The 144,179-nt window shown below is 38.0% G+C and overlaps 6 protein-coding genes, 1 long non-coding RNA gene, 1 other non-coding gene and 3 pseudogenes across 15 annotated transcripts; 2 read left to right on the plus strand and 9 right to left on the minus strand.

Annotated features, from left to right (window-relative positions):
- Nucleotides 1-9,640: 9,640 nt before the first annotated feature.
- LOC122046193 (transcription repressor OFP13-like) lies at nt 9,641-10,524 on the minus strand. The gene has a single exon (XM_042606766.1). The coding sequence runs from the start codon at nt 10,504-10,506 to the stop codon at nt 9,880-9,882; it is 627 nt and encodes a 208-aa protein (XP_042462700.1). The 5' UTR covers nt 10,507-10,524; the 3' UTR covers nt 9,641-9,879.
- A 177-nt stretch (nt 10,525-10,701) lies between these two features.
- On the minus strand, nt 10,702-16,155 carry LOC122046192 (uncharacterized protein At2g39795, mitochondrial-like). 6 transcript variants are annotated; one of them, XR_006130189.1, is made up of 4 exons: nt 15,580-16,155; nt 15,341-15,499; nt 14,449-14,630; nt 11,191-11,303 (listed from the first exon to the last, which is right to left on the minus strand). XR_006130189.1 is itself a non-coding variant. In XM_042606761.1 (3 exons), exons 1-3 carry the CDS (start codon nt 16,095-16,097, stop codon nt 10,709-10,711), a joined length of 837 nt encoding a protein of 278 aa, XP_042462695.1. In that variant the 5' UTR covers nt 16,098-16,155; the 3' UTR covers nt 10,702-10,708. The 6 variants fall into 6 exon arrangements, 4 of the variants coding, with proteins under 4 accessions (XP_042462695.1, XP_042462697.1, XP_042462699.1 ...); XR_006130188.1 differs by lacking the exon at nt 11,191-11,303 and adding an exon at nt 13,230-13,911; XM_042606761.1 differs by lacking the exons at nt 11,191-11,303; nt 14,449-14,630 and adding an exon at nt 10,702-10,868.
- A 270-nt stretch (nt 16,156-16,425) lies between these two features.
- On the plus strand, nt 16,426-28,282 carry LOC122046194 (pescadillo homolog). The gene is made up of 14 exons (XM_042606767.1): nt 16,426-16,568; nt 16,657-16,742; nt 16,822-16,950; nt 17,349-17,468; nt 17,546-17,671; nt 18,850-18,934; nt 19,023-19,133; nt 19,536-19,629; nt 19,816-20,105; nt 20,332-20,439; nt 24,422-24,543; nt 26,387-26,606; nt 26,700-26,900; nt 27,973-28,282. Exons 1-14 carry the CDS (start codon nt 16,545-16,547, stop codon nt 28,051-28,053), a joined length of 1,797 nt encoding a protein of 598 aa, XP_042462701.1. The 5' UTR covers nt 16,426-16,544; the 3' UTR covers nt 28,054-28,282.
- Nucleotides 28,283-28,649: 367 nt separating this feature from the next.
- LOC122049259 (transcription factor MYB83-like) lies at nt 28,650-29,798 on the minus strand. Its single transcript, XM_042610669.1, has 2 exons — nt 29,458-29,798; nt 28,650-29,379 (listed from the first exon to the last, which is right to left on the minus strand). Exons 1-2 carry the CDS (start codon nt 29,775-29,777, stop codon nt 28,758-28,760), a joined length of 942 nt encoding a protein of 313 aa, XP_042466603.1. The 5' UTR covers nt 29,778-29,798; the 3' UTR covers nt 28,650-28,757.
- A 20,513-nt stretch (nt 29,799-50,311) lies between these two features.
- On the minus strand, nt 50,312-60,019 carry LOC122046195 (polyadenylate-binding protein RBP47B'-like). The gene is made up of 8 exons (XM_042606768.1): nt 59,735-60,019; nt 57,479-57,962; nt 55,056-55,132; nt 54,849-54,979; nt 51,752-51,848; nt 51,079-51,237; nt 50,774-50,874; nt 50,312-50,695 (listed from the first exon to the last, which is right to left on the minus strand). The coding sequence occupies exons 1-8, from the start codon at nt 59,927-59,929 to the stop codon at nt 50,617-50,619; spliced, it is 1,323 nt and encodes a 440-aa protein (XP_042462702.1). The 5' UTR covers nt 59,930-60,019; the 3' UTR covers nt 50,312-50,616.
- Nucleotides 60,020-60,269: 250 nt separating this feature from the next.
- On the plus strand, nt 60,270-68,679 carry LOC122046196 (putative MO25-like protein At5g47540). 3 transcript variants are annotated; one of them, XM_042606769.1, is made up of 11 exons: nt 60,270-60,747; nt 61,867-62,028; nt 62,423-62,541; nt 63,395-63,469; nt 64,702-64,795; nt 66,726-66,785; nt 67,372-67,440; nt 67,664-67,762; nt 68,026-68,070; nt 68,144-68,246; nt 68,418-68,679. In XM_042606769.1, the coding sequence occupies exons 1-11, from the start codon at nt 60,628-60,630 to the stop codon at nt 68,477-68,479; spliced, it is 1,008 nt and encodes a 335-aa protein (XP_042462703.1). In that variant the 5' UTR covers nt 60,270-60,627; the 3' UTR covers nt 68,480-68,679. The 3 variants fall into 3 exon arrangements, with proteins under 3 accessions (XP_042462703.1, XP_042462705.1, XP_042462704.1); XM_042606771.1 differs by lacking the exon at nt 61,867-62,028; XM_042606770.1 differs by lacking the exons at nt 60,270-60,747; nt 61,867-62,028 and adding an exon at nt 62,069-62,233.
- An 816-nt stretch (nt 68,680-69,495) lies between these two features.
- On the minus strand, nt 69,496-96,126 carry LOC122048423 (annotated as a pseudogene).
- Nucleotides 96,127-97,658: 1,532 nt separating this feature from the next.
- On the minus strand, nt 97,659-99,225 carry LOC122049261. Its single transcript, XR_006130900.1, has 2 exons — nt 98,745-99,225; nt 97,659-98,273 (listed from the first exon to the last, which is right to left on the minus strand). It is a non-coding gene; the product is annotated as an uncharacterized LOC122049261 (long non-coding RNA).
- Nucleotides 98,296-98,381, minus strand: LOC122049999. The gene has a single exon (XR_006131224.1). It is a non-coding gene; the product is annotated as a small nucleolar RNA R16 (small nucleolar RNA).
- Nucleotides 99,226-101,984: 2,759 nt separating the features above from the next.
- On the minus strand, nt 101,985-104,339 carry LOC122046198 (annotated as a pseudogene).
- A 245-nt stretch (nt 104,340-104,584) lies between these two features.
- On the minus strand, nt 104,585-114,487 carry LOC122046199 (annotated as a pseudogene).
- Between the last annotated feature and the right edge of the window lie 29,692 nt (nt 114,488-144,179).

The raw sequence follows: 144,179 nt of genomic DNA on the forward strand, positions 1-144,179 counted from the left end.
AAGGAAAAAGACCTCCACCCTATATGGTCTTGGGGCTTAGGCGAGAGTTGTATATGATCAGGCGTTGGCTCCTAAGGTCAGGGGTCATCCCAGCGCATCATCGAGTGCATCCGAATCATCTGCTAGAGTAGACACATTAGAGCAAGAAAATGCAGATTTGAAGACCCGACTCTCAAGCTTGGAGGCAGAATTTCGAGTAGAGCGGCAATCCCGATTGGATCTTGAGAAAATTGGGTGGGATATGCAGGCTTTCTTGGATCAAATGAGTGCAACGCCGCATCGTTTTGCCTCTCAGGAGACTCAAGATCCTAATAATCCCCCTGATCTGTAGATTGCCATAGGTATCTTGATGTTTAACTTTTTAATTTTTTTTTCACTAATTATTTTTTTGTTTCATGAAACTATGTCTAATAATGTATTATATCTTTTCAGGAACATTGATATCTATACAACACCATCATCATATATTCAAACTAGCATTCAGGTATGTAAAATAAATTCATAATATTAAATTTCATATGTTACTCATAATTGTGTATTAGTTTGTTTTATGTTTTATGAATAATCTATCGTATTAAAATTTTTGCAGGATTGATTACTACTCGCTAGCTTAGGATTGGATTTTCTTTGCTACAAGGTGTTGTATTGTGTTTTTAAATTTCAGATGTTGTAGTACTATACAATCAGGTGTTTATGGTTAGAGATGTTTGGATATTTATCTTTGTTTTTTGATTGGATATTTAGTTTTAGTTTTGCGCTCGGATTATTGTTATTAGAGATGTTGTAGTAATGTATTTCTATATTGTGCTTTGATTGGATATTTGGTTCGATATTTACATTCATATATTGTTTTGTATTGTCATTGTCTAATTGTGTATGTATTGTGTTGTTTGAAAACCATCATATGTGATGGTTTAGATTGATATGAAATGTAAACAAGGACGACTGCAGAAACAAAATGTTGCTGCTGGAATTTCCAAGTATTAGAGATTAGAGACGGAATTTTTATATTCCGTCTCTAATTTCTCCCCAAAAATTATTGTTATTACGATAACTAGCGACGAAACTTTAATTTTCCATCGCTGACTGTCCTGAAATTGTTTGAAATGTCGGTACTTTGTGACGGACTATTAAAATTAAGTTCCGTATCTAATTAGAGACAGAATTTTAATGTTCCCTTCATTTGAGTGGTCCTAGTGAGGGTGTTCCCAGGGTTCTTGCATGCTTCAGTAATGTGTGTGATATGCTTTGCTATGCCGAATGAAAAAAATTGATGTACTATTTTGCATGTATTATGGAACCTAGCTAGCTTTTGCTTGTGCAGAATCTGTTGCGCCGTGAGCCTTTGAAACTTGTTGACGGCGGTCAATCTCAACGAACACATTTGTGCACATCAAGGATGCAATTGAAGCAGATCTGCTGATGATAGTATGCAGTCTTTCCGTTTCTTCTTTATCCTTGTTATATTTTCACAAAGAGCCAAGCAAAACCATTCTGGTCTCTCACAGGAAAATCCTGCTCGAGCTAATGGCCACATCTTTAACGTGGGAAATCCTAACAATGAAACCATTGTAAAACAACTTGCTGAGATCATGACTAGGTTTGTTATCACATGATTCACTGCTTTAATTTTTGCTAAAACTCAAAAGGTTTTCAAATTATGTTGGCATTGTTTGATCCCCAGATTTACGCAAAAGTATCAGGGGAGCCTCCTTTGGATGTACCTACAGCTGATGTTAGCTCGAGAGAGTTCTATGGCGAAGGATACGATGACAGTGATAAAAGAATTCCAGACATGACAATTATTAATAAACAGCTTGGTATACACTTATTACCACCCATTTGATTTTCAAAATTTTGAAGCGGAAACTTTACTATATGATTGATTCACTTGTAGGTTGGAACCCGAAAACATCTCTATAGGACTTGCTGGACTCCACATTGACATACCAGCACAAGACATATGCTGAAGGCATCAGGAGGTCACTTGCAAAGCCTGCTGCATCCAACTAGATGCTTGCTTTTCGTATCTGCATATATATATATGCAGATCATATAGATTTTGCTAGTGAGTTGCTACGTGTCATTCTTTCTATTGTGACTTTTATAACTAGCTTATGATCCATTTATTTATCGTGGAAAGTATCAGTTACCTAAGACAGGAATGTGGGTCTTTTTACAGCCTATAACAATTGATTACATTTGAACTTTTGAGGTGATGGCTCAACTTTTATATTATTCATTGATAGGTGGAAGGATTGAGTCAATTGCCTTTCAAGTCATTTGTTTGCTTGGATATATTAAAAGAGTGGGTTTAATCATATTCACATTTTTTTTTCACAGTTAGTCTTTTTTTTATTGGCTGAATATTTAAATCGAAGTCTACTTCTCTATTCATGTTTCAATTATTAAAAAACTACTTTGGAAATAAAAAAAATGTAGAATACACTGGAAGGATAGACTATGTATGATTCATAAGGACAAATTAATTGTGAACTCAGGTGAATATGAAAAATATTGAAAATAAGAAAGATAAAACAGATGGAAATCCATCATTATGTAAATCATTATTTGACCAGCCACCTAGCCATTGTTTGGTTGTCAAATCAGCTTCTTTTGGCAAGTTTATCAGCTATTAATTGATGTCACATTAGCCATTAATTGCTTGCCATTATTTTGGCTATAATACAATTAATATTTGGTTGGATGACAACGGCTAAATAATCATTTCATCCCTTATAAAATGGGAGTTGCATCTCTCATTGTATGAATTAAGAAATTCTATTTTTCTATTTTCTACAAAAAGGCTAAGGGTGCGTTTGGTACGCGCGTTTTCCATTTTCATTTTCTGAAAAACGCGCGTTTTATGAAAAATGGTGTTTGGTTTGCGTTTTTCGTGCTTGTTTTCTAAAAAAATAGCTAGCGTTTTCTAGAAAAATAGAAAATGACAAAAAGTTATTTTCTGTTTTCTAGAAAACGCGTGTTTTCCAGAAAATGAAAATGGAAAACGCGCGTACCAAACGCACCCTAAGCATCTCCTTCTCCACGTTTCTTATCTTCAAACAAGAGGGGCAATCTTCCCTTCTTGTGAGAGAAGTTTTTTATTCCTCTTTGTAATACTCTCCTTGTAACATATCTTATGAATACAAGAGTGAGTTTTTTTTAAGAGTGGTGCTTCATCTCATGCAATCTGAATCACTGTCAATTTTCAACATGGTATCAGAGCAAGTTGATTGATTCCGATAGGGCGTTGAAAGCTTATTCTGGGCACTAGTTCGATCAACCTTGACAAACCTTTATACATTGTACAAATATGGGAGATTTGCAAGCAAGTTCAGCACAACCTTATATTTTTTTCATCTATGATTCTCAAATCATCTAATTACTTTTCTTGGGTCACTCATATTAAGAGATCTTTAAACTCAAGGAAGCTTTTGAAGTATATTACAAATGATCCTCCTGCAGAGTCGGACCTTTCTTTCGAAGCTTGGAAAGAGAAGGATAATGAAGTATTTATTCTCCTATCAAATTCTATGGATAAAACTCATAGAACAATGGTCACTTGCGCCCCAACGTCGAAGGTCCTCTAGGAACAAATGAGTAATTTGTATGGACAAGAATCAAATCTGGGAAGGATCTTCGAAATTAAAAGAAAAATTACAGATATCAAAAAGGAAGAAAAGATTCTTTCCCAACTATGGTGACTACGAAGATCTATGGAATGAATATAATACTTTGAGGCCGATTACAACCGACTTCAAAGTTTTACAACAACAAAGAGAGGAAGATATGATATTTGGCCTTCTTATGTCGCTAGAAGAAACTTATGATCCTCTACGTTAAGAGATTTTGAGGATGAAAAGTGTTCCTCCCTATCAAGAGGTCAGGGCTATGATTCAAAGAGCTGCAGCAATCATGAGACTTGAAGCCTCACAATCAAAGGGTCATGACTTCAATATAGACCTAGAAGAACAAAAGGTGAATAAAGTCCAAGAATCTAAAGTTGTGTGTGGATACTGCAAGAAGCTGAATCACACAAAGGAAAAATGTTGGCGACTTCATCCACACCTAAGGCCTGATCACTTAAAGAAAAAGGATCAATCATCTCACAACTTGGCCAAGATTGCAACTCTGGAAATCGCCATCAATGACATCTTAAAACTACTCGAGCAAGTAAAAACATTTATAAATGATCAAGGTAATTACTCAAACTCTTCTAAATTTTTTAGTTCTCAAAGTTGGCTAATTGATTCAAGTTGTGATTATCATATGGTAAGGGATAAGAATAAACTTAGTAATCTCAAACCACTAGTCAACCATATGACGGTAAAAGTAGCTAACGGACATAATTTAAAAATTAAAGAACTAGGAGAGATAGAACTTTTTGGAAAAAATACAAATGCGTTATATGTTCCTCAATTTACTTATGATCTACTATCCATTAGCAAAATCACTAAAGATCATAATTGCAAGGTTGTTTTTGATTTTAACTTTGTTACTTTTCAGGATCTCAAAACGAATAAGGTGGTTGGTAATGGATCTAGAAGAAATAATCTTTATTTTTTGGACCAACATAGTCATGCGCTCGCAACATGTCAAACAGATAATTACTCTTTATGACATGCTAGATTAGGTCACCCACATAAACAAGCCTTACAAAAATTGTTCCCATCTAAAATGTATGAAGAAAGATCATGTGAAGCTTGTATTTTTGGAAAGGAGACTCGAACGTACTATCCTATTTCTGAAACAAGATATAAAAATGCCTTTGATCTTATTCACTCTGATATATGGACCTCTTCGATTGTGTCTAGAAGAGGTTTTAAATATTTTATATCTTTTATTGATCATGTAACTAGGTGCACTTGGACATACATGCTTACATTTAAAGGATAAGCATTCGAAGCATTTAAGCATTTCTTTTGATACACTTCTAAGCAATATAATGTTAATATAAAAAATACTTAGAACTGATAATGGAGGAGAATATATGAGTCATGAATTTAAAAATTATCTAGGAGAAAGGGGGATTATTCACCAAACATCTTGTCCGTATATCCCACAACAAAATGGCATAGCAGAAAGAAAGAATCGTCACCTATTAGAAATAGCTAGAACTATTCTATTTCATGCAAACATCTCAAAAAGTTATTGGAGTGATGCAGTTAGTACATCTGCTCATCTTATCAATTATTTACCCTCCATAGTACTCAAAGGTAAATCTCCTTTGGAACTACTCACTAACATTAAACCAAACATCTCACACTTGAAAGTATTTAGTTGTGTTTGTTATGTTCATGTACTTGAACAACTTAGGGACAAACTCGATAAAAAGGATAGACGTTGTATTTTTATTGGATATGGTTCATTTCAGAAAGGATATATATGTCATGATCCTGTTACTAATAAAGTATACACATCGAAAGATGTGATATTTGTAGAAAATGAGTTTTACTTTGCAGGTCAAGAAAAGGAGCAAGAATAAGAAAAAGAGGACTTTCAAATGTTCCTATATACTCCAGAAGAGCCAACTATTCTTCCACCACAATCAAGCGAGGAGAAAAATATTACAAACTCTGAGGAAGGAAGACACAACACTCTTGAACAAAGAGAAAATGATGAACCAAACTCCTTAAAGATTGAAACAAGAAATGAGCAAGAGAGAGATCAATCTCAAAGTTTCTCAACACCATCAGAAAATGAAACTTCTGGTTCAACTCTACCTTCTCTCAAAAGATCCACGAGTCAAAGGTTCCCTTCATCTAAATGGGTAGATTATTACAATCTTAAAGCTATATCTCATCCAATTGCTAATTATTATACTACTAATAATACTTCCCTAAGTTATCAAATATTCTTGAGTGACATTGATCAAGTACAGGAACCCAAGAATTATAACGAAGCCAATGAAAATCCAGAATGGAAAAAGGCAATGCAAGAAGAGCTAGATGCCCTTATAAAAAATAGAACATAGGAAATTACAACCTTACCCGAGGGCAAAAAGACAGTAGGGTGTAAATGGATCTACAAAGTCAAACAGAAAAGTGACAGTTCAATAGATCGCTTTAAAGCCAGACTAGTGGCCAAAGGATACACTCAAACTTACGGTGTCGATTATATAGAAACATTTGCTCCCGTGGCTAAAATGAATACAATAAGGGTTCTTTTTTATCATTGGCCACCAACAATAGATGGTCAATATATCAAATGAGCGTAAAAAATGCCTTTCTCCAGGGGGAGTTAGAAGAAGAAGTATATATGCAATTATCTCAAGGGATTCATTCAAGAGAGGAAGAAAAGGTTTGTCGACTAAGAAAGACTATTTATGGGTTGAAACAATCTCCTCGAGCTTGGTATGCAAAATTAAGTTCTGCACTTATTTGTCTCAATTTCAGAAAATGTTATAATGATTCTTCTCTTTTTATTAAAAATAATGATAGGGAGACTATTGGATCTCTGTTGTTACATAACTAAGATAATTTTTTAACAATATGATCAAGGGCATTGAACAAATCAAATTCAAGTAAACATTACTTGGTAAAAGACACTTTGTCTTCTTTGCTATGAGAAACATCACATTAATAGGATGCAATCTCAGAAATACATTGATGCATAATGACCTAGGCGTACTGATATTTAATGGAAAATCTCTTTAGAAATATGCAAGGGATCCGTAGCATGACTCAAGTAGTCGATGCAGCTGGAATTATTACAATCACATAGCAGTCCAGCCAGTCGAACTCTCGCCTCTTTAGACTAAACTTAAAAAATGAGACTTATGATCCGGAGGGTAATTAGTGGGTGCCACATAGATAAGAGAAGATTGATGACTTTGCTAAGATGATTAGCAAAGGGGAAACCAAGTTGACCCCCACTCCTTAGCACTCCAGCTTCTTGGGCGCACCTCAACTTCTTGAGCACACCTCGACTTCTCAGGTACTCTCGACTCCTCAACGCCTTGACTCCTTGGCCACCCAACTCCTTGACATCTTATCTCTTTGGCGACTCAACTCGCAATTCAGAATATTTCAGGAAAAGGATAAACATTGCGCAAATCTCAGATTAATTCAAGAAAAAAATAATAATCTCATAAATGTTGGATTATTTCGGGAAAAGATAATGATATGAATAAATCTTAGATTATTTAAGAATTTTAATAATAGAAATTGGAATGGAATGAAAAAATCTATCATCTCCATATAAAAGGCGGCCTTTCCGACATCTAAGGTACAGGCACAGATAGACATCAAAATTCTAATATTATTCTTTTTCTTCATTTATTTCATTCTCTAACTTGAGTGGCTGCGTTGAGAAACCTATCGTCATTCTAACACTCTTCTTATTTGCTTTCATCCAGACTCATAGAATTATATCATCATCCTTATTGTCATCTAGCGATTGCGATCAAGTTGGCATCAGAGCTAACTCATCGATGATTTACCCGTCGATTCGCAGATAGGATCAATTGTCATTCCACATAATTATTTTTAATTAGTCATTAGTCTGTTTTTATTTGAAAATTTTCTTATTTTTAATTATTTTTTACCGATAATTTAGGTTGCCATTCCGCATAATTAACGGTAGTTAAAAAGATTTTATTAGAGTTCATTAGATTCTTGATGTTATAACAATAATTTTAAATACTCTGTTAAGTCAAGATTCGGTTCTTTTTTTTTTTTTCAAAATTAGAGTAATTTTAAATATTTTTAAATAATATTTAAATATTTTTTATTATAATTATTTAATAATTTTGAACACGTTGAAATAAATTTAGCAAAACTATCATAACAACATTTATAAGAATGCGTATGGAATGCTTTTTTGATGTTAATTAAAATAAGGGAAGTCATTTAATTTTTACTAAAATTAATAAATTATACTCAAACATCACAAAATTCCGTGATAGACTATTACCATAAGGTATTAATACATAAGTTAATATCTATAATATAGATATATATATTTTAATTAGTTATTCAACTCAACTAATTCCTAGTGATCAATCCGGTATCTCACATTAGTTTTTCACCGCCCAAAGATAAATTCAGAAAGGGTAGATGAGTTTTAATGGACGATCCAACATTATGAATGATTCAAATACTATAGATTTATAAAGTATTCTCTTTGAGTTTTGAATCCTAATTGCATGAAAATCTATACTAATTTTTACCATTGCACCATACTCTAAGGATGATCATATCTACCATAATGATCTAAAAGTATTGTGGCCGCCGTATATCTAACTTTAAAAAATTAATATCAAAATCAACAATGTCGGCCTTGGAACTATATCAATTGATTGTATTAGAACTAATTTTATTATTTTAAAAATATTAATTAGTATTATTTTTAAATTTAAGCTAGAGAAAGAGTATCCAGACCAGTTTTCTCATCCAAAATGTATAATTTAGAGTAAAAAATTTATTTTATTAAATTTAGATGTCTATTTTTCACTATACCATATATCAATTTCCATATTTTTTCTCTCCTAGAGAATTAAATTCATTTAATAAATTTAAAGAAATATTATTTATAAACCTAAAATTTAGAGAATGAATACATATTTAATATCATATCTAAATATAAAATCTTTAAATAATATAATTGATACGAATGATATAAAAAAAAATTGGTTGGACTTTGCTTAGTAAATAGTTCATGCATTACATTCATGTGTGTGCCTAAATTCTAAATAATGTTGTAAAAAATAGATGTTTGATTTATTATTAAATTATTATTTAGAACATTAAGTTATAAAAATCAAAAGAGCATTGGATAATATATTTATTATCATGGAAAAATATCCTATTTTAAAAAATATCAGAAGAATATCCTACTTTTGATTTTTTATTACTTACTATAATTTACTCGTTATAATAACTATGTTGTACCAATTATATTTATTATAATCATATTAGTTTTTTAATAAGTTAGAATAATTTTAATCAAATTTAAATAATTTTGATGACAGTAATATATTTTGATATGTTATATTTATATTTTGATCGATTTAAAATTATATATATATATATATATATATAGAGAGAATTGCTATGCTGCGGACAAAACCCGTGCGGACCGCTGCGGACATGCTTCCTGATCGGTCACCAGACCGATCAAGGACCTCCTGATCGGTCTGGTGACCGATCAGGAGGATCCCTGATCGGTCTACAGACCGATCAGGAGGTCCCTGATCGATCTGGTGACCGATCAAGAAGCATATCCGCAGCGATCCGCAAGGACTTTATCCGCAGCATAACAATTCCGTATATATATAATCAGCTCATGAGAAAGATACGAGGCCAGTGGCTTGATGTGATTCGTCGACTTGCAGCAAGGCATGGGATATGAAACCATTTAACTGACTGCTAGACAGTGATCGTGTCGTGGGCGTATATTTTTGGAAAAAAAAATTCCTATTTACGTCCCATAATTTAGAGACTAAATCATCTGTTACTCGAATGCGATTTAACTCCTTCCACCTCTTACTCATTTAGCAGACACAAACAATAAAATGATTGTCATAAAGAATTTGTCTATCATTTTGATGAGATAGTAAACAGTGGGATGAACTTTCTAAGTAATAGGTAATGGAGATTCAAACATATTATTCGAATTATTTGTAATACTTTGTATCTGCTATTCCTAATTTATCCGGTGGTATAGAAAATTACTAAACAAAATGAAGCGATGTCATGCTGTACAGTGTACTCCAAAACAGGGCTGTCCCTGAGCCACTTCATGCACAGCACAGCTACACTTCTGCTATCCGGATACTCACACAATCCTCTTGTCCATTGATATTTAGAAGGGAAAATAATTACAGAAATGGAGAAAAATAACATTAAGCCGTAATAAACTCTACGTCGTGGAGAGTAATTAACTGGATGCAGCTGTTTCTCCCTCTTTGTCCTCCGTCTCAAGTGAATTATTGGAGGACGACGACGGGGAGGCGAGTCCGGCAAGGATATCAGCAAAGGCGCCGATGATAAGGCCATGGGTCTCCTCGTGGTTGACCCTCAGATACCAAATTAGCAGCTCCCAGAGCCTCTCCCGGTCCCTGACCCCGTGCACTGCCATCATCTCCTCCATCGACTGCCGGAAGTCACGGTACGGGTTCTCTGTTTCCACTGCCACAGCCACCGCCCCGTCAAAGGGCGGCACCTCAGCAGCCTTCGCGGCCTCCTCCAGCAGTGACCTGGAGCCGGAGTGGCAGCTGGGTTCGAAGAGGAGCCGGCCCATGGACTGCCGCAGCCCCCGCACAACTGTCTCAGGCGAGGCTCCGGTTGAGAACTCCGACACTGTCGAGAAGCTCTCCGGCTCCTCCGACGAGCGGGTGAAGTACGACTCCGACGAGCTGACAGCGGGCACGTGGCTGAAGGACTCAGTCCGGGTGGTGGAGCAAGAGAGCCACGACCACGAGGAAGACGAGCGGGGGTGAGTGACAGCATATGCCTTCGAGCTCGGCTTGAACAGGAAGGAGGTCAAGCTCAGCTTCTTCCCCATATGAATCTTCTCATCAATTCAACAATCCGATCGAGGAGGAAGAGATTGAAGGTGAGCAAGTGCGGCACCACCGCACCAGCCATATTAATGGCGGAGGAGGAGGAAAATGCAGCGTGATAGGGAGAGCGGGGCGACCATGTGTGAGCATTAATTATGGAGTTGGCCACTTCGTTGGAATGGAATACAACATCAAATACTATTATTATTGTGGGAACGAACAAGAGGCTAACAAAACATCTCCCTCTTGAATTTGTTCGATTCGATCCATTGCAAGTTCTAATGTTCGGTGAGAAGACGACATTTGGGTAGGTATGAACCTTTGTTGCTCTTCCAAATTCAGCATAATTAATGCTCCATAAGATCTACAATCCGATGAACTTTGGTCATTCTAAGAAAAGTCATAAAAAAATAATGTCATTTTCACTTTCCTATCGATGATGTTGGTGTGCCAAAATATTGTATTAGATGATGATTAGAGACACTAATCAAATAAATCAATTGCATAAAAAATCGATTTAACATAAAATTATAAGCAACAAAGAGGTATGATATCAGATGCATTAACTTCAAGTACATCAAATTCAAGGCCCATTAAACTAAAGTAAATTCTCAGTAAGTTGATTACGCATGGCAAGAATAAAACAATCAAGTTGAGGTAATGGCAATTACTAACCAAAATTTTGCACAAGAAACTTTGCCACTCCAAGAGCATTTATAGATCAAGACATGAAGGTTTGAATCGACAATAGAAAGTGATTTTCAGTTTACATCCTCGCGGGGAATAACTTCATATATGCCTGTGGAAAATTTTTTCATGTAAAAAGAAATTGCAGTCTTACAAACTTAAACAAAGAGATCAATTTCCAAATGCTTCAAAAGTAATAGCAACAACTATGATTTGCTTCTATCATTTAGATAGACTGGCTTATGTTTCATGCTTGTGATAATATTATATTCCATATCGTCAACAATAGCAGGAGCAATATCTACATACTTTAAGGTAAAAAACTATATATGACAAAATTGATTGTTGCCTAAGCCAAACCATGAGATGCTTATGACTAATTAAGATTTTGCTTGGATTGAATATACTTATTTGAAGCAAAAGAAACTTAAATCACATGACATAATGGTGAATTAAAAAAAAAAAAAAAAAAAAAAAAAAAAGACAGTCTGGTGCACGAAGCTCCCGTCATGCGGGATCCCGGGGAAGGATCCATTGTATGCAACCTTACCCTGTTTTTTGCAAAACACTGTTTCCAGGATTCGAACCCGTGACCTTTTGGTCATATGACAAGAACTTTACCGTTGCGCCAAGGCTCCCCTTCTGAATTAGGAAAAGTAAATACTGAAAATAGACTTCCACCAAAACGCAAGCAAAGACACTAGAATAAGAAAGTCATTGTTTCTATGACTCATCATAGAGTAAGTGGGCACCCCGTGGGAACTCTATGACTCATCATATAAAAAATGATAACCCAGTTAGCCTCATTGATTATCCCTGGGTGATCAGCTCGGTCCCACGGAAGTTTTCCACTGACCACTAGGGTAAATCGGAAAGTGCACGCAACGGCAAGCCCAGTATCCTTTGGTTGCGCCCCCCATTTAGAGGAAAAATTCCTACAAATACGTCATAGCTGGGGATCGAACCGCGGGTGCTTGGATGACACTCAGGATGTCCTACCACGACACCATAACCCCGGGACTCATCATATAGCATCTTGTGTTGGTGGAGGAATAAATAAGATTTAAACCTTGAATATTTGGATATGAATTTGTTGTGGTGAGTACCTCAATAGCATTTAGAATAGATCAATAAGATTGTTGATTAAAAGAAATACTAAGAGCATCCACAGTGGTTAAACCTCATTGTGAGCTCCTTCGTTGCCACATTTGCGCCACATCAAAAGTTAAAAATCCCATACCTCTTTCCACTATCAAAAAACCTCTCAACAACTTTTTCATGGGTCCCACACTTTTCATTATATATATTTCATTATCTCTTTTTCATATTTACATTTTATATAATTAAAATTTAATAAAATTTAAATTCATAAATTACTAACATAAAATAACTTTCATAATTAAAAAAATTACATAAATATCACAATACATATATCGCAATTAATAAATTATTTTTTCACTGATTACAATTATAGCGTGCCCAGATATACTCAACTAAGTCGGCTCGAAGTTGATGATGTAACTGATTATCACGTAGCTCGTAATTTCTACGGATATATGCTTGGAATTCTTGAGTGGAGCCTTGAAATATTTGTGATTGAGAATCTCCTTCATCGTCCGACCAATTGACTACTGCATCTCCCTCATTCTCAATAATCATGTTGTGCAAAATAATACATGTATACATGATGTCCTTCAAATTATCCTTGTACCAAAATCGTCCCGGACCTTTTATCATTGCCCATCGTGATTGGAGCACCCCAAATGCCCTCTCGACATCCTTTCTCGCAGCCTCCTGTCGTTCCTTAAATATTTTTCTTTTAGGATCCGGGACATGGAAAGCTCTTGACGAAAGTAGCCCATTCTGGATAGATCCCATCGGTCGGATAGTATCCTTTTGTATATTGTGTATTATTAATCGTGAAATTAACCTCCGTGCATTCCCTTGTAAGACGTCGTTGAATAATGGTGATTCATTAAGCACATTGATATCATTGCGTGACCCTGCAATCCCAAAAAGGCATGCCATATCCACAAGTCCGAAGATGCAACGGCTTCGAGCACAATTGTTGGGACGCCATGATCTCCTCGAGTAAACTGACCTTTCCAAGCGACGGGGCAATTTTTCCATTGCCAATGCATACAATCAAGACTGCCCAACATGCCAGGGAAACCATGTCTCTGCTCATGCATTTCAAGCAAGTGTTGGATATCAGCAGCATTAGGTTTTCTTAAATATTGGGCACCAAACACTTCAATTACACATCGGCAAAAGTTGAATAAACATTGGATGGCAGTTGTTTCAGCAATCCGTAGATACTCATCATAATGATCAGCAGGGGCTCCATACGCCAATTGACGAATAGCCGCTGTGCATTTCTGAAGTGGTGACAAACCTTTTTTCCCTGCTGCATCGACCTTCCATTGAAAATATTCGGAATGATTTTTCACGGCATCAACTATACGAAGGAATAACTCTTTTTTCATTCGAAATCGACGTCGAAATATTTCATCAGGATATACCGGATCATCAGAAAAGTAATCATTGAAAAGACGAGCATGCCCAACTTCACGATCCCGATTCAAATACCTTCTCCTCTGTGTTCTACTGGAAGAACTTTGAGCTCTTTGATGTACCGTTTGTCGCTGCTCATATAGTTGGAGCATTCTTCGTTCATCTATATCCTCCGCATCTTCCGCCAATTCATTTCTCCAGAATTCCTGAAGCATAGATCGATCTGGATTGTGAGTCATTGGAAATAAATCAAGATATTTTTGTGGTTGAAAAATATAGAGAATTGAGGAAAGAAATCGAAAGCAAAGATAACAAGGAGATGAATGAAAAATATAAAATCGATCATGTATTTATAAAAAAAATAAATTAAAAAAAAAATAATTATGACCGTTGAACAACGGCTAAAAATTAGCCGTTGCCCAACGGTTGTTCTCACTTAAATGAGAAGCAGATTTAATTATCAAGTTTTTTGTTTTTGTTTTTAATTATTAAATAAAAAAAAATGAAAAAGATGAAGAAGCGGCTCCACAGCGGCGGAGCCGCTTCTTCATTTTAATCAAAAAAACCTCCCTCCACTATGGGAGGGAGGTTTTTCATCCCATCCACGTCACAGTGGGAGCTCGGAAAGAGCTCCCACTGTGGTTGCTCTAATAAGAAGAAACAAAGTCTATAGCAATCAAAACAAACTGCTCGGTAATATTTGAACAATAAACACTTTTCTATCAAAAAGGTAGATCTGTTACCTTAACGGCCCCCCTATTGCCGGCCCCACGGATATGGAGGGAGGTTCATGCAGGTACACAGGCCATAGGCGCATGGCGGGGTAAACCCCAGATCGTCAGTTCCTGAGAATCGACCCCTGGCCATTACGCCAGAAATACCATGCGCCCACCGCCTGCACTACGCCCACCGCCTGCGCTACGCCCTGGGGGGCAATAAATACTTTTCTATCAAGATGTTAGTAATTATGGAGGAGACAGAGAAAATACTTGGTAATTATTGTTGATTATAGGAAAGTAAACATCTTGGTTGGTCACAAAATAAGCAAACAATTTGCATTTTTTCAGTTAGAAAATAGTCGTATCAATCATGAACTCATGAAGCAGGTACTCAAAACAACACCACTGCAGGTTTACAAAATGTGCACGCATAATGCTAAGACACCATAAGTACGGATTGGATAACTTTCCTTTCGGAATTGTGACCATCAAGACGACCTAAATAGCATGAAGTAAACTCTTTTATGATTTTGCTTGTAAGGACTATTAGTTTAAACATGAATGATCATTTATGGTCTCACTTGTAAAGAAATATTTTTTCAAACAAACACGATGAATAAGAAGTCCAGGATACATAAGTGTTCGGCAAGCAATGCGAAGAAAAAATGGAAAAGGAGAATGAAGGATATGCCCCAAATATCATGAAAACAAAAATCAATGCTAGTATCATCACATAAAGCACTTCTGGGTTCTGAGCCTCAGATAAAATAGTAACAATCAATTTGACAATTATATTCACAAGTACACAGGATAACAATAACTCAAATTTATGAGAAGATGGTTCATGAATCATGAGGTGTATTACGTGCCAACAAAAGAGGGAAAAACCTAAACATAAAGAAACAGTAAGGCTCACTGTTTTTTGACAAAATTCTCAATGTTACTCAGCCACCGGAGCAGCTCAGTCCTGTCCTTGTTGGCCATATAACCATGCAAAAACACTGCAAGTTCCTCGTTAACCCCTCTCTTCTCCAGGTACTCTCGAACCGCATCTTGCACCTCTTCATCCAACTCCCTACAAACACCATTAAATAATCTCCTTCAGTAACAAAATATAAGTTTGGGCAAAGAAACAAACAAGTTTTTTTTCGTTACCTGAAATTAAGACCCATATACTGCTTAAGTGCAACATTGCCATGGCGGACGGGAAAGAAGTTATCCACCTCAAGATCGTCAGGCCACGCGGAGCAAGAGAACTGGAGGACGAACTCGGATGCATCGCCCTTGGATACCTCGACCATGAGGCTGATGTGGAGGCGGGCGTCGCTGGGGTCAGCCTCCCCTGCTGCCGCAGCCGAGCGAGTGGATGGAGCAGCGCCATCGAACATGGTAGCGTCGATTTTGATATCCTCCCGGCCGTAGCTCCGTCGAAGCTGGATCCACTTCTCGCCGGGACGATGGTCTACATTAAAAGGCCCAAAATCTACCGCTGGATTAAGGGCCGGTCGCGACTCACCCTCGTAGGCAATCTCGGTGCGGAGGATACGGAGGAGTTTCTCCCTGAAGGCGGAGTGGCGCATCTCAGAGATGTAGGATCGAGAGGAGACAGATGAAGAGGAAGCAAGAGACTTGAGGTGGCGGTGGGCACCAGAAGCGAGGAGACGGTGCGCCATAGCCGCCGGAATTAGCTGTGTTGCGTTCTAGTGTTGGCCTTGATCAATTTTTGTTAAACCCTAAAATATAAGCATAAAGAATTTATGCGGGTTCCTGTTTCTAAAATCCAATATAGGACTCGCGGTCGACCGGATTGGACCGCCCTCTACGAGCCAGGTTTCAGTGCCGCCTCGAGTCCGGAACGGGAACCGGGAAACAATCGAGCGCAGGCGCAGCTCTCGATGGCGAACGGCTTACTGGCCACCGACACCAGCCGGTCGAATTGGCCCACCTTGTTGATGGGCCTATAATAAGGCCCAATTGGTAGCGTAGTCCTAAACCATAAAACCCTCGCTCAACTTCTCGTCTTTCCCTCTTAGTTCGTGCCCTTCTTGTGCAAGCCGACCACAACCCGGCGGCGGCGGCGGAGGAGAAACACTCTTCCTTTCCGTATCATCTCTGCCGAGATGCCGAAGCACCACAGGCCTGCGGTAACCCATCGGCGATCTCTCTATCTCTCTTTCCTTCTGCGTCAAATCTGTATTCATTTGCTTGCCGTTCTATTTTCTCTGGATTTAGGGCAAGAAAAAAGAAGGAAATGCAGCGAAGTACATCACAAGAACGAGGGCGGTTAACTATCTACAAGTTTCTTTAGCCATTTTCAGGTAAGGCGGATTTTGACGGCTCATTTATGTTTGGGATATGGTTAGTATATCCTAATCCTTACTTTTGCTCCTCCTTCAGGAGGTTATGCATTCTAAAAGGCATATTTCCGCGGGAACCAAAAAAGAAGGTGGAGGGGAACCACAAGACGTACTATCACATGAAGGATATCATGTTCCTCTTCCACGATCCTCTACTTCAGAAATTCAGGTAAAATTATTTACATCTCTAAGAAGAACTATATAGAAAGCTCAGGTAGCAACACTTTGGAAAAGAAGGTAGAAGGTGAAGCAACTATTAGCTTGATTGATGATGTTTCCATCAGGAAAGTTTAGCATCAATGCGATCCATGATTCCTAATCCACCTTAGTTGGTTCTACATCAAGTTACATGCAACGTTGTCTCTCTTCCTGTGATAGTACAGGCGCTTTTCTTTTTGTTACATTATGTAGCTATTGTACTCTGTCTGCGTGGTTATTTTACTTTTTAACTATATTGGAAGATTTGATTTTTGGTTGGTGAGGTGTTGAATTTGTTGATACTAACTTTTGCTTGAAGTGTTATACGTTGATATATTTTATCGATATTGTATTTTAATTATGGTCCAGGGACATAAAGGCTCATGCTAAGAAGGTTAAAAAAGCTAAGGCACAGAAAAACAAGGACCTCGAAGATAGATTGCTGGACCGTGCACCAACATATAAGCTGGATAGGCTTATCTCAGAAAGGTTTTGAACTCCCAATTTATAACATATTTCCAGCGAACAAATAATAAGTACTTATTTACAGTCCCTGGTTATATTAGGTACCCTACTTTCATTGATGCACTCAGAGACCTCGATGATTGTCTTACCATGGTTCATCTTTTTGCTGCTTTGCCTGCTGCTGAGGGTGAGCGGATTCAGGTGCAGCGTATTCATAATTGTCGAAGGTCTGCCCTTTTAAGTCATTTAATGCATTATAAATATACTTGGCTACTGGGACCATAACTGTTTTTGAGCTTCTTAATTTACTAACATGATCCACCTTCCTATTGCCCTTGACAGGTTTGTATCATTTTTTATATTATAATGTATAAATAGCTGATTGGGATTTTTGATGTTCTAGTGAAAACATTGGTTTGAATTTCTTCTCGGTAATTAGTCTTCTTGTTTTTTCCTAGTTCATCTTTTGCCTATATTTACTATTTAGAATCTTGCACTCCACACTTTATGAATTTAAACTTTTAAGGTAAGTCAGTAGCCTTTATTTTGATTTGTATGTTCTTTTCAGTTCAAAGTTTTAGTTGACCTTCCAAGTTAATTGTCTGCAAAGTCAGCTATGGAACTAAATTTCCTAATATGTAGCATTTAGGTAGATGTTTATCTGAAACTGGATCATCCAATCAGTTCATGAATTGCAGAGGTATTCTGTTTGTTCGATCATAACTATCTAGTTGTCTAGAATCTCAGAGATTGTCGTGGGTTGATTTTCAACTCCTTGTGACAAAAAGGGGAAGGAGGAATCAAGGAGAATTATGATAAATTGTTGATTTTAGTATTTGTGATGCAGAATTATCTTGTGGAATTAGTAAGGAAAAAATTTGTAGCAAAAAAAAGGGCACCCCGGTGTACGAAGTTCCCGCCATGTGAGATCTCGGGGAAGAATCCATTGTACACAACTTTACTTTGTTTTTTGCAAGAGGTTGTTTTTAGTATTCGAACCCGTGACCTTTAGGTCACAAAACAACAATTTTACTGTTGCGCCAAGCTCCCCTTCAAATGCCAATGTCATCTAGCTTGACTATTATCTATGTGCAACAGAAAAATAGACTAGAATGCCCATTGCCATCTAGCTTGACTATTATCTCTGAAGAAGGCCCATCTGTATATTACAAATTCAGAATGATTAATAAAAATTGTCAAAAATGATCTAAATATGTTTTTTAAAAGTAAATGATCCATACATATATTCTTAGTTGGAATAGTAGTACATCAAAATAAAATGGCATTGATACACTTTGGTTTATTCAAAGTTTTGCCCTTTCATCACTTATGTATATACATTTTTAACAAGTCTGCAATTTTATAACATGAATCATAAAGAAATTTCTTTTCATATGCTAATTAGGTTAAGTCACGAATGGCAAGCATACATATCGCGAACTCATAGTCTTAGAAAGACATTTATATCAGTGAAGGGCATTTATTACCAGGTGAGCCATCATGTAGATTTATCGTGCAATTCAGAGGAACTTTTTGAGTTTATACATATTTCCAACACATAGATTCTGGATGTCACAGGCCGAGGTCGAAGGTCAAAAGATCACATGGCTAACTCCGCATGCTTTACAACAAGTTTTGACTGATGATGTCGATTTCAATGTCATGATCACTTTTCTGGAATTCTATGAGGTTATACATATTTACCTTTTTATTTCCTATACTTTGTGTAGTGTTATGTCATCAGGGCTATGCTGAAAAGTAGATATTGTGTGGATATAAATCTACAGAATTAATAAGGAAATTAATAGCATGTGGTCTTAAACATGCACCTCACAAATAGCTGTTAGTTTTCTTAAGACGGCCACAGTAATTTACTTTTATTTTCTTTCCATCTTTTCTTTCTCTTCCTATTTATAATTAGCCTGGAAGTTAGCTTGATGATATGTCAATTCTTTTATTTTCATTGACTTGTAAGATCTGGTGGCCAATATGAGTAAATACGCATTAGCTACAATAGATACATTTTGTTTTTTTTCACATTATTTCTTGTTTGTTATTCTCGATTTCCCTTTAATTTCTCTTTTTATGCAGACACTTTTAGGTTTTGTAAATTTCAAGCTCTATCATTCCATAAATGTGAAATATCCTCCTATCTTGGACCCTCTTCTTGAAGCTATAGCAGCTGGTAAATCCTTTAATGATGAGCCTTCAGTTTATTTTTTTCTTTAATCTCTTCAATGTCTGTCGAACTGGAGTAAATCATATAATCATGTTCCAATGTTCTATTTTCTCTCTCACACTTTGATTGAGTTTCTATTCTTTTGTTTGATCATTCATCACTAAGCATTAACTGCATTGTTTTTATGTGAAGAATTGTATGCTATGTGCCGCTATATTGCTGCTCAACCCAGAACGTCATCTGTGGATTCTCTACCAATTACTTCTGGTGAAGATGGGCAACCTGGGCTGGAAAAGTTAGATATACAAACTGAAGAATCAGAGCTTAGACTCGCACAACTGCAACATCAGCTTCCAACCAATGAACCTGGTGCATTAATGCATCTGGTGGAAGATTCTAAAGCAGAAGATGAAGACACTGATGTGGAAACAAAAGAATGCAAAAACCTTTTTAAAAACTTCAAATTCTTCTTAAGTCGGGAGGTGAGTTTGTCACTTAGTTTATCCATTTATGGGGACTTGGGACAGTATTTCTTGGAATGATATTGTAAAATTCCATCTTCTTTGAAATATGGATCTTAGGTGGTTATGTTTGTTTGACTGTGTGGATGCCACATTTGGCTCATTTCCTCTTGTACAGACTGAATATTGATATAATTTATTTTTTCACCAACTATCTCTGTATCTTACCTTAATCGTTGTTCCATAGGTTCCAAGAGAGGCACTACTTTTTGTAATTCCCGCTTTTGGAGGAGCGGTTTCATGGGAGGGTGATGGCTCTCCTTTTAGGGAATCAGATGATGGAATTACCCATCAGGTAAAAACATTTGTTTGTCACTAATTCAATGCTCTAGACCAGGGGAGATTCATACTGATTAGTTGTAGTCAACATGCTGTACTATGATCTTGAAAACATGCCATTGATTATTCTGTATGTAAAATAGATGTGGATCCTATCTGGAATATAACCATCACTTGATTAATATTTATTATGTTGTTTCAATTTTTAGGCAGCATATCAGCTGGCACTGGCCTTCTGAAGGCATATAATTTTGATGATATAACTAATACCTTAGACAAGGTTTGGATGAATATAGCTTCTGTGGATCCATTCTTCGTTTCCAGAAATTAGGTATCTGTAGAGTATCCTCTTAGGCAGTCAGAATATCCATAGAATGGTTAGGAGAATTACAGATCTTAGATATTGCTTGATTTAGTAATTTCATCTCATTAATGTTTATTGACAGTACAATATTTGAAAAGTGTAAGGGGGAATAAATCTAACATAGAAGAGGAGAAAGAGGAGGTTGCACACTATTCAGAATTGAACTAAATTCTCGCTCGGTTGGCTTTAATGAATGGCACACATGGATTTTCTTTGCAAGGGAGGAGTGTTTGTTTGTGTTCCGTCGATGGGGCATAGAGCGAATTTTGATAGTTAGGTGTGAGATGGAAGATTTTTGATTGTGAGCCACAAGATTGTTGATTTTTTTTAATTATTTAAATATTAATAACAGTATTGATCATGATTTTAGCTAATAATATTTATTTAATCTAATTACTAATGTTAATGATATTTTGATTCTTGTTTCTTTATTGTCTATTAATATGATCATATTAATAATAAAGAATAATAATTTATAAATGTTAAATTATCTAAATATAAATGTATATCAGTAGTCTTGATCATGGTTTAAAGTACCGTGCCGACGGTCGAAACAGGCGAAACATCTCGTTCCACTCGGCGACCGACACCGGCACGGCCCATCACCAGACCCACGACAGCTACGACGTGTTGCTCGACCCCGTGATCGCATCAGAGGGGTCGGCACGACCCCGACACCAGTCCGACTGTTGGAAACAAAATTCTTTTCCTCAGGATCCTGCCTGTAGAAATAGAGAACGAAGTAACTAGACTAGACGGATTTCATATAATCCCTCTCCTCTAGAGGGATCATATGTGTTGCGCGACCCCGTGGCTGCAGTGAAGGGGTCGATCGACCTCACAATAGTAGCAGAGGGGTTGCATGACCATCGTGGTCGCCCCAGAGGAGTCACGCGATCCTCCCGGCCATGGCTGAGGGGTCGCGCAACTCCGCGGCATTGTCAAAGTAGCACGAGCTCGCCAGTGGTGTTGGATTTCGGATTTTTTTTAATTAAACTTGGGTTAATTATTTTAATCAACTCATAGTTATGATGAAGATAATTTAAATAGGCTTTATTAAACCCTCATAATTTTTTTTATTTATTATCTATTTTCATATCTTTTCCTTTTTTTAAAGATTATTTTTTATATTGTCTATATTGTTTTTTTAATATTTATGTTAAATATTTTATTTTTTAATTAATATATTTTATATTTAAAAAATACCGAAACTATATTGACACGTCACGATACGGTACCGAAACTGTATCGTTCCGGTCTAAGACCGAAACTGTATCGTTCCGGTCCAGGACCGAAACCTCGACACATGTCGAAATTTTAAGCCTTGGTATTGATTATTAATCATTAATAATATGATATCATTTAGTTTGAATATTAATAATAAATTATTTTTCTGATTGCAGATTTGGGATCTTAAAAAATCACTAAACGAGAATAAAGAAAATGAAAACACATTGAAACTGTAGAAATTTATGGAGAATAAGAGTGACCTTTTTATGTTTGAATAAATTCTTTTATTACAAGTAAAGATGCAAACTTTAAAATTCTTAATTTTCTGCATTAACATTCTTAATTGTCATACATAAACAAGTCTATTATTTTTTTTTTTTTTTGTTATCCATTCAGAGTTTAAACTGACCGATCCTATCAAATTGATCTTCACTTGGAGATTTTGATTGTTGAAAATTAACACTAATTTTTATGACTATGGATATAACCAAAAAAAGGAATGATTCATATGGAACTATGGCATCTTATCCTAGTCACTATACTGGATCTTTCACATTGATTATTCATTAGAATTGTTTGGTGATGCAAAACCCAATCACAACATAATCAAGTTAAAACCATGGATCTTACCTTGTTATGTTTTGACCAACTTGGTGTATGAACTTTAATTATTGTAATTTTTTACGTGAACATTCATAAGGAATTTTGGCACAGATGTTTATTAACTCATACATAAAGAAGCTTATTAATTTCTTCTTTTTTATTTTTTTCTAGTAATTCAAACTGATTGGTCATATAACTTTAATATGCCCTTTAAATTTGGACTTTGACTGCTCATACCAATTTTGACAACCATGGATATAACCAACAAAGAAGGAATGTCTCTTTTTTCTAAAGAGTGATATCATACTTCTGTCATCTTGAATGTGTCACCGTATTGGATCTTTCATATTGATTTTCCATTGGAGTTGTTTGATGACCCAAAACCTGATCATTTACCTGGTTATATGTTGACCATTCTGAAGCAATCTTCCTCATTGGATCAAAAACCCATGATCAGTGGCTGAACAAGCATTTTTTTCCCAGTTAAGGCACTAATTGTACAAATCATCTTTTCTCTATCCATTCACTTATGTTTCAGCTATAACCTGTTTGCTTTATATGACCGTCTAGCAGTTAGTTGTTTATGGCATCTTGTCCTATTCACTATAATGGATATGACCGTCCTCATGGGGTGTTCAGTTGGCTAGAGGGTGATAAATATGCTACAATGGGGCAAGAGATGAATTCCCAACGGACGCATGTCCTCGGGAAAAAAACTCCGCCCACCCCCTAGCCACTTGACGGTCGGCTATAAGTTGATCTCGTGGTTTATCTCGGTTCACATAACTTGGGACGGGCTGTGAAGGCGCTTGGAGTGAGCATAATCACCCCCCTATAATGAATATTTCATTTTATTAATCATTAGTGAGTTGTTTGTTGACCTAAAAGCTGACCTTTATATAGTTATGTTTTGATGAATTTGGTCTTGACTTCGAGTCACCAAATCATGACCATTTTCTGAACTGACTTTTTTTTTTTCTGAACCAAGCACTAAATTGTACAAATCATTATCTTTTTTTGTGCTCATTCAGCCAAAAAACCATCCAGCCATCAAACCTATTTGGTCATTCAGTATCATTTGATTCATCTCGTCTACTTGGTTTGTTCAGTTCATTTGACCTTTTTGATCATCTTGCTTGCTTGGTTGTTTACAAATTGTGTAGCATGCTCAATTTGTACATATTTTTCAGTCCTCACACAGTTCATTTGGCTCCTTTGACACACTAGGTTAACTTGGCACTCTAATCTCCATGACCCTTTGTCCATTGCCACAACACTTTCCATCCAATTTGAGTGGCCTGTTCATTTGTTGGGGTACTTACCATCCACTTGTTCTGCCAATTTGACCAGTCTATTTAATCTGCTGACCCAGTCTATCTAACCTCACCCAGATCCATCTGATTCATATGGCCAGTCCTGCTTAGTGACTTTAACTTGTCGCATTATCTTGCACAGGGTTTGATAGACTTACCTGACCTCTCCAATTCATTTGATCTGTTATGCTTGCCCAGTTCATCCATTATAGAATTACTAGCAGACCTGCCCCTACTATATTAAAAGAAAACTTCAAATTAGAGTTTCATATATATCCTTAAATTTTCGAAGAAAAAAGAGTTGGAACCTATATCTCTGGAGTCTCAGAGTGTGGCTTTTCATAGGCTATGATCAATGAGTGCTTCTACTGAAGCACTACTTATTGCAGTTGTGCTGCAAGTTCAATCACCAAATTGTTTTTTATCATTCGATGGCTTTTTGGTCGTGCACCACCTCTTGTCTAAATTTCTGCTTTGCATTTGTCCAGATTGTTGATAGACCAACACAAGGGCACATATTTCTTTCTCGAGAATATGTGCAACCACAATGGATCTTTGATTGTATCAATGCTCGGATTATATTACCTACAGAAGAATATTTAGTTGGGAGGTAAAACTTCAGTTTTACTCTAGTTGCATTTCATTTTTTAGATTTTTAATGTATTCTTCTTTTCCTTAATTTTCTCTTGAGCTTATTAAATTATGCGTTTTTTCAGTGCAATATTAAGTTGTATAATGTTGAAGTTCTATTCTTTCTATACGTAATTAGGTATAGCTTATTGATTTTCAAGGGTTAAGATCTTGATTCAATGCCCAGATTTTCTGGTTTGCTGGAAAGAGATATCTTAATGACTACTAATGTATCATGTGTAAGTACAAGTGGCTACAATTAGAAGGGGAAGGAAGATATATAAGAAAAAATGGGAAAAATCATGAAGAAGACGTGGTCCCATCACCAGTGACAGTGAGCCATAGGTGGGGACTGTTCACAGGTCAAACCCTCTTCACTATGTGCTTTTAACAAATGCTCTCTGACATGGTAGTAATCATTAGTCGACTATGCTTCTGTTGAGGTCTACATGTTTGACTGGTGGTGCCATGGATGGAACAGTTGCTTGAGTTATTTTAATTACTGAGTTATTTTGGATACTGACACCATTAGGCACCGATGATTGTAGGGAAAAAAAGGTTTCCAGATTCCCTCTCTGATTGGTCTGAAATTGTGGATAGGACCCAAAATCTGTTTGGTTTTGACTTTTAATTTCCCATGAAACAAAAATTGAAGAAATCTCACCTTGCCGTACTGCAGCTCAATATTTATTTTAGTAGTTTTATCTTTTTCTTTCTATTCACGTTATCACTTGCAATTCAAAAGCAGCACTAATATATTATACTTATATTATCATCCTATATAGCCAACCCAAGGAATATTATCACTATAAATTATCACATTTATCAAATTATTCAATACAATGTGCAATATTTTATAAAAATAATTGATGGTTTAAGAGACAAAACAAATACATAGAAGTAAAAAAAAAATTTATAAACCTAAAATAATTGATGGCAGGAATATTGCATGACTATGGATCAAGATATATAAAACAAATATATAGGAGTGAATAAAATTATAAACCTAAAATCCCCATTGTTAGGACTTATCACTATATTCAGTCTGTTACATAGACATCATGGAGCATGGTACCAATGATTTCTTTGATCTTAAATCAACATATTGATAAGGAGAGAGGATATAGTGAGAATGGAGGCATAACCCATCTGATGGATGATGATGAATCAAGTGCAGTAAAGGAATCAATATTGAGGATCAATGATGTCATGTGAAGGAAATCGATGAAGTTTCTGGAGTCTACATTGAAGAGAATTGGCAGAGCTTTTCCAGAGGGATTGGAGATGACAGCTTCTCGTGACAGGGGTTGGAGTGATAATTACATTCTTTGCACTTTGTTGAGTGTAGAAGCACAAGATGCATGAGGAAGGTTGTCAATTATGAAAATGGTCTTGCAGTAGAAGGAATGTTCTAGAAGCTCTAAACTCAGGAAAGAGGGGGCTTCGATGCAATATCCTCTACTTTTTGGGAGATGCCCAATCAAATTGTTTAGTGAAACGATTGCAGTAATAAATAAATCCGGGGAAAATTTTTTGGTTTTCCAAAATTAAATAATTGGCTATAGAATAAAAATAGATAGATATTTTTTCCTTCCCTTTTTTTGTTTTTACAAAGACAATACCCATCTAATTTGGATTGTTAATCAATTTTGATTTAAATAATTCACAAAAGCATATTTTTTAAAATAAATGGCCACTGAATTTTAGACAAATAAAAAGGGAATTTCATTCTATTAAGTTGGAAATGTCAACAAAAATTACAAAGTCAACTTCATAGACCTGTCTATGTTTCTGAAATGACTATTAATTGCCATCCTAATCAGGATTCCACCTCCACATTTATCACCTTTTGTTGACAATGAGGCTGAAGGATATGTCCCTGAGTATGCTGAAACAATCAAGCGCCTGCAAGCTGCAGCTAAAAAAAAAGTGTTACCAATGCCAGGTCTGGAAAATCAAGATCTAAATGATCCTCAAACTCTTTTGGTTAAAGGAATAGTTGATAGGACGGAAGCTAATGAAACTGCTGAAAAGAAACGGAAGGTATTTGCATTATAGTCTTTTGTTTATGAAACACCACAGTTTTTCTATCCAAGGAATGATATAAGCTGGAGTTTTTTATACTGTTTATTACAGCTGATGATGCTTGAGAAGCAGTACCATGATGAATTGAATATGGAGCTTCAGGGAATAGCATACTCTTCTCTGAAGAATAAGAACCTGGATAACACAGTTGACAATGCCAAAGAAGATACTATTACTCCAACAGAGGAACCAGAAGACCTTTCACAGCTTACAATGTCACGTAAAAAGAGAAAACTCTATGAAGCAATGAAGGTACTGATTTGTGTTATTGCATATATGCTTCTACCCTTTATAAATACATTTTATCTGCTTTCACAAAATATTTGTTTTGCTCTCTGGTTCTGTAGGTATGCCTCTTTAATTGGTTCATATTACAAAATTCTTTATCTACATTGTTTTACTCTTATGTAACTCAAAATTTTAAGCTGTGAAGAAAGTAGATGATTGTGCTTCAACAGTTGATGCCCTTGCATAAGTTTCGTAGTTAGTTTCCTTTGTTTTGGCTTTGACTGTGCAGACAAAGTAAATCTTTTAGATTAACCAAATGTGGTAATTGTCATGTTTCAAATTTGATTTACATCTAATTAGATGGATTCAATTGACTGTTGTATGTTTGTTCACCTTTTAAATTTTTTCTGATATCCCATGTCATACGCCATTATTCAAATTCGACCTTAGCCATCATTCACTTAATATCATCAATTCCTTCTCTTAATTAATCTTTTTAATTGGGGGGCATTCAGCTTTAGTTAATGAATAGGAGAACTTGACTTCCAATTTGAACATGTTTTCTAACCATGATTCAATTCTTTCTAATACAAGGCTAGTTGTTCCCACCCTGTGTCACATCAAGGATCATCTTCAAAGAAAACGCATGTGACAAATATGCAGATACATGCACAATCACTTATAGAAACTTTAATTTAATTAATTGTATCCAAATAGATATTATTTAAATGATGTTAGCAATTCATAAGAGACTATTTTGCACTGTAAATTTATAGCGTTCATAGAGAACTCAATCTGGGTCCACTGTATTAACATTTGGGGCTTGAATGTGTGGGCATTCATAAGCTGCCAAAATTTGAGTTCCCAAATGCTAAGCGTGCTTCAATACCAGCCGCTTTGCTGCCTGTTATCTGTATACCACTTTTTTCTCTGTAAGTTGGTTGCTTTACTGCACTTTATTTTCTTTCGGTATTGTCATACATGTTCTCATCGCTTAGTTACTTCATAATTTTATTTGTATTTGTGTTTCCTGGGCTAGAAAAATTACTTGAATTTTGTGGAAATTATGACTTTTAACTTTTCCACTTCCTGACAGATCGGTCAAGAACGCAAAAAGGATAAGGTTAAGCTTTTGCACGAGCGGAAGAAAAATGCAGAAGCCAGCAAAAAGGTTTAATTTATGCTGTCCCAACACTGCTCGTGGTTCCATGATGAACCCTCACTTATCACCCTCGGCAAATCATTTAACAGTACTACAAGTTATAGTTTTTCGTGGACATGACTGCTGATGACTGCTACTGTAATTAATGCAATTTTGCACCAACAAAATTCTACTATTCAATTGTCTTTAAAACAACAGAAATTAGATTATATGTCATCCTTCACATGGTGAATTTAGTTGGTCATGGTATTGTGGCATTCGTTTTACCAATAATTTTAGATCAATTTTCTAATCAATCTTCCCATCAGCAAGCTTCCTCTCTGAACCAACTTGTCATAATTGCTTCATTAATCATGCATGCCATGCAAAGGCCATCCTCGACGTCCCCACGCTTTATTACTAACAACCACAACGATGCGAATTATCATGTCTCAATTTAATGCAGTGGTCCAACTTGAAGGGACAGAAGCATCTCAATCAATCTACCTTTCCTTCATGTGGAAATCTGTAATTATAGCTCCTATGAGAGAAGAGAATTGCAAAAAAAAAAAAAAAAATACAAAATATTCACTCATCTCTTTGCATAACTTCATTTGTATAGTAGGTATAGTGTTACACAATTAAAAATGAGCTTCAATGAATTCAAATCGACTACACTTTGAAGTGTATTTGGGTATCTCTCATCTGTATGTCTGCGGAAGTGATTAATGGAGTCCATATCATTCAGCTTGGAAATCAAGGAAAGGAAAAGAGACATCTCTCATCAATTCTCCCAACTCCCATTCCCCCACTCTAATGCTGCTTTCTCCACCCTCCCAATTCACCACCAGTCCACCTCCATCACCAGCACTGCTCTCACTGCTTTGCTGCACCATGTAATTCCCTTCAATGTTGCCACTGCTCACCATGCAATTCCTTCCAGTACTCCCATCAAGAGGAGGCACAAAGAGATCTTCATATCCTTCCATGATCCCTCCGCCTCCTCTTCCTTCCTCCATCACCATCATCCCTGTGCCGTAGGCCATGGCAACTTGATGAGCCACATTGGTGGGGGCTTCATGGAAGTAGGAGCCGTGGTCCAGTACTTGGGGAGCATTGCACCAGCTGAACTCAGGGAGAGGGAGTAGATCACAGTGGTCGGCTCTCGAGGAAGAGGACGAGGACAAGGAGTCGATGCACATGCTCTGACTCGGCTGGTCATGACCAAGGTTTCCGGCCGTCGCTAATTTGATCTCCTGTTCTGATCCAGAATTCTTTAGCCTCTTCTTGATGGTGGAGTTCCAAAAGTTCTTGATCTCGTTGTCGGTGCGGCCAGGCAATCGGGCTGCAATTTGTGACCACCTACACGATCGAGAAGCATGGTTAGGAATTAATCGAGATGGGTGAATTGAGGTAGAGAAGTTAGCGATGAATTAGGACCTGTTGCCGAGGATGGAGTGGAGGTGAACAATGAGGTCCTCTTCTTGGACGGAGAAGGTGCCACGTTTGAGATCCGGGCGCAAGTAGTTGATCCACCGGAGGCGGCAGCTCTTCCCGCACCGCTGCAAACCGGCATTCCTCGCGACGTCACTCCAACACCCTTGCCCATTCCTCATCATGTAGTTAGTCAGCTTCTCGTCCTCCTCCGGCGACCACAGCCCTTTCCTCAGCTTGCAACTATTGTTCCTGTTACCACTATTACCGCCGCCGCTGATCATAAGGTCATTGCCCGCCGGCAGGGCGTCGGCCGGCCTCCTCATTCTTCGATCTTAACAATTGATATGCATGGAGGAGGAGGCGATCGATCGCATATATATATACGCACAGTTAAGTGGAAAGTTGATGGCGATGTGGCAGGCCATTGCACTGTGAGCTTTGCTTACAACGCGGAGAAGAATTGAAGAGAAGAGAAGAGAAGAGAAGAGATGATCAGCCTCCGTTAGGTGTCGTGTCGATCGACGAAGGAAACAACTCGGAGATCAATGAATAATGATCAATGAATCAACTCTCCAAATAATTGTTCTCTGTTCGTGCGAGAGAGAGAGAGAGAGAGAAACAGGTTAGTGTGAATTAAAGGGGGTACGGGTCTACTTGTCTTTGACTCCAGTTCTTGTCTTGTTTTTTTTGCCTTCTTTCAGCTATCTTCACTCACAAGGTAATCATTGAGGATTGGAAAAGAAGAAGAAGAAAAGAGAAAAACAGAATACGATATCGAGAAAGAGAAAGGGATTGTTTTGTTCTGAAGCTAAGCTATTTGCTTCGACTTCACATAACCCCTCTCTCTCTCTCTCTCTTTCTTTCTTTCTTTCGCATCATCACGAAGAAGAGATGTATAGATTTGGAAGTACAAATATGGTTATTTAATGCGGAGTGCATGCGACAGCCTTTGCATGTAGTCTACGCATGGGTAGTTTCATTAATACCCATGCATGCATTCCCAACTCAGTCATTAACGATATATATAAATCTTGAGATTAGATCATCTATCCCGAGACTTTTTATATTCTCACATTTCCTCGTCGATCAGACGGATTAAATCATATCTCAAAGATATAATATACATCACGAGATTATCATGATCGTCTGATCGACAAAGGGACATGAGAATTTCAAGTCAGAGGATTTGATTTCATAAATCTTACTACTTACATCTCACCTCCCATGCACACTTATAATTTTTTATACGTAATGTTATAACTCAACCCTTATTAAGAAAATCCTAAACGGCATACCTGCTGCATGTTATATATTGTATACGAAAATAATGTAGAGTGGATGGTCAAGTTGAAGTGACAAATAAAGTTAAGGTATAATGGCAGTAAGCATGTATCAAAGAGATAGTCAGAGTGGGCATTCCTAGGGTAGACCATTCACTTTTGAGACTTAGCTTAACGCCTTTCAAACATAAGACTCTCAACATAAAGTTGGTCGGCTAAAGGTGTCGATCAGACCTTCTAGAATTTAGCTCCTCGTTCTTCAAGGATAAGTCTTACAGTATACGATCGGTTGGATAAAGATTTGATTGGGCATCCAGAGTTCAGTGCCTCACTCCTTAGGGGTATGACCTCCCGCATATAGTCGGTCGACCCAAGGGCCAGACGAGGTTATGGGGCTCAGCTCCCCATCTCTCAATGCCAGGATACTCATCATATAGACGGTCGAACTTAGAGTCGGTCTGACTTACATGGTTCAACTCTCCATTGCTCAACGTCAAGGTACTCAACATTTAATAGGTCTAACTCAATGCCGATTAAACATCCAGAACTTAGCTCCTCATTCCTCAAGGGCAAGGCAACTCCTAGCATATAGTCGGTCGGCTACAAGGTCGGTCGGATTGACTCCAAGAGATAACATTGTCAAGGAATTACAACAATCTGACAGAGAATAACAGTCAATCATCAAAGAATATTCCGCTACCATAACATATACATGCGATGGAACCTTCCTCTAAGGATGACCATACAACTTCCATTACCTGACGTTACTTGACATATTCCGATATTAAATATTCTCAGCCACCTCATTAATACAGAGGTTACGAAAGACGGTTCATATACATGTAGCGGAATTTCCTCAAAGGGTGGGCATACATCTTCTATTACTCAATATATTCTGACACTAGACATTTTCTGACACCTCATTATTACGGAGGTTACAAGGGTCAATATAAAAGGGGGGGGGGGGCTTCACCCATTACTACGCGCCCGCACACGCATCTATTATTCATCTTCTTCTTCTCGACGTGGTTACTGTTCTGACTTGAGAGTAGGAGTATCTATGTCAAGGACCACTACTCTAGTTCTTGCTCTAACATTTCGGTTGCTCTCAGTATAAAAGGGGGGTCTTCTCCATTGGCCAAGTATGTTTTACCCATTACTACGCGCCCGCACACACATCTATTATTCATCTTCTTCTTCTCGACTCAGTTACTGCTCTGACTTGAGAGTAGGAGTATCTATGTCAAGGACCACTGCTCTAGTTCTTGCTCTAACATTTCGGTTGCTCTCTCTAGTGTGCTCAGAAAGGAGCGCCCGAGGTCATATTCTTCCACCTCAGAGTCTTTTCACGATCAACAGCAGCGTCACTTGCCCAGCGCGTCATCTCCCTTGATTTCATATATATATATAGCTATTATAGTGTAAACTTTAGGTGAGCATGTCGAATCTGCATAATAGCAATTACAGCTTCATAACTGCTAGCTTGTTACAATGTGAATGGTAAGTGAATAAATTTGAATCTACATTACAGTAGCTATGAAACTATAGCTGGTACAACATGGTAAAAAAAATATTAGAATTATCAAAGGGATTTTTAAATTTATTATCAAAAGTATCCATTTTAGTATATTTTTATTTTTGAAATTATCTTAATTTTTGATGTTGTTATAGTAACTACGGATTCATAATTACTATAACATGGACGCTTACTTCAATTCAATTCTGATTGCACAAATAAATTGTATTATAGCAGCTAAAATTCATATATGTTGCAATATAAACATTTCAACTTTGATCAATACTAATAAATTGTATTATAACAACTAATTATAACTAGTACAATATGAACACTTCTTCTACGGTCAACGCTTAAATCAATATTATGTTATAGCAACACTATGATATTGTCCCCACGGGATACCTAGTTGGTTAGAGGGTGATAGACATACTTGCTACAATGGGGCAAGGGATCAGTTACTGATGGGTGCATGCCCTGGGGAAAAAGACCCCTCACACCCCAGCCAACTTGGCAGTCGATTATAAACTAACCTCATGATTTATCTCCCTTCACATAACCTGAGGACGGACTGTGAAAGTGCCTAGGATGAATGCAATCATCTTTTTGTTAAAACATTTCGATATTGATCAACGCTAATATATAACACTGTAGTATAATGACTATAGTGTATAGCTTTTTATTTTGCCTCCATGACATAGCCGAGTTGGTCACCACATGGTATATTTGTAGATTTGAGCAAGAGTCGATTCTCGACAAAGCCAGTGTAAAATACCCTCCCATGTTGGTCACCATATGATAAATTTTTTCGATATAAAATAAAGATATTATCTACTCACAGAAGTATTTCTGAAATTTTTTGTTCGTTAAATGATTTTTAAAAAAATAGGTTTTAATGATTAAAAATGTTTAGAAAATTGAGTTTTAAAAAATATTATTTTTATGTTATTATGAGTTATGCTTTCTATTAGCAAAAAATTTTAAGATTTTTTTGAAAATTATCTATTTTTTATGAAGTTTTTATAAAAAAAATGTAATTTAAATTTTAAAATTCTTTCAGAGATAAAATTTGAAAATTTTAATTTTTGAGAGATTATTTATATATTTTAAGTGTTGAGAAAAATTAGCCAAATTTTTAGATATGGAAAACTATTTTTAAAAATTTAATTTTGAAAATAATTCTATTTATACAAAATGATTTTTACAGTCAAAATTAATATTTTTTTTTTGCTAAAAATTTTACTCTTAATCAAATTGTTTATTGTTGAATTTGAAAAAAAATATATAGAATTTTTTTGACACATAAAAATAATTTTTAATTTATTTTTGTCAAAATAGCAAAATAATTGATTAGCATATTACTTTTTTGAAAGTTATTTCTAATAATAAAAAAATTAATTTACTGAAACTTTGTTAAAACACCCCCTAGAAAAACTTTTTCAGATTGTGTTTAACTATTTTTATTTGATTATTTCCCTTACATTATTGTTTTGATGTTATCAAAAGGGGAGTAATATAGAGATTAAATTTAGGGGAGTTGTTTTTTGTAATTTTTTATTGCAAAATGTATTCTTTAATTATTATTTTATTTCACCAAATAAAATATCATGTCGTTGTTTATCCTAACTTTAACTAAGGTTGATGCACATTTAAAAATGGAGATTGTAAGTACCCTGGGATAGTTTTGATATGGTCAATCGAGTTAAGTTAGATCCTATTGTGTCTGACCCTTGTGTCTAAATGTACAGGAACTTAGGAACACAAGAAGTCGAGCGAAAGAAACAGCTAGCGGGAAGGATAACATGGGAGGCGAGTCAATGGACCTGATGCATCTGAGGGGCGAGGTGTTATGGAAGAGTACACCGCGCGGACAAGAATGATGGTGTGATGCTTCCGAGGGATGAGAAATCAGAGCGGAAGGCTACTTGAGGGGAATGCCAGAGTTGAGTTCGGGTGAGCTCAACACTAGATGGTCAGAGAATCACCCAAGCGACGGAGCAGCACCCGGACAAGTAAACATGAAGTTGAGTTCTCCAAGCGCCTTGACGAAGTCCAAGCGTTCGAAAGTCTAGGCACTCGGACTAGTCTGAGCGCTCGGACCAGCCTGGGTCAGAACAGGTGCCCCTGTCGACCGTTGCGGCGAGGATAACTTTCGGAGTCTACATCACCAATCCAAGCACCCGGACTGGTCTAGGCATCCGAGCAAGAATAAATACCTTATCACAAAGTCATTGCGAAGAGGATTGAGGCGACTAGTGGAGGCGCTAGAATCTGGTCCAGGAGCTCGGAGACGGTTACATCATCAAATGACTATTTTGACCAGTGGGATATAAATAAAGCCTTGATCCTCTTAGTTAAAGACAACACTCGTTCGTAATCTCTAGATCTACCGTTTCTTTATTGTTTGTGCTTAATCACTGTTAGATGTTTCTTCGCCTTCATCAAAGGAGTTTGTGAGTGTTTTTCAATGCCTTGGATTAACAATCTCCTCGGTTATAACCAAGTAAATCGTTCGTGTCTCTTATTCCTCCTTTTTATGTTGTTTATTTTGAATTATCTAATGTGTTTGTCTTACTATGTCTTTTTTATTACCCTAATCCCTCTACCTAGTTTTTCTTGTTTATCTTCTTTTTGTAAGATTTAGAGTCGTGGAGGAATGAGATTCCCATATAGAGAAGTATCAACAACACATTAACATCTCAAACAGTTAAAACATATTACTTGGTAACTTCTCTAGTTTCAAAACTTCCTCCATATTACATTTCTAGTTTTCATTGGGACAATGAAAAGTTTAAGTCTTAGGGATGTATTGGGTTTAGATTAGTTTTTATTATATTTCTTTTTACATAATAAAATTTTAGTTACATCATACATTGTGTCATGATTGTTTGTTCTTTAATACGAAAATCTAGCATTCTTGTTTTAGATTTCATGTGATTTATTGGTTACTTATCGTGCTAGTATTGTTGATACCTTGACGTCCGCTAGAGAGGGTGAATAGCGTCTCATCCAAATCATCACTTCCTACACTTGTTAGTACACAGTGGAAAATAAAATACAAACTAACAAGAAGAAAGCGAAACCCTATAAACAATAAGGAAAGACAACAAACTAAAACAAACACTAACACAAGGCATTTACATGGTTCAGAGATTAGGGCTCCTACTCCACGACTGTCCGTAAGGTGGACGATCCCGATCCATCGGTGGATGACTCTCCGGAAAACCTCCGGCTAGATCAATCTCCTTATGGGTGGAGAAACATCGTCACAATCTTGATTACGTACACACAGATCATACACAGGAGCTTGGAAGACTACTACTAGGGGTTAACCACCTCTATTTCGTCAACCTTACCCAAGCACCCCGCGCTCTATTAAATAGAGTTCGGGAGGAAAATACGTACTATTTTCTGCCACCAGTCAACTGATAAAACCACCAATCGACTGGTCCTAAGTGGAATTCGACCGTTACAAGCTAACGATCGGCTACCAGTCGACTGATGAAAACACTAGTCAACTTCTACAATAATACTACAATAACGCTACACTAATGCTAGAATAATGCTACAGCAAACTCTGAAAGTTTACCCTAAGTACAATCTTTCATACACTCGTCCTTGCTCGCACAACCTCGATCTTATCTTTTAGCCTCCTCAATTAGCCTCACATCTCTCAGATGTCTCCCCATCCTTCATGCATTGCCTTCAGGAGCTTCCTTCGTCCTTGTCCTTGTTGTCGGGTGTTCCATTGCCAAGAGACTTCTTAGCTCCGGGACTTCAATCTTGTCAAGTCACACTTGGACTTACGTTGTCAAGACTACATACTTAGATTTACACCGCCAAAACTCACCCTTAGACTTCTCCTTTTGCTAAGATCACATTTGGACTGTCCTTGTCATACCTACATCCTGCACACTCACCATGCATATCAAATACAACAATAAACTTAACTTAATTCTTTACCCAAACATCAAAATCTAGGGTATCTAGATTGCTCCAACAAGTATGTTTAGTGATCTATCTTTTTCTATCTATGTTAGCATGAAGTGAGTAATGTTTTTACTGTAAGAGTTTGAGTATTAATCTTGTTTTAGGATCTATTTTCACTTTGCCTAGTTTTAATGGTAAATAACACTGAAAATAATCATGATTCATAGAACTAGACTAGTGCTTATATTTCTAAGGTGACATCTCAATTATATTTTTGTTATTGGATGATCTCGGATCATGACAACTTGGAAACATTAAAATCCTTGCATCTATATTTATATATTTGTATTTGTGTTACTACACTTTTAAAGCATAAAAAAATCATTTGAATAAGGGATATAAAACAGTTGTTTAGAGTAAAAATTAATAATTTATCCCTTTAAGACTGAGTTGAGTTACTAGAGAAATAAATGCTATGTTTCTCTTGATTCTGAATAATCTTTTAAGACCTTGTATAGTTTGAGAGATGTGAATCGAGCGTGTGGAAGGTAAGTGTCTATCGCTGGGAGCATAAGAAACACAGTTATATGACAACTTGACAAGGCTTAGGGATTTAAACGTGAAAAACTTAATACGGAGAACTATTTTTTAGGTCATACTCGAACAACTTTTATATCTTACTAACTAATAAAATCATTTGATAGGATTAAACTGACTCACTAGGGAATATGATGCACTATTTAGCCACAGGAGTCTAGATTGTAGATTTTTACTTGAGGATAAGTAAAGGTTTAAGTCTGGGGTGTGATGTACGTAGGTTATATGAGTTTCTAGGCATTCTTTGACGCACATCTAATAATATTTCATGAGTATAATCTATATTTATTACACTCTATTTTATTATTATGTCTTACTTCCATTCCTTTTGTTCGGAGATCTGCTCTTTGCATGTTTTCATTAACAAGACGCAATTTGAAGCAAATAATGAGCAGAAATGGACATTGGAGCAACTTCGGAGGAGGCACCAACATGGTCGTGTCCCACCAACAACCTCCTTCATATTTTAGCATGGGCAGGTCGTGCCTCACTCCGGCCAAGGCACACGGTCCGATCGTTCCCGGAGGCATGGCCGTTCCTCTTCTTCTAGCAAGTTCCACAACCCGGTTGTGCCCTAAGGCATGGTCATTCCTGATCTTGGCAGTGCCACCCACGACCTGACCGTACCTCAAGGCATGGTCGTGTCTCTCCTAGGCCATGGCACACACGCCATGGTCGTGGCCCCTAACATGGCCGTGTGGCGGAGAAAATGAAGGGGTCGTGCCTCTGCTATAAAAGGGAATTTTCTCTCCTTTTCACTTATCCTTGGTTTGAGGTTTCATCATCTTCCTTTGGGAAGGGTTTTCCCCTATAAAGGAAATCCTAGAGACTTCATCTTCATCTTCTTGACTATCTGTCTACCTCTGGAGCAAGGATTGCAAATAAGAAGACCGGTGACGCATATATAAGCATTCTCCTCTCTTTATCTTGTGTATTAAGTTGTAGATTATTATTTTTCTTGTCTCTTGTTTGTAATTCCTTCATAATTGAGCAAATTCTCCAATTTTAGGAGTAGGGAGTAGTTATGATGTAATGTTGATGTGTGAATTATGCATTTGGCCATTTATTTATTCAATGATATGTTTTATAGCTTTGTTCTTATGTGTTGTGTCTTGTATGTGTTTGATGAAATATGTGTAAGGTCGATACATTTAGATGTAGATCTTTCGTCATCATGTAAAGGAGGTGCTTTGGATTGTATAAACATGGGACCCGTGACAAAATGTATATCTTACTTTCTACAATATTTTTTTAAAATGGGAATCAATTTTCTAATAGGAAAGCTAATTAGAGTTTGAGGAGTTTTTTCCAAATTAATGTTAGAAATTGATTATTGGGACCTTAACGCCGCTAGAGGGGGGGGGGGGGGGGGGTAAATAGCTCGTCACCCCAATCATCGCTTTCTACGCTTGTTAGTGCATAACGAAAATACAAAACAAAGCTAACAAATACAAAGTTAAACTTAGAGGAAATAACCAAGACAATCAAACCTCTAACACGTTTATGCAATGCGGTTCGGAGATCACTTACTCCTACTCAATGGTTGTCCATAAGGTGGTCGATCATAATCCGTCAGTGGATGATTTCTCGAAGAACTTTCAACTAGCTCGCCTAACTCTTGTGGGTTAACCACCACTAATTTTGTCAACTATGGTGAAGCACCCCGAGCTCTATTAAATAGAACTCGGGAGGAAACACCTAGCTATGTTTCGCACCACCAGTCAAGTGGTAAAGACATCAATTGATTGGTCCTAAGTAGAATTTGACCGTTACAAGCCAACGGTTCGATATCAGTCGACTAGTATATTGTAGCAGTCGACTGCTACAATAACAGTCGACTGCTACACTAACTGCTATAGTAATGATTGACTACTAGAGTAACGGTTGACTGCTAGAATAACGGTTGATTGTTATAGTACCAAACGACTTTTTCACAACCGACGGACACAGAAAGATTTTGTGCCATGCTCCAGTCAACTGGTCAAACCCTAACCCTAGGATTTGACCCCCGAGTATATTCACTCAGCACTCATCCTCTCCCGACCAACTTAGACCTACCCTTCTAGCATCCTCCATGATATCTCCCCATCCTTCATGTCTTGCCTTCTAGAGCTTCATTCGGTTTTGTCCTTGTTATCGGATCTCCCTTTGTCAAGAGGCTCCTCACCTCCGGGACTTTAACCATTGTCAAGTCACACTTGGACTTACGTTGCCAAGACTACATGCTTGGACTTACACTGCCAAGATTCTACTTGGACTTTCACCTTTGCCAAGATCACACTTGAACTTTTTCTTATTGTACTTGTATCCTGCATACTCACAATGCATATCAAATATAAGAATAAACCTAACTTAAACCTTTGGCCAAACATCAAAACCTAGGGTCACATAAATTGCTCAAACAATCTCCCCTTTTTTAATGTTTGGTAACCCGTTTAAGTTAAGGAAACATAGATGTAATAACAATGCAAATAAATATACAAATAAACTCATGCATAAATAATGGAACCTAAATCCCTAGGCTCCCCCTTACCTAAACTCCCCCTTGACATAGTATTTTCCACAAAGGTAAACTTCTCCCCCTTTGCCAATAAATAAGCAATCGCTCCCCCTTCACTTAAGCTCCCCCTTTAATTAGGTTTTCTTGCAAGGGTGTGTAGGTCTCCCACTTAAACCCAACATTTCTCCCCCTTTTTCATACATCAAAAAGAGCTCCAACAATATTCCAATTAGTGGATTCTTTAATCTCTAATAACCATAAACATCATGTATTAATCCTCATAAGATTACATACATGTTCACTATTCTTTTGATCATTTTCTATTGCTAAAATATATTTTCAGACTGTATCAGTCGATTGTCATTAATTTCAGTCGACTACCTTCTTTAAAATGAGCTCATATAGATATTCTGTGCTCATAAATAGTATTAGTATTCGACTGGTAACTGTATTTGTCGACTGATATACTATTTCAATCAAAAATAACATTTCTGACCCAACTTCAGAAATGCACCAAAATTTTCACAAACATCTAAAAATTTTCAGATTTTATCTAGTGGTCTATTTTACCAATGTCTACTTAGGAAAAATATATAAAAAAAATATATTTATCATATATCCCAAGATTAATATAAAATCTAAAATTAGCTAAATTATTCAATTGAACCTTGACCTAAAGTCCTAGTGTTGGCTTCCTCTTGATGTATCTACTCATATTAAATTATAATGCATCCATAGCATTAGTTTATATGACATCTATAAATCAAAAATCAATGTTCATGCAATATGACCCTAATGTCATATTTTTATGCATGAATTTCAACCCAATTGTGCCAATTTTTTAGATTTGAGACTTAAATTCGTCTCTAAATCACTTTAGCACATTTGATGACCTATCTTGAGTCCCAAGCATGGTCCGCTTGAGATCCATTTACCACATGTCCCAAAGACTCTTTGAGCCTTCTAGAGCTCTTAGCTTTAGTCATCTCCCTACGTGACTAATCCACTATGGCTAGGCTACTTCTGTGCATCTCAGGTGACACTTGGCCTACAAACTTGACTTTCTTAACCTTAGACAACTTATCTTTGGTTAATTTTTTCTTGTTCTTAACCTTGGATACCTCATCCTTACTATAATTATATGTCACCCTAGCATATTCCTTCTTATTGGCCTTAGATGACTCTCCCTTGCCATTGTCATTTGCCACCCTAGCATATGATTTCTTCTTGGCCTGGGAGGAATCTAGTTTGACATTTTTTATTTTTTTGACCACCCAAACACATGTCAAGTCTTTTAGGTCCAATAATGAACCTATCCAGGATTTTCTCTAACCTATCAAGTTTTTCCCTTAAAGCTTGATTTATCAATTCTAGGTTTTTAACCCTAGAATCAACATGTCCATCATGGGCATTCCTAAACCTACCCTTTCTAGGCATGTGCCTCCTCTTATTGGGATTAATGCCTTGATCATTTACTACTTGCCTCCCCTTAGGCATGGTAGTTTGGGTTTTGTTAGGTCTAACTTTAGATAATTTCCTAGAGTTATCTACCGTGTTAACCATATTCCTATCATTGTACCTAAATCCATAATTATGCATGGATACATAATTTTCAATATTCCTAACAAGCATGAAGGATTTTGAAGTTGAATTAAACTTTAAAATAGGGATTACCTTGCATCTTACCTTTGAAGCTCCTACTTGACTTGACCTCATTTTCTTTTCTCATTTCTTCAAGTGCACCAATTTCTTGAGCTCTCCTCTCCTTGGGCACTTCATGTGATAGTGTCCTCACTCACCACATGTGAAACACCTAATGCACTTCTTCTCCTTGACTCCATCCCTACAACCCATGTTAGTTCTTAAAGCAACTTTACCATATTTAGAGATTACCTCCTTTACCTTTTTGATAAAAGGACATCTACTCTTGTAGTGCCTCATCTTACTACACTCAAATCATTTGATGTAGTCCTTTGTGCTTTTCTTGGTAGTTGAGGTGGAGGGTTGAGCTTCTAAGATCTCTTCTTCCTTGGATTACTCTTCTTCCTCTTCACTTGAAGATGTGGACGGTTCCACTTCTTCCTCCCTTGAAGATGTGGCTGATACCTCCTCATCTTCCTTCTGCTCCTCGGATATTGAGCACGTGTCAACATCTGATTGGTCCTTTCCTTGGACCAATGAACCCTTCTGCTTGGGTTCCTCCACTCTTTGGAATTGTGTAGTATCTTCATGGAGTGCAATCACCTTGCTCCAAAGCTTATGAGCACTCTTGTACTCACCTACATTTAATACCATATTAGGAGGTAATAAATTAATTAAAATTCTAGTTACCTCCTTATTTGCCTCCGATTACTCCATTTGCTCTTCGGTACAATACCGAAGCCGGAGGCATTTTCCCTTCTTATTGGTTGGAGTCTTGAATGACTCCTCCAATGATTATAATCCATTTGGAACCACATCTCCAAGCGTGACTTCCAATAGCTTAAGTCTTCGCGCTCATATGGAGGTGGGATCTGAATGCCCTATCTGAGAGGTCCTCTAACTCCATCTTTTTCTCTAGTGGTTGCTCCTTTGGCGATTAGTCCAACAAAGAGCAATCTGACTCTGATACCACTTGTTGGGACCTTGACATCGCTAGAGGGGGGGGTGAGTAGTTCATTACCCAAATCGTCACTTCCTACTCTTGTTAGTGCACAGTGGAAATACAAAACAAAACTAATAAATAAAAAGTTAAACCTAAAGGCAATAACCAAGACAATCAAACCTCTAACACGTTTATGTAACGTGGTTTGGAGATCACTTACTCCTACTCCATGATTATCCGTAAGGTGGACGATCTCAATCCGTTGGTCGATGATTCCCTGGAGAACTACCGGCTAGCTCGCATAACTCCTTGTGGGTGGAGAAATCTCACTATAACTCACATAAGACCATACTAGCCACCACCAAGAAAGAGAGGGAGGGAAATAGAATAGAGTTGTTAGCCATGAAGGCATCTCTATCCCCTCTTTTATAATCCTTGGCCTTGGCAAATAAGGAAATTTAAATAAAAACTTCCTTAATTCCTTTGCCATGAAAAGGAAAATTTTAATTAATTAAAACCAAATTCCTTTTCTAAAATTATATGGCCGGCCACCTAAAGAGCTTCCAAAATAGGCAAGTTTTAAACAAAATTAAAATTTCCTTATTTGTTTTCAAAAATTTTAAAAAATAAAATTTCTCTAATAATTTATCCCTTCATGGTTGGTTATAAAAGGAAATTTCTTTAAATTAAAATCTCTCTTTTAAAACTTGTGGATGATTTCCAAAAAGGAAAGTTATCAATAAAATTAAAATCTCCTTTCAATCTATAAATAAGGAAAGATATCAAATCTTTTCTTAATCTTTTGTAGAAACTTATAAAAGGAAATATTTAATTTTAAAACTCTCTTTTTAAATCATGAATGTGGTTACAAAAAAGGAAAGTTTTATCAAAATTAAAATCTTCCTATCAATCTACAAATAAGGAAAGATATCAAATCTTTTCTTAATCTTTTGTAGAAAGCTATAAAAGAAAAGATTTAAATTTTAAACTTTCTTTTAAAAACATGGAATCCACATAAGAAAATTTTTAAAATAAAAATCCTTTTATTTTGCTTAGGGCCGACCACACCATGCTTGGGCTCCAAGCATTGGTCGGCCCCTCTATTTGGCTCAATCTTTGGGTCTTGGCCGGCCCTAGCTTGGGCTCTAAGCTAGCTTGGCCGACCACCAAAGAGTGGGTAAGAAGGTGAGTATAGGTGGGTATAATTCTGTATATACAAGATGCTACGATAGAGACCGAGAGGAGGAATTGGTTTTGGTCTCCCGATGAAATTTAGCTTCCCGTGTTCGCCCCGAACACTCAACTTAAGAATTATTATTGAACTACCGCACCAATCCCAAATTACATTTTGGGCTCCTTCTTATTATGAGTGCGTTAGTCTCCTTATGTTTAAGATGTCGGATACCCACTAATTAATTGAGTTACTGACAACTCATTTTAATTAATATCTCAGTCCAAGAGTAGTACCACTCAACCTTATTGTCATGTTGGACTAAATCCACCTGCAGGGTTTAACATGACAATACTTATGAGCTTCTCTTGGGGACATTATCAACCTAGATTACTAGGACACAGTTTCCTTTTATAATCAACAACACACACTATAAGTATTATCATTTCCTAACTTATCGGGTCTATTGATTTATCGAACTAAATCTCACCCATTGATAAATTAAAGAAATAAATATTAAATATATGCATTTGTCATTATATTAGGATCAAGAGCACACACTTCCATAATAACCGATGTCTTGTTCTTTTATTTAGTCAGTATAAAAAGAAACTGTCTCAATGATCATACTCAATACACTCTAAGTGTACTAGTGTAATTATATAGTCAAGATAAACTAATACCTAATTACACTACGACTGTTCTGATGGTTTGTTCTTTTCCATCTCGGTCGTGAGCTACTGTTTATAATTTATAAGGAACTGATAACATAGTCTTCTATGTGTGACACCACACACCATGTTATCTACAATCTAAATTAATTGAACAACTATACTTAGCATATAAATGTAGACATTTGACCGATGTGATTCTTTATTTCTAAATAAATGTTTATACAAAAAGCTAGACTTTTAGTATACATTCCAACAGACCAGGGCCCCATGATAGAGAGTATCATTTTAACTGAATTTTCTAGGTTATCTCTTATACTTAATTGCATTAATCTATCATTAGGAAATACATTAGACAACTCTAGCTATTGTATAATCGGGGAGCTCTCAGGTATCATAACCGGACTTTTTAGGGTTGCTTTCTACTTAATGACATTAGAACTTGGGTAAACTCTCCAGTTCAATCTTCGCGTGGTTGTGCTGAACTTTAGTTAGAAGTCTTACAAGAGTATAGTCATGGAGGTAAGAAAACGAACAATGCATAGGAATATTAACTAACATCATAGCAAAATTAAAACCCTAGAATCTTCTCCAAAATCAATTTTTCTGTATAGCCCCTCTCTCTTTACTCACACTCTCTCTCCTCTCTCAATCTCTTGTTCACAAGTATTCAAACCTACAATTGTCTAGATAATTCATTATGTAAAATCAATTAATGTTTAATCAATAGTCCGTGTGGTTCAATATCTTTTTATTACTGATAACATGATCATGCACTTGTGGCTTCATAACACTGTCGTTAGATAGCGACAGTATAAATATATATGTTAAGGTAAGAATATTATGTTGGAAGTGTAGATTAAAATAGATTAAAAATGATTTTAATTATGGAAAGGTGAAATAGTCTTGTATTGGAAAATATCATGATCGAAAATATAAGATAATGATAATGATAATTATGAATCATTAATCCACTAATTATGGTATTAGTGGTTATTAATTATCTTCAGTTGGCCCTTCACAAAGTTGCCTATATGTGTTGACATTCAAAAGTTTGTACTACCCGATGAAAATATTTAGCTACATAACAAAATCTCTAGCTGAAAGCTCCGAATCTACTTACCAATTAATAGACCAAGAAGGCAAGAACCGGCCCTGGCGATACTAAAATGTTTTAGCCAGCTATAGAATAGATCAAAATTAGGATTCCATTCTGGTGTTTAGAGTAAACTAAAAGCAACATGTGCTTCATATGGTTAATCGCACTATCGAAACGTCAATCGAGTAACAGGAATTGAAGCTCAAAAGTTAATTGAGTTCACATGCGTGTCGATCAGTGAATTATTTGGATCAGATGCATCCAATCAATTTCTTGTCAGACAATTTTGCGAGAGACCGAGGGAGAAATATTGTGATGGAATTTATAAAATTAAATTTATAGTTACAACAGATGAATATACTTAATTTTTAATATTTTCATTAATTTATCTCAGGTTTAATATGAAAGAAGTAATTCATTGACGATTACTAATTTTTGGAATAATAATTAATATATAAGAGAGACATTTATTTTGACTTTACCGAGATTTAAACCCCAGACTTCGTGATGACAATACCTTATGTGCTAGCCACTAGACCACCTCGATGGGACTATAAAATTAAATTCAGTCTTATATAATGGTGGAGCCAGCCAACAGGTCTAACGTACCCGAACTAATCTACCCGGACTAATAGACAATAAAAGTTTTTGGAAAACCTACCGGCTAATCTACATGATTAATCGATTTTCTTATCCTTATTTCAATTTTCATTGCAACCCCTTTACAAAGCTCAGGGCCCCCGGGCTACAGCCCGAGTAGTTGTCCATGTGGCTCCGCCATTGGTTTTATGAGTGACCTAAATAGAAATTTTAGACTGCCAAATAGGGAAGGATGAACTGTTTGAAATGACTGAACTAGTTGGACACTGGGTTACCTTGTATGACTAACTATCGAGTGTTGAGTACTGTCGAGTGTTGAGTGTCGAGTCAGCTAACTACTGAGTGTCGAGTTGGCCGAGTGCCAAGTTATCGAGTCGTTAAGTGAAAGATTCCGAGGACTGCGATGAACATGGTTTTATTAAAATAGATTTATCATCCCACCTTTGATTGTGTTTTGAGATTGTTATGGGTCATTTATTTTTTAAGATACCATGGTAAACTATGAACCTCCACCAAAGGTAGTCACAAGCTCGTAACGAACTAAGATAATACTCGAACGCTATCACAAATGAATTTGCTAAGTGAATGCAAGGTAGAGAAGAAAAACTGAGGGAACAAAGCTCAATATCATGAGTCCTTTTATAGGAGCGTCAACCTTACGCAATAATCACTATTTAATGTCTTTGCTCATCCGGATCAAAAAGCTGAGAGGTTTCAGATACGTCATTAACCTCGATTAATGCATTCGTTATGCACTTGAGTAGTTAATTCGTAATTTGTTCGGCATTCAATGCGAGTAAGTCCTGTTTCTGTATGAGTCAACTTAATTCAATATAATCTGGACTCTAAATTTATACCCTTAGTATAATCCGAACTCTAATTTATACCCTTACATATCACATGTGAGAAAAAATTTCTTCCCATACACATTTGTTCTTCCTTTCAACCTCTGTTTTTTCCATTCGCATTTCTAATTAACATTTCTATTCTGTCAAATTCAGGTAAGTGAAACGTAACACAGCAGCACAGAGACATAGTACGATGGCTCTCATATGCATGCATGTAGCTCTTAATTAATCATGCATATGTTGGAAAAAAAAAATTTAAGCATTTTTTTTCCCAAAAGAAATCATACATGTCGTTGTTCTTAATCACGCACACACTGAAAACATGTTCATCTGACCAATGATTGAAGAGTGCACTAGTTTTGCACCTCCCTCAAATCTCTAATCCTATTAACTATGTAAAAGTTTTGTAAATCAAGTTATTTGTTGTTGTTCAGTAGTTAAATTCTTCAGAAGTTTGCAAGTAGAACAAAGTTAACTTTCATCAGTTTGATCATCAAGGTTTTGCTTATCTATATGCTTCGAAGATCCATCTTCAAGAGTTTCTCTTAAACAGAAAATAGGTTGCTTCGAGAAATTATGATTTTACTTAATGGTATTTTAATTAATAATTAAAGTTGTCAATTGATGTCACGACTTCTGAAAGATAAGTCACAGTGTTTAGGTAAGTGTGGAATTTTGAGTAAACGTAGTAGATACATAAAAATTTCTGAATTATCCACAAATTATTTGTCATCAAGGTTCATTAGAATTTATTGCCATGGTGAACTATAAAGAAATGCAATTTAATTTTTGAGTATTTTATGGCTAATAATAAGATATGGGCAATTTCCTAAAGGGCGGACCTAAGGTTTCAAAATTCATCGAAGTTTCATTTTTTTTCTTCTTCCAAAAGATGTATTTAATTTTCATTTTACAATGGGCTTTTTCTCTTTCTGCTCTTCCCTTTTCTCTCTTTGGGATGCAACATTTTCCTCTTTTTTTTTTTCTCTCTTTATCCTCAGGGCTTGACAGATGATAAGTACATAATAATTTATCTATTATGTATACGGTTCAAGTTCGAAGAAATACAGTGTTCATCTCAGCATTCAATTCGTCTCAAGATCAACACAGAGGAGATAAATCACGGATGACTACTAGTCTTTGGAATAGTGACTAGTACATAAGGAAAGTATTTACTTCAACTTTATCGAAATTCGAACCCCATATCTTATAAATCTCTTTCCATCAATATGAGATCATCATGTGAGAAACGGTTAATACAATGGTTCTATATTTTTTTTTCCTTTCTTTTCTTTCTTTCTCTCTAAATTAAATTAAATTAAATTTTAATTTAACACAACTTTAATAAATAATCCTCTAAATTTATTTATTTTAAATTTTAAAATTTTAATAAAATAATAAAAATATAAAACAAGGTTAAAAAAAAATTCATTTTAAATATATAGTTATAAAAGAATAAAAAATAATAATAATGAGAACAAATTTTATTAATAAAATGATAAACGATTTTTAAAAGCCCGCATCAAAACTTAAATATCAGTACCATAACTTAATACACTAGCATCATTATGTAGTTCAGATCTTCTGTCCCGAGATTCCCGTGTCCTCATGTTTCCTCGTCGATCGGGCGGTCATTACAACCTCATGATGTGCATTGCATCCTTGAGGTATGATCTAATCCGTCCGATCAGGGAGGGGACATGGGGACACAAGAATCTCGGGACAGAGGATCTGAACTCATCATTATGACGCTTGTTTTTAAAAATCAACACCGCTGTAATCTACTATTTAAAAATCAGCACTATAATTTAAACATCAATATTATTGTGGTGTTAATTTTTTTGAAACAGTAAAGAATGATATATTTGGACTTCGGAGCATAGTAAAAATCGATAAGAGTGAGAATGGATCAAATCAGAGTTTTTGGATTTCATCAATAGATTTTGATCAAAATACATTGATCTAAAATATTTGGATTTATGAAAAGTTGACATGTAATGAAAAAAGGTAGTATAGTGAAAATATTTATGATATTCATGCATAATTCTGATATCCCTACGATAAATTATGTGTATGTGTCAATTGCTTTAAAATCATAAATTTGAAAATCTTCTAATCATTGTGTTAATAACTTTAAGTTGATATCTTGAGGCACATAGAAATTCCGGGGGACTTCAGAAACCTATAGTACTTGGAATGAGTTGGATTATAACTTTCTAGCTCTATCAATAGATTTTAATCGAAACTCATTGATGAACATACCTAAGAGATTTAGATTTTTGGAAAGTTGACATATAATGAAAGGGGTAGTATAGTGAAAGCATTTATAGTGTACATGTATAATTCTGACATTACTACGGTAAGGTACGTAAGTGCTACATATATTAATGGACTTAGAGAGCTCTGATCGAACTCATTCCAACTACTACATATTTTTAAAGTGTCCTAAAGTCTATAAGTGACCAGAGATATCAGCTTGAAGTTATTAAGATTTTCAAAATTTATGACTTTAAAGCAATTGACACATACATATAATTTATCGTAGGAATGTTACATGGATACCATAAATACTTTCATCACACTATTCTCTTCCATTATATGTCAACTTTTTAAAAATCCAAATTACTTACGCCCATCAATAGATTTTGATCGAAACTTATTGATAGTCCTAACAAGCTCTAATTGAATTCATTTCAATTTTTGAGAATTTCTGTAGTGCTTCATAGTTCAAATATATTATTTACTATTTTTAAAAAATCAACACCATAATAATGCTAGTGTTTAAATTGTGATACTGATTAAATTCAGTTTGCCTCATTAACTTGACTAGCCCTGAGGTGACACAAGAAATGTCAGTGTCAAACCAGGGAAGGGGTCATTGGCGTTGACCCTCCGACTCTCAAGTCAGTCACCGGAAAGAGAAAAAAGATGGAGCAACAGTAGACACAAGTGTAAATAATGAATAACGCGTATTTCCACTAGTATATAAACCCCCTTTATATAGTGCCCTGATGGGCGACGTGCATGCTTCTCGAGACGTAGGTATGTTCTCCAATTGGTCATGAGCATGTTCTCCTATTTGTCCTATAAAAGGACCTGTTAGGAAAGTGCTTCTGACACTATACATTAACAAGACATTCATATCCCTAACAAGACAGTAGAAGCTTCTATGGTACGATCCGTCTGTTGACTATGTCTCGTGTCAGCGGCACTATCTCCCAAAAAGATATTCAGTGATCTATCTGTTCCGCCAAGCGGAATAGCCGCTCGGCTAAGTATTTCTCCGATCGGCTGGACTCGACTACTCTTTCACGTGGTGACAAAGCTTGATAGTTTGTTTCTGCCCGACCGAACTAACGCTCCAGTCATACGCACGCTCCTCTACTTCGTGACGACTGTCTGATGATCTTGGTTGTACGGACGCTTCACTTGGACCAGCCCTTTGCCGATCGGGCAATACATGTCCGATCGACCACTGCAAGATAGATCCACTTGGCCCCTCTTCTGTGAGCCCGTTGACTCTTCTGGCATGACTTCCTTGACTTTGACTTCCACGTCAGCTACTATCTTCGTCGCTTAACCCGCACTTAGTGGGCTCCTCTTTATTATCACCGCATCAACTAGGATAAATCGGGAAATGATTCCGTGCCCCATTTGGAAGAAGAATTCTTACAAATTTATAATAATTGGGAATCGAACCAAGATACCTGAATGATAACCTATTCCGAGAGCACTCATTTTTTAAAATAAGCACCATAAAAATTGAGACCAAAGTAATTTTTGATTTGGTTATTAATTTTAAAATTTAAATTTTAAATTTTAAATTTGCTAATAATTAGATATTAAAAATTTTAAAAGACAATTTATATTTTTACCTTTTATTAAAATTTTTAAAATAAAAATAAATAAATTTAGTAAAATATCTTTTAAAGTTATCGTTAAATCAGGCAAACAATAGAGGAAAGAAGAAGAAAATCAACTGGATTTTTTTTTAAAGAAGAATGAAACCTTGCGCCTTTTAAGAATTCCGAAATGCCCTTTGCAAAATTGCCAATAAGATATAAACGGGCAGAAAATATGAACCCAGTTATTACTAACCAAAGATTTAAATATGCAGAACATAGCACGACTTCTAGGATTTGAGATACATGGTTTTCCAGAGCTTGGGGCATTCGACTTATCCAGACATTACGGTAAGGCCCTAAGCAGCAAACAGGTACATGGCTCTCGAAATTAGCTCTCAGGCATCGCGCACAAATGCGATTCAATGCTAGTTTGATATTCTTGAAACAGCTCCAAGGAAAATTCTTGCTATTAGGAGAAGTGAGCGTTCGATGGATTCAGACGTATGCAGTTATCTGGTTGCTCAAGGCAATGTGGTCTTCAGCCACAGATGCCTCCCCAACATGGCATTGCCATGGACCGCGAGATATTGAGCGTTCAGCCTACAAATATCAAAATGCAATCAGGTACGAGCAAAGGGTGTAGATTTGCCTGGAGGAACAGAAATGGTGAATTCTAACTTTTCAGCAGAGGGTATTGCCAAAGGATCGTAAGTCTCCTCCCTGTGCTCCATGCTTGGAACTGCACCAACCATCTGCGTCACTTCGGGGGCACACTCAACCTGGAAGGATGTTTAACCAAAAAGACATTCAACCACAGATCGGAAACAGAAGCTCTTAAGCAAATAGACAAGTACTCTTTGGGAACTAAACCAAGAGGAAATCCATTGATCAGATAAATAGCGGTAGAAAGGTAAACTATATAAAAATAAAATAAAATAAAATAACTTTTAAGGAAAAAAAAAACGGCAGGAGCTAAATCTTGCCTGCTGAGGATATTGACCATAGCCAGGATAAGTTGCTCCATATGAATACAGGGACGGGTCCTGAGCAGCTCCATATGCATAAGGATCGTAACCATAACCATAATAGGCACTTGCCCACTGAGTAGGATCCGCTTGCTGACTCCATGCCATGGATGGGTCCTGCAAAAATGGTCATCAGAACTGTTGTAATGTCTGACACAAATACATTAATACAAACATACCTGCAATTTATCTACAAAAAATGCTCCTATCATTGATCAGTACTATATATTAGAATAAGACATGTTGAAGTCAGACACTTCATAAAAATATGATGTAATTTTCCAGTACAATTTAAATTTATGGTTATGTGACTGATAGGAAAATTAATCATAGATCATGAAATTGATAACAATGTGATAGAAGTGATCAAATTCAAGCAATAATTTAGAAGACAATAAACGATAGCAACATCTTAACCAAACTCTTCTAATTTTCTGCTGATAAAATGAAATTAGAGTTGATTGATAGCAGTAGTTTTGAGAAGACTACAGTCTCCATAACTATTTCATTTGGAGAAAGCATTAAGGAATGAAATGATTGATCAGAACATTCACCAACAAAAACCACATAAATAACACTTACTGTTGTGAACAAGGCAAAAGAGAATTAGTAGCATAAAACATAGACATACCTGCTTACTCGCTGGACTTTTACCCCATGAAAGCCGCACAATTTGCTGACCAATCATTGTACCATGAAGCTTCTGTATGGCTTCCTCTGCATATGCCCTTATATACCAAAAAAAAAAAAAAGTAGAAAAGACAGTAAGAATTCTGGTTTGTTAAATAACCGAAGTCAAAAATGCAGGACCAGTTGAAGATTTTCCAGGCCTTGATACAAACACAGAAACCAGATTAAGATGAATACTATGATGGGAATGAAGGACAATATGACCTTGATTAAAAACATCTGACATTGCTTGAAGCCATAGAGGAATACAAAAGTAACAGAAACGTCTAATCACAGAATGATATTCTGTCAAATTTCAGCTATGATTTATCAATAGAGATGGATGCCTTAGTCAAGTTAAAAATAAATTTTATCCAAGAAATTCAAAGGAGAGGAACAAAGAAAAAAATAGTCTGGATTTTATTGTGAGGTAGATTAGGAATAATATCTTATATGGCTAACAAGATTTTTAAGTATTACTTGTTGACATTTTAGCAGAATCATCAGTGCTTTGGTGTTTCATAGTGTTTCATGTGAGGTAGATTAGCCAAATGCACAACCATGAATGAAAGGCAAAGGGAATGCCATGTTTTGTATCTTCTGAAAAGAAAACCATTTCCTAGTATCTCCCATCATATGGATGCAATCTTATGTACATAAATAGAAAACAAGGTTTCAAAAGCATATCCAAATGGCATGTAGTCCAGTCAACAGATAATATAACACACTGTAGGAGCATATGTTGACACTTATTGGCACCTAGGCAAAATGGGAATACTTGGGTCAGTGAAAGCATAAACACTAAGCAGGGGCAAATGCCGGATGGCATATATTGTCCACATTTTAAATAGATTATTTTGATTGCACCCATAAACAATAGTTAAGGCTTTGAAAATTGGTACATGCCAAACAAAACGTTCAAAACATTTTGTCCTACAGGCTGAATGCAAAATGTGTCGAGACTCCACAGTATTGATGCAGTACGGAAATACTTCAGTCACCTGCTGTGCAAAAAAGCACATGCTCGATGGATGTGTTATCCTTTTAAACAAATAACATCAATTACACCCATAAAACTAATAGAGCAATAGTCAAGAAGATGGATTAAAATTTCATGTTGTACCACTCCACATGGCCAAAATTTATCGATCTAAGAAGATAACAATAATGACATTGTTTGGTGTAGGTCTAGTCTTCTACTATGCCACATGTGCCAACACAATATCATCACTATTAGATGAGATTTGTATTTATCTTGGTACACGTCAAGACACAAGGAATTCCTTGTGATCAAATGGAAAAATCAAGAAGAGGAGAAGAGAAGATGATAGATCTAGAGAAAGATGGGCTACAAGTGTGCAGCAAAAGGGTAATTCTGGCACTCGCCATGCGCAGAAAGGGGGGTTGTTTATGTGTTCTTTATGAGTGGGGATAGCAATGGCAGTGGTGATGGGGCAAGGAATAATTATACCAATACTTTTGATGTCCATGGTTTTTGTTTGCTTAGTGTGCCATGTGGGACACAAAGAAAAGAAAGACCATAGGCTAGTGAAGCAGCATTGATACTTGGGCCTCCAGGCATGAACATGCCACTGAAACCTATGGAAGATGGCCTCCCCAAGTCACCACAAGCCAACAGGTCCAGGTGCAACTAAGATTGTGAGCTCGAAAATGGCATCTTCAAGTATTGGTTTCATCCAGATCGCAACCCCATTGTGTCTGCTTCTTCAGGCATGACCAGACCAATTCTGTGCCCTGCCATGATCGCCATGGCAACAGACATCCAGCAGATCCTACTATGGAACGCCTCTAAGTAGTTAGCCCTTTGTTGCAATTTTTATCTATCTAGAAACTGATACGTTCTATGACATCAACATTTATCTCACCCCCCAAGTCTTGACATTGACATTATAGTATCATCACTGCATTCCTCAAGTTCCTCATCTGTTACATGAGAAAAGGAAGTAGTACATAAAGTGTTGGTGTGGATCTCTATAGAGACTAGAGTAGCTAATACATTAGCTTAAATTGGGCTGAAAATTTGAAGATTAATGAAAATATATAGTTTATAATAAATTGCCGAGATCATAAAGTCTTTACCCAAATGCATATTTGGCAGAGATATCTGTATATGAATGCACACTCAACTACGTGAATTGACATTTAAAAGCAACAGAAAAATTCTGGATCGATGAAACCTTAAAAACTAGAACAAAGCTAGAATCTCTGGTAAGAGGTTAAGATTTTTCTTAATTTCACGCCTATGTTTGTTTGTATTATGTTTAAATACTCCATAATCAAGGAAAACCTCACCAATGAGTAAACCGAAAAAACCTAAAAGGATCTCATTCTGGATGTTATAGTAAACTGGTCCAGTCTATAGCTACTTCGATTAGGGTACCAAATAAATGACTACAAAAATGCTAGATTTTTTTTTTTTTAAAGGTGAAAATAGCTGCACTTGAAATTTGATTGGCCTTCATTGGAAATTTCAGATAAACTTATACATCGAATGACCTTGTACAGGTAAGATGTGATTATGTGGTCAGGAGATCAGTAACATCTTGATAAAAGATATTAGTCATGGACTTATATCCAAGGTTTAAGTTCCCGAGTTGTTGTTACAAGCAGCAACCACTAGGAGAGGGAGGAAATCAAGACAGCAATTCCTAGATCTGCTATTTCATAGATGGACAGGCACACCTGCCCCTCCCATCCACCAAACTTGCACATTAAAACTTACTCGGCATTCCCACATTATCACCATTGATGAACACCTTCTAATCTTTGCTCCAATTCTTAATTGACAATCCCCCACAGAGCTTGTATGTTTGAACAGGTTTTGATCCAAAGCCAGGTATCAAATGGTTCTTCTCAACCAATACAAGGAAGATGAAACTAGATTAAATGTTAAAACATTGGTTCTTCCTATCTAGATAAAGATCAATGCATCCATTCAACAAACAATATAAAACCAGAAAAGTGATAGAAGAAGAAAGGCCATGATCAAGTTGTTTTTAACAGAAACAATCAGAGAGTAAAGCTTCTCATCAGCTTACCTAGCTACAAATTGTACAAAGCCACATCCTTTACCAGCTGGAATTTTCACATAGATAATCTCACCAAACTGAATACAGATTTGTTTCAATTCCTCTTCCGTGATATTAGGGTCCAAACAGCCAACAAAAATCTGCAACATAAAGGGGGGGAATTAAGATTTACTCCGATTTAGAAGATACATGTAACAGATAATGTATATTACATACTGTTGTGTTTGTGATATCACTATCAGGAGGTACAGGTGGTAATTGTGGCACTGCATATGTTGTAGCTGGATATAAAGCTGTCAAAGTCATGTATATATGATTCAGTTGGTATTCCAACTTTAAGCACAACATATAATTGAAAAATGATCAATATGCTGCATCAAAAACAGAAAGGCAACAAGGATACAGGCTTACAAAATAAAAAGGAGAAACAAAATAATATACAGAAGCAACGTCCTTTTTACATTAAGTTAGAATGCAAGAATTTCTAACTTGTCAGGTGGTCCAAAATTGTCCATCATTGCACTCCATCATGTAGCTATTTCAATACTTTCCCTGATTGTTGGAAATATGTACAGAACCAACTGGGGTCAAATACTGGTTCACTTACAGCTAGCTGTGTCTTGGCATCCAATATGAATTTAACACACAGATTGGGCCCAGATGTATGTGAAATGTTTTATTTCCAGGGAGAATTTCGTATGGTCATGAGTCATGACCATCTATTCATTATTTTTAACAAAAATATTAGTATCTAATGCATAAAATAATGTTTTAAAGTAAAAGGGTTTTCAAACATTGACATGAGACTAAACCGATATAGTTCCATTTGCAAATGCAATGGTGGTTATGCCGAGAATAAAACCAGGTGAAACCATTATTTTCTTAAAAGAACCATTGACATAAACAGATAGAAACATGATCAAGGCATGCAAGTCCCAACTATTTAATGTCGACTATATGGACCTTTATCACTCCATTAAACAAAGGGTATGTCACTAGTAATATTCAAATTCAATAAATAATTTTTTCACGTTAACTACAGTTTTCTTTGGAACTGTAGAAACATGGGTGTCTAAAAAGAATGACTGTTCATTAGTTGAAATATAGTGTAAAATCTTGTGTCTTCTTGCTAATACAGGCGAAGCATTTAGTTCCGCCCATGGAACGACACCAGCACAGACACGTCTCCGGCGCCAGCGCACCCCAAGGCCCCATGGACACGTTGCGCAGGCTGACAACGTCGCGGAAGAGGGGGGAGGCCAGAGGGGAGTGGGGGGGGGGGGGGGGGGGGGGGGGTGAAGGTTTTAACTGTTTAATTAAATAACTTATATTAATAATTTAATCAACTCCATTGGGATCATTTAGATAGGTTTAATTAAAGCCTAATAAAATTATCTCATTAATTTTATATATATATTTTATATTTTTAAATATTTAGATTAAAAATTTTATTTTTAGTTAATATATTTTATATTTAAAAATACTGAAACTATATCGGCACGACACGATACGGTACCAAAACTATATCGTTCTAGTTCGAGACTGAAACCACCTCGACACGGGTTGAGATTTTAAACCATGAGTTAATTATTTAAGTGGTAGATGGTGGGATTGTACACTATCTAACCAAATAAGATAGTAAGAAATCAGGAAAACTGTATAGAATGCACAGACAAGAGAAACAAGTTAATTGAAAACTAGGCATAAGATAGTGGAGCAACAGGCTGGTGGCAACATATCTACCAGATAGGGAGATCTAATTGCATGCATTGACAGTGGGTAAGGAAAGAATATAGTCATTTAATAGGTTTTGATCTTAAATAATTTAGTTTCATTCTACTGCATCTCTTATTAAGATCTATCAAGGATATAAATATATAGATTGGTATATTTCCTAACAATTTAAGCTTTTGAGACAAGTCATTAGTTAATTGACTTTAACAAGATCCAACATCAATGAATTTACCAGAGAACCATTTCCAAACCTAAGACAAAAAAGATGCAGATGCGCTTCTTGAGGGTTGGCATTTCAATGATCAATTGGAACAAAATATTAAAGCATATAAAAGGATACCTCATGGTACCAGTGAGCAACAATAAAGCCATGGGCATGGGACTGGCCTAAAACCAATAACTTAACACCATTGAATAATGGTATGTAGTAATCGTACTAAAAGTTACACAAACCGTTGTTGATATTAGAAGACTAATCAACAAATTCAGTAAGGGGAAAAATCAAGGTTGAATGCAATGTGAACTAAAATTAAATCAGTATTCACAAAGAAAATCAGCATATCAAACCATCAAGAGAACAAACAAGTATACATGTCATGTGATGAGAAGCAAAAAAAATAGTACATAATATCAGTATGTCCATTAAATAAGATGGTATTTCCTTGCCTCTCTATAAGAATCCACAATAATATACCAGTTTGATATACTGCAGAAGGACAAATATGCATGGGAGTGTCAATTCCTTGACAAATAGTAAAGGGCACATGACTTGACAAATTCAAGCATCCTTAAATGGTGGCATACTGCTACATGCCTGCCAATAGAAATGATGCATAATGCTAATAGAACAGATATAAACAGCATTTAAACATAGATTAATATCTTCAACACCATATAAAGATTACCTTTCGCAGCAGGATATTGTGGCTGGATACCAATAGCCTTCTTAGGTGTGGCAGCACTTATTCGCATAGGCCTTGAGGAGCAATAGACGCCATTCATTTCAGTCATTGCACGATTTCTTTCAATCTCATCAGCAAATTTGACAAAGCCATAACCCTTTGAGCGTCCTGTATTAGGATCTGTGACAACCTTGGCACCTCTAACTGATGGATAAGTCACCCGAAATGTCTCTTGTAATAAATAATCTGTCACATCAGGGGCCAAATCACCAACGAAAATGGAATGATCTGGCCCAGCATCGGGACGCCTTTCTCCAATACCAAAGGAGGCCCAGTTCAGCCTAAAAGTCTGCTCTGTGCCAGGCATTTGTGCTCCGTTATATGTTTGCAAAATTCGCTCAGCAGCTGCATGGGTCACAAATTCTATAAACCCATACCCTTCAGGCATCCCTGTTATCTTATTGCGGATGATTTTTACTGACATAACCTGCAAGAATTAAATTCTTCTAATCATGATTACATCTCTATCTCATAGAAAGTTGACTAAGAGACTTATAGCTCCAACATTTCCTACTAGTTAATTGTTTGTTTAAACTAAATTATGCTTGAATTGAGATTTTTGCCACCTATGAGTCTTTGAGTTTCCTTCAGACAGTTGTCAAAAATATTTAATATCTTCTTTATGCAATTAAATTACCTTAGGATAGTGAGTTTAATTTTGTATTTATAGATAAAAGTTATTACGCCCTAAATAAATCAATGACTTGAATTTATCCTAAAAGTTTTCTTTTGGCATAATAATATTTAAATCTATTCTATATTCTAACAGATTTATTTGACATATTATTCTATTTATCAAGCCATGTAAAATCCATTTATTTGGAGTCAGCTATGGATCCTGTCCACCAATGATCTCTATGCAAGTTTATATTACTGACAATATTCAAAACATGTTTAGACTTACTAATACATAAATATATAATTTTTGGGATCAACAAGAACAATTAAGATCCTAGGTTTATGACATAATTTTGCATCTCTGTCATGGCCAAACACAATCCACCACTTGTTTAGCTGGACTTGAAATAGGTAATAACAGTGCTTTTGAAAGGTGGAAAATTCTTGGTTTGTTCATATCACTCTTAGGCTAAATCAAATATATGAAGCTACGGTACACTCAGCCATATTTTGGTCAAAGCATTGGGCAAAAAGGAAAAAAAAAAATCCACGTGCTAAATCAAATATAAGAATGTTGAAATTGATGTGCATTATTAATGAAGCATAGACAGGAATGTTGAAACAGATGTGTAGTATTACTAGACAAGAGAGAGAGAAATCCCATGTGAGAAATTGGATTTAGCCTTAATGAATTATCAAAAGAGAAAATAAACTAAGATGATATGGATACAATTTATATATTCTATAGTTACACAAATTGAATCAATTAAAGAGAACATGCGAGGATGAAAGAATATTATAATTTAAGAAAATATCCGAGTGATCTTGTTTGACATAGAAATTCATAAAGATAAATGGTGACAGAAGGCACATGCAGCCAGCCCTAATACACGAGAAACTTAACTTAATGTCAAAGTTAACCAAAATGATTTTTCAGACATTCCTTGTCAACATGGGATGATAGCAGCGAGATTTAATAAATTTCACAATAATCTGCCAACAATCTTATTCGATTATTATCCAAAATTGAAAATAAATAATAAAAAAACGTGCATAACACCAAAAAAAAACATCTTAGAGAGGGTATAAACCCCATTTTAGCATTCAAAATATGAGCCCGCTAGAAGGAAATGATGGAATCCCAAGCAGTGAAACAAGATAGAAATAGAGAAAAGGTCTGGAAGTGGGCAGAAAACCATCGAATAAAAAGACAGGAATAACTCTAATAACTAGTGAGATAGAATTCCCTTTATCCACTAAGAATGAGGAGAAACCATCACAGCTCTAAAGTTTGAAAAGTGGAAAATTAGCATTATAATTAAGTTTCAAAGTAAACCAGACTAAAACTGCATCGTGGATTCCTGTTCAGCCATCTTTTCCAGAGGACACAACATCCTTCAACCATAATGATCGCGGGCGTAAATACTAGCATCATGAACACAGATTAGAGTTTGACATAACCTAAAGTCTGACGACTACCTTGAATTTCATACTCAAGTTGCTTCAAAGGACCGTGCGTAAACCCTAGTAAGGAAACGTAAAAAAGAAAACGAAAAAGAAACAGACGAAGAGAAAACATACCTCTCCGGTGTGGGAGAAGCAGCTGTGGAGATAGTTCTCGTCAACCCAGTACTGGAGGTCGCCGATCCACAGGCTGCGGACCTCCTCCAGGGTGGTCGGCTGGTGGTAGCCATGGGAGACGGTGGCAGCCGTGGGTGGGGCGGCGGCAACCCATCCTTGTTGGTGATGCCATTGTTGCTGGTGAGAAGAATCCATCGGATCCAGAAAGGGAAGAAGGCTCGAGAATCGCCAAGGCGGCGCCCTCTCCGGCGAATTAATCTTGCTACTAAATACTGAAAAATATAAAACCAACTGTAATCCACAGGGACAATTTCGTTCCGCCCCCCGACTTCACATTCAATTTCACAAAATACTTACATAATCCTTTAAAAGCCCTCGTACTTTACAGATTCTCTATTAGGGTCCTTTCAACATTTTTCTCTTTGAGTGATCATATTACGCCAACAAAATTTAATAAATTAATCGTGAAAATAATAATAATAATAATAAACGTGCAAGCCACGTGCAGAGGAGGTAACTCTTTCTAATCATAACCAGCAACTGAATTCCACCGCTCGTCATGTTTTTCGCATTTACTATTTTATTTTAAAATAGGTTTCCAAATGGGATTATTCCACCCGACCGTTTATTTTCTAGCTCCGGCTTTCTCTTTTCATGGACGTGGTCTCGCGTCGCATCATTTCGCCGCGGAGGGGGAGAAACTGCCTGTGCGCCCCATCGACGACCGCGCGCTCCGACGCCGGGGCATCCTCTCCGCCCTCCAACGCCCACGATCCCTAACCCCATACCTCGCCTAGCACCCGGCGGTGGCGCCCTGTCGGCGAGGTGCCTCGGGATCCGTGTGTCTTGCTTCGGTCTGGGCGGCTGCTGCTGCCGCTGCCGGGACAATCATCATGAAGACCCTTTTCAAGTCGAAGCCACGGATCCCGGCCGAGTTGGTGCGGCATACGAGGGACCTCCTCGTCTACGTCGACGCGAACCCCAAACCCCGCGACGGCAAGCGGGATGAGAAGGTGAGCTTGATCTTCCTTCGTGCTTGTCGTTATCATTATTAGTTACTGTGAACTTGATGAAATAGTTGCTTTTTTATCTGTCCGAGCGATTTGAACTTGGATTTATTTCTTAATGCTAGGCAATTCCCTTGTCGTTGAGTTGGACGATGTTAATCTATGACGAATATTTGATCGAACGATATTGATCTGCTAATGGATTACAAAAGCATTCATCTCTGTTTTTCTACCTGGTTGCCCTACATTTGGATTCTTGCTTGATATAGATTTATGTAATCCCTTTGCGCACGTCATATATGAAGTGCCTTCTTTCCATAAAATGAAACCTTGACCTATATAAGCTTTTATCGCCGGAGAGGAAGTAATGCAACCTCCTCTGGTTTTATTTATGGTCATCAATTGAGTGTTTGCGCACCTTACTGCTAATATAGATTCAGTTAAACAACCTCAGTAATGATGGTTCTCTGTTATTAGATCTAATAATAAGATTTAATATTCCAATTGAAAGTATTAAATTGTCCCTTTAAATTAATCACAATAGTACCTCTGTGCTTCTCCTATTAGCATAGAGAGGCGTCCTTTGCAATTCACTTGGCATCATGTTGTGGTAATGATGTTAATTTGGAACTCTTGGATCAGATCTGATCTACGTATTAATGTCTATATTTTCTCCATTTAACATTGACTATTTTATCCAACCCCACCTAGATAAGGCTTGGTTGTTGTTGTTGTTGTTGTAACATTGACTATTTTAATGTATTATAGTTTCATGAGTTAGTCTTAGATTAAACATGTGCACCCTCCATCTTGAAATGATGGATGAATAGGATAAGTGGATTAATGGTAAGTGGTAACTCACTCAATATTAGTTGATTATAGTTTTAAGTAGCCTCATTGTTCTCTAAATATTAACAACATGATTGAATTTACTTCAACATTATATTTTGATTTTTTTTAATTGAGTATCCTCATAGTGATCCAAAAACAAAGTGAGTTTTAAATGAATTGACATATATATTGAGTTTGCATCTAGAGTCTCACTTTCATATGAGCCTTGTCATTTTCTTTTACAGGGTAAATCGGCATTTCTCACAGAATTTTCTTTCAACTCTTCTTATGTAGATGATCGAACTGTGCAAATATATTCGGGAATTGAAGTTTATTCTTTATGGTGACAATAAAACGGAGCCAGTTGCTGATGCTTGTGCACAATTGACCCACGAGTTCTTTAGAGAGAACACCCTACGTGTATTAATTGTTTGTATTCCAAAGTTGAACTTAGAAGTAAGTGTGTCAATCTCTCACCAACTAATAATCTATGATACTGATCTTGATAAATATGTCAACATTGCACCTGGCAATTGAATATCCAAAACTTCATAGAAATTTCACTGCTTTCCGTCAATTATTCTCACAAGTGACCCAAGAGTTCTTTAGAGAGAACACCCTACGTATATTAATTGTTTGTATTCCAAAGTTGAACTTAGAAGTAAGTGTGTCAATCTCTCACCAACTAATAATCTATGATACTGATCTTGATAAATATGTCAACATTGCACCTGGCAATTGAATATCCAAAACTTCATAGAAATTTCACTGCTTTCGGTCAATTATTCTTTTCAGATTGAAGAACGGCTCTTGATTTAGCTGTTGAGTTTGGTTTTGTGAGAAATTTCAGGTTCAAAAAGATGCAACTCAAGTTGTAGCAAATTTGCAAAGGCAACAAGTTAATTCACGACTAATTGCAGCAGATTATTTGGAAGCTAATACAGATCTTTTGGACCTTCTAATTTCAGGGTAATATTCAAATTGAAAATGTAGCATATAATTTATCTCTCTATTTAATGGGATTTACCTTTCTTCCATTCCTTCTAGAACATGCTCTAATTTAATATATTTGCTTCATATTTTTGCTTTATTTGCTTTGAAGTTTTATTACTTCTATGTCTTCAACCAATTATCTTGATTTTGTCTCCATTGCTTCTCAGAGAAACTCTAGTTCTTTCTGACAATAATTTAGGTATCTGGTAAAATTATGATTCAATTTTATAAGCTTATCTCTCAGTAGTATATTTGTGGAAGTATCTTGCAAACGGAATCATATTTGAAACCATATTAGTAAACATGGGCCAAAGTTTTAGAACTAGGTCCATCTAAAAGAATTAATATTTGATTAAACAACTATATAACAAACAGTAAGGACCAAATGTAAATATATAGTATCATGTAACTAATTCCGGTGACACTGTTATATCTGACCAATTATTACTGTATTATGTTATAAACATGGTTATACTATTAGAAAGCAGTTTTTGTTTTGTTTTTTGCCTTATATAATTGTTCTTTTAGATTGATGCATCTACTGATAAATTGGTGCCTTTTATACCTTTTTTGGTGGTTTTGTGTTACATGACACACAAACACACATGTATATATATATATATATATATATATATATATATATATATATTGCATATGCAAATCATTTTAAAATGTGCATCTCGCTTCTCCTAGGAGCAAATGTGCACTTAGCCATATTTATTAGTGCCTTTGAAACTGGGTTTCATCATATACTTATGACAATTTGGGGTCTATGTTGTTTCTCTGTAGGTTTTCTTCAAATGAATCTGTTTTGTTTATGCTTATATAGGTACGAAGACATGGATAATGCTTTACATTATGGATTGATGCTTAGAGAATGCATCCGACATCAATGTGTAGCGAGGTACATGTTTTAATACGAAAAAAGATTCTACCTTTATTGAAGTGTAGATCATGTCTTTTTCATATGTAAGTAGTCACTGAATCAAATTTAACATAGTATTATAATAGGATGCATGTTTTTGAATCATTGTGTCACATAAATATATGTTCATAGGTAAACTTACTCCCAATTGGACTTGGGCTAGTCTAGTCTACTTTGAATACAAGTATGTTTGGGTCTCTTTTTCTTGGGTATATAGATTCTGATCATTTGTGTTAACCTGTGTCCCTCTTAATTTTCCATTTATCATGTTGGATCACATATTTTCTTTATGAAGTAACATATCTTGACAGGAAACTTGAATCCTCAGTAATTCTACCTTCTTGGATGTTTGTTCTTTTCCGTTATTTCTAATGTCCTTGGATCAAGATTATTCATTTGGAAAATTTTATTTCTAACAAGAAAACAAAAAAAAACAACACTTGAATATTTCAGCATTCTAAACTCTATTAAAAAAGAAAGCCTTTAACCCAAGGTAACTATTGCAAAGTAGTTTAGTGGTTGACAAATTTCTTTCGAAAATTTCTTACAAAGCATGTTAACACATGTAACATTATGGAAAAGCGATTGTTTGAAAAATTGGCCAGCATTTTTCTGCCAAGACACAGCAAAATAATTCTTTTTCATGTATTAATCATGCCAAATAATTCCACAGCTCCAAACATGAAAAGTCATGGAGAGATCCCTATTTATTCCAATTATCCTAAATAATAAGATCACTTCTTTATTATAAATTTTATTTTTTCCATTGGCCATGAATAAGAGGATCTGTTATTTATTTGAAGATTTCTTAAATTGACAAAGCTTTCTGGTTCTTTATACTTTTTTTGCTATTGAGCTATATTTCATGAAAATAATTGACCTGAGATTTTGCTGTTTGACTGATAGTTCTGAAGCACTGTTTTCCATTTTGCAATTTGTAGTCAAATCTCCTTGATGAAAAATCATTATGGTAGGATTGATTTCTTTCAATTGGCTAATTGAGATGAATAATTAGAGCAAATCTTCCTAGTAAAGACTATAGTCCTTGCTTGGAATTTAGATATTGTCTCTCTATGTATCAATTATCCTAATATGCCTCGCTTTGTAGTTAATATGCCAACATAATGAGATCAAGCTTTCTTTGAAATTTGAAAAATTCTAGTCTACTTTAAAAAAAACTATTTTTATCATCCAATATATTTTTGGTGCAGGTATATTCTAGAGTCTAATCAAGTGAATAAGTTCTTTGATTATATTCAGAACCCAAATTTTGACATTGCTGCAGATGCCATTAAAACTTTGAAGGTGAAGTTGATGCAAATTACCTTTTCTTTAAATATTGTTATTAATTGTCAGTTAACTATTCAAGAGAATATCTATTTAGATTTCCCAGTAGTTTTAGTAGCATAAACTTTTGGATCATTTTTTCTTTTGTGGAAAATGATTGAATTTAGAAATTCAAATTCTCACATACCCATTGGGTCAGGTTTGACTTAGGTCCACCATTATTAAACTTAAAGATAAGAAATGACTTGGAGCATGTAGCACTAGAAATGGTTCCACAATTTTCTCAATTAGATTCCCATAATATGATGGAGCAGAGGATCAACTAAAATGGCTTAAGCATGTTTTCTGTGTACCAACAATCCACCTCCTCACATGCCATATTAGAAGCGAGGGATGAGGCCTATCGACCTACTGCTGCCCTAATGAATTGCACTTTGCTACTCCAACACGACACCATTGGATTGCCAGCTTCTTGTTTTTTACCCCTACTAGTCATTAATGCTGGGTTTAGTTGGACGGAAAGATAGGAGGGAGAAGGAGATGGGATGGAAATAGACACACAACAAAAATTGTTTCTGATGAAGATGAATCAAGTAGAAGAAACTGGTGAAAGATGAATTTGATGATCAAAGATAGATTTATGTCAACGATCTTAGTGGGGCTCTAATTGTCAGAGTGGTTATGGAGTGAATATACGGATTCAATGGATGTGGTTGTTGATGATTTTGCTGTTTTAATGTGGAGCAACTCATAATCAAAAGAATCAATTAGTTTTGTCCCTATATGAGATTGTTTTATTCAACATATAAACATATAACTAAGGGAGGAATGCCAGGTACAATCTTTTTCCGTGTAAGAGTTTTGGTGCCTAGTAAAAATGAGATGGTTTTAGTGTCATGTACCATGTGACAAAAGACGAAGCGCTCGCCCCCAACGCCCCCGGCAGTCTAGCCCAGGACCAACACGGAGGACGTAAATCGATGACTGAAGATATAAGTGGATGGGAGGTGAGTTACACAAGGTGCAGACATTTATGCCCCACTATCCCCGAGATTCGACCCCAAGACCTCATGTGGCAAACAATCATCCACTCATCACCTTAGCTATGCCCGTGGAGCCAATTGACCTCTACCATATGGCAAAAGGCGAAATCGCTCGCCCCCAGCACCCCCGCCGCACCCGACCCCAGGCCATCACGAGAGAGGTAAATCACGGCAGCCGAGAGGGCAAGTGGTGGTGTGGTGAGTTTCACAGGGTCCGGGGATTTACGCCCCAACAACTCTGCGGTTCAACCCCACGACCTCATGTGGCAGGCATACCACCACTTACCATCTCGGATGACCCGTGGGGTCACCAATTGACCTCTACCATGTATTGGCACAAGGTGGTGTTCGTCGGCATTAACCATTAGGAGAGGGAGGGGGAACAAGGAGGATGTTCTTCTGAAGAAAATTAAGGAGATTTACATGAAGAAGAAGATGTTAACTCTAGTCTCTGCAACAAGAATTTTGTCCATATTTTGAATTTGAAGGGGAAGACATCACTTCACTTAAGGATTTGATTTGTGAATTCTTAGTCCTGAGTCCTTGCCTCTGCAACTATTTCTTCAGTGTCCTTTTAGTTCCCATCTTTAATAAAGTGGGTTCTGTTTCTAAAATTTGTGAAGTCTTACAACTAAACTGGTTTTAGAATTTCAGTATATATTCATCGCCAGCAAAGGTCTACATTTTTTACTCAAAATTTCCTTTTTCATATCTTCATGAGTATGGCAAGGATTTACCTTTTGTTGTCAAAACAGGTAATACCTTATATCGCCTCTTAACCTCTAAGTTTTTCCATGCATTTCAGATATCTTTATGAAAATAATTTTTGGCTTTTATTTAATGCATTCTTCTTTTTCTTTTATGCCAATTTGCACACTGTTGATGGTAGTGTTCTTTCAATACAGGAGCTAATGACAAGGCATAAATCAACTGTTGCAGAGTATCTTTCCAAAAATTTTGACTCTGTATGTGATCCTTGATTCTCATCCTGGAAGGATGTTGATCAGTTTTTGTTATTCTTCAAAAATTCAGTATTCCAAATGCGTAGCCATATTTTTCTCTTTCTTTTGCTTAACTGTTATCCTTTCCTGATGAGAAGTTCAATATCCATTTTGGTTATCTTAGCCGCTGGCAAGAGTGGCTCCAGGATGAGGTTGGACATTGGTTTTAAAGTCCATGTAGATTATATACATAGATACATAGACACACAAAATATATCAACGTGCTAATAAGAATTATTGGCTAGTCTACATTCTGCCTCTTACTAATTAGTAGTATAAAGACTTTGATAAAGTATCAAATTCGGTGTTAAATTGGCAAAATATGTTGCCATGAACCATCTACTTGTCTATGTAAGAGGATGAGATGTGAATCCTGTGATGACCTATATTAACATGGATTTCCAAATCTATTAATTTCGGGATTATTCCTCTCTAGTTGAACTCTTGTTTTGGATTCCCAACTATGTTAGATGATGCATCGTTCTACACTAATTTACCCCTCAAAGGCTTTGTTGTGACTTGATAATTATTTTTCTATTTCTTTTTTCAGTTTTTTACAGAATTTAACTCGAGATTGCTGTCATCTCCTAATTATCTCACCAAAAGGGCATCTGTCAAGGTACTACTGACTTTTCAAAGCGTCTGTTCTTTTTGCAGATATTACCTTGAGAACTGCAGATACTTCCTAATGACATCTTCATAGTTCATGCATAGGCCGCATTCATCTTGAAAAGCTGCGAAGTCCTTAATTTCTTTATTCAATTCTTTCTGGTCATGTTTTTCTTTACGCCTCTTGTCCATCTAATTGTCGCGATACTTTCTGATTAATATCATTTTTCTAGCTTTTGGGTGACATGTTACTGGATCGATCAAATTCTGCAACAATGGTGCGCTATGTCAGTTCAAAGGACCATCTTATAATTCTAATGAATCTTCTCAGGGTATGCTTGAATTGATCTTCTTGGGTTTTAAATATGTTTTAATGATTTTTTATGCAAAATATAAGCTTTCCCCCAGATATTTTTTTTTAATCATATTATAGATTCTATTCTATTAACAAAGTTCATATTCAATGCTATTAAACCGATGTTCACTATTCCATTATAATTTACTATGGTTAAGCAACCGAATTCATTATACTATCGAATCGTTTCCTACAAATATTCATCATCGTTTAGCTATACACTTGATTCCCTATTTGCAGGAATCAAGTAAAAATATTCAGACTGAAGCCTTTCATGTTTTCAAGGTATACCTCCTCTCATTGTGATATTCATGTCGCTTTTCACTTGTTTCTAATCATTTGTGCTCTGAAATTTCAGCTATTCGTTGCCAACCAAAATAAGCCACCGGAAATTGTAACCATACTGATCGCAAACAAAAGAAAGCTTCTTCGCTTACTCGACGATTTGAAGTTAGATAAAGGTATGCATTATCTTTCTTGTCTATTTCTCAACATATATTCATTTTTTTTTTCTTCATGTTTTTGTTTGTGCTCCTTACTGCTTCTAGTGCCGACTGTGAACTTAATAAAACAGTGAACCATGGAATCTGAAGGTATTCTTTTGTTGATCATTTCTTTTTTCCATTCTGCAGAAGATGAGCAATTTGAAGCCGACAAAGCACAAGTCATTGGAGAGATAGCAACTCTTCACTAAGAGAATGCCTCATGGTTCAATAACAACGTTGACTTCCTCATGTCAGCAAAATGCTTCGATCTCGTGGTCAACAAGGGCTGTTATGTCTATCAGATGCCAAGTCATTGTGCTTCCTCTTTGACTCATGTTTTTTTTTTTTTTTTTTGCATTGCTGCTTCACTCAAAAAAGGCATCAAATTGCAGATATCATTTCTTGGTCTGATTTTTGGGGTGGCAAGTCAGTTACACATGCTAGTTTAGGAGTGAGCAAAGATCAATTAAATAGAATTAACCAATTTAATTCCAGATTCGGTTTATTTGAAAATTGATTTTTTTTTAATCTCAATTATTTTGATTTGGTCTTGCTTTTAAAATTTAAAAATCAATTAAATGGAATAGTCGAGTCAATTGTTATATTATATACAATAGTCGATTGATGTTATCAAATATTGATTCAGTTATTAATGCATTGCTCACTCCTCTGTTAGTTAATTCACCCATCTAGATTAAATCAATATTAAATCAACAAAGCTCAATCAAATCTGTCTTCCAATTCTGTCTTTCGAAAACAATATCCATTTTAACCAAGAACACCTTTGTTTACAAAATTACACACATGTCCCAAGGGGGAAAAAATAACATGCCCATAGGGCATACAATTTCGTAAGCTTACCTACTTCAAAGTTCAAATACCAAACTTAAGGCTATTTTTTGAGCCAAAAAAATAAGAGGGCATCAGACGGCTAATCCAATCATCGTGGTTTCCATGATGTCGAGGTACAAGAAATTATCGAATCAGCTAGGTTTAAACTGCAATTGAGTGGTGTTCAATGTCCAACACAGTTCGTGTGGCTTCTTTTATGGTGAGTTCCTCTGCATAGTGCTGTCTACAGACTAAAGAGCAGTCCGGTGCACGAAGCTCCCGTTCCCGTCATGTGAGGTCCTGGGGAAGGATCCATTGTACGCAGTCTTACCCTACTTTTTGCAAAAGGTTATTTTCAATATTCAAACCCGTGATCTTTTTGTAATAGTGTTGTCTATAGACTGATGTAAATATCAGCGCCGCCTATAAGTTCAGTTTGTTTTTCGCTTGTTTTCCTTCGAGTAAAGAATGCGCGCTGACCGCACAACTCACACCTTGCTGTAAGCTTGGTGACTGAATCAGCTAGCGGAATGATATCAAGCACTGAACCAAATCTCCGTCTGTCAAAGACATGGTTTGATGAGACAACAAAACTTAACTAGATGAGATGCTGAGTGCAAGTATACCCTGTAACATGTTGCGGACAGACCAACCAGCTCAGAATCATAATATCTAAACTATGAACTTCACTCGATGATGCTTCTTAAATGTGGTTCTCTAAAAAGACAGTCTAATTGGCAGGGATTTGTATAATTTACCCAACGTAGTCACCATCCGAGCCAGCAACAATAACTGTTTTCCTATCACGGTCAGCAGCGTTGGGACAAAAATCATAAAGATCCTCAGAGAATTGGGCTTCATCAATCCCTATCACATCAACCTGCCAGCGTATATGTTAAATATTAGCAAAACCAATTCAAGATGTGAGCCACATACATGAACTACAGCAAAATGTACAACAATTTATTGAAATGTTTAATTAGTTAACCAAAATATGATCCCTGTTAAAATTTTGGGATCATAATTATAATTATAATTATAAATATTTAATATTATCAATTAAATAAGTCATTATTTAATGTGATCAAATTTATAATTAAAAAAATATGACTTAAGGGTTTAATTGTTATAAATAAATTAATATGGATACCATGTGTAATTTCTAATTTGTTGAGGGGTCAAATTAGAAATAGGCAGACTTATGTTTCTATAAATAAGGGTTATGGTCCCAGTTTACAGATGATATTTTTATTTTATTTCTTCATCGACAAAACTCTCTGGATACTAAGGAAGATCTACAAATTGAAGATCTTGCCCAAAATCGATTGCATACTATGGATTCTGGTACGTTTTCGTAATTTTATCTATTCTGTTTACAATTTCTTAAGAATTGATTAGAATGCATAAGTTTTATGTTGAGATTTTTCAACTTAATTTTACATCATTTGGTATCAGAGCCTTCTATTCTAAATTCTTAAGGAAAATTTTTATTTTGGGTACAAAATTTTATGTTTTATGCAATCTCGGTTTTGGTTCATGATATATCATGTTGTGATTTTATTCATTGTGATTTTCGGCACTGTTCTATGTCACAATCGGCACTGCATCGTAAATTCCACCGGGGAAGTCATGGGAGGTTGCTTGCAACCGGTTTCTTAGGCCACTGATGACCAGCTTCACGCTGGAGGTTGTTTTCCGGGTTAGAATAAAGTGTTACAGTTGGTCGGAGATGTGCCTGTGGCCGGCTAGTTGGCTGTGGCCGCCTCTCGCTATTTCGTGACCGACGTCCGGCGCTGGAAAGGATTGCCGACTGCTTCGGTATCCTGTCGATTGACTGTCGAAGTCGGTAACTATGGTTGTGACAGTTCATGCGGTGTGGAGACGTGTGGCGAAGCTGGCAAAGAAACAGTTCGTTTCTTTGTAAATGATTTGAGAAAAAAACCATGTACATGGCGTGATGGCCACGTACGTACGTGGAGTGAGGCCACATTTAGGAAGGAATTGTTTTTTTTTTTTTTTTTGCCAACTTTTGATATTTTTGAATTTTGAAAAAAAAATAATGGTGCATGCTTTCACTGTGGAATTAAAATATTACACATCAGTAATATAATTTCTCCCATTAAATGATAATCCATTAAATTTATTATTTAAATTAAATAATCAATTTATTTTATAATATTAATTTAATTGGATTATATACGTTTTATTAATATATATTATTTTAAATTAAATTAAATTTGAATTATATGTCACCAAAGTGACCTCTATTATTTGAATTTAATTTTATTTGAAATATTAAGATATTATTGAGGTATTAAGTAAAGTGTAAATATATATATTTATGTGAGTATTAATCGGCCCAAAGGAAGATTTATACTTAACAAATTGTACATTTACTTGTGATAATATACACGTAACAATTATCAGGTTTTATTTGTTATGTTTCATGCATATAATAAATCGATCCAAAGATAGGTTTATTATTTGTCATGCATTATTGTTACTGTTTGATTATTAAAACAAGAGTACCACTTGCAAATAATATTACCGTCCAAAGACTTGATGTTGTTGTTGCACTAGGTATCTTTAGATGAGATTTATCATTTATTTTAATTGATTCAAAATGAGCATGTTATTTATGTTATAATTCTTGTGTTCTCTTTTCAGCAAGTGTTGCTACTATTTCTGCTAACTTAAGTTCAGTGTCGATCCTTAATGATACAAATTTTAAGGATTGGAAGGAGAACATTTTAATTGTTCTTGGCTGCATGGATCTGGATCTTGCGCTTAGGACAGAGCAACTCATTGCTCCTATAGATACTAGTTCCTCTGAACTGAGGGTTAAATATGAGAAGTGGGATCGCTCTAACCGCATGAGTCTATGATCATCAAGCGCGGCATACCTGAGGCTTTTAAGGGCGCGATGTCTAATAGTGTCACCAAAGCTAAGGAATATCTTGATGAGATTGAAAAGCGCTTTGCCAAAAGCGATAAGGCGGAAACAAGCACAATTCTGAAGAGCTTGATTTCCATGAAGTATAGGCAAGGGAAATATTCGAGAATATATCATGGAAATGCCCCACCTTGCATCGAAGTTGAAGGCACTTAATCTTGAATTGTCGGATGGACATGCTTGTGCATTTAGTACTTATTTCTCTTCCGAACCAGTTTAGTCAGTTCCAAATCAATTATAACTGTCAAAGGGAGAAATGGACTCTTAGTGAGCTCATTTCATATTGTGTTCAAGAGGAAGAGAGGTTGAAGCAAATCAAGGCTGAAAGTGCCTATTTGGCAAGCACCCCTAAAGATAAGGGCAATAAAAGAAAGAATGAGGCTACTAAAGGTCCTTATGTGAAGAAACAAAAGTAGGATACTGACAAGAAAAGTTGTTTCTTCTGTAACAAGCCTAATCATGTCAAGAAAGATTGTCCTGAGTACCATGCATGGCGTGCGAAAAAAGGGTTGCCTGAGCTACCGAAAGCCAACTGATACTGAAAGATGCATTTATGTGAGTGATGACAAGTCGGTTGAGGTGGAAGCAATAGGCCATTTTAGATTGTTGTTAAGCACTGGTTACTATTTAGACTTGATAGATACTTTTGTTGTACCGTCATTTAGATGGAATTTGGTTTCTGTTTCTCATTTGGACAAATTAGGTTATTGTTGTTCGTTTGGAAACGGTCAGTTCAATTTATCTATTAATTCTACTGTTGTTGGAACCGATTCACTTATAATTTATGACAATCTATATATGTTTGATATAAATGCTTCTTATATTGAAACCTTGAATGTGGAATCACGTGGTACTAAACGTAAATTTAATAATGAAAACTCAGGTGCCTTATGACACAAATGTTTAGGACATATCTCTAGAAATAAAGTTGAATGATTTGTATCAAATGGAATTTTACACTCCATTGATTTTTCAAACCTAAATGTTTGTATTGAATGCATTAAGGGCAAATAGACCAAAAGAAAGAAAGAGGGTGCATATAGAGCTATAGAAGTATTGAAATTGATACATATAGATGTTTGTGGACCTTTTCCAACACCTTCTTGGCATGGTCAACAATATTTTGTATCATTCATTGATGATTATTCTCGATATGCATATCTATTTCTTATTTATGAGAAGACTCAAACATTAGACGTTTTCAAAACATTTAAAGTTGAAGTTGAGAACCACCTAAACAAAAGAATTAAGAAAGTCAGATTTGATCGTGGTGGTGAATACTACGGTAGATATGACGGTTCAGGTGAGCAACGCCCAAGACGTTTTGCTCAATACCTAGAGGAGTGTGGAATCGTCCCACGGTACACCATGTCAAGCTCACCAAACATGAATGGTGTAGCTGAACGATGTAATCAAACTCTTAAAGAAATGGTAAGGAGTATAATAACCTTACCAATGTCACTCTGGGGAGAAGCTTTAAAGACAGCAGCTTACATTCTAAATTGAGTACCCACTAAAGCAACTACTAAAACACCTTTTGAGCTTTGGACAAGGCGAAAGCCAAGTCTCAAACATTTTCATATTTGGGGATGTCCAACTGAAGCTAGACCGTATAGGCCACATGAAAAAAAAACTGGACTCCAGAACTATAAGTAGCTACTTTATTAGATATTCTGAGCGATCACAGGGCTATAAGTTTTATGATCCCAAAGTAAAGACCATCTTTGAGACGGGAACTGCAACGTTCTTTGAGGATATTGAGTTTGGGGGGAAAAAAATAAAGTAATGGATCTTGTTTTTGAGGAGAAATGTATTCCCACTACTCTTCAAGAGGAAATGGTTTATATTCCTATGATTGCTTCTAATAATGATCAGGATTTTATTCCTATCAGTTATCAAGATGCAATACAAGTACAACAAGACATTGTTAATCAACTCCCAGAAGAACAAACTCAACAACCTCAAGAACCAGTGTATGTAGAACAAGTGCCTTTACGAAGGTCCACTAGAGAAAGGAGGAGTGCTATTTCGGATGATTACATAGTGCTACTTCAAGAACATGAGGAAAATGATGGTATGGCGCAGGATGATCCTATCAACTTTCGTCAAGCCATGCAAGATTCAAATTCTCAAAAGTTGATTAAGGCAATGAATGAGGAGTATAAGTCAATGCAAGACAATAATGTTTGGGAACTTGTCCTATTACCAGAAGGTGTGAAACCCGTTGGTTGTAAGTGGATTTTTAAAACCAAACGGGATTCAAATGGTAATGTGGACAGGTATAACACGCCTTGTAGCTAAAGGCTATACTCAGAAATATGATATTGACTTTAAAGAGACCTTTTCTCCAATTTCAATGAAGGACTCTTTAAGGACAATCATGTCACTTGTCGCACACTTCGATATGGAACTCCATCAGATGGATGTCAAGATAGCTTTTCTCAATGGAGATATTGAGAAAATAATCTATATGGTGCAATCAGAATACTTTGTACTAGGAGATCCAAAGAGTATGGTTTGCAAACTTAAGAAGTCCATCTATGGGTTAAAACAAGCATCTCGTTAATGGTACCACAAATTTCATCAAATAATAATCTCATTTGGTTTTGAGGTAAATATGGTAGATGATTGTGTGTATCATAAGTTCAGTGGGAGTAAGCATATCTTCCTGATTCTATATGTTGATGACATTTTGCTTGCCACAAACGATATAGGTATGTTGAACGATACCAAGAGATTTCTATCTAGATATTTTGAAATGAAAGATCTTGGTAACGCATCTTTTGTATTAGGAATCCAAATACACCGAGATCGTTCTCGAGGTATTCTTGGATTATCGCAAAAGAACTATATCGATAAGGTACTTAAAAGATTTGACATGCAAGATTGCAAACCAAGTAATACCCCAGTCGCTAAAGGAGACAAGTTTAGTCTTAAACAATGCCCTAAAGGAAGCCTCAAGACTCAAGAAATACAAAAGATTCCCTATGCTTCAGTTGTAGGAAGTCTTATGTATGCTCAAGTTTGTACACGTCTAGATATTGCGTACATTGTTGGAGTGTTGGGCAGATATTTAAGCAACCCAGGAATGGATCATTGGAAAGCAGTAAAGAGGGTAATGAGATATTTAAAGAGAACTAGTGATTACATGCTCACATATAAGAGGTCAGATACTCTTGAGATCATGGGATATTCTGACTCTGATTTTGCGGGATGCCAAGATAGCATGAGATCCACTTCAGGTTATGTTTTTCTGTTGGCCGGCGGAGTTATCTCTTGGAGAAGTGCCAAACAGGCATTAACAGCTTCTTCCACCATGGCAGCAGAGTTTATAGCATGTTATTGTTGGTTGCTACTCGGAAAACCTAGAGGTTCCACTGTACAAAAATTTTGTACAAAGGTCTGAACCTTTTCCTAGCTACCATGTGTTCTTTTAAATTAAATTTTGGATCGCCTGCGGAACTTAACACGTTTGATCCAAAACTTAATCTATTTGTTCTTTTAGGTTTTGACTTGGATCTCCTGCGGAACTTAACACGTTCGACCCAAATCACCTTAAGTTATTAATTCCATTAAATATTAATTTCCATAATTGGTTCCCAGTACTGACGTGGCGAGGCACACGGCCTTCTTGGATATGGGAGCAACCACCACCGACTAGACAAAACATTTTATAGAAATCTAATATTTAATTTCCTAAAATAACTTTAGGTTAACCGAAGAGAACAATCAAATCACAAGGAAAAGAAAAAACACAAGAACACATCGAAAAACATATTCGAAATTCTAGAACGTAAGCCTCTTGTATTTGGTATTATTTCCATAAATAACTAGTATGATGCGGAAAGAAAAATTACTAGTTATACCTTGTAGAAAAACCTCTTGATCTTCTACCGTATTCCTCTTCTAACCTCGGACGTTGTGTGGGCAACGATCTTCCGAGATGAGAAACCACCAACCACCTTCTTCTCCTCCTATCTAGGTTCGGCCAATAAAGAAGCTTTACCAAGGAAGAAAATCAAAACACCAACCTGTTGGTGCAACATCCCTCAGGTCAAGGTTGACCTGGTTGACCAAGCTGAGTCTTGGTTTGAGTTTAGATGTTTGACAATAAGATATTGATTGAAGAAGAGTCAAGTAGGTCAAGGGAGTGACCGGATACTTGACTGGGAAGTCCTAGTGAGTAAAGCTAGGCAGATGGAAAGTCCTAGTGAGTGAAGCTAGGCAGATGGAAAGTCCTAGTGAGTGAAGCTAGGCAGATGGAAAGTCCTAGTGGCAGATGGAAAGTCCTAGTGAGTGAAGCTAGGCAGATGGAAAACCCTAGTGAGTGAAACTAGGTGAAAGTCCTGGTGAGTGAAGCCAGGCAAGGGAAAATTCAGATGGATCAAGGATGATCGGACATCTGGTGTTGGGAAGTCCAAGTAGGTCAAAGGATTGACTGGATACTTGGCATGAGGAAATCCAGATGGGTCAAGGTTGACCAGACATCTGGTGGAAGTCCAAGTAGGTCAAGGGAGTGACCGGATACTTGGCACGACTAGAAAAGTCCAAGTGGGTCAAAGGGATTGACCAGACACTTGGTGGGAAGTCCTGGCAGGTCAAGGGAGTGATCAGATGCTAGACATGATGTACCAACAGGTCAAGGATGACCGGATGTCGGTTTGGGAGTCTTGGAACTTGGTTTTGGGCAAAAACCAAGTGCTGGATCGATCAGGGGATCGATCAGTGGATCGATCCAGGATTCATCGAGCGTTCCAGCGAACAGAAAGCCTCTGGATCGATCCGTGGATCGATCCAGATATCCCAATCGATCAGTGGATCGATTGGGACGCGGCTGCTTCGCGCGATAAGCGCTGGATCGATCCGTGGATCGATCCAGGTGTTTTTCCAGAGCAAAGAGGCGCTCTGGATCGATCCGTGAATCGATCCAAAGCCTCCCCGATCGATTGAGAACATTTGAATCGATCGGGTTCCGACCGTTGGCGTCGATTTAAGCTGCAGGCGTGCGATGGCTGCGACATCTCTTCTCCGATTCACTCCAGATCTTTCGCCAACTTCTCCACAGCGCTCTCAAAGATCAGATCGCCAGTTCTTGAAGGATCTTGGAAGCTTTCCAAGTCAAGAGGCGGATCAAAGGCAAGAAGAGAAGCTAGGGTTAGGGTTTTCTGTACTCATTGTAAGCTTTGCGCTTGTATCTTGTTTCCCTTTCCTTTCTTCTTGTACTGAGAGTCTTGTAGGGCTTCTCCGCCCTCGGTAGTTACCGAAAAGGAGTGTTTTCATAGTGGAGAGTGCGTGCGTGGTGTGGATCCTTGGATTAGTCACCTCTTGTGAGGTGGATACCAAGTAAACCAACCTTGTTAGCGTTGTGTGTTTGTTTCTGTTATTTTCCGCTGCATATCCTTGAAGAAACAAGCCACGCCGAGCGATGAGCACGCGACGAGCTATTCACCCCCCCTCTAGCTACTTTTGGTCCTAACAAGTGGTATCAGAGCAAGGCCGCTCTTCACCGGAATCATCGCCGGAAGGGTCAAGCATAACAAGAAAAGCTAGAGGGTGAAGAAGTTGGAGCAAATTCTTCAAGTTCAATACTTTATCAAGCTCAACTTCAAGATGCAATTCCAAGATGGACTTGGATTTGACACAAGGGTGGCTCCACCATACACTTCTACGAGTTTCGATTCTTGGAAATCAAGAATCGAAAATTTTCTTATGATGGAGATAGAGCAATGGTTTGCTCTAATGGAAGGCTTCAAGGCTCCAAGAAATTCAAAGGGCAAAGTTCTAAAGAAAAGCAAATGGAGCCCGGAGCAAGTCCAAAGGTACGAGGCAAATGACAAAGTGACCAAGCTTTTGGTCAATTTATTGCCAAGCACCATCCTTTGCAAAATTGGAGAGTTTGAAGATGCAAAGGAGCTATGGAGAAAATTGGCCAAGCTTCATGAAGAGATCCCCTCCACTGTACAAGATCATGAAGAATCCAGAGAGGGTGACTCTTTGGAGCAAGACCAAGAGGAGGACTCCGAGGTTGAGAGATGCTCAACCTCTGAAGAAGAGGAAATCCAAGAAGCTTCATCCTCAAGGGAATGCAACGAAGGGAACAAGGAGGGAGTATACTCCTTGTTTCATGTTCAAGATGATGAAGCCTCCACCTCTAGGATTGAGGGGGAGCAATCCTTGGTGGCGGATCAAGAAGAAGGAGAAGCTTCTACATCCGGTCAAGTGAAGAAGAAGAAGATGGTGCCACCTCCGAAATTCAAGAAATAGCAAATGGAGGAGCAAGTGCCATCCCTACACAAGAAGGTATAAATGTTTCAATTAAAATAAAAATCATATAATATGTTTTGAGTGTAGGAAAGTGGGCACTACAAGAGCAAGTGTCCCAACTTGGCCAAGAAGAAGGGTCAAGTGACGAAAAAGGGCAAGGAGAAGGAGACCATTCCCGGAACAAAGAAGAGCAAGGAGCATATCATATGCTTCTCTTGCAATCAAAAGGGGCATTACCGGAGTCGATGCCTCAAGGGGAAGAAGATGGTCAAGGCTCAAGGAGGCATTAGTCAAGGGGGAGCCTCCAAGGTAAAGAAGAATGTAACATTTATTGAGCCTACTCCTTTACATTATGGTAAAAAGCATGATAGTTCTAATTTTTATCATTTTAATGCAATTTACCATAAGAATAGGAAGCATGAGGGCTTTAAGGAAAAACATGTGGCCCTACATGCCAAAACTACTACACCTAAGGCTAGGAATGTAGGTAAAAGTCTAGGCAAGAACTCTAAGGATTGTAGCTACAAGCCTAGAAACAAAAATGCTCATGAACTTAATGGAAAAACAAAAACTAAGGACTTAGTGATGGAAAATCAAGTCTTGAGGTCAAGACTTGATAAAATGGAAAAGACCCTAAAAAGGATGGAAAATATCCTATTAGGGCAAAAAGAGCATAACCTAGGTTTAGGGGTACAAAAGCCATCCAATGGCCATAGAGGGTTGGGATACAAACCGAAGGCTAAGAAGGATGTGCCAAGTTATCATAGGATTCCGTATAGCTATGGAACAAACCCTAAGTCTAGAGGTCAAGTCAAAGATACAAGGGAAGATATCCCTAGAAGTATTTTTGCAACCAAAGTGACTAAGACTTCTAAGAAGTCTAAGAAAGTCACTAACAAGGTCACAAGGGAGGCTATCCCTAGAGTTGACCTAGAAAATGTGACCAAGGCTTCTAAGAAGCCCAACAAGGTCACTAGGAAGGTATCTAGGGAAGTTATCCCTAGTGAGTACCTAGAGCATCCAAGGAGCACCAATAGGTGTTAGGTTCCTAGGAGCATCTTCTCTATCCCATAGATGGGTTGGAGAGTGTCAACTCCGATTAGAAGGGTAGTTAACCCAACTTTAAGGAAATTGACACTCAAGGAGCATTTTCAAGGTTTTTGTTAACCTTTGAAAATGAAATGGAATTATTATTTACTCCTTGAAAGAGTAAAATGTGCCTAATGGTGAAAGAATTGATTTTAATCTTAAATGGCACATATTGGGAAATTCATAAGAACTACCAAGTTGGGATTTTGGTATGTTCTTAGGAAATTTAAGGCAATCCGGGCCTTAATTTAAAAGTGCTACTCTTGTGAAAAATGAAATATGCCAACATTTGAGGATATGTTTAATTTCAACTGGCATAAATTAATCAAGGGAATTAGAAATGCCAATTTAGGCTTTGGCATTTTCATGAAGCACTTTAGGGCAATCTAGGTTTAAGTTGTAAGTTTAGCTAAGTTTTTAAGGATACTTAGATAGTTGATCTAGGTATATTTTATTTATGTTAAATCTTGCCATGATTGTTTGCCCATCATATGCCATGACATCATGTTTATTTTTGCATTCATGTTTTATTATGCAAAATCCAAAAATACCATGTCATGACTTTCATACATCATGTAGTTATAGGAATCTTTCTTTTGAAAGTTATTTTATTTTGATGTATGCCCTAACATTATCATGCATTAGTTTAATTCCTTGTAATTAAGGACAAATGGCATTTTACCAACACTTATTAACAAGTGACATCCTAGGTGGATGTCTAATATCTTTAAAATGTCTAGATAGATATGCATGATCCCTAGATTAGGGCAAAACCAAAATCTACATCTCACAAAGATCTATAAGATGACTTGTATGTGTTTCAGTGTACGTTAGATATAAGTGAGATGTTAGGATGATGAACAAAACTCAAGATGTTGATTTAGTGCATTCTTTTGAGTTTTAAGTTCATCAAAACACATAGTTATGTGTTTCCCATAATTGGGAAAGCTAATGTACAAGTCATGTGCATTAAGCCCAAGGAACATGGTGGGATATTGGTTTTTAAAATGTTTTTAAAATAAGTTTGGAAAACCTTGGTGAAGGTTATCTTTTGATAGTAATCACCATTGAATAGTTAGACACAAACTTGAAGAAAACACTAAAGTTTTTGTAAGTTCTCAAGTTTGTGTCAATCTTTGAAAATATGATGTATTTTCATAGAAAGCTATTTTTCCATGATTAAGTATGCCTTAAATAATGTCTACACGAAATTTCATGATTTTTGGATTTTTGTAGAATTTTCTAGGGGTTTCTGAAGTTGACTGAAATGGAATTTCAGCAACTATCAGAGCTCCGATCGATCCGTGGATCGATTGGAGTGTCTGAATCGATCCGTGGATCGATTTAGAAGGCAAGTCTCCCACGAGCAGAAGCTCGCTGGATCGATCAGCCGATCGATCCAGGGAGTCTGAATCGATCAGTGGATCGATTCAGAAAGGTTCAATCGATTGGATCCCAACTCCAATCGATCCAAGTTGCTGATTTTGGCTGGGAAGGCCTGATTTCAGCATCTTTGAACCCCTTTGAGTCTAGGTAACCATTCCAAACCCCTAAAATACATTTGTATACATACAAAGGGTGTTTTCATGTGAAAACAAGGATGGATTGGTTAAGGAAGGCTTCATTGAAGTTTAGGTTGAGGTTTGTTTCAAATTTTGAGTATTTGAACCTCAAAACTTCTAAATTTGGGTTTCCTAAAGGTTTAGGGATTCCAAGTCATTGTTGGTGCAATGACAGAAGTTACCACCATGTCTTTAGGGGGAGGGACTCTTTAAAGACATGAAAAATTATTTTTCATGAACCTTGGAAGGTGGTTAACCTTCTGTAAAGAAAATGCTCATGTATGAGCTTTTGAACTTGAAATGGGGAGTGGATATCCTCATTATATCAAGTGGGAACTCACGTGGTTAGAAAATGCTCAAGGTTGAGTATTTGTCTACATTGAGGGAGAAGTTAGGGATAAATGAAGGGTATGGGACCTTCATTATCATGTTGATCACAACGAGTGATGTTGTGAACAACGATGAGCAACTCTTCAGGGGGAGAGTCGTCAACAAATGGATTTGTTGATGTGTACCCAAAATTAGGGCATGGGTTGATGTGTGCCCAAACATGGGTTGATGTGTGCCCAAAGATGGGTTGATGTGTGCCAATAGGGGGAGAATGAAAGGACCTGTGAATGGGTGTAAGTTAGGCTTTCATTACCTAGAGGGAGTTTGCCCTCTTAGGGGGAGAATGAAGAGTCTAACTTATGTGTTCATTACCTAGTGGCATGAAGAATGAGGCTATGGGATTAGCTTAACTTACATGTGGTATTGTAAGTGTTATTGTGGTATTGTCAAACATCAAAAAGGGGGAGATTGTTGGTGCAACATCCCTCAGGTCAAGGTTGACCCGGTTGACCAAGCTGAGTCTTGGTTTGAGTTTAGATGTTTGACAATAAGATATTGATTGAAGAAGAGTCAAGTAGGTCAAGGGAGTGACCGGATACTTGACTGGGAAGTCCTAGTGAGTGAAGCTAGGCAGATGGAAAGTCCTAGTGAGTGAAGCTAGGCAGATGAAAGTCCTAGTGAGTGAAGCTAGGCAGATGGAAAGTCCTAGTGAGTGAAGCTAGGCAGATGGAAAACCCTAGTGAGTGAAACTAGGTGAAAGTCCTGGTGAGTGAAGCCAGGCAAGGGAAAATTCAGATGGATCAAGGATGATCGGACATCTGGTGTTGGGAAGTCCAAGCAGGTCAAAGGATTGACTGGATACTTGGCATGAGGAAATCCAGATGGGTCAAGGTTGACCAGACATCTGGTGGAAGTCCAAGTAGGTCAAGGGAGTGACCGGATACTTGGCACGACTAGAAAAGTCCAAGTGGGTCAAAGGGATTGACCAGACACTTGGTGGGAAGTCCTGGCAGGTCAAGGGAGTGATCAGATGCTAGACATGATGTACCAACAGGTCAAGGATGACCGGATGTTGGTTTGGGAGTCTTGGAACTTAGTTTTGGGCAAAAACCAAGTGCTGGATCGATCAGGGGATCGATCCAGGAGCTGGATCGATCCAGGCTTTTCCCAGCGAACAGAAAGCCTCTGGATCGATCCGTGGATCGATCCAGATATCCCAATCGATCAGTGGATCGATTGGGACGCGGCTGCTTCGCGCGATAAGCGCTGGATCGATCCGTGGATCGATCCAGGTGTTTTTCCAGAGCAAAGAGGCGCTCTGGATCGATCCGTGAATCGATCCAAAGCCTCCCCGATCGATTGGGAACATTTGAATCGATCGGGTTCCGACCGTTGGCGTCGATTTAAGCTGCAGGCGTGCGATGGCTGCGACATCTCTTCTCCGATTCACTCCAGATCTTTCGCCAACTTCTCCACAGCGCTCTCAAAGATCAGATCGCCAGTTCTTGAAGGATCTTGGAAGCTTTCCAAGTCAAGAGGCGGATCAAAGGCAAGAAGAGAAGCTAGGGTTAGGGTTTTCTGTACTCATTGTAAGCTTTGCGCTTGTATCTTGTTTCCCTTTCCTTTCTTCTTGTACTGAGAGTCTTGTAGGGCTTCTCCGCCCTCGGTAGTTACCGAAAAGGAGTGTTTTCATAGTGGAGGGTGCGTGCGTGGTGTGGATCCTTGGATTAGTCACCTCTTGTGAGGTGGATACCAAGTAAACCAACCTTGTTAGCGTTGTGTGTTTGTTTCTGTTATTTTCCGCTGCATATCCTTGAAGAAACAAGCCACGCCGAGCGATGAGCACGCGACGAGCTATTCACCCCCCCTCTAGCTACTTTTGGTCCTAACACAACCAAGCTCCAAGAGATGCTAGCTTCCTTTCCTTCTTCTTCTTCTTCTCCAAGTAGTATCCGGCCACCACAAGAGCTCCAAGGAAAGAGAGGGGTTCAGCCACCACAAGAGGAAGAGAGGGAAAGGATGGCCGGCCACACCAAGGAACAAAAGAGGGAGAGAAAATAATAGAGGTTGTGTCTCATGAAGGCACCCTCACCCCTTCTTTTATATTCCTTGGCCTAGGCAAATTAGGAAATTTAATTACAATAAAATTTCCTCAATTTCCTTGACATGATTTAATTGAGAAAAATAAAATAAAATTTCCCCAATTGAAATCTTATGGCCGGCCACATCAATGAAATCAAATTGGACAAGTTTCAATCAACAATTAAAACTTCCTAATTTGTTTCCGGAAATTTTAAAATTAAAAATTTCTCTTCAAAAATATCTTCATGGTTGATAAAAGGAAATTTCTATAATTTTAATTTTACAACATGTGAATAATTTTTAGAGAGAAATAAAATATCTTACCAATCTACAAATAAGGAAAGAGATCTAATATCTTTCTTTAATCTTTTGTAGATCTTTTATAAGAGAGATATTTTAATTTAAATTCTCTTTAATAAATTATTTCTTCCACATAATAAAAATTAAAATTAAAATTCTTTTTTAATTTAATTTGGCCGGCCCCCACTAGCATGGGTTCAAGCTAGGGCCGGCCACCCAATTTTATACCTAGGCCGACCCTAGCTTGGTTCCCAAGCTAGCTTGGCCGGCCCCCTTTGGGTGGGTATAGAAGGTGGGTATAGGTGGGTATAGTACTCTATAAATAAGAGGCTACGATAGGGACCGAGAGGAGGAATTGGTTTTGGTCTCCCGATAAAATTAAGCATCCCGTGTTCGCCCCGAACACACAACTTAATTTTATCAATAATAATTCATTCCACTAGAGAACTATTATTGAACTACCGCACCAATCCCAAATTACATTTTTGGGCTCCTTCTTATTATGAGCGTGTTAGTCTCCCTGTGTTTAAGATATCGAATGTCCACTAATTAAGTGAGTTACTGACAACTCATTTAATTAATATCTAAGTCCAAGAGTAGTACCACTCAACCTTATCGTCATGTCGGACTAAGTCCACCTGCAGGGTTTAACATGACAATCCTTATGAGCTCCTCTTGGGGACATTATCAACCTAGTATCTCTAGGACACAGTTTCCTTCTATAATCAATAACACACACTATAAGTGATATCATTTCCCAACTTATCGGGCTTATTGATTCATCGAACTAAATCTCACCCATTGATAAATTAAAGAAATAAATATCAAATATATATGCTTGTTATTATATTAGGATTAAGAGCACACACTTCCATAATAACTGAGGTTTTTGTTCCTTTATAAAGTCAGTATAAAAGAAACTACCTCAAATGGTCCTACTCAATACACTCTAAGTGTACTAGTGTAATTATACAGTCAAGATAAACTGATACCTAATTACACTACGACCTTCTAATGATTTGATCCTTTCCATTTTGGTCGTGAGCTACTGTTTATAATTTATAAGGTACTGATAACATTATCTTCTGCATGTGACACCACATGCTGTGTTATCTACAATATAAATTAATTGAACAACTACAAACAAATGTAGATAATTTGACCAAATGTGATTCTTTATTCAAAACAAATGTTTACAAAAGCTTAGGCTTTCAGTATACACTCCAACAGTTATGAGGTATCTAATCATGGAATATGGCTGAAAAATTTTGTCACTGGGCTGCGTATTTTGGGAAGGGTTGAAAGACCACTGAAGTTATTTTGTGACAATCGATCAGCTGTATTGTATTCTAACAACAATAGGAGCTCGACAAAATCGAAGCACATCGATATCAAGTTCCTTGTTGTGAAAGAAAGAGTACAAAGTGGACAGATTTTGATAGAACACATAAACACAAACTCCATGATAGCATATCCTTTTACAAAGAGTTTACCACCCAATGTCTTCTATGAGCATACCACTCATATGAGTGTTATTCAGTTTGGTGAAATCTAGATCTAGTGAGAGTTTGTACTATACATGTTTTCTATATATGTTTGGTTATGTTGATGAAACATATATATTTGGAGATTATCTGATCAGATATAAAGTTCAATGTTTACTTTATTACACTTTGTATAACTTAAGTTAAAGTTTTGATCTCACTTTGGTTAAAGAGGACTAGTTGAAAATTGACATGAATAGATCACCTTGCATGTAATTTTCATGCCACATATTCATAATTGATCTATATCATTTGATTATATTGATGTACGTGACCATTGATGATTTAGTTGTGAAAGATACAATGAAGACTACATTGATCCTATGTCTATATAATTAATGGACGAGATTGTTAAGGAAACCCTACAGCTATGATGACAAAAGTTATGAGCTCATTAAGGTTAACATTTATATGTTTACACATATGGTCCAGTGGGAGATTGTTAGAATTTTAGGACCATAATTGTAATTATAAATGTCTAATGTCATCAATTAAATAAGTCATTATTTAATATGATCAAATTTATGATTAAGGAATATGACTTAAGGGTTTAATTGTTATGAATAAATTAATGTGGATACCATGTGTAATTTCTAATTTGTTGAGGGGCCAAATTAGAAATAGGCAAACTTATGTTTCTATAAATAAGGGTTATGGTCCCAGTTTGCAGATTATGCTTTTGTTTTGTTTCCTCATCGACAAAACTCTCTGGATACTAAGGAAGATCTGCAAATTGAAGATCTTGCCCAAAATCGATTACATACTATGGATTCTGGTACGCTTCCGTAATTTTATCTATTCTGTTTACAATTTCTTATGAATTGAATAGAATGCATAAGTTTTATGTTGAGATTTCTCAACTTAATTTTACATTTATAAATTTACACATATGATCCAGTGGGAGATTATTAGAATTTTGGGACCATAATTGTAATTATAAATGTCTAATGTCATCAATTAAATAAGTCATTATTTAATGTTATCAAATTTATGATTAAGGAATATGACTTAAGGGTTTAATTGTTATGAATAAATTAATGTGGATATCATGTGCAATTTCTAATTTGTTGAGGGGCCTAATTAGAAATAGACAAACTTATGTTTCTATAAATAAGGGTTATGGTCCCAGTTTGCAGATGATGCTTTTGTTTTGTTTCCTCATCGACAAAATTCTCTGGATACTAAGGAAGATCTGCAAATTGAAGATCTTGCCCAAAATCGATTTGCATACTATAGATTCTGGTACACTTCCGTAATTTTATCAATTCTGTTTACAATTTCTTAAGAATTGAGAAAAATGAAGTTTATCACCTTATAAAACATAACCTAAAAATCAAAATAAGTATCATCCAAGATAAACCCCGATAAGCAATCTTACTTTTTACAATCCAACCAAATATGTATGCCTATAGAGGCGTAAGAGAGAAAATGGTTGGAATGAGAAATAATATGAAAAGCACACAGGTGAAAATTAGTTTAGTGTTAGTTACCTTATCATAGGCTTCTGCTCCTAGTCTTTCTCGGAACACAGAAAGCACTGGAATAGCCATGCACGACATTTTTGTACCATCATGAGTTACAATTACATCCAACCACATCTCCTATCTTTTTCAGATTTAATTAAGGCCACATTTCTGTTCATGAAGTTCCAGTTTTCATTAAACTTACTGGGCGTTTGGTTTTTTGTTAGGAATAGGAATCGGAATGGGAATCATTATATAGTGGAATGAGAATGGGTATGAGCATGGATATCACTCTTAAAAGCAATGTTTGGTTAGTTGTATATTTTTTATCAGATAAATCAAAATTTCCTTTTTTACCCTTAAAGAAAAATAAGAGAAAAAATTAGATGTGAGAAAAAGATAAATGTGAGAGAAAAATATCATGAAAGAGAATGATGAGAGAGAAAGGATGATGAGAGAAAAAGTGTGATAAGAAAGAATGAAGAGAGAGAAAGTGTGATGTGAAAGAATGAAGAGAGAGAAAGTGTGATGAGAGAAAATGAGACAAGAAAAGAAAACATTGAGTGTGATGGGAGAGATTGAGGAGAGAGAAAGTATGATGAGAGAGAAAGTGTGTTGAGGAAAAAAAAGAGGGAGTGTGACAAGAGAGATTGAGGAGAGAGAAAGTGTTATGAGAGCGAAAGTGTAATGAGAAAAAAAGAGAAAAGGGAGTGTGATGGGAGAGATTGAGGAGAGAGAAAGTATGATGAGAAAAAAATAAGGAAGAGAGTACGATGGAAGAGATTGAGGAGAGAGAAAGTATGATGAGAGAGAAAGTGTAATGAGAAAAAATGAGAGAGAAAGTGTGTGATAAAATGATGAGTGAGAAAATATGATGAGAGAGAACAAGGAGAGAGAAGTGATATGAAAGAAAAAATAAATAAATATATTTTGATATTTGATATTAAAGGAGAAAATTTTAGTTTTAGCTCAAGGGTATTTTTGGAATAAGGAAATATTTTGATTGATGAAAATAGGGTAATGGCTCATTGAAGGGGAGGTACATGGGAATGAGTTATTACCCACTTTCAAGGATTCATTCTCTTATTTGCATTCCTATTCCTATAATCCAAACATTAACAATGACAATCAATGATTCCCATTCCCATTCCCCACTCCTATTCCCCTAAACCAAACACCCCCTTAATTCAAAATGTACACATACAGTGATGATATAGTGTAGCTCTCCCAGTCCCTACACATGAGAACAAGAAAAGGGGAAAAAATAATTTTGAAAGACTGGATATTGTCTTCATTACCTAGAAGACTGGCAAATGTAATTTAGAGAGCTCAATTAGAGTGAGAGGAATCTAACCTTCCATTACTCTTCTCGGCTAGAACTCGACGGAGCAAAGCTGTTGTCTTTCCGGCGAACATCGGGCCGGTGATCACATGAATCTCGTCGCATGAAGGGGGCGACTGCACCGGTGAGTCGAAGTAGACGTTGGGGGACCTTGCAGCAACGCCTAAAGGAGAAGAGGGATAAGGAAGAGAAGGCGGGGAGGAGAAGGGTGGGTGGTTTGCAAGAGGGAGGAGGAGGGGAAAAGGAGGGGCTGATGGTTCTCGTAAAACCTAAGCCGCATGAATTCTAGACAATCAAAGTAGGAATTCGAATAGGAAAAACAAGAACATATGAGCATGGTTCTTCGTTTCATCGAGAACACGACATAAGGAAATAAATACTGTAATTACAAAGAACCTGAATGCAGCGGAATTGTCATGGTTCTTCGTGCATAGCTCGTCGATCCAACAATCCTGTGGAAGAAGAAGGAGGAGAAGAAGGTTGGCCTTCCGAAGGAGTTAGGGTTGATGGCGTCGAATTCTCTTCGTCAATGGGGAACGAAGAGACGTCTCAAGATTACCCTAATCCTCTGGGGACCAACCCATTATATAGTGCACATCTTTTATCAGTCCATCGATGATAATAGATGTGGGACTATAAATCCATATATACTAAACATCTATTATCAGCAAATAGATGATGATAGATGCGGGACTATAGGTTCTACACATATGAGATCCACATCCAATTACCCGAAACTCACTAGACATAAGTTAGATCACTTTAAAGGGTTCGGATTGTATTCACGTGTACAACTTACAAATAAGCCCACCAAATAGGGATAATTATATCCAACAGGGTCTTGGGAAGGAGGCGGTGGCATGGAGGAAGAGGAGTAGAGAAGTGGAGATGGAGGAGAGACCTCGTCATCATGGGTAGGGGTGTAATCGAGCCGAGCCGAACCGAACCGAACTCTTGAATGTTTGAGCTTGACTCATTTATAATCGAGCCAAGCTCGAGCTTTATTTAACGAATATATTCATGGCTCACGAGCTTATTTGAGCTTTTATCGAGCCTAAATGAGCTTAATAAGTATAAATTATAAATTTAAATATTCATTAAAAATTAAATTATATATTTAGAGAAAATTATAATATTTTTATTATAATTTATAATTTTATTCTAATAAATAAATTTAATATATTTGTCTATATTTTTCATAAGTAGAGTGTAAAATCTATAAATTTAATATCAAAACTATTATTTTTTTAATTTAAAAGTTGATTCATGAGCTTAAGAAACATGTTCACGAGCTAACGAGCCGAGTATTGCGAAGCTTGAGCTTGATTTGTTTATCTTAACGAGCCTCATTAAACGAGCTTAAACAAGTTTTTATCGAATCGAGCTTCGAATAGCTCACGAGCGGCTTGGTTCATTTACACCCTTAATCATAGGCATGGTGACGTCGAAAATGGAGCGGAAGAGGCGGAAAGTGAAGGGGATTTAGGGTTCATTCTTCATTTTTAACTAGAGAAAATACAAATTCACAAGGCACAGAATTAAATCCTCGTTACATGATTATTCCGCCTGACGACAAGCATTATAATTTTATAACTATTACAATTAATAGTTATGATTATATAATTACTATTATAATTATTATAATTAACAGTTATAATAGTGAAAGATAATTATATTCACATCAGATATTTTTTACCGTCTATTCTTGAATTATATAGAGAGATAAATTATGAGGTCAATTTATAGTCAATCATCAAATTGACTAGGGATATAAAAGATTTTTTTCTCTGAGTATATGCGTCGATGTACAATTAGCAACTATAATTCTATAATTACTGTACCTTAATAAATTAATATTGATCAACACAACATCAAAATTATTGATCGCAAGATACAATGGGAACTCTAGAGCAACATAATACATCAAAAGACAACAAGATTAAACACTTTTTTCCCACCTAAATCGGCACACTTAGCAGTTATGGTACCGTATATGGTACAACTGAATTATTACATAATTGTAGCAGTTATAATTCTATAACTGGTATAACATAAAAAAAAATTAAGACAAATTGTTCGAAGGCTTCGAAAATGAATTAAATGATATTTTTTGAATCTGAACCCTAGCCATTAAGGGTTCCACCCCATAACAAATTTTAGATATCTAAACTAGCTTCAATATGGTATATTGTGTGTCCTATGGTTCAATCTCAGTTAAAAATTATAACCACTTAAAGTTTAAGATTTATATTCATATTGTAGCGGCTATAATTTCGTAGCTGCTACAATTGAGATGTCACGCAGTTGTAGCAGTTATGATTTATTAATTGCTAACATGTGAATATTAAATCTTAAATTTTGAGAGATCATAACTTTTATCTCAGGATAAACCAAGGAGCGCACAATATATCATATAAAATCTCGTTCAAAGATCTTCAATTTGTTATATTGTGCATCCCGTAGTTTAATTTGAATTAAAAGTTATGATCTCTCAAAGTTATAATTTATAGTTGTAGCAGTTATGATTTTGTAGTTACTACATGTATATTGATAAACTTTGAGAGATCATAACTTTTATCTCAAATTGATCCAAAAAAAATACACAATATATCAAATTGAAGATCTCTAAATGAGTTTAGATTTGATATATTGTGTGTGTCTTGTGGTTTAACCCGAATTAAAAGTTATGATCTCTTAAAATTAAACTTGTAGTTGTAGCAACTACGGTTTCTTGAGTTGACAGACAGTTGTAGCAGCTACAGTTTCGTAAGTGTTACAACATGTATGCTGGGTAAATTTTAAGAGGTAATAACTTTTTGACTCAGGTTGAACCACATAACACACAAATATATTAAATCGAAGATTCGTGAGCGACCTTCGATTTGACATATTATGTGTTTTATGGTCCAACCTGAATCAAAAGTTACGACCTCTTAAATTTTAACTTGTAGTTGTAGTAGTTACGATTTCATAGCTGCTATAACTGAATTGTCACACAGTTATAGCAGCTACGATTTCATAACTGCTATAACATGTATGCTGGGTAAATTTAAGAGGTCATAATTTTAACTCGGATTGAACCACATGACCCATAATGTATTAAATCGAAGACCTTTGAACGAGCTTCGATTTGATATATTGTATGTTACGTGGTTCAACTCAAGTCAAAAGTTATTGCTTCTTAAAGTTTAGAATTTAACATTCACGTGTAGCGGTTACAGAATTGTAGCTGCCCTACAACTACGTGCTAGCTCAGTCGTAGTAGTTACGAAACCATAGCTGCTACAACATAAATGTTAAACTTTAAACTTTCAAAGGTCATAACTTTTGACTTGAGTTAAATCATAGGATGTACAATATATCAAATTGAAGTTTGTTCAAATATCTACAACCTATTATAGAATGAAACTCGTATCGATCAAATTTTAAACTAAAAAATATCATTTAAATCCTTTCAAAATCTATGAATAAGTTTTAATTTTTTTTCCATGTTATAGGAATTATAATATTACAACTATGTAATAGCTCAATTATAGCAAAGCGCAAATTTAGGATAAAAAATAGCAAAAATATAATAATGAAAATAAATTATTATTTTACAGTTTAAGATAATTGTACCACTTTACAAAAGAGTATTGTTATTTTGGTAATAAATCAATATAAGATGTGTTTTTGACGATTCGTTAAAACAAGGACGCCTTTTTTATTTTTTACTTATAAACTTTACATTATCATTAGAGTTGTAAATGAATCGACTGTTCGCGAACAAGTTTGATATTCGGCTTGGTAAAAACTTATTTATGTTCGTTTAATACACACAATATTAATTAAATAAACAAGCATAGATAACTCAATAAACTAAACAAACAAGCTTGAACACATGTTCAACTCATTAATATTCGTGAACAATGTTCATGAACAGCATTCATAAACAATGTTCACGAATCATGTTCATTAATAAAACACTTATTAACACACACAAAAATAAAAAAAACTTTTAAAATAAAGAAACAAGTTTGAATGATCAAACTTAATAATCAATCAATCAAATAAAAGTTTCAAACAATCAACAGTTTTTTATTGAACCATGTAGGTAAGTTTATGAAATTACCAAATCACGTAGGATAGTTTTAAAATTACCAAATCGTGTATCAATTTTCCTTTTTACACCTATCAGAATACTAATTGTTTTTTATCAGTCAAATCAATTTTACTCTATGCCAAAACATCAAAATTTTGAGTAAATTAGTCGACTGATTTATTTTTTTTTATTAAAGTTGATTTTAGGTAAAATCAGTTGATAGACCAAACCATCTCAGATTGATATAAAACTAGTTCCTAAGTGTCTAGCTACCTCTCTTGATTATATTCATGCCCTCAAACGTCGATTTGACTCAATATATTGAGAACAATAATTTTTTAAACATGAATATGTTTAAAAAAGTTTAATTCATATTTAAAAAATCATTCATCTCAATATATTGGGTCAAATTGGTATTTGAGGGTGTGGATATAATAAGGAGAGGTAAAGAAACATATAAAAACTAGTTTCATATCAATCCGAGGTCATTTGATCCATCAACCTGTTTTGCCCAAAATTAGTTGATGAACCAAACGACATTAGATTGACATGAAACTATATTCTATATGTTCAACTAGTTCTCTTGATTATATCTTTACCCTCAAACATTAATTTGACCTAATATATTGAGAGTAATAATTTTTTTTAATATGAATTAAATTTTTCAAACATATTTATATTCAAAAAATCACTGCTTTAAATATATTGAATCAAATATCATTGTTCTTAATATATTAAGTCAAATTACTGTTTGAGGGCATGGATATAATTAGGAGAGGTAGATGAACACATGTGAATTAATTTCATGTTAATCTGAGGTCATTTAGTCCATCAGTCGATTTTAGATAAAATCGACTGATAGACCAAATGATCTTGGATTTATATGAAATTAGTTTTTATGTGTTCGTTTACCTCTCTTGATTATATCAGTGCCCTCAAATACCAATTTAACCTAATATATTGAGAGCAATAATTTGTTGGCACTAATTAAAATTTTTAAATACATTTGTATTCAAAAAATTACTGCTCTCGATATATTCAGTCAAATTGTCATTTGATTAGAGACGTCAATTTGGGTTGGGTCTGTCGGATTAGCCCACCCCGCCAAACAATTTAAGTAGGTTGGGTTAGAATTTTATCAACCCAAGTCGCCGCAGGTTGACCCGCCTAAGCTCGTGACCTGCACCGATCAACCCGCGACCCACGTGGGTCAACCCACGATATACGTGTTGGAGTGTATACTGAGAGCCTAAGCTTTGTAAACATTCATTATGAATAAAGAATCACATTTGGTCTAATTATCTACATTTGTTTGTAGTTGTTCATTTAATTTATATTGTAGATAACATAGTATGTGGTGTCACATACAGAAGATGATGTTATCAGTACCTTATAAATTATAAACAGTAGCTCATGACCAGAATGGAAAGGAACAAACCATTAGAAAGTCGTAGTGTAATTAGGTATTAGTTTATCTTGACTATATAATTACACAAGTACACTCAGAGTGTATTGAGTAGGACCATTTGAGGTCGTTCCTTTTATACTGACTTTATAAAGGAACAAAGACCTCAGTTATTATGGAAGTGTGTGCTCTTAATCCTAATATAATAACAAGCACATATGTTTGATATTTATTTCTTTAATTTATCAATGGGTGAGATTTAGTTCGATGAATCAATAAACCCGATAAATTGGGAAATGGTATCACTCATAGTGTGTGTTGTTGATTATAGAAGGAAACTGTGTCCTAGTGATACTAGGTTGATAATGTCCTCAAGAGGAGCTCATAAAGATTGTCATGTTAAACCCTGCAGGTGGACTTAGTCCGACATGATAATAAGGTTGAGTGGTACTACTCTTGGACTTAGATATTAATTGAATGAGTTGTCAGTAACTCACTTAATTAGTGGACATTCGATATCTTAAACACAGGGAGACTAACACACTCATAATAAGAAGGAGCCCAAAAATGTAATTTGGGATTGGTGCGGTAGTTCAATGATAGTTCTCTAGTGGAATGAATTATCATTGATAAAGTTAAGTTGTGTGTTCGGGGCGAACATGGGATGCTTAATTTTATCGGGAGACCAAAACTAATTCCTCCTCTCGGTCCCTATCGTAGCCTCTTATTTATAGAGTACTATACCCACATATACCCACCTTCTATACCCATCTAAAGGGGGCCGGCCAAGCTAGCTTGGGAACCAAGCTAGGGCCGGGGTGGTCGGCCCTAGCTGAACCCAAGCTAGTAGGGCCGGCCATAATTAAATAAAAAGAAATTTAATTTTAGATTTTATTATTATGTGGAAGATATAATTTAAAGAGAATTAAAATTAAAATATCTCTCTTGTAAAAGATTTACAAAGATTAAAGAAAGAGATTAGATCTCTTTCCTTATTTGTAGATTGAGAGTTTTTATTTTCTCTTTAAATTATTCACATGTTAATAAAATTAAAATTATAGATATTTCCTTTTATTAACCATGAAGAGATTTTAAAGAGAAATTTTATTTTAAAATTTCCGGAAACAAATCAGGAAAGTTTTAATTGTTGATTAAAAACTTGTCCAATTTGCTTCCTCTTGATGTGGCCGGCCATTAGAGTTTATTTGGGAAATTTTATTTTATTTTTCTCAAATAAATCATGTCAAGGAAATTAAGGAAATTTTATTGTAATTAAATTTCCTAATTTGCCTAGGCCAAGGAATATAAAAGAAGGGGTGAGGGTGCCTTCACAAGACACAACCTCTATTGTTTTCTCTCCCTTTCTCCTTGGTGTTGTGGCCGGCCATTACCCTCTCCCTCTCTTGTGGTGGCCGAATACTTCTCTTGGAGTTCTTGTGGTGGCCGGATACTACTTGGAGAAGAAGAAGAAGGAGAGAAAGCTAGCATCTCTTGGAGCTTGGTTAGTATTTTGATTTTCTTCTTTGGTAAAGTTCTTCCTTTGTGGCCGAACCTTGCTTGGAGGAGAAGAAGGTGGTTGGTGGTTTCTCATCTCGGTAGATCGTTGCCCACACAACGTCCAAGATTAGAAGAGGAATACGGTAGAAGATCAAGAGGTTTTTCTACAAGGTATAACTAGTAATTTCTATTTCCGCATCATGCTAGTTATTTATGGAAATAATACCAAATACAAGAGGCTTACGTTCTAGAATTTCGAATATGTTTTTTCGAAGTTGTGTTCTTTTGTTTCTTTCTTTTCCTTGGGATTTGATTGTTCTCTTTGGTTAACCTAAAGTTATTTTAGGAAATTAAATATTAGCTTTCTATTAAAGGTTTTGTCTAGTCGGTGGTGGTTGCTCCCATATCCAAGAAGGCCATGTGCCTCGCCACGTCAGTACTGGGAACCTTTTATGGAAATTAATATTTAATGGAATTAATAACTTAAGGAGACTTGGGTCGAACGTGTTAAGTTCCGCAGGAGATCCAAGTCAAAACCTAAAAGAACAAATAGATTAAGTTTTGGATCAAACGTGTTAAGTTCCGCAGGCGATCCAAAATTTAATTTAAAAGAACACATGGTAGCTAGGAAAAGGTTCAGACCTTTGTACAAAATTTTTGTACAGTGGAACCTATAGGCTTTCCGAGTAGCAACCAACAATACGTGCATCAGCTCGCAAAGGCTTGAGTTGACCCACGGGTTGAAAAACACATATAAACCAAGTTTTATATTAATTTATTGTCTTTCTTTGTTATAATTTTGAAATAAAAATAGTATTTTTAATTAAACAAGAATACTCGTTTATATCCATTTACATTTAAAATAGTTATTTCTAAATACATTTGATTAATGAACATTTCCGAAGTAAAATGTTGAAAATATAAAATTTTTTATATATATTTTTTTAAAAAAATTGATATGCCCCTGGGTTGGCCCACCTAACCCGCAATTCACCTTGGATTAGGTTGGGTTGGGGATTTCCCAACCTGGTAAGATGATGGATTGGCCTGCCCAACCCCACCAAATGGCTTGTCCGCCACGGACCGACCTGCCCTTGCCACGGGTTGGCCCATTTGACAACACTACATTTGAAGGCATAGATTGATATAAAACTAGCTCATATGTGTTCGTCTACTTCTCTTGATTATATCAATGCTATCAAATATTAATTTGACTTAATATATTGAAAGTAGTGATTTTTTAATACATATACATTTGAAAAAATTTTAGACGTCGAAATTTTGAGCAAATCAGTCACTGATTTATTAATTTTTATTAAAGCCGATTTTAGGTAAAATCGGTTGATAGACCAAACGATCTTAAGAGTAGTGCTTTTTGAACACGAATGTGTTTAAAAAATTTAATTTATGTTTAAAAAATTACTGCTCTCAATATATTAGCTCAAATTGGTATTTAAGGGCATAAATATAATTAGGAGAAGTAGATAAACACATAAAAACTAGTTTGATGTCAATAGGTCATTTGGTCAATTAGCCAATTTTCCCAAAATAGATTGATGAACCATATAACATCAAATTGACATGTTCCTATATGTTTGTTTATCTCTCCTGATTATATTCATGTTCTCAAATGTCAATTTGATAATATATTGAAAGCAATAATTTTTTAAATATGAATATATTTGAAAATTTTAATTTGTATTCAAAAAAATCTTACTCTTAATATATTAGGTCAAATTGATGTTGAGAGCATGAATATCATCATGAGAGGTAGATGAACATGTCATTTAGTTCATAAGTCGGTTTTGATCGGACATGAAATAGTTCTTATGTGTTTGTCTTTTTTTCCAGATTATATCCATGCCCTCAAATACCAATTTAACCCAATATATTGAGAGTAATAATTTTTTAAATATAAATTGAATTTTTCAAACATTATCATTTTTAAAAAATCATTTCTCTCAATATATTAGTAAAATTGACATTTGGACAAAATCGGTTGATTAATTATGTGTTCGGCTACCTTTCCTAATTATATTCATATTCTCAAATATTAATATTTGAAAACATGAATATAATTAGGAGAGGTAAAATAATACATAGAAACTAATTTAATGTCAATTTTGGTCTATCAATCAATTTTATTTAAATTCAACTTTGATAAAAATAAATAAATAAATCAGATTTTGATGTTTCAACACAGAACAAAATCAATTCAATTGATAAGAATAAAACAAAAGACAATATGTAATTTGGTCATTTTAAATTGAATCAGATTGATTTATTCAAAATTTTGATATTTCAACCTAAAACAAAATCAATTCAACTGATAAAGGTAAAACAAAAAAGAGATATATAATTTGATAATTTTAGATCTATCCTACATGATTTAATAATTTAAATAAGATTGAATTATAAGTACAGTAACTGACAAAGGTAAAATATAAAAAAGATATAAATTTTGATAATTTTAAAACTATCCTACATAATTTAATAATTTCATAATCAAATAAGATTTAATAATTTCACAATCAAATAAGATTGAATTATAAGCACAGTAATATCTAAATAAATCAAATTTAAATTAAATCTGAACGGACCCCAAACTCAATAGTTATTTCATTATTTTAGTTTTAGATTGACAATTATAAAAATATTTTTTTTTCTCATGTACAAAGTGCAATAAGACAAATATAATAAAAAAAAAGTTACTGCTTTTAGACGAGGGTGAGACGACTTTTGATAATAAATATATATCAGAAGTCCCCTTTGATTCGTTAAAAATGCCCTTTATTTTTGGCCTGTAAACTTACATTATCAGAAAGTTTTTCACTATTTTAGATCGACAACTCTAGAAAAAAATTCACATAACAAAATTTGCTCCAACATTGAATTCTTGTTTACCGAAAACACCTTGATATTTACCACAAGGCATTCATCCAAATGCTAAACTCCATTGCTCCCTCCCGTGCTATGCCTCTGCAACCTGGCCGGCCAAAGCCACTTCGGCGATGCTCATGAGAGCTATATGATTTAGCGTTGGTTGTCTTTTGACGATTTGCCTGCAATCAACGTTAGTGGAGGGAGAGGCGAAGTGACCGTATCAGAAATCAATTCCGATGGGTTAAGAAGCTCCACAAGGTTTGTTTGTCATGGAGGATCTTAAATTTTCGACTGCATGATCCAGTCATATGATTTACTTCCATGCAAAAATTGAGTATTTAAATCTCCAAAAGAGTTTCTTTTTCATCTGGTGTACTCTGTGATTTCATTAAAGATAAGGCGGGCATCAGATAATAAGCGGAGTTGTTGGTCTACACCAGAGTTCAGTGTGTAGGATAAGAATCAAATTAACATCATCTGCCGCAATTTTAACATAGAGAAAAATGAAATCTAACAAAAAAAACTGATGAAAATAAATCAACCATGGTGTTTGAGATGGATTTTGATCGATCTGTATGACGGCATTGCAACTAAAGTGCATGCGATCGGCTAGAACCACAATCGCTTGGATTTCCGCACCGATTCTATTCCTCAGGAAAAACACAAAATCAAAACTTGAGGCGAGTAATTGGTGCAATTTTTCCACTACGAAACAAAAGGAGAGATTTTTGAAGTCAAATCGCTTAGATCAAAGAGGAAGAAATAGATCTGAAGTGTCCACAAAAATCAAAAACAAGACATCGTTAAAAATCATCCACGAGGTTGGAATCGAAGTTAGAATTTGAAACCTCCGACTGAAGGAGGAAATATCTCTCAGAGGCTGATAAGGTTGCAGACATTCAACAAGGCATCAGATTCAGACCGCCCGTCTGCTACGTTCTCATCGTTGAGTGCGACATAGTCGAAAATCGAGAGAGAGATTTAGATGGGAAGAAGGTAAACGCAAGGGAGCAGAGGCGCCGATCCAGAGTCGAGACTGGTTAGTGAGATTAAATAGTTTTTAACATGGAGCAACGATCTAGGGTTTCATAAGATTCGGCCGCTGATGGGCCTCGACTGACCCATAGTAATGGGTCAGATAATTTTGCATATAATTTTAGGTAAAAATCAAAAGGTTATCCTTATTTTCAGAATCATCAAAGTTCTATTTTGATTTTTTTTTTTTTAAATAAAAAGGTGCTTCATCCCGGGGCCGGATCTTCTGGTCCGTAATTTGTGGACCAGGGGATGGTTCACTGTATAAGGACCATTGATTTGGATCGAGTCCATTTTTAAGTTGGTAGGGGCCATCCAAATTAAGGGTTTATAATAGTGGATCATCCCCTGATCCGCAAATTGTGGACCAGAGGGTCTGTCCTCGCTTCATCCCATATATAATTACTCAATTATCATCCACTATATTATTTTTATTATTATCTCTTGCCTATATTTTCTACCTCAATTCTCAACCAAGGGCACATTGAAATAGCTATGAACTCATAATTATTACAAATTTGTAACAGATGTGGTTTCGTAACTATTAACTGAGTTGTCTCCGATAATAATTGTTTGTAATTTGGTCACTATTTGTATATCTCCTTTCTGTTGTTTCTGGTGAGCACAGTTGAACTATCTCTATAGTCAAATCAAGTGGAGTTTGGAAACAAGAGTTTACGTAATCGAGTTGATCAAGCCTAACTGAATAGAGCAAGGATCCTCTGGTCTTTTGTTGATCAGGAGATGATCCACAACATAATTACGGTCTAATTACGATTGTGATTCAACCTCCGGACGATCTTCAATCGTCCACCTCATCCTAATAATCTGAATGGAAAAATAAATTTAGAGAGAGATTATAATCAATTACTATCAAATCGTGACCATGATTATATCATAATGCATTATAGACTATTCCTGATTAAAAAAAAAATCTGATCTAAACTGAATACAGCCAGCATCACCACTATCACTGTCATCCTCCTATCAGTCTCATCATCAGGTGCTATCTAATAGCTTGATTAGTATAAGCCCATGCCTTTCTCCTCCAACAGGTCATGTGGATACTCATTAATGGCGCGACCGCTAGGAGCTCTGAATTATGAGCCTCCCATACCTCAATATTATCCATTTCAGAATTTCAAAAACACATACCCCATTTCTATTATGCTTCTGTTTCTTTCTACAAAATAATCACTAGATTTGTGTGGGTGCGCATGTTTCCCAAATTTTGCACAAACCTTTTTAAGTTTTTAAAAATGTACTATATATTCTTAATATAGTAATTTAAACTTTTTTTAAGTCTCATCAATAAGTTTTGATGAAACTAAGTAAAGGACTTAAATGATTTCAATTTATTTCAAACTAAAATTAATGTATTCTTGGATTTTTTTTTTTTAATGTTTCATATACTCAAACTAGAATTCTATAGTATAAATTGAAAACGATGAATTTTTCAATTTATAAAAGCTTGAGAAAATTTATGACAGGATCATTTTAAAGTCTAAGATAATGATATTCATTAATCAATATGAATTCTTAAGCCAATGCCCATCTACTAGTTTCGTTAGAAAATAAAATTTATCATGAACTCTCCTAATTTTAAAAATATCAAACTTTTTAATTTTTGAATAGCGTTCATTTATTTTAAATTAAAATTAATAAAATCTACAAACTAACGTTTTCGACAATAATATTTTTTAAAAAAAACTTACAAAAGGTTGTGTAAAAATTTAAAAATATACGCACGCAAACCTAGCTGATTATTTCGCAAAAAGAATAAGTATCACATGAATGTTTTGCTGATTATTTCGCAAAAAGAATAAGTATCACATGAATGTACTATGGGCACATTTGGTCCAAGATTATCCATCTTATCCATGATAATCGTGTTTTGTTCGAGTTTTTCTCGATTCCAAAACATTAGCAAACGGTAGTAATTGGGGCATCAAATCCGGAATCAAAATAACTCAGGTTGTCTTAGTTTTTCTCGATTTTCGAAGGTCAAGCAAAATTTGTTAAAAATTATTCTGACAACCATCGGATCCGAGCATAGAGGTGACAGTAGACGGTAGGTGGAGGTCAAGCTTCACAATATTCAGCTCGTTACTATGTTCATTAAGTTCATGAATCAACTTTTAAATAAAAAATAATAATTTTGATATTAAATTTATAGATTTTACACTCTACTTATGAAATATATAGACAAATATATTAAAAAATTTTATTAGAATAAAATTATAAATTTTAATAAGAATATTATAATTTTTTCTAAATATACAATTTAATTTTTAGTGAATATTTAAATTTATAATTTATATTTATTAAACTCGTTTAAGTTCGATACAAGTTTGAATAAATTCGAAGCTATGAATATATTTGTTAAATAAATTTCAAACTTGGCTCGATTATAAACGAATCAAACTCAAATATTCACTTGGCTCGATTATACCCCTAACTAAATTATATATTAAAATCTTTAAATATAATTTTTTTATTATATTACTTAGATCGAATAAAATAATATTAGATTATATTTTACTTTTCATAATCTTAATTATGTGCTAAGATTATAGATATTAACCTAAACTAAACACGTCCTATATATTTTCGATCAAGTTAGGTGCGAAAATGAATTTCCTATGTGATCAAGCAAAATGCTGCTAGTAGGTAAATCGTCCGTGACTCTCTTAATGAATTTATACTTTTATATGATTTAAGGACAGACTCTATGCGTGTGTGATAAATATAGTCATCTTTTTATTATAATAAATTCATCCGGTGAACGAATTAAAAGATGGATTAAAAAAACATCTTATCTTATCATGTGAGTTGATGAGGCTCTATCACTGGGTCCGACCTTGGTTTTAGGAAAAGAGATCTACACTGATGGGCGGATGACAACTCCATAGACACCACGTGAAGGTGGGCCTCTTTCGCCAACGCGAGACGCCCTCCATACACGGCCTCAGTCGGAGACGGGGGATAAGATCCACAGCCCTCGACCAAAAGCAGACAGAGACAGCACGGTGCGAACTTATCGAGCAATATCATCGATAAACTGCATGCCGTAGTAAGAGTAATATTACTGGAAGACAACATAAGACAGACAATCTGTAAAGAGTCATTCGGCAAACGGTCGCACCGAGATAGCAGCTATGGAATTACATAACCAAGGAGCGGGAAACGGCTCGAGAGCTCTCTCACTTTGATGCCGCCACGCTCCCCACTCCCAAAGTGAGCTCGAGGTCATCGACTCCGACTTCATGAATTCTCTCCCCCTCCCAAGGCTTGACTGTGCCGCTCTCGAACTCGAACTCCATCCCCACTCTTCCTCCGGGCGAACAACGTTCCGCGTTCTTTGCTGAAGCGGCGCCGGGGTCGACGAGATTGTAGGTCGGCGACGCCGGGGCTGTCATCTGAAAGTTAATCCAGCGACCAGATCCGACAGTCGAGGCATCGGATTCATCGCATTCCGGGATGGTTGCCGGTTGCCAGTGATGACGGCCGCGCGTGGGGCTAGCAGGGGCGGAGGCAGCAAACATAGGATGGGAGAATGCATTACTATCCCAATCGAGTTTCCGAGTTTTTGGCGAGTTTTTGGCGGGCGAGAAGCAGTCGGGGAGGACAGGGGCGGAGTGACCGGCGCGCTGTTTGAGATGCGGAGAGGTGGGAGGGTGGATAGGTTGCGGAGGAAGGGGAGAAGGCAGGCAGGATTGACGCTTTGGTTGGCAGAGCTATCGAGACGGTTGGGACTGGGGAAGGATGACGATGAAGGACTGGCATGGTAAGAAGGGACGGGACTCGGAAACGAAGATGACAACGGACTCAAGAGGTGCGAGGAACACGGGCTTATGTTTGTCGACGGCCCTCCGGAAGCAGCCTCCGGCGGTGGAGTAGGCGGCCTGCATCCCTGTCAAAGACACGGATGATCTTAATAAAGGATTAGTAGACTGAAAGTATATATCGAAATGCTCTTCTATCTCCCAATCATCACGGCAATGGCTTTGCGTTGAATTGCTCTCGACATACTTTTGCAGTTTCGGTCCTCTCCGAGACTGGATTCTCAGCATCAGTATGAACAAGCGGAAAGAAACAAAAGGGCGAAAGTTACTTAGGGGCAGTGTGGAGACACAAACTTCGAGGATCAAATTAAAGAAACCCCCATCATCTTGGGTTCAATGACAAATCCTATCCATCAGACTAGCATTGATAAAGTGAATAAGTGATCCAGTCAAAAAAGAAGAAGAAGTTAAAGAAAAGAGATGCCAAAGTAATTTTTATATCGATAACGGTCAGTACTTTCAGAAAGAAAACCAAATTATGTATAGAGAAAGTAGATCAATGTAATAATACTGTGCGAAGAACTGGAAACAAACAGATAAAATTAAACAGATGGATCGAGAAAGTGGATTCAAATCGATTAAAACTGAGGAGAAATAAAAGAATTCGGAAGGGGAAACTTTGCAATCAGGGAGGATGATCCACATGGAACTAGAAAAAGGGAGGACAGATCAGAAATCTATAGTCAAGTGGACAACGAAGAGGAAAAAATAAATGAACAGATCTGCAGCAAAGAGTTCGATCCATTGTGAATCAGGATCAAATTTACTAACAAAAAAAAAAAAAAAAACAAAGCGACGAGTTCCATAGCCACTGTAATATGCTATGGCAAACCCTAGAACTTGAGAGAGAGAAGGAGAGGTGACCTTGCGGTAGGTGGTGCCGTCGTCTTCGACGACCCAGCCGGCTTCGCGGCAGAGGGCCTTGAGGACCTCGTTGTTGTCGCAGTGCTTGGGGAGCTTGTAGTTGCCGAGCGTCCGCAGGCCGGTGAAGATCTTGGCGGCGATCGCCCGTCGCCTACGTTCCCGGCGCTTGTTGTTCTCCCTCTCCTTCCAGGTGGGCAGCCGCCCCCCGCCCGACGTCATCCCTCCCCCTTCCACCGCCTCACCCCTCGTCAAAGCCTCACCTTTTCTTCGTCCTCCGTCACTCTGCCACTGTTTCAGCCCTAAAAAACCTTCTTTTCGCCAAGGAAGCGAAAGGGGGAAGCGGGACCTCGCTCTTGCGTTGCCCCCAGCGCGAGCCGTAGGCAAGAAAAGCAAGTGTGAGTGATTGCGGAGGCGCTATTTGCCTCCTTTTTTTTCCCTCCTCCTCCCTGTTTCTCCCTCTCTCTCTCTCTCTCTCTCTCTCTCTCTCTGGAGGGATGCTGCTTTTGCGCAGAGGAATCTACAAGGCCGCTCACGAGGAGGGTGCCTGTTTATGTCTAATACAAAGCGATTGGACAGGTTCCGTTTGCGCTCTCTCTCTGGTTGACTAATTATACCCTGCTACAAGGCTACTGTTCTACCAAAGACCTCACTGAGTCTCTATCTCTCTCTCCAGCTCTGCTTTACTGCTTCTTTAGCAGGGAGAACCTCTCTTAGCATAGACTGGGTAAAGTATGCACTAACCAGATGTTATATTATATAATATACTGTTTGCGTGGTTTTTGCATGTCAATTTGTGTCACAAGTGGTGGCCTGTCCCACCGCACGCAACTTGTTGGGTGCAAACATTGTCGTGTGTGTGACTTCATGGTTTGACTGTTCCCTAGAGTAGAAGGGAGAATGAAGGCTGCTGAGCATGGACATCTCGAGCAAAGAAGCACGCCAGCTTCGCAATGAGAAGCAACATGGAATTTTTTTATTCATTTGAGTACAAAGATATTTAATAGAAACAAGAATGGCACAACGAGAGAATCAGCTCTTACTCTGCCCAAATTCGATGTTGGCCTCAGGAAGTCCATTTACTTTCTCTTTCAGGAGCATCACATCTTCCCCTGCTAATTTGCTATCGGCATTTATATGTGTCGGCAGCTTAACCTGCTTTTCAGACTCAATGGCCCAGCTGTAAGCTACCATGCCGAGCACCGCGAGTAACGTTCCTAGGATGCTCTTCAAAGTGAGGGAAGAATCGAAAAGTATCCATCCCAGTATAAGACACAGACAGTTTTCATATGACCAAGACTTGGAAGGATGTTGCAGAGAATCGACCGATGCAAAGATATTGGCTCATGTTGCAGAATACGGCCAGAGCGCAAGAGAGAAGAATGAAAAACTGCAAACAGAAAATGGTTATGCAACAAATCAGTGACAGCCTAAGAAGGGATTCGTTATGCATCTTTGTGGTGTAAACTACCCTCGATAAATACAATTCCTAAGAGGCGGTAAGTATTCATACCAAAAACAACAGTGGAGTAGATATTTGTTGTTTCCTTGTATTACAAACAAAAGGTAGCTACTAGAACTGTGAGTTATCTTGTGTGCAAATTTGTAGCAATACCTTCGAAAATTCAGAAAGGCAAAATCAATTGCATTACCTTTCATGTTAAACTAGTGTTCAAGTATTCATTTATGTTGCTTTGTGATCAATTTGCACAAGATTAGATGCATCAGCTTGGCTATAATAACCAATGATGCAAAATAAGTTGAGGCAAAATCTATCCACCAGAAGCCTTATCCAACTTTGTAAACAAGGATGCAGAACTTACAATTGCTCCTGAAGAATAATGATGTTCCATAAGCAAGCGGTGATTGAGGTAGTAATCAGCAAACGGACCAACCAGTACAAGAGAGATCGCCTGAACTGGTGCAGTTTTGCTCAGAAGCTCAAAGGAACCAATATTGTATTTTTTTTGGAAGGACCCAATAATCTGAAACAATGTGATAATAACGTGACTATGTGATAGAAACAAACAATTAGAAATAATATATGCCAATGTATGCAAATGCTGAAGTCATTGCTGGAAGCAAACGTGAAGACTTCCCAAAAAAAAGGATTAAGCTGAATAGGTTTCACAGTATACACATCAACAGGATGAATTAGTTAACTGTGAATCCCGAAACACTAGCACAATCCCATTCCATTTATACGAGATACACCATAACACCTGAAAATTCAGTATAGCATACACATGTAAGTATGACTTGCAACACATCTTTACTACCAAATACACTTTGAATAAACAGAAAACCTTGTGATTATTATAACGGAAATGTGATATATTAAATAAGCCTGAAGCTTGTGAAACCTATGGAACAATTGAACAAACTTGCAAGCAGCTGTGAGTGTGTGCGCGCGCACGTGTGTAATGAATTTGTTTAAGAAATTATTACTGAGGAACAATGTGCAAACTACTATTATAAACTGGTAGCATTATTGCCTGATTACATAGAAAGAGAAGTAGAATATTGCATTTTTGCCACATAAGTCAATCTAATTAGAAATTTAGAACGCATCTATTCAGGTTGCTATCCTAGACCAGTACTGTAGGATGTTTAGGACATAGACCTACGGCGTAAGAATATAATAACCACAAAACACTGCAACAGAACATCCATAAACTGGTAGCATTATTGCCTGATTACATAGAAAGAGAAGTAGAATATTGCATTTTTGCCACATAAGTCAATCTAATTAGAAATTTAGAACGCATCCATTCAGGTTGCTATCCTAGACCAGTACTGTAGGATGTTTAAGACATAGACCTATGGCGTAAGAATAGAATAACCACAAAACACTGCAACAGAACATCCATATAATATGACATGAAAACAATGGAAATAATATTGCTTGCTAGGATAGCAATTTGATCATTTATCTAAGATAAATTTTGGCATATCGACACAGAAACTCTTGAAAAATGTTTTTTAAAATATATCTGGCCTAGAATGCATCTCACCAAGAATTTGAGGGAAAAAGCAAGAAGCAAACAAAAGAAAAGATATATATGTCCATGCTCAGTTTAAGATTAGGTTCTCACAATTTGCTGCAGTGATGTGTAAAAAACAGCAACACAAGCACATAGAAGACCCTTATCATTAATATCCACATTTGTTAGTGTGCAAATACCTACTCCCACTGCCACAACAGCTACAGCTAATATCACTCGAGATGAGTAGTGTTTGCTGTGCAATAGAAATTCCATGAAGCAAACCACAGGTATAATGCTCAGTTTTGAAATCTGAATATTTTAGAGGGAAAAAGAAGATTAAGAGTTAAGACATTTGAATAAAACCATGTCTCTTTCATCTTGTCAACAGGAAAGTTGTAAAATAGCAAACCTGATAGAATCCAACAGAGTTCAGCATGAGACTAAGATTCATTCCAGTAATTGACAGATTTGCAACAATGGAGTGTTGTTTCCGGTAAATTCCGGAGTATGCAAACTGATCGTCGAGGCTAGTGTTCGACACTATCTCCGTAAACGATATTGCTCCGCTACGGTGCTTAACGGATTGTTGCAATTCGTTCCCAAGATACAACGACGACAATCGTCTCGGAATCGTAGCACTCCGACTTCCGAGACCAGCGAACCTTCTCGTAAGCTTCTTGGACTCTTGAATGCACAAGATGAGTGAGTGAATACTTGAGGAAGAGAAGATTAAATTGAGTGTTTTGATTCCAATCTGGAGGGTTCTATTTATACAGAAGGAAGAGGCTTTAGGGAGGGGTGTGACCTTTGGGTGGATTAATCTGGGCCGTCCGGACTGAAGAGTTATAACCCTTCACATAGCCCCTTTAATCTCATCCATCAGATATAAGAGTTGTGACCCTCAGATCTATCAGCCATCGGATCTGGATCCATTGATCCGATGCTTCAGATCATGTCTCATCCCAAGCCGTCAGATCGTGACTCATTGTGATCCAACGCTCTAGATCGCATCACAAGCGATCCACCATACTTCTTTGATCAACGTTGATCAACGCCATCAACCAACTGTCCATCATCTCCCTTTGCCCACGAGGATGTCACATAGGCACTGCCATGTCAGGTACTAGCCTGACACGTCACCCGAGTGCCATGTAGGCACTGCAATGTCACCTGGAGCATAAATTTAAGCTCCTCAATGCTCCTCGCGACGATGCGAAGTGCAAAGTGCGCCTACAAAGCGCCCATTGCGCACGTGCGCACGTGCGCACGTGGCGGGTGGCGGGCTCACAGGTGCGAGCACCTGCTCGCCCCTGAGCAAAGAGTACATGGTACTTTTCTGAGTTAACTCCAATAACTCAACATCATTAATAAGTAAGGAATGCACATCGGAAATTTCCGATGTGGGACTATTCTCCCTTGCATTTCCTTAATGAATAACCAACGTTATTTTGGGCCGACTTTGAACATTAATTTCTCATTCACCCTTAATCGGTTTTGAGCAAATTAATAGTCTAAATCTATCTACGCGAAACGTAGATTTCAATTTTGAAGTCAATTATGACTTTCAACAATTGATGGCTTCCGATTTTTCCTCCTCAAAATCGTATTGGTCCATTTAAGCCCCAATATCCAACAATCCCCCACATGAATGGAAATTAATGTAATGCGTGTATGCATGCTGACACTTTACAAGAGCCCAATCGATAAGTCATCGTGCGGAGAGGTAGTTGTGGCTTTGAACCTTCCGTAGTGGAATGCTATCGAGTATACTAAGCTCGCAGTGAACGTGATGTCTTGAATTGCTTTTGTGTATACTAAGACAATAACACCCACACAGACTATCTCACCTACTTTAGGTTCTCATGGTTGGTTCCGTTTGGCCATGGACACCATCTTGGATTCATGAGTGTTTCGTTGAAGCGGCCTGTCTTCACACTCATAGGTGACACTTCTATCAAGAGTATCCTACCATACTCCACCTTATAAGGTATGAAGTCACTAAAAGCATAAGCAACCTCACTATACGAGGTAGATGACAAATTCATCCTAGGATCGGGATAGAGATAAACTATCTCCCGTCGAACCACAACTTCAAACTTTGTTGTCCCATCAACCAAGATCTTGGGATCTCCAATAACAAGGTTGGGTTTTCCACTTCATCGTTTCAGTTGTAGATTTTTAATCCCATTCCTCTTGATGAGCATACTTGATCTCGACTCAACCCTTCGTAAGAGGATCCGCCAAATTATCTTTGGACTTAACATAGTCGATTGCAATCACTCCATTCGAGATCAACTGCCTAATGGTATTATGTCTACGACGTATATGTCTTGACTTCCCATTATACATACTACTCTGTGCCTTCCAATCGCCGTGTTTTCTATCAATCATTGGATGGACATAAAGCTTTGACTCATGAACAATTCCAAGAAGTTCATGACCATTTTTAGAGAACTTCACATTTCTAAGGTCAGGTCTTAGAATTCATCAATGATTGATACACTAAGAGGGATGATCAAAGAGAATTTAGGCAAATGACTAGTCAACAGTTGTGTACCATATATAGTCATCATGAGCAGTTTAGTCATCTACCTGATATGCCTAGATTCCCTCCTACAGCAAGATATCCTGTTCGAAAAAACCTACCACCCCATCCATATTTCAAATATCAAGATATCCTCCTCAACACCTTCGATGGGCGTCGTTTGGATTCTTGGTGAAACGACTCAACTTGTTGACTGCACAGGCAATATCCGGACGTGTGCAGCTTGTAAGATACATCAAACCGCCTATTATCCGAGAGTATTCCAATGCGATATGGTCTCACCATGGTTTTTCGCTAAGTGTTGACTTAGATCCATGTGTGTTTTACGTTAGAAAGATCGACGCATGAATCTTTTCAATCATCGATTCTACGTAATGGGATTGTGTTAACTATCCTCCGATGTTCGAGAATTTTAATTCCTAATATAACATCTCCTTGACCCATATCTTTCATATCGAAATTTTCGTCAACATTTTCAGAGTCATGATTACATCATGACACGCCCATTATTATACATGTCGCTCACGCATGCATGATTATATAGCCTTTGGTGTGTCTTTGACATAAATGCATTTGTCACATTCATTTATTCTGAATTCGTTTGACACGTTACTTTGTCAAATTTTTCGTGCCATTGTTTAGCGCTTGCTTAAGTCCGTATAACGACTTAACAAGTCGACACACTTTTCTCATTTCTTGGAGCTACGGGTTGCTCCATATAAATTTCTTCTTCCAACTCACCATTTAAGAACGCAGTCTTAACATCCATTTGATGTATTTCAAGGTCATACAGTGCTGCAATGGCTATTAGACTCGTATGGACGTAATCCTTGTCACCGGTGAGTAGGTGTCGAAGTAATTAAGGCCTTCCTCTTGCTTGTACCCTTTGGCTACAAGTCCGGCCTTATACTTGTCAATTGATCCATCGACTTTATACTTGCGTTTTAGTATCCACTTACAACCTAATGGTTTATTACCGGAAGGAAGGTCTACTAATTCCCAAGTATGATTATTCACGATAGACTCAATCTCACTATTGACATTTTTCCACATTGGAGCATCGGGACTAGAGAGAGCCTCACTTAATGTTCTTGGTTCCATTTCGACATGAAAGTCATGTAACCGCCCGAATGATTTCTCAACTCTAGCCCGTTTGCATCTGACGTGGCTCTTTGTTTTCGATCGTCGATAGTTCTTTTATAACACTAAGTTCGGTAACGACATTCTCGTTTGAACTTCGTTGTTATCATTTTCAACATTCCTTCTTATTTGGGAATCGTTTTGAAGAATATTGCATTCGAGATTATGGTTGTTCCCATGAATATCGTGAATGTCGATTTGTGAACTAGGAAGCGATATGCATTACTATTATGGCATATCCGAAAAATACCACATCGAACGTTTTAGGTCCGATCTTTACTTGCTTTGTTTAGGTACTTGACCTTTGCCAAGCACCCCCACATTTGTACGATGGCTCGCGGCCTTTCCATAGTTATAAGGAGTTTTATCACTTTTCTTATGAGGGATTTTGTTGAGAATGTGATTTCCCGATAATATTGCTTCCCCACAAGTTTTGAGGTAAGCCTGAATTTATCAACAAGGCATTCATCATCTCTTTTAGTGTCCGATTTTTACGTTCGGCAACACCGTTCGATTGAGGTGAGTAAGGTGATATTTTTTTTATGGATAATGCAAGATTCTGAACAAAACTCATCAAACGATGCACCGTATTCTCCACCTCTATCACTATAAATTAATCTAATTCATTTATCAAGTTGATTCTCAACTTCTGTTTTATAGGTTTTAAAAACTTCTAAGGCTTTGTCTTTATTTCTTCAAAGAAAAACATAACAAAACCTCATGCAGTCATCGATAAAAGTAATAAAATATTTTTTACCTCCTCTAGTTTGCTCGAATTTTAAGTCACATAGATCACTATATATTAACTCTAAAGGAGTCGTTGACCTTTCCACTGAGTGAAAAGGTAGTCTTGTCATTTTTGCTTCTACGCACACTTCACATTTGTGTGTTTCATCCACATTGACATTTTGGTAATAAATTTTAATTGACGAGACGTTTAAGAGTATTATTATGCACGTGTCCGAGTCGATCATGCCACAAATTAAAACACTCAACAACATAGTGGAAGCATTTATTTTATTACCATCAATATTTGAGTACAGGCATTACAACCATTTTGAATAGACCCTTTTCTAGGTACCCCTTTCCTACGAAGATATTATTCTTCGTAAGTACAAAGTTGTCTGACTGGAACACTAGCCTAAATCCGGCCTTAACCAGTGCCGCTCCGAAACTAGGTTCTTCTCGATGTCGGGAACATGGAGTACATCAATGAGTGTTAGCTCCTTTCCGGACGTCATCTTCGAACAACTTTTCCGAGTCCGACAATTGGCGGCGTCGTGGAATTACCCATATAGAGCTTCCTGCCATTTATCGGAGTATACTTGGAGAACATCGCCTTATCGGAACAGATATGACGAGTTGCTCCAGTATCGATGAACCACCGCTTCGGGTTATCCACCAGTTGGCTTCAAATACAACCGCAGTGAGATCCAAGTCCTCAAGAGAGGTTGCGGCGTGGTTCGCAGCATCCTTTGGCCCCTTGGTTGGCTTCTTTTGGCGTCTGCAGTCCTTGGACAGTGTCCCGCCTTTCCACAATTGTAGCAGGATCCCTCGAACTTCTTCACTTGTGCCTTCTTCTTGAACTGCTTCGGCTTTTTAGCGTTCGGCTCGACCAAGGTTGGACATATCGTACATAGTCCGCTTGGTTCCTCTGCAATCGGATAATTTCGATTATCCTCCTCTATTCGTAGCCTCGGGATCGGTCTTGCACCCTATCTCCTTTTGCTTGTGCTTTAGGTAATTCTTGAAATCCTTCCACGACGGAGGAGCTTCTCAATTACCGCAAGAAGCGAATGACTTCGTTAAAATTCCGTTCCTTCGGCCGGATCATGCAGATTAATTGCATATCTTGGACTTGAGATGAGACGCTCTGAGTCCACCATCTTGAAATCCAGAAACCGCCGACGATGAATTTTCAATCGGCATTTTCGGTCTTGTATTTCTTCTCAGCGATTCCCACAAAGATTTATTGTCTCGATGAACAATACTGCGTTATCTGTTTGAGAATGTAGTTGCGATACGGAAAATCTCCGTGCGTCCACGTATCGCAAGCAACCTTGCTACCGTCCGTAGCGATTGGCGGGTCTTCACGCAAAAACCGTACAAGGTTTAGCGTTGTTAAGTAGAACAGCATCTTCTGCTGCCATCTTTTGAAGTCGGCTCCGGTGAATTTCTCGGCTGGATGGCGGGCTCACAGGTGCGAGCACTGCTCGCCCCTGAGCAGAGCGTACCTGGTACATATCTGAGTTAACTCCAATAACTCAACATCGTTAATAAGTAAGGAATGCACATCGGAAATTTCCGATGTGGGACTATTCTCCCTTGCATTTCCTTAATGAATAACCAACGTTATTTTGGTCCAATTAGGCCCCAAGATACAACGACGACAATCGTCTCGGAATCGTAGCACTCCGACTTCCGAGACCAGCGAACCTTCTCGTAGGCTTCTTGGACTCTTGAATGCACAAGATGAGTGAGTGAATACTTGAGGAAGAGAAGATTAAGTTGAGTTTTTTGATTCCAATCTGGAGGGTTCTATTTATACAGAAGGAAGAGGCTTTAGGGAGGGGTGTGACCTTTGGGTGGATTAATCTGGGCCGTCCGGACTGAAGAGTTATAACCCTTCACATAGCCCCTTTAATCTCATCCATCAGATCTAAGAGTTGTGACCCTCAGATCTATCAGCCATCGGATCTGGATCCATTGATCCGATGCTTCAGATCATGTCTCATCCCAAGCCGTCAGATCGTGACTCATTGTGATCCAACGCTCTAGATCGCATCACAAGCGATCCACCATACTTCTTTGATCAACGTTGATCAACGGCTGCCATCCGTTCGCCCAACCAATTGTCATCTCCCTTTGCCCACGAGGATGCCACATAGGCACTGCCATGTCAGGTACTAGCCTGACACGTCACCCGAGTGTCATGTAGGCACTGCAATGTCACCTGGAGCATAAATTTAAGCTCCTCAATGCTCCTCGCGACGGTGCAAAGTGCAAAGTGCAAAGTGCAAAGTGCAAAGTGCAAAGTGCACCTACAAAGCGCCCATTGCGCACGTGCGCACGTGGCGGGTGGCGGGCTCACAGGTGCGAGCACCTGCTCGCCCCTGAGCAGAGAGTACCTGGTACTTTTCTGAGTTAACTCCAATAACTCAACATCATTAATAAGTAAGGAATGCACATCGGAAATTTCCGATGTGGGACTATTCTCCCTTGCATTTCCTTAATGAATAACCAACGTTATTTTGGGCCGACTTTGAACATTAATTTCTCATTCACCCTTAATCGGTTTTGAGCAAATTAATAGTCTAAATCTATCTACGCGAAACGTAGATTTCAATTTTGAAGTCAATTACGACTTTCAACAATTGATGGCTTCCGATTTTTCCTCCTCAAAATCGTATTGGTCCATTTAAGCCCCAATATCCAACATGGAGAACCAAAAAAGCTCCCAGAAAGGAACATACTTCGACACAGAGAGACCAGTGGCATTTGAGATCCAACCAACAAGAGCAGTGACGCAAAAATGAAAACCTGTCAGTGTCGTTGCTGCATAAATAAACTGCAATTAGTGAAAGCCACTGAAAAAATTGAATCCCAAACAAGAAGCAAGAAAAGTATTCTGTATTTAAAAATAGATAAAACAACTTCAACATAACTCAAGGGAAAAAATCGATCAAATTCCAGGAAAAAAAAAAGAAGAAGAAGAAAAAAACAAATCGAGACAGGGAGGAAGAAAGAGAGCAAGTACCGTAGCAGAAAGCGTAGCCGTGGGGCGACATGAGCTGCTCGTTGGCCATGATAATGCCGACGGAACTGATCACGTTCATCGCCCAGGCGCCAACATCCGATACCACAGGTTTCTTCTCGAGATCCATGATGTCTCCGCCACCGCCGCCTCTTCCACGGATCCCTAACACCCGAACACCCCCGATCAGCGTGGAAAGGGAAGTGAGCGGAGGCGAGGGCTTCTCCGAACGCAACCCGACGAGTTTATTTATACAGTATGATCCGAGGAAGAAAGGAGAAAGGCTAGAAGACCTGGCGATGGCAAATGGAAGAGTTGGAGGGGGAAAAAAAATCCAATCTTTGAAACCGCTTTGTTTGACGATGCCCTTTTGGCGTCGTTTCTGCCGGCCTTCCAATTCGAGATCTCGCTCCCTCTCCAACGGTATCGCGTAAAAAAACTAACGTAAGCCTTAAAGGCTTAAAGGCATTTGAAGATGCGGCCCATTCCAGAAACGCCGTACCTTCTCTCGTGGGTCCCACTCCAAATGGACCACCTGGCCATTGACCGTTTAGGTAAAATATTGCGTAGAGGTTGGGCGATAAATAAATTAACCCCTTGAGAAGGGATCGAATTCGGAAGTTTGAAAGCAGATCTTTTCGAAAGGATGATCTTTTTTTTATATATTGTTGGTATGGACGATGTTCACTTATAAAATAGTGAGGGTTATTCATCTCACCAATATATATAAAAAAATCATCTCTTGAACAGCAAAAGCGATCGAGAGGATTCAATCCCAGAAAGTTCACAAACAAAATTTGACAGGTCCCACTACCGGCTCGTTACGTGGGGACCACTGTTGCGTAAGTAAGTTAGGCAAGCTGTTGAAATAACAATTAAAGGAAATCTGGATTCAGCGATTTACCCATGAGCATAAGAAGTTGTGTTTTTTTTTTGTTTTTTCCCAAATCATATAGGTATTTTAAAAATGGTCAAATCTCATATCTTGTTGTATATGAAATTTTCATTTTACCCCTATGAAGAAAAATAAAGTATTCTGAATGATGAAGGTGTCTTTCAAAAAAAAAAAAGCGACCTGCATTTGAATTAAAGATGATCTGTGACGAACAATGCAGGTAAATTTCTGATAAACAATGTGAGTAACTTTACTGTAAACGGTTAACCTTCGTTATGAGAAAAAGTCAAACGGAGATGAGGTAATAAATATCGAGCCGGTGGAGAATATTTTTTTTTGCAAATAATACAAGTTCGTGGAATGTAGCATAGGTAAAAATCATCGCTCCAGTTTAGTATCCTATAGTTTTTTGAAAATTTTACAAGTTATTGTATATAGAAAAAAAAAAAGTTGATTGAAGAAAACCTAATAAATGTAGCTCCAGTGTAGGAGCTTCTCTAGTGAATAGTGCAATGTATAGCCTCGATAGTCTTCATGAGGCACATGCTCCCGACCACACGATTCCCTCATAACTATGAAGTCAAAAAGTGACAATCTTATTCCAAGCGGTGACTTTACTAGTTGCTTGTTATTGGATTTGAGAATGGTTGAAGGGAAGTATAAGAAAGTGTAACACGATATTCAAAAATTCAAGTAGTTGTAAAATACTTTGAACCAACCTTTTAGAGATACTGTAAATCTTGTTATGCGATGTTAACATCTCAAATTGCCCTTATCATTCTTGTAGGCTAGAAAATGTTTGTTATATTCGTCTAATAATTATTTTTGTTATTATAGAAAAATCAATCATAGTAGGAATACTAGTTGATATCACAGTGTGTACGAAGTTTTATTCTCTGATCAATCTTGTGGAGAACAAGTGCTATTCTACTAATGTGTAAATCCATTAATATGATGGGTAGATTTGCATTTTATGGAACCTTGGCAACATGGTTTAGTAAATTGACGATTATCTTGCGATCTTAATATTATACACGATCTTAATGTTATACATCTGGACTTTAATGCTCTTCCCTTGTACTCTTGAGAGTTCAATTCATAATACCCTGAATCAATATATAAAAAGTGTGGTTATGTAACTTGTATGTGGAAATTTGAAATTGGTAACTAGAAAATTTGGAACATGTGATGATCTATTATCTTCTTTCACTTGGCTAGTGTGTTTTAGAAATATTAACATATTTAATAAAAGTGATTATTATTTACAGTTGCATCAATGTAGGGATATATTTTTTGATGAAGTTGTCTCATGTAAAATGGAATCGATTGATTCAAAAAATGAAGATCGACTCAGTAATGGTACACCAAACATAAATACTAGTGGCAGTAAAATAGCATCTTTCACTTCTGCTAGTGGTGTGGTGAGTATTGAAGAGAGTAAGAATTGTATATATAATTTGAGAAAAGAAGCAGTTAGTATTGCTGATGTCGCATGCTAGAGTTGTTTGAAAGAATTATTTGAAGATACGTTGACTCAACAAGAAAATACGACATTAGGATGGTAATAGAAATTGAAAGAAATGTATGTAGGGGATGAATTTATAGGGAATGATATGGATTATTCAATAGATCTGACAGTCATAATGATTTAATATAGTGACCTTGAAGATGCATTTCTATTAGCTGAAGATGGGTATGTAATGAACTAAAAAATGACTGACTTGCAAATGCATGAACAAGATGGGAGAGATGATTTTTATGTTGGTAAGGTAATGTAAAGTTTCGACAATTTACCAAACAACTTAGGTGAATATGCATTTTCCCCGATCATCTGTATGGTTTGGAAATGTCCAAATAACATAGTCATTATCTTCGTTTATACACATCTCTCTTTCTTTTTATTGTTCATTTTAAAAAAATGTCGAACTGTAATTTTTTTTTACTGTATTGCTGATTTAAAAAAATCAACAATAAAATATTGTTGCTTCCAAAATCAGAACACAACGTTGTTGCTAATTTTTGTTGTTGATTTTCAATAAATCAGTAACATTGTATTGTTAATTTTTAGCAACACAATGTTGCTGATTTCCGAAATTAGGAACACATTGTTGTTGATTTTAGAACATGTTGATATTTTTTGGAAACCAACAACAACTTTGTTACTTACTTTAACTTTCATATTCCTCACTACACTCAATGGGAGTATTAGTAACTAAATTTTTTTTATTCTTGTGTAGATATTCCCAACCAAAAATAATTTAAAGATGCACTTTGATAAAACCTAATTTTGTCGTGCAATGGATATCAAAAGAATTAAATGACCGAATTCATTCTACACTAATGTAGCATAGAGATGACTCGGGTCGTCTCCCAACGAATGTAACAATAGGATGATATCTTAGGATTGATTTGTTATTGCTTTTGGATTTTTAATATGGAATTGGGGGTTTTGGTTTTGATTCTAAATCTAATAAATGAAGAGCAAAGCAAATAAAAAACTAATCTAATACTAGAATGAAATCTAACTAGGTGCCAACAATTAATCCGCAATGCATTATCACCCTACGTTATGATTTAACCATCAACACACTTACTAAGAATGAAATAGTAAGACACAATTGAATCTGATCTAAAGCAAATATTAAACCCTAACTTAAAACTTAGCCACTTAACAATTAACCAAGCTTAAACAAGACCTAAACTAAATTGCACCAATGTAGTTCTAACTACTTAACACGAATTAAACTTCAACAAGATAAAGAAATGCTAGATTACTCAATAAGAACATAATAAACAAGAAATTTATTCTAAGCTACAAAAACAGTAATAAAATGAACTAAAATGATCCAACTCACAACCAATCTACACAAACAACACTTCTTGTCATCACACAAGAAGCCGGAGACGAGAATGTCCAACTCTGGTCATCAGTGAATAACCCTCAGCTGCAAATCAATTCCAGAATTGCTCAGCAACTCCGGCGGAACGCCTCCGACAAATTGGAAACACTTTGGAACTTATCAATGAACGAAAATCTGGAATTCTACAAACCCGATTCTCTGAATCTGGATGGAAGCTGCGGATGGTGGATGATCGTCGGATGGAGTTCAGTAACACCGGAGGAACATCGCCAAATGTTTCTGATGGGAAGTGGAACCACAGATCGGAGGAATGCCACCAAATCTGTGGTGGAAACAGAGAATCGCAGAAGTAGTTTTCCGCTAGGAAATGCAATCGCCGGTGGCTCTAGATGATCGGGAATTATGTCCAATAGCTGCCTTGAAGCTCTTCACCGAGGTCATCTCCTGAGAAGATGATCGGAGTTGGAATCGGTGTCGGAATCCTCGGAGAGGCTCACGCCTCCCTGCTGCCTGATGCGAAGAGCACTGTGGAGATTTGACGAATGAAGCTAGCACTGTAGCTTCTCAATTTAAATCATATCTCAAATCTGTGATGGACGATTGTGATTCTTCTGCCTTTGATCCAACGGTGAGATTTGATCTAAATCTAATCCAAAGGTTCACATCTTCATCAAGGAACATGATCTATATATTCTCTCCTAGCTCGGATGGACCAGATCTTCAATGGATGGTTTAGATTGCTCTTGATCTCGATGGACGGTCCAGATTGCTCCAAGACTTGATTGTCTTGTTTAGCCTTAGATTTGAGCCCAATTTTGGTCTGATCTGATCGAGTCCATGACCCTTTTGATCCTATAAAGATCATATTTCAATATTAGCACCAAATATCGTAATAATGAGATATTTTGTAATTAAGTCCAAAAAAATAAATGTAATTCATGAAATGTGATGTAAGTATAAGTTTCATCTATGAAAATAACATCAAACCATGCATGTATGAATCAAAATAGTATAGTAAAATCATGATTATCAAATCCCCCACACTTAGTCTTGAACGTCCCGTGCAAGTCAAGAAAACCTAGAAATCATCTCCACAATAATTTCCTAGCAATACCTAAAAGATGGTAAAAAGTAATTAACTAAGGTCATCTATAGATCACAAACAATCATGAATACAATTCAAATAATAATCAGTAAGTATGATGATTTCAATCCAATTGAAAAATTAAGCAAGATGTAATCACACAAGGTATTCACCTATTCTAACTCTCACACTCAAACATGTATATAAGTGGAGCTCAACTCAATGTCACTCACAACATTTCACTACCATAAGCTGGCTTATTTTCTAATTCTCCTTCACTATAAAACATAACATACATGAATCAAAAGGATTTTATCAAGAATTGAAATGAAATCAAAAAGAACAAATGAAATGAATGTAGTAGGCAAAAGAAAAGAATTCAATGAAGAAAGTGGGAAAATGAAAGTATTGGAAGAATAAACCTGATGAGTTGATCAATTTGATGTAAAAAAAGATGAATATCATTTGCCATTATCAACACAAAAGATCAAACCAAACTCTCCTTCAATTTGATGGCTATCCAAAAATCTTGATAAAATATCTCCACACTTGATACTCTTTTTGCGTAACTATTCTTGAGATGAAATCAATCCTTGCAATCCATGAATCCAAAATGCATAAACTCTTGTTTCCCACTAATCTACAATATGTTTAGCAGATTCCTGAATCTGTTTTCAAAAGATTTCAAAGATTTATGAATAAAACTTGGCATGCAGTTGCTTCAACAAATTTAGTCCTTTTCTCTTCTACAGATTTCTCACAAGTGATTGGGCAGCATAAAGGAGATGGATGCTAGTGCACGTGTCTAATAAGGCTACACAATAGGGAAAGCAAAAAAAATCCAAAAATCTCAGGAAACTATAACATTCCCTGCACACAACAATCCAAGTTGATACATATTTTCATATTTTGTTTCCACAAATTCTGCAAAATCCCAGCAATTTTCAGCAGTTTTTGAACATTCACAACTCCTTTCTCTTTGAACTAATCTCCTCTAGTTTTGCTCTTGCCTAATAATGAAAAACAACTATTTAATTTAATTGTTCACACAGCTCATGAGATTACTGATTTCAAACAATATAATCCACTTCCAAAAATTCAAAATAGAAGCTGATTTCTATAATTTGTTTCTATGAATTTCGGTTGCAAAAATTGTGAGTTAATGAGGAGCTTTTAGTACTATCATGGCTTGTATTGTAATGGTGAAACACCAAAGCAAGCTCCATGCAAACATCTAGCATTTGGCTGTCAAACTCCTAAATAGTAGCAAAGCAAAACCAATTTAGAATATCAGTTCAAACATCTTGCTTTATATTGAGATGAGCCCTACACTAGCTTGTAAACAATTCCAGATTGGCATATATGAATTAAGAACACTTGTTTCTAAGGAGTTTCAGAAATTCAAAATTTTTAGACCAGGCAATCATATTCAAAGCAATCAGGAAGATGGATTCAGAAATTCATATTCTTATCTAATTATGAATCCTGACATCTTATTCAACACCCTCTAAATTCCTGATATATATCTCAAGTGATCCAACCTTCAAACTAATGTGGAAAGTAGGTAACTTTTGTTGGTGCAATCGACCTAGGTTTTGATGTGTGTGTCGAAGAGTTTAAGTTAGACTTTCATATGTATTTGATATGTGTTTGAGTCTTGCAGGACTTTGTGAAACACATGAGAACTTGGTGCGGCCAAGTGTGGGAAACTCATCCAAGGGCTCGGATCCTTGAGTCGGTGAAGGATGGTGTGGAAAGACATCTGAGGGACCGCCGGACGAGGAGCAATAGAGTGGAGCCGAGGGAAGCAGACTTCAGGGCAACGTGAAGGATGGCACGGAGAGGAGCCGCGGGCTCGAGTGCATCTGAGGGACAAAGGCCGAGGAAGAGGGTTTCAAAGGCGACTCCGGAAAGGATGAGAGGAGTGAATGTACTGGGACCAGTCGACTGGTCATGGGACCAGTCGATTGATCCAAATTCACAGAATGCTTCTGTGCTTGTCGGCTACGGGGACCAATCGACTGGTCCTGAGACCAGTCGACTGGTACATAGCCGTTGGCGGAAATTAAGTTTCTGCAGAGAGCCATTGGCTGGCTCTAACGGCACATCAGTCGACTGGTGCTTGGACCAATCGACTGGTGTCGGGGTTTGAGTTGATTTGTGATTAACTCTCTCCTCTTATTTAAGGAATGCTTTGGGGCATTAAGGAGGTTACTGGTGCTAATTGTAAACTCTCTTAGTCTTGCCCAAAGCTTCCAAGTCTACTCTCTTCCTCTCCAACCCTAAGTTTCATCTTGTAAAGAGGAAGAGAACTTTGTGAGAGGTTTGCTCCACCGAGAAGGAGAAGCTTTAGCCGGAGATTGCCGGGGACTGATCCACCGAAGGATCAAGGGCTCGTCCACCTCAAGGACATGTCGTGGAGTAGGAGCATCATCTCCGAACCATGTTACATCGAGCGTGTTAGCGTTTATATTCTTGTTTGTTTTTCATTGCTTTAGTTTTAGCATATTCCGCTGTGCACTAACCCTCTTGTAGAGAAGAAATCGATTTGGGGGTGACCTAGCTATCCAACCTCCCCTTCAAACCGGCCACCGATCCTCCAACAACTTTTCCATTGTTTCTCAGCGGAAACAAAATTCAAACTCCTTTCTGATTTGTGATTCATCATCAAAGCATTGCTGCTGGATGGAATATTTCAGAAAACAATTTCAACATACCTACATACCTCCCCCACACTTAAAACATAGTTCATCTCGAACAATGAAACTCAATCCAATCCAAGTTGGTACATCAGTTCAACAGAATTCTCAAGGTTCAAAACTACAGAGATTTGGCAAAGCAATCAGATTCAAAGAAGTATTTGTTGGTTAGTCCTAGGAAGATTGTACCGGTTCTACTATACAAAAATTTTGTACAAGTGTCGAACCTATCCTAATAACCTATTGTGTTATTTAAAAATTAAATTCGGAATCGCAAACGAGACTTAACATTATTGATTCTAAATTTAACTTATCTGTTCTTAATGGTTTAGACTTGGATCGTAAACGATGCTTAACATTATTGATCCAAATCACCTATGTTATAAATTCAATTAAATATTAATTTCAGAAATCGGCTTCCAGGTTAAACATGGCGAGACACTAGGCCTTCTTGGATATGAGAGCAACCACCACTTCCTAGATAAAGTCTTTCAATGAAATCTAATATTTAATTTCCTTATATAACTCTAGGTTTAACCAAAAGGAACAATCGAATCACAAATTCGAAAAACAAAAGAAAACACAAACTCGAATCACAAATTCAAAACCTAGAATTATATGCCTCTTGTGTTTGGAATTCATACAAAGAAAAAACTAGTATGATGCGGAAAACAATTATTAGTTATACCTTTCTTTGTAAGCAACAACCTCTTGATCTTATACTGTATTCCTCTTCTTATCTCGGACGTTGTGTGGGCAACGATCTACCGAGATGAGAACCACCCAAACCCTTCTTCTTCCTCCTTGCAAGTTTCGGCCAAGCACTCCTCCTTGAGATGAAGAGTTTCGGCCACCACCACCAAGCTCCAAGGGATGCTAGAAACAAAGTCTCCTTTCTCTCCTTCTTCTCCAAGCTAGAACCGGCCACCAACAAGAGCTCCAAGAGAGGGATGAAACCGACCACTAAAGAAGAAGAGAAGAAGAGAAGAGGAGAAGAGCAAGGTCTAGGGCCGACCACCACCAAAGAAGAGAGGGAGGAAAAATAGAATAGAGTTGTTACCCATGAAGGCACCTCTACCCCCTCTTTTATAATCCTTGGTCTTGGCAAATAAGAAAAATTTAAATAAAAACTTCCTTATTTTCTTTGCCATGAAAAGGAAAATTTAATTAATTAAAACTAATTTCCTTTTCTTAAATCCACATAGTCGGCCACCTCATAGCTCCAAGCAAGGAAAGTTTTAACACAAGAATTAAAACTTCCTAATTTATTTCCAGAAATTTTTAATAAATTTTTTTCTAATAATTTTTCCCTTCATGGTTGATTATAAAAGAAAATTTTATAAATTAAAATCTCTCTATTAAAACATGTGGATGATTTCCAAAAAGGGAAGTTTTCTCTAAAATTAAAATCATCCTTTCAATCTACAAATAAGGAAAGATATCAAATCTTTTCTTAATCTTTTGTAGAAACTTATAAAAAGAAATATTTAATTTTAAAACCCTCTTTTAAATCATGAACATGGTTATAAAAAAAGGAAAGTTTTATCAAAAATTAAAATCTTCCTTTTAACTACAAATAAGGAAAGATATCAAATCTTTCACTTAATCTTTTGTATAAAACTATAAAAGGAAAGATTTAAATTTTAAACTCTCTCTTTTAAAACCATGATATCTACATAAGAAAAGATTTTAAATTAAATCCCTTTTATCTTCTAGTGGTCGACCACCTAAGCTTGGGATCCAAGCTTTGGCCGGCCACCTTAAATTGGCTCCACTCTTGGCTTTGGCCGACCCTAGCTTGGGCTCCAAGCTAGCTTGGCCGGCCACCTAAGGGTGGGTAAGAAGTGGGTATGCGGTGGGTATAATTCTCTATGATCCTGTCCGAAAGCTGAATCAACGGACGCTGGGCACGTGGCGCTCTCCCAGTTGTTGACGTAGATCTCCGACCGGTCGTACGAGCCTTCGGCGAACCTACAAGGAAGTCGGGCCGGGAAGGGGTTCCTGGCGACGACCCTCCGACGCTCAAGTCAGGTAAGCAGACAGCCAAGAAATGGCTCACAATCTCAGAAAAAATGCGTACCTATGGTGAAGTGTGAGGCTCCTTATATAGAGCTGGAAAGGAGCTCCTGCACATAGGCCGAGGCGAATACGTGTCCCCAGCCCATACCTCAGTAAGGGCTTGTCAGAAAGCTTACCCGACACCATACTGCTACAGTCCAAGCACGTCTTTGATGGGATAGCGGAACCCCTTGTCGTAAGGTTTAGAGTATGGCCTGGTCATAGAGCATGCCCGCCAGAAGATGTTCCTTGTCCTTTTCTCTCCTTACTCCATGCCGGGCGTCCGGCCGGCCGGCACTCACCTCACGTCCGGCCGATCCTATTTACTGGTCCACTTGGGAAATTCCAATGTGCTCTGTGGAGACTCTGCAGTATGCTACTTTATGCCTTCGGCCGAACGGGCTATCCGCTCGGCCATATGCCTCTGTTCAACCCGAGCGTCGGAATCCCTAGTCCCGTCGGGTCATCTATGGTTTAGCTGGGACCCCGTTTAGCCGACCGGGCTACCCTTCTCCGGTCGGACTCCTGGTATTTTGACCCCCACGTGGCGTTGACTCCCTCGAAAGGGGGTCCCCCGTTCTTACCTCCGGATCACTTGTCTCCCCTTCAAGTCTAGTCGAAGGAGACGATTAGTCCGACTGACTGGACCATTAGTTTGGCCGAGCGGCGTCCTGCAACTACCATCCGCTCGGCATAAAGGGGGTAGCTAAAACGCCAGTCAACGGCCACATTACTCAGCATTTCTTCAAAGTTTTCGCCAATCTCTATCATTAAGTTCCAGCACACGCCCATTAAATGCGTTCCAGTAGCTGGCTGCCACGTGGCGGTGCCGCCGTCATCGTACGGAGGCGGTATGGTGCTTTGATGGGATCGAGGCGGTTCGAAATGAACGGCGCGATGCGTGCTTCGATTCCCGCGACCTGGATCCAACGGTGGAGCCCGCTCGGGCTCCGCCCTATAAAAGCTCGGTTTTCTCCCTTCGCCGCACTTTTGCTCCCGTGTGCCTCCCTAGCTACTCGCGTCCCAGTTTTCCGGCGATCTCACTCCTCTGGTTTCGGCGATCTCCGGTGCTCTTTCTTCGATCCTCCTCTTCGCTGCAAGGTTCTCCTTCTTTCTCCCTTTGGTTCTAGCATTTTCTTTGCACTTCTTTCCCAGGTTTTCATCCTCGGGGTATTGTTTCGTTGCCGTTCTCTTTTATCATCTTTTTTGATTTTGTCCGCTCGGACAATGGCCCAATCTTCTCAATCCCAAGACCAAACCCTCGGCCCATTGTACACTACCATGGAGTCGCGTTTCGATCGGCGCGACGCCGACCTTCTGATTAATACTTTTGAGATCCCCTCCAACCTTGAAATCATCCTACCCACAGACTCCGCTCGGCCACACAAACCGCCGCGCGGGGCGTTTTGTGTTTTTCGCGACCAGTTCACGGCCGGTCTGCGACTCCCCATTCATCCCTTCTTTGTAGAAGTTTGCAACTTTTTCGGCATTCCGCTCAGAAGCCTAGTCCCCAATACTTTCCGCCTTTTATGCGGTGTAGTCGTCCTCTTCAAAATCCATAACATTTCCCTCCGGCCGGAGGTCTTCTATTACTTCTATTACCCCAAGCAATCCGAGCCGGACACCTACATGTTCCAAGCTCGGCCCGGCTTGGTCTTCTTCAATAAACTACCTTCCTCCAATAAGCATTGGAAGGAATTCTACTTCTACATTCGCCTTCCAGAACGGCCTACCTTTCGAACCCAGTGGCAGGTCGGCCTTCCTCTCACCCCAGAGCTCAAAAAGTTCAAGACCCGACCGGATTATCTCCACGCCACCAACATGTTGGCCGGTCTACGGTTTGACATCAACAAGTTCCTTCCGGAAGGGGTCATGTACATATTCGGCCTGAGTCCGATCAGAACCCCCCTCTCGAGCAGCTTCGGTAAGAATTTTACTTGGTCATTTGCCTTGATGGCTAATTGATTTTCTTCTTTTTCCTTTGCAGCGAATATTATCATGGAGTCGGTGATGGCTGGCATTCTCAAGAAGAAAGCGGCGGCGCTCGAGGCCGCGACTGTCCGAGAAATGGAGACGCTCGGCATCCAGCCGGTCGGCTCTAATGAAGGAGAGAGTGGGACAAATGCTGGGGAGTCGGCCGCTCAGGCTTCTCTCCCAGAGCAAGCGGTTGGAGCAACTGTTAGCCAAGAGCCTTCCGCTCGGGAGGAAGGCTCCGCTCCGGAAGAAGAGTGGCCTCTCCAACAAAAGAGGCGCCGAGTGGAGACTCCCCTCCGATCAGCCACGTCAGCGGTTCAGCCGTCCGCCCGAGCCACCGCAAGCGCTCGCGACAAGGCCCTAGAGGTCGAGGCTATTTCGTCCGACCGGACCCCGTCTCAACTGGACGCGCAGGCGGACCCTCTTGAGGCCGTTCCTGTCAGCATCCTTCCGCACCATCTTATCCCAATTCTCGGCACCGACCTCTGATCCTTCTCCGGCATCTGCTCAGATAACTCCCGGTCGACGCCGAACCATCCGGGTCTCCCTTCATCTCCCGACTAAGGAATTAATGCCTGAAGTCGATCGACCAACAACGCCCGAGCACCTGATTACCATGAAAGGGCCCTTAGCCGAAATGTGGGCCGACGCTCGGGCCGCATCGCCCTGATCCCCCTCAGTAATCTGGCCAACAACCATATGCAACAGGCCACGGGGGTAAGTTTATTTCGTATAGTCCGTTACGCATTATTTCTGATCGGCTTCTAACACCTTGCTCATGACAGAGATGGGTGGAGGAGATCGTCGTTTGCAGTCATCTGGCGATGGTGGACGCAGAATTGAGACAACTGAAGGCTGCAAGCGATCCGTCCGGCTCCCAAGGTCCTTCATATGCCGAGCTGAAGAAAGAGCTTAAAAAGGCTCAGGATTTACTAGCGGCCGAGCAGAAGAAAACAGCCGACCAGGCTCACAATTTGGCCGAGCTCGAGCGAGTAAAAAAATCTCTGGATCACAAGATAAGCTTGGCGACCGAGCGGAAGAACACGGCTATCTCCGACCTGGAGAAAAAGAATGTGGAGGCTCGGGGCCTAGAGCAAAGAGTAAAGGAGCTGATGGAGCAGCTCGATGGCGAGAAAGCGGGCCGCTTGGCTGACGCGCTCAAGCATATAGACGAGCTGAAAACTCTGCAGGAGTCCCTCGCCGCGTCCCAATTGGCCTTCCAAGAATACCAAGAGGCCGAGCCGAGCCGAGTCGCTGCCCTGAGACAGAACTATATCCGTTCGCCCGAATTTTCGGAGAAAGTTTGTGAGCGGATGTATACTGCGTTTGACCTTGCCATAGCCGCCACCACCACATACTTGAAGTCCAAGGGGCAACTTCCCGAGTCCGCCGTCATCCCGGCCGTAGATCAGGTGGCGCTCCTCGACAACATCCCGAAGGACCTCTATGATTACCTAGAGTAGAAGTTTTACATGTAATTTGACCGCTCGGCAAAAGACACTCCTCTTTTGTAATTTGGCCACTCGGCCAGTCTTTTTTATTATGCTATCCTTTCGCTTGTTTTGTCCTTTTGCTAGTTAATATGTGTGTTGTCCGCTCGCCTCTTATCACACCTCTCGTGCTCGAAAGGTATTTTTACGAAGTATTTTGCGTAGCTCTTCCGCTCGGGCGAATATGTCCTGTTTCGACGGAAGAGTTTGTTCGCTGGATGTTGATAAGTACCTTTGGGTACTGGACCGAGCGGAACGTAGAGGCGGTCGAACTATATTGGATGCGAATACCTTTGGGTACTTGCTCCCAAGTCCTCTTTATTGCCTCCGCCTGGCCGGAGGGTTTATAGTCGTCGGCTCGACTCGATATTTAACGTTGGAGCTCGACGGTCTTCCGCTCGGAGGATTTATAGACGCCGGCTCGTCTCTCGATTTTTAACGTCGGAGCTCGACGGTCTTCCGCTCGGAGGATTTATAGACACCGGCTCGTCTCTCGATTTTTAACGTCGGAGCTCGACGGTCTTCCGCTCGGAGGATTTATAGACGCCGGCTCGTCTCTCGATTTTTAACGTCGGAGCTCGACGGTCTTCCGCTCGGAGGTTTATACGCCGCCTCGTCTCTTGATTTTTAACGTCGGAGCTCGGCGGTCTTCCGGAGGATTTATAGGCAGGCTGCGTCTCGATTTTTAACGCCTCGAGCTCGGCGGTCTTCCTTCGGAGGATTTATAGACGCCGGCTCGTCTCTCGATTTTTAACGTCGGAGCTCGACGGTCTTCCGCTCGGAGGATTTATAGACGCCGGCTCGTCTCTCGATTTTTAACGTCGGAGCTCGATGGTCTTCCGCTCGGAGGATTTATAGACGCCGGCTCGTCTCTCGATTTTTAACGTCTGAGCTCGACGGTCTTCCGCTCGGAGGATTTATAGACGTCGGCTCGTCTCTCGATTTTTAACGTCGAAGCTCGACGGTCTTCCGCTCGGAGGATTTATAGACGCCCGCTCGTCTCTCGATTTTTAACGTCGGAGCTCGACGGTCTTCCGCTTGGAGGATTTATAGACGCCGGCTCGTCTCTCGATTTTTAACGTCGGAGCTCGACGGCCTTTAAGGCTAATTTCAACACTGCCATTCGGCGAAGATTACCAAATGCGTTGTCATTTTGCTTCCTGCATTAAAAGAACACAGGCAACCAAGAGATACACCAAATGAATTACATCAGCGCACCTCTCACCCAGCTCGGTACGGCTGGAGATGATTCGCGCTCCATGGTCGGTCCAGTTGTCGTCCATCTTCGTCTTCTAAATAATAAGCACCCGAGCGGAGCTTTTCGATGGCTTTGAAGGGACCCGCCCAAGGAGCCTCCAGCTTGCCGACGTCGCCGACCGGCTTTACTTTCTTCCAGACAAGGTCGCCGACTTGGAATGCTCTAGGGATCACGCGTCGGTTATAGTTCTGCTTCATTCTTTGCCGATACGCCATCAGCCAGACGGACGCCTTGGCTCGCTCCTCGTCGACCAAATCCAGCTCCATGTTCCTCCGCTCGGCGTTATCATCATCATAATTCTGGATCCGGACGGACTCGATACCAACTTCAACTGGAATCACCGCTTCGCCGCCATACACCAAATGGAATGGAGTGACACCCGTTCCTTCCTTTGGGGTCGTTCGGATGGCCCATAGGACGCCCGACACTTCATCCGCCCAGCTTCCTCCCAAATGGTCGAGCCGAGCGCGCAGAATGCGAAGAATTTCCCGGTTGGCTACTTCGGCTTGTCCATTGCTTTGGGGATATGCCACGAACGTGAAGTGTTGCTCGATGCCGTAGCTTTTGCACCATTCTTCGAGCAACTTTCCCGTGAACTGCCGCCCGTTATCAGATACGAGCCGGCGAGGAATGCCGAACCGACAGATTATATGCTGCCAGATGAACTTTTTGACCATTTGCTCGGTGATCTTCGCCAGCGGCTCGGTCTCCACCCATTTGGAAAAACAGTCGACCGCCACTAGTAGAAACTTCCTCTGACCAGTCGCCATAGGAAATGGACCCACAATATCCATTCCCCACTGGTCGAACGGACAAGATACGGTAGCTGCTTTCATTTCCTCCGCCGGTCGGTGGGAGAAGCTGTGATACTTCTGGCAGGAAAGGCACATCGCGACGGTCCGAGCGGCGTCTGCTTGCAGGGTTGGCCAAAAGTATCCGGCCAGCAGGATCTTCTTAGCCAACGATCGTCCGCCCGGATGCCCTCCGCACGATCCTTGATGCACTTCTTGGAGGATGTACACCGCGTCTTCTGAGCTCACACATTTCAAAAGCGGGCGGGAGAAATCCTTCTTGTAAAGTTGATCTCCGATGAGTGTGAACCAACCGGCTCTCCTCCTCAATAGCTGGGCTTCATCCCGATCGGACTATGTAGCACCCGAGCGGAGAAACTCCATGATGGGTGTCCTCCAATCGCTCAGAAACGTGAGGCCCTCCATCCGGTCGACGTGCGCCACCAAAGATACTTGTTCAATTGGCTGTTGGATGACGACCGGGGATATTGAACTTGCGAGTTTAGCTAGCTCATCTGCAGCCTGGTTCTCCGCTCGGGGTATCTTCTGGATAATAACCTCTCTGAAGTTGGCTTTGAGCTTTTCAAAGGCTTCAGCGTAGAGCTTGAGCCGAGCGTTGTTAATCTCAAAAGTGCCAGAGAGCTGCTGAGCGGCCAGCTAAGAATCTGAATGGAGCGTCACCCGACCGGCCCCCACATGCAGGGCTGCCTGCAAGCCGGCTATGAGGGCTTCATACTTTGCTTCGTTGTTTGTGGCTCTGTAATCCAGCCGAACTGATAAATGCATCTTTTCTTCTTGGGAAGAGAGTAATAATACACCAATCCCGCTCCCGAACCGAGTGGACGATCCATCCACAAATATTTTCCACATGGCTTCGGGCTCTAGCCTTTGTACTTCGGTGATAAAATCTGCCAAGGACTGCGCCTTTATCGCCGAATGGGGTTGATACTGAATGTCGAATTCGCTCAACTCCGTGGTCCATTTGATGAGCCGTCCGGACGCTTCTGGGTTCAACAGCACTCTTCCCAAAGGGCTATTCGTCCGGACGATGATAGCATGCGCCAAGAAATAGGGGCGGAGGCGTCGAGCGGCGAGGACCAAAGCGATAGCCAACTTCTCGAGCCCAGTGTAGCGAGATTCAACGTCTTTCAAAATATGGCTTAAGAAATACACGGGCTCTTCTCCGCTCGGCCTCACTAAAGCCGAGCCCACTGCTTGCTCAGTTGAAGATAGATAGATACAGAGTGGCTCACCCACGGCTAGCTTAGCTAGCACGGGCAAAGAGTTCAGATACGTCTTCAATTCTTCGAACGCCCGATCGCATTCCTCATCCCAATGGAACTTAGTAGCTTTGCGCAGGATTTTGAAAAACGGGAGGCTCCGGTCGGCTGTCTTTGAAATAAATCTGGATAGTGCTGTTATCCGACCGGTCAAGCGCTGCACTTCCCTCAGATTTCTTGGGGGCGGCATATCTTGTAATGCTTTCACCTTGCTCGGATTTGCCTCGATGCCCCGCTCGGTCACAATATATCCCAAAAATCGTCCGCCTTTTGCGCCGAACAGACATTTCTGAGGATTCAGCTTAACTCCATACTTCCTCAGCGTTCGGAAAGTCTCCTCCATGTCTTTAAAGAGGTCGGCCGCTCGGACGGACTTGATGAGAATATCATCCACGTATACTTTCAGATTTCGCCCGATCTGCTCCTTGAACACTTTGTTCATCAAGCGCTGGTAAGTTGCTCCCGCGTTCTTCAATCCGAACGGCATCACATTATAGCAATAAGTGTCGTCAGCTGTAACGAAGCTGACCTTCTCTTGATCCACTCGGGCGAGCGGCACTTGATGGTAGCCCTGATAAGCGTCGAGCATGCATATCAACTCGCAGCCGGCTGTGGAGTCCACCAGTTGATCGATCCGGGGCAGAGGATAAAAATCCTTTGGGCACGCTTTATTGAGATACCTGAAGTCGATGCAAACTCTCCACTTGTTGCCCGGTTTGGAGACTAGTACCACGTTCGCCAGCCAGCTCGGGAACTGGACCTCGCGTATGTGGCCGGCCTCCAGGAGATTCTCTACCTCCGCTCTGATGATGGCATTTTGTTCGGCGCTGAAGTCCCTCTTTCTTTGTTTTACCGGCCGAGCATCTGGTCGGACGTGGAGCTCATGCTGCACTATACTTGGAGAAATTCCGGGCAGCTCATGTGTTGACCATACGAAGACATCACAGTTTCTTTCGAGGCATTTGATCACTTCCTCTTTTTGGCTTGCCTCCAGATCGGTCGCAATAAAGGTGGTGGCCTCCGATCGGGTCGGGTGAATCTGTACTTCCTCTTTATCTTCATAAATCAAAGAGGGTGGTTTTTCGATTATAGCGTTCACCTCGATCCGTGGCGTCTTCCGAGCGGAACTAACTTTAGCTCGGACCATCTCGACGTAGCATCGCCGAGCCGCCAGTTGATCTCCTCGTACTTCTCCCACTTTATCTTCCACTGGGAACTTGATTTTCTGGTGGAAGGTGGATACGGCCGCTCGGAATTCACTGAGAGTCGGTCGTCCCAAGATGACGTTGTATGCCGACGGAGAGTCCACCACGACGAAATTTGCAGTCCGCGTCCTTCTGAGCAGCTTCTCTCCCAGTGAAATAGCCAGTCAGATCTGTCCGACCGGCAGGACTTCATTGCCCGTAAACCCATAGAGGTGGGTTGTCATGGGCAGCAGCTCGGCTTGGTCAATTTGTAGTTGATCGAAGGCCTTTTTGAATATGATATTGACCGAGCTTCCTATGTCAATAAAAACGTGGTGAATAGTGTAGTTGGCTATTACCGCTTTGATGAGGAGAGCATCGTCATGCGGCACTTCGACTCCCTCCAAGTCCTTGGTCCCAAAGCTGATTTTGAGTGCGCTCGCCCGTTCCTGGCTACAGCCGACCGCATGGATCTGGAGCTGCCGGACGCTCGCCTTTCTTGCTCGGTTAGAGTCGCCTCCGGTCGGCCCGCCAGCTATAATGTTGATTTCGCCTCGTGAAGTGTTAATTCTATTTTCTTCTTCCAGAGCGGACGGTCGGGGCCGCTCCCTAGACATCCGGGGGTTCTCACGCCTCGGAGTGTGATGTCGCTCGGGAGTCTGTTGTTGTCGCCTGTCGGCTTCCATCCGATCGGCTTCACGAGGCTTCTGTCGCCTGTCAGATGATGGCGATCGGCGGTGGCCACCCCGGGGCACGGGGTGGGCAATCAGAGGAAGGCTTCGACAATCCCTTGTATTGTGCGTGTCAGTCCGGTGGAAAGAGCAGAACATAGGGGTCCATACCTTCCTCTTTGGTTTGAGCCGCTCGGCAGCTACTTCTTGTACATGGGACCTAGCCTGGGGGGAGCGGATTGCTTCGGCCCTCGGTCCTCTGGGCGGCTGATGAGCATTGTGCGGCTTCCGCTCGGCAGGGGGAGCCCGCTCAGTGGGAGTTTCCTTTCTTCGTGCCGCTTGGGCTTCCTCCACATTGATGTATTCATTGGCTCGGTGTAGCATATGGTCGTAGTCCCGGGGCAGCTTCCGAATGAGCGATCGGAAGAAGTCCCCGTCCACGAGGCCTTGCGTGAAGGCATTCATCATAGTTTCCGAGGTGGCTGTTGGAATATCCATGACCACCCTGTTGAACCGCTGGATATAGGCTCGGAGCGATTCGCGGGCTTCTTGTTTGATGGCAAACAGACTCACACTAGTCTTCTGATAGCGCCTACTGCTTGCAAAGTGGTGAAGGAAGGCCGTGCGGAAGTCCTTGAAACTTGAGATAGATCTGTCCGGCAATCTCTGAACCCACCGTTGAGCCGATCCCGAGAGGGTGGTTGGAAAAACTCGACACTTCACCCCATCTGTGTATTGATGAAGGGTAGCCGTGTTGTCGAACTTACCCAAATGATCATCCGAGTCGATAGTCCCATTGTATTCACTGATCGCCGGGGGCACATAGTGCTTTGGCAGAGGGTCTTGTAGAATAGCCTCTGAGAATTGACGGTTGATCCGTTCGGGCGAGGCGTCCGCTCGGGGGGCTTTGCCTTTTCTGTTGTCTCATCTTGGTACTTCATCTGAAGAAGATCCTCGATCACGATTAACTGCTGCGGCTTCAGAAGTGCGGAATAGGGCCCGATGGAATGGAACTGTGGCCGGCGGTGCTTCCGCTCGGCCACCTGATGCTGATGTTGCTTGCTGCTCAATCCGCTCGGCTTGCGCCTTTTATTTTTGTTCTACAAGCTTAGCGGCTCTTGTCTCGATCAAAGCATCGAGCTCCTCTGTGGAGAGCATCACCGAGTGCGGTCGTCCAGCCTCGTCCATTGCTTCCGATCGGATTCAGGAGAGTTCCCACAGACGGCGCCAAATTGATCCTGTCCGAAAGCTGAATCAACGGACGCTGGGCACGTGGTGCTTTCCCAGTTGCTGACGTAGATCTCCGACCGGTCGTACGAGCCTTCGGCGAACCTACAAGGAAGTCGGGCCGGGAAGGGGTTCCCGGCGATGACCCTCCGACGCTCAAGTCAAGTAAGCAGACAACCAAGAAATGACTCACAATCTCAGAAAAAACGTGTACCTATGGTGAAGTACGAGGCTCCTTATATAGAGCTGGGAAGGAGCTCCTGCACACAGGCCGAGGCGAATACGTGTCCCCAGCCCATACCTCAGTAAGGGCTTGTCAGAAAGCTTACCCGACACCATACTGCTACAGTCCAAGCACGTCTTTGATGGGACAGCGGAACCCCTTGTCGTAAGGTTTGGAGTATGGCCTGGTCATAGAGCATGCCCGCTGTCAGAAGATATTCCTTGTCCTTTTCTCTCCTTACTCCATGCCGGGCATCCGGCCGGCCGACACTCACCTCACGTCCGGCCAGTCCTATGTACTGGTCCACTTGGGAAATTCCAATGTGCTCTGTGGAGACTCTGCAGTATGCTACTTTATGCCTTCGGCCGAACGGACTATCCGCTCGGCCATATGCCTCTGTTCAACTCGAGCGTCGGAATCCCTAGTCCCGTCGGGTCGTCTATAGTTCAGCTGGGACCCCGTTTAGCCGACCGGGCTACCCTTCTCCGGTCTGACGCTTGGTATTTTGACCCCCACGTGGCGTTGACTCCCCCAAAAGGGGGTCCCCCGTTCTTACCTCCGGATCACTCTATATACAAGAGGCTACGATAAAGACCGAGAGGAGGAATTGATTTTGGTCTCCTGATGAAATTAAGTTTCCCGTGTTCACCCCGAACACCCAATTTAATTTCATCAATAATAATTCATACCACTAAAGAATTATTATTGAACTACCGCATCAATCCCAAATTACATTCTGGGCTCCTTCTTATTATGAGTGTATTAATCTCCCTGTGTTTAAGATGTCGGATGCCCACTAATTAATTGAGTTACTGACAACTCATTTTAATTAATATCTTAGTCCAAGAGTAGTACCACTCAACTTTATTGTCGTGTTGGACTAAGTCCACCTGTAGGGTTTAACATGACAATCCTTATGAGCTCCTCTTGGGGACATTATCAACCTAGATTACTAGGACACAGTTTCCTTCTATAATCAACAACACACACTATAAATAATGTCATTTCCCAACTTATCGAGTCTTTTGATTCATCGAGCTAAATCTCACCCTTTGATAAGTCAAAGAAATAAATACTAAATATATGTGCTTGTTATTATATTAGGATTAAGAGCACACACTTCCATAATAACTGAGGTCTTGTTCTTTTATTAAGTCAGTATAAAAAGAACTTACCTTAAATGGTCCTGCTCAATACACTCAAAGTGTACTAGTGTAATTTATCAGTCAAGATAAACTACTACCTAATTACACTACGACTATTTCAATGGTTTATTCCTTTCCATCTTAGTCGTGAGCTACTGTTTATAATTTATAAGAAATTGATAACATGATCTTCTGTGTGTGACACCACACACCATGTTATTTACAATATAAATTAATCGAACAACTACACTTAACTTATAAATGTAGATATTTGACCAATATGATTCTTATTTCTAAGTAAATGTTTATACAAAAGCTAGGCTTTTAGTATACATTCCAACAGTATTACAAAATTCTGATACTTCACAGTTCCAGAAATTAGAATAAGGTAATCTAATTCAAGGTAGTTCAGGAAATTTGTTTCAAAATTTTAAAAGTCTAAAGTAGTGAAGGCCTGAATCATGAAGAGTTTACAGAAGTTATGAGACCATTTGATACTGAATTATCAGGAATTACAGTTTCAGAAATCAATGAAGTAATTGAAGGAATCATACACAATTTCAGCCACTTTGCTTCCATAGCCCTATCATCTACAGATTTGAATTGCAAATCCCAACTTGCATCTATAACATGCCAACATTTTTTTTTACATTGAATCAATTCGCTGTTCCTTAATCAGTTAGACACTCCAAGTCCATTTATGTGTGGTGAAGGTTCAATTCCAGATTACAGTATTAATTTCCTTCAAGATTCGATTCACCAAAGGTTCTTATAAAGGGCAATCACTATACATCAATAAGAAAGCAATGTGTTCCTCTTAGACTTTCACTGAACATATACTGGCAATGGATACTTGGCACACAACTTATACTAATCGACATATCCAACTGGTAGCTGCAATAAGCTGTAGATTGCTGAAATGGCTACAGCTTTATGAATTCTGTAGAAATCCAGAATCCTAGTCTTAAGTTTTGGAATTGTGATTCCAAGGTAGCTTCAGTTTAAATTATACAGAATTCAGCTTGGACAAGGATAGTATTTGATACTAGGCTAATAGGATTCAAACTTGAAGTTGTTGTTGGCAAAGAACTTCAACATAATTGGCATATGGACTTAGACAGTTATTTCTGAATTTTGGAAATACAACAACATCAATTCAGAAAATTAAGGATTTGAATGTAACAACTTCTTCAGTTTTCAGCAATCCCTGAAACTTCCCTATTCCTTTGAAACCTTTTCCAGCAACTGTTAGTATTAGCCCTAGTACCAATTATGAGATGATTGTAAAGTGCTCCTTTTGTATCATATTTCATTATTAATAAAGGTAAAGTTGGTTATTATATTTAATTCAATTCAGTGCCGAATGAATAAGTATAATAATGTCCTAGAGTATAATAATGTCTACAACATATCAATTAGTTGAATTGATAATAAGATATTGTAGATATACATAGAACACTACTCTTAACTATTCCTAGTCAAACATTAATATGCAAGGACAATATTAATGCATTGAGACTAGCATGTAGGTCAACGGATGACTTGATCTCATAAGTCATAGATATGAGATATCAGGTTGGCACATGGGTATATATTAGAGAATATGTACTGAATGACCCGCCATGAGAATGTCCTTTGGTTGTTATAAGTCTTCCATGTTGGGACCGGAAAGTAGCTAGAGGGGGGGTGAATAGCTCGTCGCATGCTCGTGTGCTTGACGTTGTTTGTTTCTTCAAAGATGCAGCGGAAATATACAAGAAAACAACACTCAACGCTAACACTAAGGATTTACTTGGTATCCACCTCATAAGAGGTGACTAATCCAAGGATCCACACACTCATACACCCTCCACTATGAAAAACACTCCTTTATGGTTACTACCAAAGGCGGATAAGCCCTACAACACTCTTAATACAAGAAGAAGGAAAGGAAACGAAATACAAGCAAAAGCTTACAAGATATGCAGTGAAAACCCTAACCCTAACTTCTTGTTGTAGCTCGCCTCTTGATCTTGGATCCTAGCAAAACTTGCTCCAAGAACCCTTCAAGAACTGGCAGTAGAGTGGAGAAGAAGTGTGGAGTCGCTGGTGAAGATCTGAGATGAATGCCGAGGCATGTATCGAAGGAATCGAGAGCCTGTAGTCTTTATCGACGCCAACGGTCGGATCCCGATCGATTGGATTGCTCCCAATCGATCGAGGAGGCTTTGGATCGATCAACCGATCGATCCAAAGCGCTTCTGTGCTCTCTGGAATAGCCTGGATCGATCGGCTGATCGATCCAGGGCTTATCGCGCACAAACAACATCTCCCAATCGATCCACTGATCGATTGAGACCTCTGGATCGATCCACGGATCGATCCAAAGGTATTCTGTTCGTGGGGACTCACCCGATCGATCAGCCGATCGATTGGGCATGATCCAATCGATCGGCTGATCGATCTAGATCTGCTGGATCGATCGGCTGATCGATTCAAATCTGCTGGATCGATCGGCTGATCGATCCAGATCTGCTGGATCAATCGGCTGATCAATCCAGATCTTGGTTTTTACCCAAAAAATAAGTCCAAATCCCCCTAAACCAACATCCGGTCAACCATGACTTGTTGGTACATAAAACCTAGCATCCGGTCACCCTTGACCTGCTAGGACTCTCTCACCAAGTGTCTGGTCAATCCTTTTGACTCACTTGGACTTTTCTCCTCTCGCCAAGTATCCGGTCAATTCCTTTGACCTACTTGGACTTTCCTTCATCATGCCAAGTATCCAATCACTCCCTTGACCTACTTGGACTTTCACCTGATGTCTGGTCAACCTTGACCCATCTGGATTTTTCCCCGTGCCTGGCTTCACTCACCAGGACTTCCATTCTGCCTAGCTTCACTCACCAGGTCTTTCACCTAGCTTCACTCACTAGGACTTTCAACCTGCCTAGCTTCACTCACTAGGTCTTTCACCTGACTTCACTCACCAGGATTTCCCTTCTGCCTAACATCCCAGTTAGAACTTTCCCAGTCAAGTATCCAGTCAACCTTGACCTACTTGACTCTTCTTCAACCAACCTGATCAGACCCTGATCAGAGGGGAATTGCTTCAAACAATCTCCCCAAATGAACCACTGCACCTGCATTGTCCATATCATCGAAGTCTTGTATTGTCACACATCGAAACACAAACCAAGACTCAGGCTTGGTCAACCAGGTCAACCTTGACCTGAGGGATATTGCACCAACATTCCATGTCGTGAGTTTGTGACAATTGGCACATGGATATCAGGTGATCTCACAAGTCTTCCACTTGGCCGAAACCTCCAAGAAAGGTTACTAGCACAACCTTTGGTTGTTTCATTCTCCACCTTGTGAGTTTGTGAGACAAACGAGACTTGTTCGTGTGGATACCATAGAGGCACGACCACTTGATCGTGCTAAGATCCACATCTAAAGAAACGTTGGAGTCGGGATTGCGAAGGGCATGCAACAAAGGTATAACTTTCTCATGTAGATAATTAATACTTAGTATATGGTTTCCTTTTGCAAGGATCTATTAGAAAGGAACTAGATATTTTCCGCTGCGCTTTCGCGTGTTTAGTGTCCTAGTTCCTTACAGTGGTATCAGAGCCACTTGCGAAGGCATATACTAAGTTGTAGTAGAATTTCATATGTGATATAGAAATTGCATGACATGTTTATTATGATTTGCATGATTATGAGTAAATTTCGGCCAAGAGGTTTTTAGCGAAACCATCATGGCGTTGTGGCTCATAATTAGTTGTTTAAATCATAGTAAATTTTGTCATAATAGATTGAGAATGTTATATGACATGGTGCATGGTTATGGCCCTTAAATCTCGATGTGATTGGATGTGTGTGTTGTAATTCATAATACGGCCTACGTGTCGTGCTTCTCCTCTTTTATTCTAGTTATAAATTTATACTACTCTCGAATGTAACTCGAGTTTCTCTTTAAACTTTGTAATGTACAAATTAGAGAAGAATAAGTCTATTTGACGACGGTGAAAAGGGAGAAGGATAACAACACATGACGACCAAGGAAGCACTTGGAGAAGATGCTTTTGAAGCATTTGGAGAAGATGATTTTGCCTAGGTTGACCTTTTGATCTTCTCATTGGCTTGAGAGGGTCATAGAAAATGGGGCCATAACCATGTCATAATTTTTATGCATATATGTGATGTATGCCATGATATGCTATGATTTTGTGTGATGCATATGTAGTTTAATCATGATTAGGTCTATTAAATATGCCTACCAAAGTTTAGTACTCACTACTAGCTCGATCAATTGTAGTCAAGTTTTGCCAAAGCAAAGTGACTCGATTTATCTTGCTAGAGTGCGAAGGACAATTTTGATGTCCGACTACTAAAACTTTGGGTGTGACTTAACTAAGTTAAGAACTTAGAGACATATCTCATACAATGAAATTCAAGATTACACTAGTCTTGGGCGATTAGCCAAAGCTAACTCAAGATGAATTATAATGTGAATTTCATAAGATGGGCAAATGAAAAAATAGTCTTGTTCACACAATGATACAAGAGTTACATATGATGTAATTGATAAATGTTGTCTAGCTAAGTTATACTAAGTCTTGGGCGATTAGCCAAAGCTAACTCAAGATGTGGTATAATATGGATCTTGTCCCACATAAATGTTATCGCGATTGGATTTGGAGCTAGTAGTGTGGGTAAAACCACATCCATGACTTGCTTCTACCAAAAGCTTTATAATTTAGTGAGAGAATCATTTAATTAAAGGCCTAGTTAAATGATAAAAAAATATGATACTTATTTCTACATTTTATTGTTGTAGATCACTATGTCGTCAAATGCGTCAAATACCCTCTCTATGCGATCTGTCCTTGATAAGGACAAGCTCAATGGAGCTAACTTCCTAGACTGGTACAGAAACTTGAGAATAGTACTCAAGCAAGAACGAAAACTGTACGTCCTAGTATTAGAGTGTATACTAAAAGCCTAGCTTTTGTATAAATATTTATTTAGAAATAAGAATCACATTGGTCAAGTATCTACATATTATATATACTAAGTGTAGTCGTTCAATTAATTTATATTGTAGATAACACGGTGTGCGATGTCACACACAGAAGATCATGTCATCAGTTCTTTATAAATTATAAACAGTTGCTCACGACTAAGATGGAAAGGAACAACCCGTCGGTAAAGTCGTACTGTGATTAGGGATTAGTTTATCTTGACTAATAAATTAACTAGTATACTCTAAGTGTATTGAGTAGGACCATTTTAGGTAAGTTATTTTTATACTGGCTTGATAAAAGAACTAGACCTTAGTTATTATGGAAGTGTGTGCTCTTAATCCTAATATAATAACAAACACATATATTTAGTATTTATTTCTTTGACTTATCAATGGGTGAGATTTAGCTCGATAAATCAATAAGCCCGATAAGTTGGGAAATGATATTATTTATAGTGTGTGTTGTTGATTATAGAAGGAAACTGTGTCCTAGTAATCTAGGTTGATAATGTCCCCAAGAGGATCTCATAAGGATTGTCATGTTAAACCCTGCAAGTGGACTTAGTCCGACATGACGATAAGGTTGAGTGGTACTACTCTTGGACTGAGATATTAATTAAAATGAGTTGTCAGTAACTCAATTAATTAGTGGGCATCCGACATCTTAAACATAGGGAGACTAACACACTCAAAATAAGAAGGAGTCCAAAATGTAATTTGGGATTGGTGCGGTAGTTCAATAATAATTCTTTAGTGGTATGAATTATTATTGATGAAGTTAAGTTGTGTGTTCGGGGTGAACACGGGAAGCTTAATTTCATCGGGAGACCAAAACCAATTCCTCCTCTCGGTCCCTATCGTAGCCTCTTGTATATAGAGATTTATACTCATCACATACCCACTTCTTACCCAACCCAAGGGGACCGACCAAGCTAGCTTGGAACCTAAGCTAGGGCCGGCCAAGACCAAGTGGTTGAGCCAAGTTGGTGGCCGGCCAATGCTTGGAATCCAAGCATGATGTGGCCGGCCACATCACATTAAAAGGGATTTTATTTATAAATTTTTCTTATGTGGATTCCATGATTTTAAAAGAGAGTTTAAAATTTAAATCTTTCCTTTTATAGCTTTCTACAAAAGATTTGAAATCTTTCCTTATTTGTAGATTGAAAGGTAGATTTTAATTTTGAGAAAACTTTCCTTTTTAACCATGTTCATGATTTAAAAGAGAGTTTAAAAATTAAATATTTCTTTTATAAGTTTCTACAAAAGATTAAGAAAAGATTTGATATCTTTCCTTATTTATAGATTGAAAGGAGATTTTAATTTTTAGAGATAACTTTCCTTTTTGGAAATCATCCACATGTTTAAAAGAAAGATTTTAATTTATAAAATTTTCTTTTTACAAACCACCATGAAGGGAAAAATTATTGGAGAAATTTTTTATAAATTTCCGGAAACAAATTAGAAAGTTTTAATTCTTGTTTTAATTAAAACTCTCCTTGTTTTGGAGATTAAAGTGGCCGGCCATTATAATTAAGAAAAGGATTTTAATTTTAATTAATTAAATTTTACCTTTTCATGGAAAAGGAATTAAGGAAGGTTTTATTTAAATTTCCTTATTTGCCAAGACCAAAGATAATAAAAGAGGGGTTAGAGGTGCCTTCATAAGAACAACTCTATTCTTTTTCTTCCTCTCTTTTCCTCCTTGGTGTGGCCGGCCCTAGAGGTTCTCCCTCTCCTCTTCTCTTCTTCTTTAGTGGCTGGTTTCATCTTTCTTTTGGAGTTGGTGATGGTGGCCGGTTCTAGCTAGGAGAAGAAGGTGAGAAAGGAGGCTTTGTTTCTAGCATCCCTTGAAGCTTGATGGTGGTGGTCGGACCTCTACTTCTCTTGGAGAATTGATGGTGGCCGAATCTAGCTTGGAGAATAAGGAGCTTGGTGGTTCTTGTCTTGGAAAATCGTTGCCCACACAACGTTCGAGATTAGAAGAGGAATACGGTAGAAGATCAAGAGGTTATTTGCTTACAAAGAAAGGTATAACTAGTAATTATTTTCCGCATCATACTAGTTTTCTTTGTATTGTTATTTTTGGAAATACCAAACACAAGAGGCATATGATTCTAGAGTTTTCGGATTTGTTTTGAATTTGTGTTTCTTTTGTTTTATTTTTCGAATTTGTGATTCGATTGTTCTTTTTGGTTAAACCTAGAGTTATATAAGGAAATTAAATATTAGCTTTCCTTAAAAGACTTTGTCTATGAAGTGGTGGTTGCTCCCATATCCAAGAAGGCCTAGTGCCTCGCCATGTTTAACCTGGAAGACAATTTTAGAAATTAATATTTAATTAAATTTATAACATAGGTGGATTTGTATCAATAGTGTTAAGTTCCTCTTGCGATCCAAGTCTAAACCATTAAGAACAGATAAGTTAAATTTGGAATCAATAATGTTAAGTTCCGTTTGCAATTCCTAATTTAATTTATAAAGAACACAATAGGTTGTTTAGGAAAGGTTCGACACTTGTATAAAATTTTTGTACAGTGGAACCGGTACGATCTTCCTAGGACCAACCAACACCTAGAGCAGCCCATTCCTGAAGCACCCCCCGCTACTGGCACTAGAGATGATAGGGATGCTTACAAAAAGCATCAAGATGACGCATTAGATGTGTCATGCCTTATGCTCGCCACCATGAACTCTGAGCTTCAGAAGCAACATGAGAACATGGACGCCTATGATATGGTTGAACACCTTAGACAACTATATCAAGGACAAGCAAGGCATGAGAGATTTGAGCTCTCAAAAGCTCTATTTCAATGCAGAATGCAAGAAGGAAGTCCCGTAGGGCTTTATGTGCTCAAGATGATCAGGTATGTGGAGAATCTACAAAGGTTGGGATTCCCACTAGGCCAAGAATTGACCACTGACCTAATTTTACAATCATTGCCTGAAAGTTATAGTCAATTTGTCATAAACTATAACATGAATGAAATTGACAAATCATTGCCTGAGATGTTGAGCATGTTGAGAACTGCTGAACTCAACCTTAAGAAGGCAAAGCCTAGCACCATTTTAATGGTGCCAAAGGGCAAAGGCAAATGGAAGCCCAAAGGTAAGGGTAAAACCCAAACCAAAGGCAAGGGCAAGGCTCATGCACTGAAACTTAAAGGTGGGGTCGCTAAGGAAGGAACCTGCTTCCACTATGGTGAGACCATACATTGGAAGAGGAACTGCAAATCATACTTAAAGGAAGTGAAAAGGAAGAAAAGTGAAACTTCTACCTTAGGTATACATGTTATAGAAGTCAATCTATCTATTTCTTCTTCATGGGTATTAGATACCGGATGTGCATCTCACATTTGTACTAATGTGCAGGGCTTGAGAAATAGTAGAATATTGACAATGGGCGAAGTGGACCTACGAGTAGGCAATGACGCAAGAGTTGCTGCTATAGCTGTAGGAACATATTCCTTATCTTTGCCCACTAGACTTGTATTAGAACTTGACGAGTGTTGTTATGTGTTTGCCTTAACTAAGAACATCATCTCTGTTTCTTGTTTGGACAATAAAGGATTCTCATTTGTAATAAAGGACAAATGTTGTTCCGTTTATTTCAATGAAATGTTCTATTGTAGAGCACATCTTATTAATGGACTCTATGTTCTAGACTTTGACAACTCAATCTATAACATAAATACCAAATGGTTCAAGTCTAATGATTTGAATCAAACATATCTCTGGCATTGTCACTTAGGTCACATAAATGAGAGTCACATATCCCAACTCCATAAGGATGGACTTTTGGACTCATTTGATTTTAAATCATATGAGAAATGCGAATCTTGTCTTCAAGGCAAGATGACAAAGACTCCATTTAGTGGACATAACGAAAGAGCTAATGACTTGTTAGGACTCATACATACAGATGTATGTGGCCCTTTCAGAATAGCAGTTAGAAGAGGCTACCATTACTTCATTACTTTTACTGATGATTTCAGTAGATATGGCTATGTGTATCTAATGCGACATAAGTCAGAATCCTTTGAAAAGCTCAAAGAATTCAAGAATGAAGTACAAAATCAACTTGGTAAGAGTATTAAGATGCTTTGATCAGATCGAGGTGGAGAATACCTTAGCCAAGAGTTTCATGACCATCTTGTTGAGTGTGGGATTATAATATCTCAACTCACTCCACCTGGAATACCACAATGGAATGGTGTATCAGAACGAAGAAATCATACTTTATTAGATATGGTACGAATGAT

Source organism: Zingiber officinale, chromosome 2B (genome assembly GCF_018446385.1).
Source record: "Zingiber officinale cultivar Zhangliang chromosome 2B, Zo_v1.1, whole genome shotgun sequence".
In the NCBI taxonomy this organism is placed as follows: domain Eukaryota; kingdom Viridiplantae; phylum Streptophyta; class Magnoliopsida; order Zingiberales; family Zingiberaceae; genus Zingiber; species Zingiber officinale.

Coding starts and splice junctions, on each gene's coding strand:
- LOC122046193 (XM_042606766.1), bottom strand. CDS start 10,506: ATGGGGAAGAAGCTGAGCTTGACCTCCTTCCTGTTCAAGCCGAGCTCG.
- LOC122046192 (XM_042606761.1), bottom strand. CDS start 16,097: ATGGCGCACCGTCTCCTCGCTTCTGGTGCCCACCGCCACCTCAAGTCT. Junction 15,500..15,579: donor TATATGGGTCTTAATTTCAG/GTAACGAAAAAA, acceptor TGGTGTTTGTAG/GGAGTTGGATGAAGAGGTGC. Junction 10,869..15,340: donor GAGAATTTTGTCAAAAAACA/GTGAGCCTTACT, acceptor ATCGGATTGTAG/ATCTTATGGAGCATTAATTA.
- LOC122046194 (XM_042606767.1), top strand. CDS start 16,545: ATGCCGAAGCACCACAGGCCTGCG. Junction 16,743..16,821: donor GTTTCTTTAGCCATTTTCAG/GTAAGGCGGATT, acceptor CTCCTCCTTCAG/GAGGTTATGCATTCTAAAAG. Junction 16,951..17,348: donor CCTCTACTTCAGAAATTCAG/GTAAAATTATTT, acceptor ATTATGGTCCAG/GGACATAAAGGCTCATGCTA.
- LOC122049259 (XM_042610669.1), bottom strand. CDS start 29,777: ATGAGGAGGCCGGCCGACGCCCTGCCGGCGGGCAATGACCTTATGATC. Junction 29,380..29,457: donor CACTCCATCCTCGGCAACAG/GTCCTAATTCAT, acceptor TCGATCGTGTAG/GTGGTCACAAATTGCAGCCC.
- LOC122046195 (XM_042606768.1), bottom strand. CDS start 59,929: ATGGATTCTTCTCACCAGCAACAATGGCATCACCAACAAGGATGGGTT. Junction 57,963..59,734: donor GCTTCTCCCACACCGGAGAG/GTATGTTTTCTC, acceptor TAATTCTTGCAG/GTTATGTCAGTAAAAATCAT. Junction 55,133..57,478: donor ACAATATCCTGCTGCGAAAG/GTAATCTTTATA, acceptor TGACTTTGACAG/CTTTATATCCAGCTACAACA.
- LOC122046196 (XM_042606769.1), top strand. CDS start 60,628: ATGAAGACCCTTTTCAAGTCGAAGCCACGGATCCCGGCCGAGTTGGTG. Junction 62,542..63,394: donor TTGGACCTTCTAATTTCAGG/GTAATATTCAAA, acceptor ATGCTTATATAG/GTACGAAGACATGGATAATG. Junction 68,247..68,417: donor CGATTTGAAGTTAGATAAAG/GTATGCATTATC, acceptor TCCATTCTGCAG/AAGATGAGCAATTTGAAGCC.